This window comes from Ursus americanus, chromosome 24 (assembly GCF_024610735.1).
Source record: "Ursus americanus isolate L20-20 chromosome 24, mUrsAme1.1.p, whole genome shotgun sequence".
Taxonomy (NCBI): domain Eukaryota; kingdom Metazoa; phylum Chordata; class Mammalia; order Carnivora; family Ursidae; genus Ursus; species Ursus americanus.
In genome coordinates this window covers 37,125,991-37,228,993 of record NC_142150.1, presented here as the reverse complement: position 1 = coordinate 37,228,993, position 103,003 = coordinate 37,125,991, and the positions used below count along the sequence as shown (strand labels likewise).

General features: G+C 55.8%; 7 protein-coding genes and 1 long non-coding RNA gene across 11 annotated transcripts; 3 read left to right on the top strand and 5 right to left on the bottom strand.

Annotated features, from left to right (window-relative positions):
* Nucleotides 1-5,821: 5,821 nt before the first annotated feature.
* Nucleotides 5,822-18,284, top strand: SLC15A3 (solute carrier family 15 member 3). Its single transcript, XM_045786792.2, has 8 exons — nt 5,822-6,635; nt 9,385-9,674; nt 11,797-11,944; nt 13,581-13,691; nt 14,390-14,558; nt 16,001-16,159; nt 17,435-17,590; nt 17,993-18,284. Exons 1-8 carry the CDS (start codon nt 6,096-6,098, stop codon nt 18,145-18,147), a joined length of 1,728 nt encoding a protein of 575 aa, XP_045642748.1. The 5' UTR covers nt 5,822-6,095; the 3' UTR covers nt 18,148-18,284.
* Nucleotides 18,201-30,518, bottom strand: TMEM132A (transmembrane protein 132A). Of its 2 annotated transcripts, none has more exons than XM_045786790.2 (11): nt 30,275-30,518; nt 27,639-27,853; nt 27,179-27,397; nt 26,090-26,421; nt 24,609-24,758; nt 23,424-23,622; nt 23,188-23,331; nt 21,477-21,679; nt 20,466-20,748; nt 19,903-20,094; nt 18,201-19,488 (listed from the first exon to the last, which is right to left on the bottom strand). In XM_045786790.2, the coding sequence occupies exons 1-11, from the start codon at nt 30,372-30,374 to the stop codon at nt 18,445-18,447; spliced, it is 3,081 nt and encodes a 1,026-aa protein (XP_045642746.2). In that variant the 5' UTR covers nt 30,375-30,518; the 3' UTR covers nt 18,201-18,444. The 2 variants fall into 2 exon arrangements, with proteins under 2 accessions (XP_045642746.2, XP_045642747.2); XM_045786791.2 differs by having other exon boundaries at nt 23,424-23,619.
* Nucleotides 30,519-31,621: 1,103 nt separating this feature from the next.
* On the bottom strand, nt 31,622-39,617 carry TMEM109 (transmembrane protein 109). Of its 3 annotated transcripts, none has more exons than XM_045786787.2 (4): nt 39,470-39,617; nt 34,675-34,919; nt 33,693-33,795; nt 31,622-33,232 (listed from the first exon to the last, which is right to left on the bottom strand). In XM_045786787.2, exons 2-4 carry the CDS (start codon nt 34,909-34,911, stop codon nt 32,841-32,843), a joined length of 732 nt encoding a protein of 243 aa, XP_045642743.2. In that variant the 5' UTR covers nt 34,912-34,919; nt 39,470-39,617; the 3' UTR covers nt 31,622-32,840. The 3 variants fall into 3 exon arrangements, with proteins under 3 accessions (XP_045642743.2, XP_045642744.2, XP_087711056.1); XM_045786788.2 differs by having other exon boundaries at nt 39,404-39,597; XM_087854930.1 differs by lacking the exon at nt 39,470-39,617 and adding an exon at nt 36,318-36,606.
* A 4,151-nt stretch (nt 39,618-43,768) lies between these two features.
* Nucleotides 43,769-54,296, top strand: PRPF19 (pre-mRNA processing factor 19). Its single transcript, XM_045786786.2, has 16 exons — nt 43,769-44,008; nt 45,684-45,833; nt 46,018-46,094; nt 46,861-47,002; nt 47,086-47,159; nt 47,280-47,342; nt 48,232-48,273; nt 48,404-48,478; nt 48,822-48,897; nt 49,056-49,165; nt 50,604-50,759; nt 50,983-51,052; nt 51,280-51,365; nt 51,683-51,853; nt 51,992-52,097; nt 53,779-54,296. The coding sequence occupies exons 1-16, from the start codon at nt 43,990-43,992 to the stop codon at nt 53,874-53,876; spliced, it is 1,515 nt and encodes a 504-aa protein (XP_045642742.1). The 5' UTR covers nt 43,769-43,989; the 3' UTR covers nt 53,877-54,296.
* Nucleotides 54,297-64,294: 9,998 nt separating this feature from the next.
* ZP1 (zona pellucida glycoprotein 1) lies at nt 64,295-72,305 on the bottom strand. The gene is given in 13 exon segments (XM_087854929.1): nt 64,295-64,344; nt 64,347-64,451; nt 64,641-64,760; nt 64,883-64,964; nt 66,043-66,187; nt 66,281-66,470; nt 66,551-66,678; nt 68,141-68,238; nt 68,317-68,504; nt 69,244-69,387; nt 69,540-69,855; nt 70,109-70,230; nt 71,460-72,305. Coding segments are annotated over 13 exon segments (1,878 nt in total). The 5' UTR covers nt 71,665-72,305; the 3' UTR covers nt 64,295-64,309.
* A 6,967-nt stretch (nt 72,306-79,272) lies between these two features.
* LOC148107879 (uncharacterized) lies at nt 79,273-81,690 on the bottom strand. The gene is made up of 3 exons (XR_015721439.1): nt 81,554-81,690; nt 80,331-80,413; nt 79,273-80,216 (listed from the first exon to the last, which is right to left on the bottom strand). It is a non-coding gene; the product is annotated as an uncharacterized LOC148107879 (long non-coding RNA).
* Nucleotides 79,303-83,042, top strand: PTGDR2 (prostaglandin D2 receptor 2). The gene is made up of 2 exons (XM_045786782.2): nt 79,303-79,433; nt 81,547-83,042. Exon 2 carries the CDS (start codon nt 81,555-81,557, stop codon nt 82,752-82,754), a length of 1,200 nt encoding a protein of 399 aa, XP_045642738.2. The 5' UTR covers nt 79,303-79,433; nt 81,547-81,554; the 3' UTR covers nt 82,755-83,042.
* A 1,072-nt stretch (nt 83,043-84,114) lies between these two features.
* CCDC86 (coiled-coil domain containing 86) lies at nt 84,115-90,306 on the bottom strand. Its single transcript, XM_045786783.2, has 4 exons — nt 89,468-90,306; nt 86,769-86,898; nt 85,079-85,153; nt 84,115-84,924 (listed from the first exon to the last, which is right to left on the bottom strand). The coding sequence occupies exons 1-4, from the start codon at nt 90,223-90,225 to the stop codon at nt 84,805-84,807; spliced, it is 1,083 nt and encodes a 360-aa protein (XP_045642739.2). The 5' UTR covers nt 90,226-90,306; the 3' UTR covers nt 84,115-84,804.
* Nucleotides 90,307-103,003: the final 12,697 nt, after the last annotated feature.

Sequence of the window (103,003 nt, the reverse complement as noted above, 5' to 3'; positions counted from 1 at the left end):
TAAGTATCTGCCTTCGGCTCAGATACGTATGAGGATCCCAGGAGCCTGGGATCGAGCCCTGAGTCAGGCTCCCTGCTCAGCCGGGAATCTGCTTCTCCTTCTCCCCATCCGCCCCACCGCCCCACCGCCCCGCCCGTGCTTTCTATCACTCTCTCACAAATAATCTCACAAATAAAAAATCTTTAAGAAATAAAAATAAAAATAGCAACAATGAACTCATCACATGTCAATGTAAATAACACTTTTAATGAAAAACTACTATATATTCCGAACCAAAAAATATTACTGGGAAGAGTAGCGTGGCTTTACAGGTTTTCAAATCTCCTTAATGTTTGGTTTTATAGAAGACGCTTGGATTCTCACATCAGCCTCTTCATTCAATCTGTCGAGATGTGTTGTTTTGGTCAAAGTATATGGAAAAAAATCTGGCCTCATAATATGAAGTTGGAAAAGGAGGAGTATTTTTTTAAAGATTTTATTTATTTATTAGAGAGACAGAGAGAGCATGAGCGGGGAGGGAGAGGAGCTGAGGGAGAAGCAGGCTCCCTGCTGAGCAAGGAGCCCAATGCGGGACTTGATCCCAGGACACTGAGACCATGACCTGAGCCAAAGACAGATGCCCAACTGACTAAGCAACCCAGGAGCCCAAGGAGGAGTATTTTTATACCCTTTTTAGATAATTTCAGATATTCTTCTTTGATACTGCAACAAAATTTGACAAGGGATGGTTTCTAAAGGTTAGCTGCCGTATGAGATCTGAAACTGTATCAATAAACTTTAATCCACCATTAAATTAAAATCCATTGGCCTTTCTTGCATTTTGAATGGATCTTTTACCCACGCATGGTTCTGTAATAACATGTGTCAGTCGTTCTGGAACATACTGGCTCACAAAAGTTATGCAGATCTTCCAAATGTTGACCTATTTCATTACATGATATAAAAAAAAATCATATTCATTAATATCATCTGTGAGCTCATCAGAAAACTTTAAGTCCTGGGAAGCTGTCAAGAGCATGGTGGCAGAGAAGAGTTTTTCTAAAATTCGAATTTTCACTTAAAAGCTCCAATTTCATCACTGGCAGCAAATACTGTCATGTGTTTCTTTTGAAATGACAGGTTTCCTTTGCTCGGTTTCAAAAAATTATCTGCCAAATTCTCCAGTCTGAATAACCATAGTTTTCAAGTAAAGATGGTGTTCCATGAAAAAAAAAGAAAAGAAAACCAATGGCCCAGCTAGCTCGCCGGCAAATCAGAGAGCAGCATAGGAATTCTGCCCGGTGGTGACGGCTGCACTTCGGAACTCAGCCGAAGATCTATGCGTATTCTCATCCTGTCACATCGGATACTAAAAAATTGTGCACGCAAAGGTTGCGACCATAATGTTAACGACTGGAACTGCTTCGTGGAGGACATCCTTAAGTAAAACTAGCCATTTCTTTCCTGCGTGTGCTCTGAGCAGAGGGTTGAAGAATTCAGTGGACAGTTTTATGCCACTGCAGTTTTACCCATCATGGCTTTTGTACCCGCACATATGTCAGTGAAAATGCAAACGATGTCTTCAGATTTGTACGAAAGCAGTTTTGACCTCCTAGATTCCAGAAATGGTCTCGGGGACCCATCGGGTGCCCATGGACCCGACTTTGAAAGGGCTGTGGGGCTCAGAGCTGAAACCTCGAGCACCCTGAAATCCTAGTTCTTCTCAGAAGCATTGCCTGAGACACAGAATCCCTCTTCAAGGGGCACCTGGATGGCACAGTCGGTCGAGCATCTGGCTCTTGGTGTCTGCTCAGGTCTAGATCTCAGGGTGGCAGGATCGAGCCCTGCGTCAGGCTCTGGCTCAGTGCAGAGTCTGCTGGAGATTCTCTCCCTCTCCCTCTGCCCCTCCCCCCTGCTCGCTCTCTCTCAAATAAATAAATCTTTAAAAAAAAAAAAACCCTCTTCGACCTTTGCGTAACAAAGCCTTAGAACTACATCAGAGCAACTCTGGAAATTTAGGAACAGAAACAAATCATTATAATCTCATCACGTTGACAACCACTGTTCTGTTGTGGCCTCAGGTGGCCCAAACAATGTTGAGTCATCCTGAATCTGTTGATGAAATCCCCAAGGTTTTTTTTTTTTTTTTTGTCTTGCTACCACTAAGCCACGTCATCCTGGCCCTTTCCGTGTGGGACTGAGTGTGCCATCAAGAGAGCCTGACGTTCGCTTCTGTCCACTGCCCTACGGACATCTTCTGGGGTCTGGAGTCCACTGGCCAAAGTTGTTCTTGTTTTGTTTTTTGCTAACTTTGCCAGCTTCGTGTGATCTGCAAATGAGATCACTGTCTTCCAACATCAGCGACCACTTCCATAAATTCTCCTACGGCAACGTGACCCTTGCGTTAGAACGCTGGATGTTGAAACCCACTCACTGATGACATGTGTCTTCCCGAGTAGTTTCCCGTGGCTGGGGTTAACAAGTGCCACAAATCTGGGGACGGACGGCAGAAATGGATCCTTTCACAGTTCAGGAGGCCAGAAGCCTGACGTTAAGATGTCAGTAGGGACACACTCCCTGCAGAAGCCCTCACAAAATCTGTCCCTTCCCCCCCCACCCCATGTGTCATGGCGACCTGAGTTCCTTGGCATTCCTGGAATTGTAGCTGCAACATCTGCTCTCAGCCTCTGTCCTCCCAGCGCCTTCTCTTCTGGGCTGCTCTGTCTCTTCTCCCTCTGCCTCGCTGGTATGAGATCGCTTGTTGATGGCATTTAGAGCCCACCGGAATAATCCAGAAAAAGCACCTCCTTTCAAGATCCTTAATTTAGGGGCGCCTGGGTGGCTCAGTTGGTTAAGCATCTGTCTTCAGCTCAGGTCACGATCCCAGGGTCCTAGGATCAGGTCCCACATCAGGGTCCCTGCTCAGTGGGGACCCTGCTCAGCTCCCTCTGCCTGCTGCTCTCCCTGCTTGTGTGCTTTCTCTCCCACTGTCAAATAAATAAATCAATCTATCTTTAAATAATAAAAAAATTAATTTAATGGCATCTTTCATCATATCAGATAATAGTCATAGGTTCCTGGGATTAGGATGTGGACGTATCTTTTTGGGGCCACCATTCAGCTCACTGCACCCTTCCCCAGCGGACATGTATGTATAAGCAGTTTTCTGCCCCCAGGAGACGTGTGGCCATGTCCGGACACATTTCGACTGTTACAACGGAGGGAGAGGAGTTCAGCTAGCGTCTTGTTCACAGAGGCCAGGGATGCCACTAGCTAGCTACCCTACGATGACAGGGCAGCCCCTGCACCAGAGAAGCATCTGGTCCAAAGTGTCCATAGCGCCAAGCTTGAGAATGTCTGATTTATAATAGATTATGATTACATGATACCCTATCTAAAAGGCCAGCAAGAATATGGAGCAACAGGAACTCTCATTCATTGCCAAGGAGAATGCAAATGCTACAGCCACTTTGGAAGACAGTTTGCTCGTTTCTCGCAAGACGAAACATACTCTTACCGTATGACCCAGCAATCATGCTCTTTGGTATTTACCCAAAGGAGTTGAAAGATTACACGCACGCAAAAACCTGCACAAGGAAGCTGATAGCAGCTTTATTTGTAATTGGCAAAACTTGAAACCGTCCAAGATGTGCTTCAATGGGTGAATGGATCCCTTGTGGTCCGTCCAGACAATTGTTCAAAAGAAAAGAGGTACAGAGCCGTGGAAAGACATGGAGCCGTGTATTACTAAATGAAAGAAGACAAGCTGTAAAGCCTACCCACTGCACGATTCCAGCTATATGACATTCTGGAAAACACAAAAATGGAGACAGTAAACTCAGTGGTAGCCTGCGGTTGGCAGTGGCGGGGGAGTGGGGAGCGGGCATGTAAGTAGGCAGTGAAAATACTCTATATGATATTATAATGCACGTGTCATACAGTTGTCCATAGCATGTACAAGAGTGAACCCTAAGGTAAACTAGAGACTTTGGGTGATTCTCCTGTGTCAGTGTCCGTTCATCCTTGGAAACAATGTATCATTCTGGCGAGGGATGGTAATAATGCGGAAGACTCCATGTGTGGGGCAGGGGCTGTATGACAATCTCTGTACCTCCCTCTCAATTTGGTTGTAAACCTAAAACTGCTCTAAAAAAGATTAATTCTTATTTTTTAAAGACTTTATTTCTTTATTTCAGGGAGAACAAGAGCAAGAGAGATCACAGAGGGAGAGGGAGAAGCAGACAGGCCACTGAGCAGAGAGCCTGATGTGGGGCTTGAGTCCAGGACCCCGGGATTATACCCTGAGCGAAAGGCAGACGCTTAACCCACTGGGCCAGCCAGGCGCCCCTAAAAAAGATTAATTCTTAAAAAAAAAAAAAAAAGTGGTGGGGCGCCTGGGTAGTGCAGTCGTTAAAGCGTCTGCCTTCGGCTCAGGGCGTGATCCCGGCGTTCCGGGATCGAGTCCCACATCGGGCTCCTCTGCTGGGACCCTGCTTCTTCCTCTCTCACTCCCCTGCTGTGTTCCCTCTCTCGCTGGCTGTCTCTCTGTCACATAAATAAATAAAATCTTAAAAAAAAAAAAAGTGGAACTTCTGTTCTGTTGGGGAAGACAATAAACCGGTAATCGGATGAGTATTATATGCTCTGAAGACATGAAGACAAGATCGAGTGGCAGAGGGAGGGTGCTGGAAACCAGCGCGCAACTACTTAGGACCACCGGGAAGGGCTCTATGAAGAGGAGATATTTTGGCTGAAATCTGAATAAAGAGAAGAGACCAGCCATGCAGAGCTCCGGAGGAACTGCGATTCTGGTAGAGGGCAGAGCTCACAGTCAGGGGAACAGAAAGAAGGTTCCCAGGGCTGGACTTGAGTAGCTATGGGGCTGTTGTGAGGTTGGAGAAGGGCAGGGGTCAGAGGCGCACTGCAGGGCTCTGAGGAGGGGCTGCTGACGCCCAGTTTGGATGAAGTCTGTGATCCGGGCGGCTCCCAATCTCGACTCACTTGTGGGCCCTCTATGGTGCCACATGCTTCCTGAAGGTGACCCTGCTTCCTTCCTCCCACAGCAGTTACACAATCTGAATTGCATTCGGAGAGCTTCCCCTGTCACCCAAGAGCCCCAGCGGTGCTGCACCCCCAGCTGAGTTATCATGAACAGTCATCCCCACTCTCCCTTTCTACAGGTCCTCTGGGCTTCAGTCCCTGCATCTGTAAAGCCGGCGGGACGGGGAGGGGGAAACAAAAGATGCAAATGGCATTTCCAGTTCTGTTGCTGTAGCTTTGGACTGTGATTGGAAGAGGATGCAGCCAAAATGGGATCCAGGGAAGAAATGAAAGTGAAAGATGGAAACTATTCTTCCAGGCTCGGGGGCGGGCGGGGGGGGGGTCGGAAGAGTGGGGCGGGGGGGGGGAGAAGGGAGGTTTTTAGGAAGCTGGGCGGGTAGAGACCCTGTGACCCACCAGGCTTTCATTTCTCCTAAGCACCCCACAGCACCATGTGACGCAGCCCCGCCAGAGAAAGGGGAAGCCAGGAGAGCCCAGACTTTCTCAAGAAGCAGAAAGCTGGACAGAGGCTGAACCCAACGGAGAGCCAGACGGGCCGGGGAGGAGGGGAGGCCGGAGAGGCAGAGGAGGCAGTGGGGGGGGGGGGGGGAGGCGGACAAGGAGGCAGTGGAGCAGACAGCCAGGCGGGTGGGGGCAGAGAGAACCCTGTGGGAGGGCCCCCTCCCCAGGGCGTATGCCAGGTGTCACAGGGGGAAGGGAAGACACTAGCTGGGGCGACCAACCGGGGAGAGCAACAGGAAAGGAGGGGGAGGGGCGGAGAAGCGGGACGGAGAAGGGTCGGCAGCGGGGGCGGTGGGGTTGAGAGGAGGAGGAGAAAGAGTGGGGGTCGACAGAGTCAGGGGTGGGTGGAGGAGACAGGGCAGAGTTGAAGGTTAGGGACAGGGAGGTAGAGACTGCGTAGCCACTGAGGCCAGAGGGGGGAGAGAAAGACAGGCAGAGGGGACGGGAAGGCAGAGGGGGAGAACGGGAGAGCCACCCGCGGTGAGAAAGGAGGGCGGCCCGTTTGGGGGCGCGGGGAGGGGCGCGGGGCCGCAGGGCAAGGCCGCAGGCGGAGGATGCCCGCGCCGGGCACCGGGGAGGAGCGCCGGCCGCTGCTGGCGCGCAGGCCGCGGGCGCCCCGACGGTGGCGGCGGACGGCGGCGGCCGCCGTGCTGCTGGTGGAGACGCTGGAGCGCGCCGCCTTCTTCGGCGTCTCGGCCAACCTGGTGCTCTACCTCAACAGCGCCAGCTTCCAGTGGGACGGCCAGCAGGCGTCCCGCGCCGCGCTCGTCTTCCTGGGCGCCTCCTACCTGCTGGCGCCCGTGGGCGGCTGGCTGGCCGACGCGTACCTGGGCCGCTACCGCGCCGTGGCCGTCAGCCTGCTGCTCTACCTGCTCGCCTCCAGCCTGCTGCCCGCCACCGCCTTCGCGGACGGCCGCCGCTCCTTCTGCGGCGAGGTGCCCACGTCGACGCTGGGGCCCGCCTGCCCGACGGCCGACTGCACGCGCCTCTCGCCCACCCCGTACTGCGCGCCCACCATCTACTGCGGGCTGCTGCTGCTCGCCCTGGCCGCCAGCTCCATCAGGAGCAACCTCACCTCCTTCGGGGCGGACCAGGTGAGTGGCCGGGGCCGCCCCCGCGCCCAGCGAGGCCCAGGGAGGGTGCGGGGCCCGCAAGCCTCGTGGGGCTGAGACGGAGGAGAGCCGGCAGCGACCTGAGACAAACCGCTTCCCCTCTCTGCTCCCGGTTTCCTTACTGGAAAGAAGAGGGGGCGCTAACTCTAGCAACAGTAGCGATGGCCACGATGGTAATAACCGCAGTGGGTTTTCTTGGACCATGTGCTGCTTGCAAAGTTTTAACTCCCTTAATCCTGGTAACCACCCAGGAGGTAGGTGGTATTATTATGTCCACGTCACAGACACTGAGGTTTCAGGCTATGAATCAACCTGTCCAAGGTCCCATAGAGAGCAGGTCAACAAGAGGGAAGGATAGCTGGACTTCAGGCCCCACCACGAGCCCCATCTTTATGTGTGGTAGGGATCTGGGGGCTAGGGAAGGAGTAAGCCCCTTCCTAACCAGGAGTGCCAGAGGTAGGGTCTCGCAGACTTTTTCGGATCCCAGCTCTGCCACTCACATGCTCTTGGGCAAATATCTCACCTTCGGAGCCTTTCTCTGTGTGCTTTTGGACAGCACGTGGCACACAGGAGAAATTCAATAAATATTTACCAAAGGAATGAGTGAATGCCTAAGGATATGGCTACATTTTGACGCTTTACTCAGTGGGATATTAGACAGTGATTTTAAGTGATATATAATATGATTTAAACAAGCACACGTGGTGTTAGCAAAAGCGAGGCGGAACTGAGTACAGAGTGTGATTACAGCCCCCTGAAGAGGCTAGGAGTCAGCTAAAAGGAGAAGCCGGAAAAGACTGTAGCAACAGTCACAGGACTGACTGTACTTCTCCCTTATTGCCTCTGTTTTTCAAATGTTCTTTAATTGTATGTATTCACCACCATGAAGCAGGCATTTTAAAAGAATCATTGCATCTGGGTGGCCCCCGCAGTTCAGCAGCCTACACAGTTTCCAGTGTCCTTGCCAAGGACTTACTCATCCAGCCTGTTTGGGTTCCTTTGATGATGGGGGACTTGGTGCCCCCAGGGTGGCCTGTCCATTCCTTGGCTACTGTTGACCTTCCTTCAGACTAGGAGACCCCTAACATCTGCCAACAAGAATCTTTCTTCTTCCCTTCATTCTACTCTTTCCTTGGCATCCACTACACCCCCAGGTGCCCTAGGCTGCCCGAGGGGGTCTGAACCTGACCCATGGAACAGGTTGGAAACACTGAAATGATTTCAGGCGGGGGTGGACATCCCTGGATTTGAGTTCTTTAAAAGTGTCTCTGGCTACAGTGGAGAGTGGGTGGGGGTAACGGGAGTGGGAACACCAAAGCAGTGAGGGGCCCCTGCAGAATTCAGGGGAGCAGTCAGATGGAGGGGTGTGTGGGTGGGAAGGGTTGGCACCAACTGGCAGACAGCCATACCCAGAAGCCATGTTTTTAACACACTTGCTCATTTCAGAAGGGGCCATCCATCATTCCTGACAAAGTGCTCATTTGGGGAGAGCTCACATGTAGCCTGAACGGGTTGCCTGGTCTTCCCCTTAGAGTTGCGATTGTCATACTCATTTACATCCAATTAATAAATGGAAGGACCTGCACATAATGGGACTTATTCAATTTTCTGCTTGAAAGTCTACAGCAAAAATTCTCATTGCGTGGATATGGTCCTCCCCCTCTAATGCCTAGAGGAACCCTCAGAATCTCTAAGGGCATGCGTTGGTATGGACTATAATTTTACTTTTTGAAAAGGAAAAAAAAAAAAAAAAAAAAAAACCTTTTCCCCCAATGCAATCACAGAAAGTGAAGCCTGACAAAAAGGAGAACAGTGGATTTTGAAATGCATTGGTTTGTTGAAAGGGTGATGGGTGTAACAGCATACAGAATCACCTTGAAAACTGACCTCTAGTCTTCACTGCTTTTTAGAAATGCAGATGCCTGGGCCCTGCCCCAGACCTGCTGGGTCAGAATCTGGGACCAGGGTCTGGGAGGTGGGATCAGCCAGGGCAACTGACCCGAGCCAGCAGACCGGAAGGGGGCCTGGGGCCTGACTGTTGCAGATTGATCCAAATCCTGGGTAAAGATTTTCAGTCTTTCTGCCCTTGCTGGGGGCCTGATTTTTTTTTTTTTTCATCAGGCCAAAACCCGCTCTTAGAGCTGTGTCCGAGACCACCTCTGTTTTCCCTGATATGCCAACCTTGTTTGACTGGGCATATATCAGAGGGAGCAAGTGGAGGGGAAGGGATGGGCCACAGTAGAAAACTCTGCATCTCCAAATTGCAGAGGAAATTCTCATTTAGGCTTTTAACTGTTCTCTCAGTAATACACATATATCATACTTAATAATGTGAAAAAGACTTGATCTTTATTGGCTTTCTTCTGATTAGAAAGGTGATGCATAGGTTTTCAGTCAATGACAAAGAAATAAATCAACGAGAAATGAACAAAATGGCATGAGAGACATCTGTTGTGTGCACTCCTTGGTGAAAATAAAAAAGCACTGTGTGCCATGGGCATGAGCCAACAGCTGTGCCCAACTGTCTTGATCGTTAACAAGTGATTCCCAGGGGAAAGGTTTATTCATTCAATCAACCGCTATTTATTGAGTGTCTATTTAGTGATCAGGGATCAGGAAAGTGCTGGAATGTCTGCCCGTTGACCCAGGAAGTGCCTCTGTGGGAAGGGGGTGCAGGTCCATCGTGGCAGGGTGCCCCTGGGCCTCCCTTACTGTCACCCTTCCCCCGCAGGTGATGGATCTTGGCCGCCATGCCAGCCGCCGCTTCTTCAACTGGCTTTACTGGAGTATCAACGTGGGTGCCGTGCTGTCGCTGCTGGTGGTGGCCTTTATCCAACAGAACATCAACTTCCTGCTGGGCTACAGCATCACCGTGGGCTGCGTGGGCCTGGCCTTCTTCATCTTCCTCTTTGCCACCCCCATCTTCGTCACCAAGCCCCCCACAGGCAGCCAGGTGTCCTCCATGCTTAAACTTGCTCTCCAAAACTGCTGTCCCCGGCTGTGGCACCGACACCCTGCCAGGTAAGAAAGGGGCTCTTGGTGAAGGGGGCCACGGAGCCTGGAAACGTGCCATCTCCTCCTGGGGAGGCATGGTCCAGTTGGAAGAACGTTCTGGGTCAGCTCCCGTGGAAGCCCTTTATGACAACCTGCTGTGCCAGGGCCAGCACTGCCCGCTGTGACTGAGGATGGTGATGGAGGTCCAGGTGGTGGTGCCAGTGTTGTTGCTGATGGACTAACTGTAGAAAGTGGGAGGCCACTCATGGGCTTGACAGTGACTATCGAGGTAGCGGTGGGGTGTTGGTTAGCAGCTGCAGTGAAGATAAGTTGGTGGTGACTGGTTGATGGTGGAGATGATGGTACCAGCAAAGGCTGTTGGGATAGAATATAAATAATCCAACGCCACGTTGGTATGAAGTATAAGAAAGTCTAAGAGGGCGCCTGAGTGGCTCAGTCAGTTAAGCGTCTGCCTTCGTGCGGCTCAGGTCATGATCTCAGGATCCTGGGATCAAGCCCTGCATCGGGTTCCCTGCTCAGCGGGGAGTCTGCTTTTCCCTCTCCCTTTGCTTCTCCCCCCACAGCCCCGTGCTCTGTCTTGTTCACTCTCTCTCTCAAATAAATAAATAAAATCTTAAAAAAAAAAAAAAGAAAAAGAAAAGAAAGAAAGTCTAAGAAACCAGTCAAACTTGCCCCCCCTCCATCAGACGGCATCCCAGGGCAGAAGGTTCTGAACAGCCTTGCTCACGCACACCGGCTTCCTTTGGCCTCTGTCCTTCCTAAAGTTAGTTGACTACTTATGCTAAGCAAACCTGTGTCTGGACTTGGAGCCGGTTACAGATCTTGTCAGTAGGATGTAGATGGAAAAGGGGCAGGACATGTTTGTCCAAGCTGGTGCATTGCTGTGGGGTTTGGTTTTAATGATCCAGCACAGCCCAATAAACTGTCCTGGAACTCTGTGGCTTAAGCAACCACGTTTTCTTACCTGTCACGATTCTGTGGGTGACTGGGCTCAGCCGGACAGTTCTTCTCCTTCTTGCGATGTCACTTGGGGTGGGGGGAGCTGCAGTCATCTGGAGACCCGAAGGGGTTAGAACGTCCAAGATGGCTCACTTACGTGGCTGGCAGTCCACATCAGGTCCCCCATCATGTGGCCTCACGCCTGTGGGTGGAACTCCTCACGGCAAGGTGTGTGGGTTGCAAGAGGAGGGAGCTCTCCCAGAGTGAACGTTCTGAAGGGAAGGAGGCAGAAGCCGTGGGGCCTTTACGGGGCTTGAAGTCCCAGAGCCACCACTTCTGCTCACTCCATGGTTCAGCCACAAGGCCGGCCCACATTCCAGGGCAGGGGAGCGAATCGCCCATGGGCGGAGCAGTGACATCACTGCTGGAGAAGCTGGTAGCGGCCATCTTTGGAAATGACCATGCTGGTGTTATCCGTTTCAGCATCTCAAAGGATGAAGCAAGGCTCTAGAGCAAGAAGGGATTAGAAACCTGTCAGGACAAAGGGCAAAGGGGGAAGGTCACAGCAGTGGTTGATCTATCCTGTTTCCTGATCATTTCCCTGGCACCCTTATCTCTCCGCTGCCTCCTTCCTCTTCAGGTAGGGAGAGGGCTGTACTGTTGTCTGTGGAGGAAGATGGACTTGGAGACAGCAAGTGGGGGTGCTGTGGGGTACATCAGACCCGGGCCGACCCCTGTCTCTGAGTCAGGCCTGGACTGGGACTTCCCTGCTTCCCACGGCACGTTGATGCTGTGAGGCCAAAAATCCCCCAACACTCCGCTCGCCACAGTCCCTGGTCTACTTCCCCCAGGACCGCTGGGCCTCAGCTCCGGGGTGGGAGGGGTCTTGATCAGCCACCTGTGTGAGAAAAGAGGGGACAGTGAGGACAGTGACAAGGAGTGTAATGAACAGTCGGTGGGAGGCTGGCTTTGGGGAGTGATCGCCTCACTAACAATGATGACGGTGAGGATGGTGATGATGGTGATGATGGAGAAGGTGATGCCCATGGTGGAGGGAGGAGATGGGTGATTTCGGAGGTGACGGTTGTGGTCATTGGCGATAGGGGAGCAAGATTAAATTAGGGGATAATGGTGGCCGTGGGGGTGGCGATGGCTGCTATTTTATCTGCTGCCCCCCATGGCCCCACAGAGACCCTCCAGGCACCCAAACTCTGCCCGACCAGAGGTCTCCCCAGCCTGGCCCTTCCCCGCAAGAGGACATTGCCAACTTCCGGGTGCTGGTGAAGATCTTGCCCGTCATGGTGACCCTGGTGCCCTACTGGGTGGTGTATTTCCAGGTGAGCACACAGCCCTTTCGCTCTGGGGACACGGGCTCCCCGGTCCCCTGCTGGGCCTCAGCTCTCACCGTAGAAGCCCAGAGCACGTGGAAAGGGAGGCAGGGGTTCACAGCGTGACCTGGAGCTATGTGGGGCCTGGCACAAAGCCATCCCGATAATGAATAGCATGAGGAACTCTGGAGATGCGTATGAGGCCCAGTGCCTCGAATGTCACCCCGTCTGTCTGGACCTCATGTGTAAAACGGGTGGCTTGGAGGCTCTCACGACTCTAGAGCATTCAGATTCTCTGACGCGGCAACTGAGGCCCAGAGTCGCCCAGTGCCCCACGGCCAGTTAGGGGCCAGCTCAGCACGTTGAATACTTCGCAGCAGTGATTCCCCACCTGGGCTGTGTCTCAGAACCACCTGGGTGGTGGGGGGAAGTCTCTAGAGTGATAAACTTCTCAGGTGATGGGGCGCCTGGGTGGCACAGCGGTTAAGCGTCTGCCTTCGGCTCAGGGCGTGATCCCGGCGTTGTGGGATCGAGCCCCACGTCAGGCTCCTCTGCTATGAGCCTGCTTCTTCCTCTCCCACTCCCCCTGCTTGTGTTCCCTCTCTCGCTGGCTGTCTCTATCTCTGTCTAATAAATAAATAAATAAAATCTTTAAAAAAAAACACAAAACTTCTCAGGTGAGACTGGTACTCAGCCAGGTCTGAGAGCTGCTGCTTCCCACCATTTCCTGAAGGGAAGGTTAGTCGGGTGTGTGTGTGTGTGTGTAGGGTGGGCAGTCGCCTAACCCCAACTTCTAACCCCCAGACGACAAGGTCTTTGCCTTCCACACCCCCTTCCCAGGAAACTTGTTTTGTGTTACAGAAGATGGGGGTCATTTGGGCCAGCCTGCCACTTACGGTGCACAGAGGCGAGGGGACAGGGACACAGGGGGGGTGTGTGTGTGTCCGTGGCTGATTCTCAGTCACACTGACTGTCAGAATACTGACATCCTCACACACCAGGTGGTCAGTAGCTGCTGTCCTGAGCAACCTGAGTGCCCTCCCCTGCCCCGGATCCCCCTGCATTGTAGGGCAGCGAAAGGGGTGACACCTGGTGTGGCAGTGGGCCCCCTGGACCTTGCCCCTGCAGCTCTGCCCAGAGACATTCTGGTGGGCTGGAGTCTATGCAGGGCCTCTGCTGTGTCAGCCCGTGGGGCGCAGCTTGGCCTCGGTGTCAAATGAGAGCTCCCTGTGGGGACGGCCATGTCATTATCGTCCTCATGTCAACAAACGTTTATCCACGCCTCCTCTGTGCCAGGCCCTGGAGACACCAAATCTGAGTCAGACCAGCCGTGCCCAGGCTCCGGGCTAAGGCTGCACACACAGCTCACGGGCCTAGGAGCCGAGCGAAGGAAGCTTCCTGACCCAGCCTGGCTCCTGAGGAGGGAGCACAGTAGGGAGGTCACATCCCCTGAGGCTGGGCGAGGGGACAGCTGCCCAGTGGCCCCGTGCTCCTTCTGAAGAATGCTCATCTAGGAGCTGGCGGTCTCCTGGGCTGGAGGTGCGGCGGCCAGCTCTGTTCCAGCCCATCTGGGAGCTGGCGGTCTCCTGGGCTGGAGGCGCGGCCGCCAGCTCTGTTCCAGCCACGGCTCCGTCTCTCTTGGCAGATGCAGTCCACGTATGTCCTGCAGGGTCTTCACCTCCGCATCCCGAACATTTTCCCAGACTACCCTGCCAACAGCTCCGTGGCTCTGAGAGCCCAGCCGAGGGGCTACAAGGTAAGAGGCCAGGTGGGCGTTCAGCCCCCACTGCAGGCGATGCTGGGTGCCTCCTCTGCAAACAGGAGGAAGTGAAGCTGTTTCCTCACCCAGGCGCAGGGGGTCCTCAGGGAGCAGGAGGATGGGTAAACTTGTGCCCCAACCCAGGCATCCTGCTAAGACACTCAACCACCCCGAAGGATTCAGGCCAGCTTTGCTCACACCCACTGTTGCTCTGAGGCCTAACCGCCTGCTAGGTGCACCTGGGTCCCTCAATTCTACCTTGACTTCCCTCATTCTCTGGGAGCCCTGAATGCCCAGATGTCTGTCTTTCCCCAGAACTTTCCAAATCAGGTCCTTGGCATTTCAAAGTCTTAAAACATCAAAGACCCTCAGAGCTGGCAGAGAAATGACATTTGCCACTACACCTTCATTCCTTGCCCAGGGCAGACCTCACTGATCCATCTTGACGTGTTTTCATGCTGAGCCCGAGAATGTTCCAGGCAGCCACTATCAACTGATAGAGGCCAGAGGAACCGATCTGCCATCTCTGATTTATTCCCATCCCTGACTTACCCCGCTGAGGAAGGTGCATTCCAGAGAGGGGAAAGGGCTGACCCTGGGTCACCCAGGGACAGTCTGGAGGCCAGTGCTCCCAACTCCTGCCCAGAGCTCCTTCCGCTCTCCCAGCCTGCCTTGCTTGGCCCCCTCTTGCCCAGATCCCAGAAGCCTGGCTCCTCCTGGCCAACGTCGTGGTGGTACTGATCCTGGTGCCTGTGAAGGACCACCTGCTCGACCCTTTACTGCTGCGCTGCAGGCTGCTCCCCTCGGCCCTGCAGAAGATGGCCCTGGGGATGTTCTTCGGCTTTGCCTCCGTCCTTGTGGCAGGTGTGTGGGCCCGAGTGGAGGGACCAGGGGGCGGAGGCTGGGTCCACTTCCGGCTGATGCCGGAACCTTGTGCCTGGACCACGTACACCCTCCTGCCCTGGGCGTCAGCCTTGGCTTCCCAGAGGGTGTGAGCTGAAGGGGACCCTCCTCCTCTAGTCCGGCCTCCCCTCGTCTTGACTGATGGGGCAACTCAGGCCAAGAGAAGGAAAAAGATTTTCCCCAGTGGGTTGTAAGCTCCCTGAAGACAGGATTTTTTTTTCTTTTTCATTCACTGCTATGAATAATGCATGTGGGCAGTCAGTGTGTTGAAGAATTTTTCAGACACTCGGCCACTTAAAAAAAAAAAGAATTTATCATTTATTCTCTTCCTTCTAGTTCAAAAGGATTTGAAGCCATTTGTTACAAAGGGGCTCGGGTAAAGAAGCCTTTCATGCTACTGCACAAACCTCCATCCCTTTCACTTGGTAACTTAATGATTTTGAAGTTACTTAGCGTTTTTGAGCCCTGTCTTTGCCATGGGGATAGTAATTCATTCAGCCCCGGTGCAGGACCCGGGTTCTGCCCTCATGGAATGTAGCCTAGCAGGAGCGTTGTAAGGATTAAAAAAGGCGAAGTCTGCAAGACACTCAGCTCCGTGCCTGGATCACGATGAGCCAGCGGAATGAAAGCCCAGAAACCAGCATTGTGCTGCAAGGACAAAAACCAAACTAGGTCCTTTTTCAGCTCTGCGTTAATGCACTTTGTCCTAGTTCATCCTCACAACAATCCTGGGATCTTTATTCCTCCTTCTTGCGTAAGAGCACTGGGTCTCAGAGAGGTTAAGTGATTTGCCCAAGGTCACACAGCGAACCAGTGGCAGGGCTCAGGGTTGGAACCTACGTCACCTCCCACCACATCCAGTGTTCGGGCAACAACAGCACAGCCGTCTCCAAAGCAACGAAGGGCAAGGAGATAAAAGTAAGCTTGAAAGCCAGGTTAGAAACCCTTCTGGATGCTGCAGTAGAGAAATCACATGATATCTCTGTCTCTATCCCTGGAAATGGGGCCAGCTGTGAAATCAGACACATGGGGGCTCTAACCCAGCCCCAACTACTCATCAGCTTGGGTGACCCTGGGCTGGTTGCTTAACCTCAATTTGTCTTTCTCCATTTGCAAGAAGGCATATTAAATGCCCGGGTCATAACAGGCTCTCAACGAATGCAAACTGTTCCTATTCATGAGTGCAAAACCTCATTCTGAGCTTCCTAGCAGCCAAGGCAAAAATCAAAGAGTTGAAACTCACATCTTGGGCCTCCACCCGGCCCCGGGCCCATGTTCATCTCCTTTCCCGCTGCTTGGTCACTGGCAACCTAGTGAATACCCACCACGTGCCAAGCTCTGCCCTGGGCTAAGCTGCGGATGGTGGGCCTGGCCATTTATCGTCCCCCTCTCCCCCCCACCAGGAGGCCTGGAGATGGAGCGCTTGCAGTACATCCACAGCAACCAGACGGTGTCCCAGCAGATCGGGAAGGACATGTACTACGCAGCCCCGCTGTCCATCTGGTGGCAGATCCCTCAGTACCTGCTCATCGGGATCAGTGAGATTTTCGCCAGTATCCCAGGTAGCCTGGACCCCGCCTCTGCTCTCGCACCAGAGATGGGCTCTGCCTCGTGCTACCTCGAAGTCAGAGCTCCACGGCACAGCTTCTGGAGTCTGTGGGTGTGGAGGAAGGCCAGGTTGTCTGAGCGGGGCCGCGTTTCCCCGGTGGAGACTTACTGGCACCTGCTTCGTGCCAGGCACCGGGATAGGCACTGGCAATGTGCGGGTGGTTAAGACACTCCCTACGGACTTCCCCCATCATCCCTGGTGTCATGTTCGTCATTCCCCGGGTCTCAGATTCAAAGTGAACTCCTCTTTCCCCTTCACTGCCGAGCCTAATGCCAACGCCTCCGTAAAGCCCTGTCCGAGGCCCCTGGGCAGAGGGAGTCCTTCTATCCTCCTCTTGTTCATCTCGGAATGATGCAGTATGACTCTCTCCCCCGCCGCAGGGCTGTGAGCCAGAGCTGTGGGGTGGAGGTGGGCTCCTCATGCAGCTGAGGCTAGGCTCTGGTGGGACTCACTCAGCACTGGGGGACCGTCATGCAGTCACGCAGACAGTAAACCCAGGGGAGGGCTGCAGTGGTGACTCTAGGGTGTAGGGAAAGCCCCTGGGAAGAGGCGGGGAGGAGGCGGGTGGGCAGGGAAGGCTGAACTCAGCGGGCAGCAGGCAGGGGGAGCTGCAGATGCACAGAGCTAAGCCTTGTGGTGAGTGTGCAGAAGGCTGGGGAGGTTCGGGCCACACCTGGATGGATGTTGAAGTCTCTCCTGAGGGCAGTAGCGCCCCCCACCCACCCCCACCATGGGGATTCTGGCAGGGAAAGGATCCCATTAGAGATTTTTTTAGACAGACCCATCTGGCTGTGTGAGGAGGAAGACAGGAAGCAGGGGGATGGTCTAAGACGCGTTTGCAGGCGCTGGGCAGTAAATGACCAGGGCCGTGCTTTGGGCCAGGGCAGAGAGAACAGAGAGGAGGGCACATGAGAGTTCTGAGGTTAAATCAAAAAGATTTGGGGATGATGTTGAAGGCAGGCAGAGAGGGTAGGGGAGAGAGAGGTGCAGTCCCTGAAACGGGAGACCCAGGAGGACGAGGAGGAGGAGGGGAGACAGAGCAATGTGGGGGCATCCAGGTGGAGGTGTTCAGCCAGGGGAACAGAGGAGCAGGGCAGAGGCAAGGGGTCACAGCGGTGTCGTCCTAGCCACAGGGTGGGTAGTCATGCAGGGGAGGCCAGGATGGAGGCTGGGTGGGCCTCATTCCTGCTCCTCCACCGGCCGCTTGGGTCTCCCCCTCCCCCTGCAGGCCTGGAGTTTGCGTACTCCGAGGCTCCGCGCTCCATGCAGGGTGCCATCATGGGCATCTTCTTCTGCCTGTCGGGAGTGGGCTCGCTGTTGGGCTCCAGCCTCGTGGCCCTACTGTCCCTGCCCGGGGGCTGGCTGTACTGCCCCAAGGACTTTGGTGAGTGTGGGGCCCTCCGTGGGAGTGGGACATGGGTGGTGGGAGGCTTGGCAAGGAGGTGGCAGCTCCTGAGTGCTGTGACCCCAGGCAGAGTGAAACAGCAGGCTGGACTCAGGAGACCCGGGTTCCAGCCCGAACCTGGCCAGTCGCCCACAACGTGGCCTCCCTGCCTGGGGCCTCAGTTTCCCTAACTGGCGAAAAGGAATCTGTGAACTTGGCAGATCTCCAAGCCAGTCTGTCATTCTGGCTGAAGGGCCACCTTTCTCTGGGGTCTTCTGGAGTAGCCAACAGGGACTTGCAGGCAGCACAGGAAACCCTGGGGACCGCCCGTGCCCACACTGCTGCAGCCGCCAGTCCCGGGGAGCCCTGCCCGACCCAAACGCCAAGCCCTTCTCTCCCCAGGGAACATCAACAATTGCCGGTTGGACCTCTACTTCTTCCTGCTGGCCAGCATTCAGGCCGCCACGGCCCTCCTGTTCATCTGGATCGCCGGCCGCTATGAGAGGGTAGCCCGGGGCCCAACCCCCCAGAGCTGTCCCAGCAGGGATAGGGGCTGAACACCCCCCACCCCGCGCTTCTCTCCCCAGGACACAGACAGCGGCAGCCCCGGTGGGGGTTCCTTGAGTTTATTCTGTACCCAACGTTAGGATGAAATGGTTCTCATAAATAAGGGGCATAAGCCCTTCCTCACGAGCATGGTCCATGATGGGGGAGGGGGCGAGGCAGAGGGGGGCCTGGGTGGGCGTCCGTTTGAGAGCCCAGGCAGGGGACTTGGATCGGCAAGCACCAGAGGGTGAGCAGGCGGCTGCCCGGGGTGGAGGCCGACAGCGCCGGGCCAGGCAGGCCGGGGAGGGTCAGGAGCTGCCCCGGATCCTCTCCATGTAGCTGCGCAGCTCCTCGGGGTCCTTCAGTCCCATGTCCTCACACACCCAGCGGATGTCCTCCTCGCCCGCCACCAGGATGGACTGCACGGCAGGGGCCCCTACAGGTTCCTCAGACAGCTGGGCCGGGGGGGCTGGCGCAAACGTCACGAACTCCACACGCTTTCGCCGCCCCCCGGCCTCCTTCCGGGCCAGGGTGCTCGAGGAGCTGGTGGTGCCCCCCGCGGGTGCCTGGGCCACGGTCAAGGCCTCCCCTCTGCCCCCAGTCTCGCAGGGGCAGCCCCCCTCCCCCTTGGGCAGGCCAGGGGACTGCCGGTCCAGCTGGCGGCTCAGTTCCTCCTGGTCAGTGCCCAGCCAGACCCAGTTGTGCGGCTGGGGGGAGGCGGGGTCGGTGGCACTGTCGGGGGGCTCCTTGCGCTGGTAGCGCAGCACGAAGACCACACCATTGACCAGGAAGATGAGGATGGCCAGACAGAAGATGCCCAGCAGAGCATACATGCCCAGCTCTAGGTCGGTGACCCGCTGAGGGGCGGGGACCATCTCCTCCTCTTCCTCCTCCTCCTCCTCCTCTCCAGCCTCTGCCTCCTTCCCAGCCTCCTCCTCTGCCCGCTCAAACTTGCCCCTCACACCCCCACTCCCCCCAACACCACCTGCCTCCCATCGTTTACCACCCATGCTGGCCTCCGTGGCCGGTGAGCTCCGGGCAGGGGTGGATGGGAGGGCAGGGGCCAGGGTGGGGGCAGGGGGCAGCCCTAGCCAGGCAGTGCCAGAGGCCAGGGGCACACGGTGGCGGCCCCGGCGGCAGGGCTCAGGCGGGTGCAGAGCCACGTGCAGGGGCAGCCCCTCGGCACCCGCCCCACTCACCACCACCCCGAGCTGGGCACCCCGCTCCTCGGCTGGCAGGACGGCACCGGGCTCCTCAGCTGAGACAGACAGTCCCAGGTCATGGTGGTCGTAGAGCTCAGCAGGGGCCAGGGTGTGGTCAGAGAAGGACAGCCAAAGGGAGAGGGCCACCTCCTGTGGGGTACACGGACACAGGCAGAGACATGCGAGGGCACGCACGCATGCACACAGAGACCACTCCCACAGAGACAGGCCACACGGAGGAGGAGAGATCAGAGAGAAAACAGACACGGGCAGATGGACAAAACACAGGGAGAGAGGGGACGTGCGTCAATCACCTGTCTGCCACTCAGCCCTGGGGTCTGAATCATCGGGAGGGTCCTCAGAGCCATCTAACCAACCTCCCACTGCCACACTCCAGCCAGCCAGTGCTTGATCACCTCCAGCCGCAGAGAGCTCACTACCTCACAGGGCAGTCAGTCCTCATTCTGAAAACCCTACGGTGAGGGGTCCAGGTGCTTCCCATCCCCCTGTCATTAGCCCCCACCTGGAGATGTTGACCTCATCCCCCTGACTCCCGGCTGTCACCTGCTTTGGGGCGGGAAAGGCTGACTGTGCCCAGCATGTGGCTGTGACCTCCCCGGGGTGGGCAGTGCCCCGGCTCAGGGCCAGTGAGATGCCCATCACCGGCTGCACCCGCAGCTCCAGCACCGAGACCTTGTCATCCGTCACGGCCAATGCCTGCTCCCCCAGAATGGAGTCAGACAGTGGGGAATGCACCTGAGGGTGAGAGGGAGCTGCAAGTTATGGGGGGGCAGGTACACAGACAGCCTCTCCCCTCTGAGCCCCATCATCGCACGTGCCGCTTTTCCCCACCCTTTGCACTCCATACGACCTATACACACAAGGACCCCAATCCCATGCCTAGGGAACAGTTCCCCTTCTCTCTCAAGACCTGGGTCCCACATACCCAACCCCAGCCCTTCATGCTTTGAGGGTGTCCCCATTACACGGGCCATCCTAGTCTCACCCAATCTCCAATTCCACTGGGCTCGTACCTGCCCTGGTACACCCTGGGCCCGTTCTGACACTCTTCACACTTGCCCATGAACATTCTGAGGGCCACCTACGCCCTTAGGAGGTCTACCCACCTCGATAGAGGTGACGCCAGGCTCCCGGCCCACCAGGACGCGGCCGCCCTCCAGCGAGGCGACGCGTGGGTCCTGCACGCGTGCGTGCGGCGCCACGAGGTGGGACACGTCCAGCAGCCAGTCGGGGCCGAGCAGGTGGGTGAGGCGGCGGCCGCCGTCCAGCGGGTGGGCCGCGAAGGGGACAAGGAAGCGCACGCCGGCTCGCTGGTACTGCAGGCGGCAGCCTCGGGCTCGCCGCTCCGCTGCCTCCTCCGCCAGCGCCGCAGCCTCGGGTTCTGGCACCCTGGGGGGGGCCGAGACGGACAGGCCAGGGGGCGGGGCGTCAGCTCGGGCTCCGCCCCCAGTCGCTGAAGGCCCCGCCCCCTGGAGACTCCGCTTCCCGAGGGGCACGCATTCTTCAAACTTCTGCCCCTCTGCGTGTTGGCATGGCACCACTGCTCCGTTCCTAATTCGTGCCTATGCCAGTCTATCCAGCTGCTCTGGCCCTCCTCTATCGCTTCACCTGAATTCTTGGCTCTTGGGGAAGCAGGGAGACCCTCTCCAACAGGGAGACCTTGGCGAGCTCACTGTCTAGAGGGCCTCGCTCAGATTCCTGAGGCCACCTCACCCTTGGGCTCTGGTGGGACTTTCTCGATATTTACTGAGCTAGGTGCCACCTTAGGCTTTGAGGACGCAGCAGTGAACAGAACAGACAAAACCCCTCGCCTTCAAGGTCTTACTTTCTCAGGGAGGAGAGTGAAGGCGGTGGGCAGAAACAAGCAAGAAGAATCAGGCTATCCAGGAATTAGGAAGTGATCTGCACTTGGGAGAAGCGCGGCATGCAAGGGGGAGAGGGAGTGTGCAGGTCAGCGTTTACAAATAAAGTGGCCAGAGGCTGGGTGGTGACAAGCAGGTGGGTAGGAGGAACCGGAAGCAATGGGGCAGTTTTTTAGACCCCAGCCTGAGCCCACGGCCGTGTTCCCCGCACCACCTCTTGGGTCCCAGAGCGACTTTGCTAAGGCCTCCACTCACCCTTCAGCTGGGCCAGGGACCCTCCAGCCTCGGACCTGCTCCAGGGTGGCGTCGGTCAGCTCGATGCGCAGGGGCAGCAGTGGGGCCCACACCGTCAGCCGCAGCGCGGCCCTCAGCCGGCGCCACCAGAAGTCCACCCGCACCCCGCGGGCCCCCCGGCTCTCCTTGCCAGACACAAACACAGCATCACAGGTCTCGGACACCTGTGGGAGGGCAGGAGCTGGGCTAAGCCTTGGAAGACAGGTATGGAACACAGGGGGCTGCCCTGAGCCCTCACCATTAGGGGCAGGGCTGAAATTCGTTCTGCATTTTACTGGCAGGTCTTAAGAGTAAGAAGATTTCACCAAGGGGCACCTGGGTGGCTCAGTCTGCCTTTGGCTCAGGTCATGGTCTCAGGTCCTGAGATCGAGCACGGCATGGCTCCCTTCTCCCTCTCCCTTTGCCCGTCTATCCCGCTCGTGCTCCCTCTCTCTCAAATAAATAAAATCTTTAAAAAAAAAGTTTCACCATGCATCCAAGATCCATTCTGGAGGAACCAGCCATTCCAAGTTCACCTGGGGCTCAGGTGGGGAAACTGGCTATTTACGTCCAACAACATCGCTCTCCTGGTAGTGGAGAGTTCGAACCCACACATTTGGCTCCTCGTTATCTGACTTTTGTGCTGGACACCTCGCAACCGACTACAGGGAGGTGGGCAGAGGCCAGACAGATCTACCCACTCGAGAGCCCTCAGGAGGGAACCACTCACACAGGGACAGAGCGCCATCATAAGTGGCAAGACACCTTTTCCAGTCAGGCAGCCAGGATTTAGGAAATGCAGGCTCTGGGCTTCCCCTCTTAGAACTTCAAATGGAGAAAGTTGACCTGCTCCCCCCCTTTTAATCTCATGGATCATGACAATGCTCTAATAATTATCATTTCAGCACCCCATAAGTATTACATTGTATTAAAAGCTGCTGTTGCTTCAGCTCCTGCTCTCTGCTGGTCGAATGTCTTACGATGCTTTTAATTCACTTTTTTTCTTTTAAGAGAGGAAGGGAGTAGGGGAGGGAGAGAAGGAAAGGGAGAATCTTAAGCAGGCTCCATGCCCAGCATGGAGCCAGACGTGGGGCTCAATCTCCTAACCCTGAGATCATGACATGAGCCAAAATCAAGAGGTGGATGCTTCGCCGACTAAACCACGCAGGCACCCCTGGGTGCTTTTAAATCTTACAACAGTCTATGATATTCCCATATTAAAGCTTAGAAAACCAAGGCTCAGAGAGGTGAAGAGACTCGTCCATGATCACACAGCTAAATAAAGTTGGGTTTCAAACTAAAATTTGTGGGTCCCAACATACATGCTTTTTTTTTTTTTAGTAGGCTCTAGCTCTATGTCCAATGTGTGGCTTGAACTCGTGACCCTGAGAGCAAGAGTCACATGCCCTATTCACTGAGCCCGTCACGTGCCCCAGAGTATATGCTCTTGACTCTCCCACGTCAGTTCATTTGTCAACACAGTAAAGGACGGGGATGTGCCTAAGCTGGCACAGCTCCCACCCGACTGTGGAGAGAGGTGGTGGCGATAAGCGAAGTTGAACCTGTGGGTCCCCCCACGAGGTTTCTGGTGTCAAGAAGAAGCTGTTCTCTCGGGGACCTGAGCGGGGAAGGGGTCCGTGCATCCCTGTGCGCACGTGCACATACTCACGCGGGGCTGGCACGTGCCACTCACCTGCAGGACCTGTGTGTTGGCCGACTCACAGCCGATCTGCTCTGTCACCTCCACCAGAGCCCCCCCGCTGTCCACGGTGACCAGGCGCACGGGCACACGCCGCGGCTCTCCAGTCAATGGAGCCGTGTTCACCAGCTCCTCAGCCTGGGGGGTGGGGGGTGCAGGAGGAGCTCAGCCCCCAGCTCTTCGCCTCGCTCGGCCGCATGCCTGGCCAGGCGCAGGTGAAGACTCCTTACCTTGGCCAGTGGAACAAGGGCTCTTATGTCCCGCTCCGACACCAGGATCTCCCACACCATTTTGTCCTTCTCTGCCTCGGGGGCCTGGCCTGCGTACTCCAGCTGCCACGTGACAGGGCGAGTGACCGCCACGCCCCCACTCGTGCCATTCTCCACCAAAAAGTCCACCCATAGGAACTCAGATAGTTCGAGGGGGCTGCTGGTCAGAAGAGAGAGAGGGACTGAGTGCTTACTAGCGGCCAGGCGCTATTGTCAGCATTTCCTAGATTCGTGAGCTGGGTCTTATGATAACCCCCAATTTGCAGGGGAGAAAACGGAGGGACAGAAGTCACATAACCTGCCCAAAGTTACAGAGTGAAAGGTGGCAGGGCTGGGATTAAACTCGAGCGCCCCGGCTCCAGAGCCCCAGCCCTTACACACCCTTGGCCTCTAGAAGATCCATGTAGCCACTTCACCACCCCCCTGGAAAGCCTGCTTGCCCTTCTGCCTTCCTAGTCCCCCTCCACTCAGACTCCCACCCTCCACAGCCATGGGGGGCGGGCAAAAATACCTGGGGTCAATTTCTACCCAGGAGCAAGAGTCACTTCAAAGCCCCAGGACTGGCCCTCGACCCCCTGAATCATAACTCTCGCGGGTTCCTTTGATCAAGCCCTGGCTGGGTGCTTGCTATATAGTATTTTATTTTCACAAACCCTAGGGGGTGTATTATTATCCCCACTTTACGGGTGAGGAAACTGAGTCTCTGGTCGGGGGCGGGGGGGGATTGGGGGAAGTTAACCAGCTTGCCCATGGTTATTCATCCACAAGTGTCAGAACCAGAACTCCAACTGGAGCTGCGACACTCATGGCCTTGGCCCAGGCTCAGAGCATAAATAAGAGTTCATAAAGGTTAACTGCAGCTGAGCTGTTTCTGAAATATGAATGGCTCAGAAAAAGGGACCCATCTGGTGCCCGCGGGAGGCAGGGTGGTGGCTGTGAGGGCTGTCCCTGAGTAGCCAGGATAGGCTGGCCTCACCTGGAGCAAGACTCACAGACACTCGCTGTACCTGCCATGCACCTGGGGATGGATAAATGGTAACCGAATGAATCAATGTCTGCTTTGTGCTATTTCCTTGAAGGAGTTTTCTGTGCCTGCTCACGTCTGCTCACTCCTTTCTCTGCCCCCCGGGGAAAGGAGTTACCTACCTAGAGTCTGGCCCTGGGGGTCCCACGCGGTGGCACGTGATGACGGTTGTGTGGTGCTTGGAGCCCTTGAAGCGGTCCAGCTTGGCCGTCCAGAGGCTGGGCTGGGCTGGGCGGGCAGCCGTCACGTGCAGCCCCTTCTTCACCTTGATCCTGGGGAGAGGACATAGGCCCAGTGTGTCAAGGTGGGTGCTGAACTAGGGACTGAATGAGGAGGGACACAGGGGCGAAAGGCATCGGCCTGCTGTCTGGCCTCCCCACCTCCAGGCTGACTCTTCTGCTTCAGCACCCTCCGATCCAGAAGGACCCCATCTCAGTGCAGGTCAGGTCACACAGCCCTCCCCAACTCAAAGACCCACCGCCCACAGGGTCAGGTCTAATCCTGGCATCGAGGCCCTGCAGGATCTGGTCTAGTTCGTCTTTAGCTGAGACACCCCTCCATCACTCTGCTTCAGCTACAAAGAACATTCTTCCCGCACACACAGCTCATTGACGCCTCTGAGTCTTGGCTCGGGCTGTGCCTTCAGCCCGGCCTGCCCTTCCTTTTATCATCTGCTCATTCTTCAAGCCTCCAGCAACTCAAATACCGCTTCCTTTAGAAGGCTCTTCCTGTGCAGAATGAATTTCCCCTCTCCTCCAGCCCTCACCCAGGCCCCCACCACACCCCGTACCTCCCCGAGCATATAATCCAGTGCCTGCTGTACAGCTCCTTTCCCTAGCACTGGGGCCCCTTAGCACCAGATGGGGACCCGGCCTTGCTCCTCTCTGTAACCCTAGAGTGGAGACACAGGGCTGGGCATGCTTCAAGTGTCTGGGAAAGATCTAATGAGTGTGCGAGTAGGCATAGGGGGGTGTGAGAGACAGGGGGACAGGACAGGCGCCTGAGACACACAGGGACAGGACACACACACAAACCCAAAGGTGGGAGAGGCGAGTCATACTCTACAAATCCTTGTCAGTGGAATTGGGTTGGGGGGCTACTTTGGGAGAACTTCCTGAAGGGTGGGACACAAAAAGGAGGGCCTTCCTGTGGGGAGGAGCGGGCTCTGTCCAGAGGTGAGGGACCTGCAGCCAGGGACCAGGCAGGAGAACATGCAGATGAACTTGACTGGAGCAAACACCGGTCCTGGGGCATTAGAGCATTAAGCACCCCCAGGCACTGCACTTGGCAATTTCTAAGCCCTCTCCTGTTTTCCCTCCCTGGAGCCTCACAGCTGCCCTGTGCAGCAGGCAATGTTAGCCCCACTGGGCAGGGAGTCTCAGGGAGGTGCCAGGGGAAGGGGAGCTTCCCGCTTCTGATTCCAAGTTCAGGGCTATGCCCGTGGCCAGGACTTGCCTGACCTGGAGGGAGTGTGGTGGGCCCGTGTTTGCAGAGATCAAGGATTCCAGTAAGGACCCCAAAAGGAAAAGGCACCCGCCCAGTCTTCCCGCAGAGGTTCCTGCCTCCAACCCCATCCCCCCACCCCCAGGAGCCCAGGACTCACCGCAGGGTCAGGACACTGGCTGTGAAGTTGTGCCGAAGCAGAAGGGTGGCACTGAAGACCTGGCCGGGCCGCACGGGCACATCAGGCACCCGCAGAGTCACCGCCTCGTCCAGGGGCACCTCCTGGTACTGCGGGGGGTCTGCTGGGCGCAGCTCCACGCCACCCACCGGAAGGGCCTGTTCCTTGGGGTCCTCCTCTCCGCCGGGGCCGCAGCCCCCAGGGCCCTCGGCTGCGGGCTCCAGCGTGTAGGCCAGCTCGGCCCGCGTGGTGGAGCCCTGGGAGAACCAGTGGGAGGGAAACTCCAGCTCCACCACACAGGCGCCTAGGGAGGGCTGCAAACACACAACGGGCATCGTTGGTGCAGCAGGAGATGGGGTTCCAGCACCCACGGCAGGAAACGCAGAGCAGGAGGGGTCCATGAAAGGCAGGACCAGCACGGGCCAGAGACATGTCCCAGGTGACACAATGAGTGACATGACCGGGGCTGGGTCTCCGAACTTGTCCAAAAGCCACACTTCGACTTTGGGGAACAGTCTCATTCCAAAGCGAGCCAATCCCCATGCCTCCCCCTAACGATGCCCCAGGACCACCCTGACTACACCTCAGCCTTCAAAGAATCCCAAAGCCTGCAAAATACCGCTCGCTGGTGGATTCCTGTGCTCGATTTCAAAACAGTGCCACTTGAGATTATAAAAGTAATACTAACAATAACGCCAACACTTGCTGAGGGATTACTCCACGCCAGGCATTGGCATCATGCTAAAAGCTACTGCATTCATTTCATTTATTCCTTATTCCAGCTCCATATGCGGTAGGAATTATCATTACCCCATTTTATAGATGGGGAAGCTGAGTCCCACAAAAATTAAGCTACTTGCCCAAAGTCATATACAATGGACTGACTTCCTAAGGGGCCCTAAATAACCCTTTCAAAGGGTCCCCATGAAAGCTGGCAGAGCAGGAACGGAGTCAGCTTGTCTGGGACTCCCGAACCACCCAGAAGCGGTAAGCCCTTTCTTCCCTGCCCCGGGACTACCCTCGGGCTGGCACAGCAGGTAGGGCCGGCCTAGGTAGGGCCTGCCCACTCACCTGGAAGTGGCAGGCTCGGTGAGCAGTGCCTGCAGGGTGTGTGGCGTGGAGCCGGGCGCAGGGCAGGCTGCCAGGCCCTGGCGGCCAATCCTGCCCTTTGAGGTGGAAGAGGACTCGGGCATGGGGCTCCGCCGGGGTCACGGCCGCTTCCACCGACACAGCCCGCACATCCCACGGCACTGGCCGTTGGTGGGGCTCAGTGACTCGTGGCGGGACCACCTGGAGGGAGAATGGGGGTGCTCAACAAAGCAGGAGGTTGGGGGGAAGCAAGATCCGGAAAGATGGGACACCAGGCTTCCAGGCCCCGTGTGGCAGGAGAGAACATTTACAGGCCTCAGTTTCCCCTCTGGAAAACGTGGAGCACAGCTGGGGCTGGGGGAGACCTCTGAGCCAGGCACAAGCAGACCTCGGCTCTGAGTCCTGTTAGCCTGGGAGTCAGTCGCTGGTGCTCTCTCCTTACCTGCTGAGTGGCAAAGGGTGGGTAGGAGGCCCGGAGAAGTGGCTGGGCCCTGGGCCACGGCTGCAGGAGCAGAAAGGTCTCAGATCGGGAGCCCAGAGAGGAGTTGGTGGGTGGATAGCGGCCCACTTGCTGCACACGGAAGTATTCAGGGGCATCAAGGAGCTCCAGGGCTGCGGGCAGGTAGACGGGGTCCAGGGGGTCCTGGTCACAGCCCACTGAAGGAGAAGGGGTAGAGATGATGACAGCTCCAGAGCTGGCCAGGGCTGAACTGAGCTCCAGCCTGGGGCACAGTGGGGGTGGGCAGTGGAGGAAGAAAAGGTTAGAAATGTCCCATCCCCCCAGGACGGAGAGGAAGGCGTTCCATTTCACAGATGGGGAGGCAGGAGGTGGCACATGGCAGGACCAGGATTTGAATGTACACCCTGGGCTGGATGCCAGCTTCCAAACCTTTCCTTCTTCTACCTTCCATAGACTCGGGCCTTCCTCCCCTGAAGAGAACCTTCTCAACGTCTCTCCCCATTCCTGCCCTCTACCTACTCGCCTCTCGTATCGAGGCATCTGTGGGGCACAGTTTTCTCCAGACAGGGTCTGTGCAGATAGATGGTGATGAAGTGAGCTTTGTAGAAGCAGAGAACCTTTCTCTGTCACCGGGTCCTTGGCCAGACTTGCCGGGAGACCCACCCTTTCTCCCATTATTATCACCATGGCAAGCCCACATTGGTTTCCTAAACTTGCTCCCTTTTTCCCTGTCCCAACTGGGTACCAAAAGTGGGATTGGGGTTGGGGGGGGGGGACCATAAGCCTGGGGAGAGAGCCAAAATATTCAATGAGTAGAACAGCAAAGGACCTCTAAGACCATACTTGGTTTGCACCAACTATTAGCTAGCCCTAGTAATAATAAACACTTTCGAACACTAACTATATGCAGACTACTGTGTAAGACGTTTTACATGTATTAACTCTTTAACTTATGTAATAACTCTGAGAACTAGCTTCTCTTGCTATTAATTCCATCTTGGGGACGTAGAAGTTGAGGCTGAGGTTAAGGGACTTGCCTGGGGTCCCGCAGCAGGAGAGAGGTGAAGCTGGAGTCAGAGCTCAGGCATTATACCCAGAGGGATACCCTGCCTCACCTCCCGACGCTGTTGGCAAGGGTAAGCATGTCCAGCTTCACTCCCTGGACTCTGGGTCTCTCCCACAGCCCTTAAAGTCATGTTGCCTCCTTAAGGAAGCCCTTCTTGATTGCTGGCCTTCCCACCAGTCCCCTAGTTGCCTCATCTGAATTGATTGTCTTCCTGTCTATCGACAGGGGAGCTTGTTCTACTCATTCCTGAATTCCCCAAACGGGGCAGCTCTCCCTGGAGAGGATGTTCTGGGAGCCTGGAGGACTGCGTTTACGTCTTAATTCTCCCTCAACAAAGCTGGGGCCAGTCATTCAACATCTCGTGGAGCCTGAGTCCTCACCGGTAGAGTGAGCGTTTAGTGACAACTGTGAACAGGGGAGGGCTTTGGTCAAGTGTGGCGGGCAGTCTGGAGGAGGGGTTATTGCTACTGAATAATGGATGTGACAAGGCTTCCCTCATCTCTCTGTATAAGAGGTTATCAGGGCTCCTGCTGGGTCCCATGGGGAGGGGAGCAGGTGGCTGAAAGCAGCCCTAGAGCCAGCTCTCTCTCTGCCCCATCCTGGGCTGGGGGACATGAAGGTTTCAACCTCCTTCGAGGCCCTCCCCACCAATGAGCTTGTGTCTGAGAGGCTCCACACATCCTGCTCCCAAGTGTAACAGGTGAGTGACTATGGCTTCCTGGGGGCAGCCCCTGACCTCCCGTCCTCCTCCGGTTCTACTGCTTGGATAATTACCAGATGCCCTAAAGCCTGACTCCCACGGACTCCCAGCACCCAGAGCTCAGCTCTCGCCCTAAGGGTGAGGGGGCTAGAGAATGCCTCATTATCCCCCACCCTTCCCCAACACCCCCCTCCCCGTTCTGTGGTGTCATCCACCTAGCAGCCACAGCCCTGCCAAGGGCAGTCGGACCCCCACCCTGGGCACAGAGGAATCGCTGCCCCTTCCTCCAATGACGGGGATCCCCACAGAATTCAGGAAGGCACGGATGGGGCAATCCCCCGGAGACTCCAAGGTCAGATTTCTCCTTGGGGCAGAGGGAGGGCGACTGCGCACCTCTAAGGTTCCAGGCAAAAGGGCTGCCTCCCATGCCCGTGGGGCTGGGTCGATGGTGGGTGAGTGGGGGGGGCAGGCTAGGAGCCACTTGGGTGCTGCTCTGTGGATCGCAGATTAGGGAGCTGCTGCGCCTGGGCCAGGGCAGCCGGGTTAAATGCCCGGGCGGGAGGGGGAGCTCGCGGAAGGCGTGGGGGCTAGCGGTGAGAGCCCGGGACCCGGCTGGTCCTGGATCGGGAAGAGTTGCCGGGTTCTGGAAGTGAGGGAAGCAACAGAGGAGCGCGGCTGGAGGGAAGATCTGGGGGGTGAGACCTCCGGTCCTCAGGGCACGCTGCGGGGCGACCCGGCTCCGGGCTCAATCCGAGAACCCGCAGCTCCCGGCTCGCCGCATCCCTTCAGCCCGGCCCCCGCCGGGCCCCAGCCGCCCCTCGCCCCGCCCACCGCCCCCCCCCCCTCGCTGACCTCTCACGACGTCCAGGGCCAGGGCCACCAGGAGGCAGAGCCAGGGGCCGCAGGGCCCCCGGGGAACCGCTGCCGCGCGCCCCGCCATCCCGGCGCACATCCTTCCCGCGGAGGGCGGGGACTAGGCGGGCGGCTCAGGTGGCCCCCGCGCGCCCGGCATCTCCCGCGCCCGCTCCGCGCCGCCCCGACCCGGCCGGCTGGATCCCCGCCGCCGCCCGCCCGGCCGCCTGCCCGCGGCCGCAGCTCCCAGACAATGGAGCGGGAGCCGGAGCAGGAGGGTGGGAGGGAGCGAGCGCGGCACAGGGGCAGCCCCTCCGCCCCGCCGGGTCCTAGTGCCCTACGGATCGCAAGCCCCGAGCGCCCCCGTGCTTGAGGTCTGGAAGAAGGCCGCTTCCCCGGGGACTGACCCGCCTAAGAGAGCCTCCAGGCGTTCTGCTGGCTCCCTCTCGGAAGCTACTGCCCAGGGAGGACACAGCCACTTCCTCTGCCTCACGCCCGCCCCACAAGCAACTCACCTGTAAAGGCATCTGACGCCTGAATCGGAACTGGAATTCGGGGATATGGGGAAATGAACCGCAGGGGCGGAAAGGGGAAGAAAGGGCCCAGAAAGGGCCAGGTGACAATCACCTGGGCCTGCCCTGACAGAGCTCTGGGCCACTCCTGTGGAGGAAGGTCTCAGGTGCAGACAGCTCGAGTTTCATGCCCAGCCCCGTCCCTGGGAGAGACCCATGGGCCTAGGAAAGGTGACGGCCCCTCTGCTCCTGAGGGAAGTCCTGCCACCCAGGTCCTGGCCTCCTGGCCCAGCCTTGCCTACCACGCAGTTCCAGAGGTCAAAACTGGGGCACCTGGCTGCGAATTAGCATCTCGGTGGCAATTCAAAAAGAAAACAAAACCTACACCTGGGCCCCTCTACGAAACAACTGATATAACCTATTGGCCGGATTGAGAACCATAGTGCAGGAAACTCCCATCTGTTGAGGGAAGGAGGGAGGGCAGGCAAACCTCCTGGCTGACCACGGGCCAGCCTTTCATACTTTCGCACACAATGGGGGAAGGGGTACCTTCCTTGCTCCCCTCCACAGACACACTACTCCAACAGTGCGGGTCAGTTCTGGGAGTTTTGTAAAGGGGGCATGATTTCCTCATTCCTCACGCTCCAGGAGGGAAGGGTACCTGGTGCCAGCCTTCTGTTTTGCTTCCCCCTCCTCCCTCCCTTTCTACCAGCTTCACATTGCCCCTGCAGGGAGAAGTCAAGAAAACTGAGCCGCTCCGCAGAAATGGATTTAGCTGCGGGGAGAAATGAAAGCCATCCAGACTTTGAGTAAATACATTTTATATGGAACGAGATAATAAAATAGCGTGCATTTTATTTAAAACCAACCAAGCGCTGATAAAAATATATATCACTGCAGCTGTGATTCCACATCAAACCTTAACAGTAAGAACTGGGCATTAAATTCATTCTTCACATCGGGAGCTGGGCCTGGCAGAGGGCGCCCACCTGCACCAGAGCCTCAGAGGAAGAATGAGACCCCTGGTGGAGAGGGCTCAGGTGGCAGGCACCCCGCCCCGCCCCTCTCAGAGCTTGGGAGGGGCAGGGGCCCCAGTGCGCAGCTCCCGCTTGTCTGCACTCCCCCTGGGCCACTGGGGTGGACCCTGATCAGCAAGTCCTTAGTGGCGGTGAGTGGAGGGAGAGGGCTGGAGAACCGTCCGGAGCGCGGCGTCCTTTCTCCTTCAGTGTCCCTGAAATCCCCACAGGGGATCTCATGGCCACTGCAGGGTCCTACCTGCAGGCACAAGCCTATGAAGCAGGCACCTTTTGCTTTGGCTGAAGGGGAATCAAGATTCCGAGAGGGAAAACTCTCTTCTTGACACAAAGCAGCCACAGTGCACTTTCCTACATACAGTACAGCGGCGGGCAAGCAGAGGGCCCTGCTGGCTCGGATTAAGGCACTTGTAACAGACTCAATGTACATCCTCATTCCCAGCGCCCTGTGGGAACCCCTCCCCCGCAGCCCTGCCCCTCAGGTCCCATATGCCCTGCCTCTTCCCCACAGCTAGGCAATGAGGAGGACAGGAACATGCCTTGAGGGACTGCGGCTGGGGTGGAGTGCAGGGCTAGAAGGAGACAAACAGGAAGGAAGCTGGGGATCTGGCAGAGGAGGAACTCCAGGACAGGAGAGCAAGAGCATCAGGAGGAGGACAAGGCAGCAGCAGAGGGGAGCCGGCTGAGTCACGGGAGACCAAGGGCAGTGATGTCCACAGAGAGCAGATGCACAAGCCACAGGGGTGGCCCTTCCAGCCTGGCCTGACGGAGTCAGGCTGGGAGCAGAGAGAGGGTCAAGACGACCAATCCCAGACAGAGAACGTCCGAAGACAGGGCCCCTGGGGACCAGCATGGGGCATGGTCTTCCTCTTTCTCAGCTAGGGGGTCTGGTGCAGGGACACAGGCTGTGACAGTTCAGAGGCAGGGCAAGAAAGGGGCGGGGGCTGGAAGGAGGGCTGTGCCATCAGGAAGCAGTGCAGCTCTTTGGTATGACGAAGGTGGCCTTGTCCGGCGGTCTTCTCACTCCTCCTCCACGCTCCGGGGCCCCTTGGCCGCCCGCCTCTGCCGCCAGCGCAGCTCTTCCACCTGGCGCTCCAGCCCCCGAACCTTGGCCTCCAGTTGGGCCCCCGAGGCCCGGGTGCCAGTGAGCCGGCTCAGCAAGGCGTAGAGGGTCAGCAGGGCCAGAAGGAGCAAGGCTCGGGTGGAGGGGTCGGGCACGGACCTCACCAGGGCCACAAAGCCGGCCAGGAAGAGGACAAGCTTCAGGCCCCACAGGATCCGCCCCAGCAAGGCCAAGACCAAGCCAAGGAGCAGGGACAGAAGCCAATAGACGACAAGGGCCCCTGCTCCCCACAGCAGGAACGTCTGAACCTGGCTGGGGCTGAGCTTCAGGCCCTGGGTGAGGTGGTCTCCTGGAAGAGGGAGAGTCAGAATCAGCCAACCTGGAGTGGTCAGGGCACAGGGGGCAAGAACCAATGGGGAGGGTGGGGAGGGAGAGCTAAACCCCCTTGCAAAGGAAAAATCCTTTCCTACAGGGTCACAAAGATAGGAGCCTGAATCTGAGCTGCCGCTCTTGCTGGCCGGCGGAGAGATTACTTCCCTTGGTTGAACCGGTTCCTCTGCAAAACGGGAGAGATTCTCTGGGCTGTGGGTAACAGTTAAATGAGATACTATGGCTTCAATGCTCTGCCTGATGTGCAGCGAATGCCTGGTAGGCGGTGGCAGTCATTAGTCTGCTCTTAGGCCTGCCTCTGGGGAAACCTGGCAGGTGTCAAGCAGCTAGGGAAAAGTCTGGGCCCTGAAAAGATGAAGTCCCACCAACAGATAGTGACAGGCTAAGCTCCAGGAGACCCAACCAGTACTCGCGCTCACCATCTAGTCCCAAGGCATTCAGCAGCTGTGTGGCGATCCCAGACAGCGCGAAGAAGGCCACCGAGATGGCTGAAGAGATGGCCCACAGCACCTGAGACAAGGTCTGTGGAGAGAGCAGGCCAGCAGATGAGTCCACAATCAATCATGCTCTTTCTCCTTTAGGCCTCTAACCCCTTCCCTGGGCAAGGCCCAGAATGAACGTGTCCCACCTCCTTCTCAGCAGAGGTTTGCCCACCAAGCCTGGACAGCAGGCCATGTGTCCTTCCTGAACTGGAACTCGGGACATCTGAACCCTCATTCAACTGATTTGCTAGAATACTTTGGTGATGGTAGTAGGCGAATATGTGGGGAAATCATCAAATCTCTACAGTAGTCACCCTGTGAAACTGGGGTCCTCCCGGGGAATCATGAAGTTGTGTGAAGCAACATCTATGAAGGGCTAGAATGTTCCAATGAAAAAGGAGTCAATCAGCTCTACTAGATGATGGATTTTATAAAGGATCATCTCGACTATATAGAATGACCTATGGAAAGTATGGGATGCCATGGCTGGGATGCCCTTATGTGGAAGAGACAGCCGTGCCTTAAGCCCCCGAGTCGGACCTACATCTGCCTCTACCGGGGAAGGAATGGATTCGGGTCTTGATATTTTGCCAATTTAAGACTTTAGGTCAGATTTAGACCAAAGTCAGACTCTATCGTCATCCAGTGACATGGGTTTACAAAGACTGGCTCATTTCCCAGTCTTTCTGACAAGAAAGGGCAGGAGTAAGGGAAAGAGCTAAAGGCCCCAGGGCAGGAATCAAACAATGGGATTGCAAAAAGCAGGGACTGTCTGGCTTTATCTTGTGGAATGTGGGGCTCTCGGCACCAGAGATTATGACACACAGCATGTGGAGCCAAGATGGGGTGACCATGAACAACATCTCCTCCTTTATCTCTTTTCAGTGTGTGTGGTCACAGGAGGGACCAATGTCCTTACCTCGGAAACCAGGCGCATGGTCTCTGGCCCAAGCCAGGCATCCAGTGTTCCCCGTGCAGAGCGACCTATCTGGCTCAAGAGATCAACTGGGGCCTCCTTCTTCTGCTGGCCTGGTGGCACAAAGTCTGCGTGGGACTGGGATGATGCTGAGTGGAGGAGGACGAGGGCCACTAGGACCATCAGGATGACTTTGAACACATGCTTGCCCCATGGTGACCTGCTGCCTGGGCCTGCCATGGCTGGGTCTGCCAGGAGAGAAGCACAGGGTGAGCACGGAGCCAGAACTGGCATGGACACCCACTGTCCCAGCTATGACCTGCCCCCACACCCTCCTCCACCTCTACCCTGTTAGCTGAGAAAGGCAGAACTGGGCCTTCAACTGAAGCTGGGCATGACCGTCTGATTCAGGGGTTCATCCTTCACATTCTTTACCACTTATATATTAATTAACCAGCAAGTATTCTTCAGAGCCTCCGGGTGGATGAGAAGATCTAGGATTATTCCAGTTCTAAAAATCCAAAGGCCCATCTCTGGGTCTTAGTGGTGCTACGAGCATTAAAAAAGTGTAAGACTGTAAGGCTTTGTCCCCAGGGAGGTTATAATCTACTTAAGATAAAGCTGATATAAAAAAAAAAAAAACAACTTAAAAAATAGCACACAAATACGATTACTGCTGTGTAATGATGTAAAGGGAAGCCCTCAGGTACAAGCAAGAACGGCTCCGCAGGGCCAGCGTACGAGGTGGCTATTAGCCCCCTCGCCCTCCCGGTAACAAATGAGAAGAAACTGAGACTTAGGAGTTAGGCATTTGCCCAAGGTCACTGGGCTAAGTAGAAAGGTCAGGATTTGAACCTGAGCTTCTGCTTCCAAGCTGCACACTCACTGGGAGTGAAGGTAACACAGTGGATCTCACCTGCGGCTGCTCATTGGAATCACCCGGGAGCTTCCAAACTACTGATGCCTCTGTCCGGAGCCCAGAGGTCCTGGTGTCACTGGGGGTGACTTAGGCTTAGACCTGCAAACGCTCCCCGGGTGATTCCACTGCGCCAAGCTGAGATGCGCTGACAGGCAATGATCTCGACTCCCCAGCCTCCAAGGTAGGCAAAGGGTTAAAGCACAACCTTTAGGGAAAGATATTATTAATAAAAAGCGAACCATGAGCCACCTGTCTCGTACCATCGCCGCCATCAGGTAGGCCTTGTTACTTTCCTACATTTTTACTGATGAAGAAACTGAGCTGGGAGAAGCAGTAAGTGGGGAAACCAGGATTTGAACCCAGGTGCATGGGATACCAGACCCCTCACGCATGCTGCCCAGCCATGTCATCTCCAAAGTCAGTCTCAAAAGTGATTTAGAAAGTCACACGATAGATTATTCATGAGCTAAAATAAACTTGGCATCTACCAGGCATCTCCGAGAATTACGGATGACAACTCAGTTAACCACTTTGTGCTTTGCGCTCGGAGCTCGCCTAACGTGATGCTACAGGCAAGTTAAGACCCAGCGGGTACCGACTCACTGAAGCAGGTGTGGATCAGCCAAAAAAAATGTTGGCCAAGTCTACCTTCCATTTGCCACCATGCTTGAGAAACGTCAAACAGCACCAGCGAATCCCCTGTTCTCTTCCAGGCTCAGAAACGAACCTGTAGCTCCAGGGAGTTGCCATGCTTCAGACCCGACGATCCGAGGCTAAGCCATGCCCCTGACGCAGGAGCAGCCAGGTATCTGACGTGTTTGCAGTTACCAGATCACTCAGGGAGTTGGCCAGAAATGGGAGCCACCAGGATGAAGGAGAGGGAAGGTGTTCCCATTCTTACTTAGCGGAAAGGAGAAGAGTCCAAGAAAGAGTTATAAAAATATCATATCCAAGCACTTTCTGGCCCAGAAACAGCTGCTCTAAGTTCCTCTTGAGGTCTGTGGAATCAAGCAGGGCTGCAAAACACGCATGCATGGGGAGCGACTTCAGGCCGGGAAGCCTTTTATTCTACTCTCTTTGGCATAAATCAAGAACCAGATGGTTCCTGCCTGCCAGTGGTCAGACATGAGGGAAGCACAGGTCAGTTCCGGAGCTATCTGGGTCATAACCACCCTGTGAACTGAAAGAGCAGGGTTGCTATCTTGGGTTGGGTCCTATATCCAAGGACCTCCACCAGGAGGGATCAGATGTCGTCTCCTCTGTTCTAGAAGGTCAGGGTGACGTGAGCTGCTCCCCCCATGGCAGCCTCCTGCATTCTGTGCTAGCCTCAACTTTCAGGCAGCCATCTGCCTCAGTCAACAGGAGCTAGGGGACCTTGGAATAAACCCTCCCCCGTGAGGCCAACATTGCCATGCCAGCTGACCTTTTGGAAGTGCACCAGAAACCAAATCTAGCAGGATTCTAGTGTGTGCCCTTTGCAGATAAGGGTGCAGATCACTGGCCAGTCTGTTTCTTCCAATTGTGTTATTTAACAGGATTCCTTCTCGTTTCTTCTAGGTCATTTCTAGGCAGCAAGAATCGGACTCACTGTCATTACAGCTCCTCACTGCAGCCCAATCAAATACTTTTAATAAAGAGAAGCCGTGTCAGTCAAGAGTCAATGCAGTCTTGAGCTCTGAGAGGAACTTAGGTCTTAAACATCATCTCCTGTAACACCTGGCCCAAATGGTAGGCATTCAACAACAACAAGTTGTATGTGTGTGTATTTATATTTATATACACTAGCGGCCATCTGCCCCAGTTGAGTGTGTCTGTATATTGTTAAGTGTGTGTTTATGTGTGTGAGTGTGGTGCTTTATAATTTACAAAGTGCTGGTCTCTTCACCATTTAATTCTTGCACCAATCTGATAAGGTTCTGCAATTTTACATTTTATTCAGAAAACTATGGCTTAGGGAGGTCAAGTGACTTGTTCAAGCTCACACAAAAGAACGGGCCTTGCCTCTAGAACCCAGGATCTAAATCTTGCCTCTTTGCTTGTTCCACACCCCTACGCTGCCTCAGAAAGACACGGTTCCTGCCCTCAAGGCACTGAAAGTTCCACCAAATAGCAACAAGCTCAAAGTGAGAGGGCATCCAGATTCCCACTGGGAGATGACCCACCTGCTGGATTTATAGGTCATGGTTTTGTACCAAGAGGTATGAGGATGGCAAAAGATTGGGGTGAGACCTGCCACTTCTGTCCAGGTATCTGTAAGATGGCTCAGGCAGGGTAAGGAGAACCCGGCTCAGCTGGGAAACTGCTTCACTTAACTATGGTAGCGAGGAGGCACTATTATGTTTAGCTGTGGTTTGCCAAGAGGGCAGGGTGGGGCAGTCCACACACCCCCTGCCAAGGCTCCTTCCTCCGGTTAGCTTCCTTTCACACCATGAGTCACTACGTGGCAGGAGGGGCAGCTGATGTAGTGCCCTCTGCTGGCCCTGATTTTCCCCATCATTGCTCAGAGCAGCCCTGGTGGAGCAGTGGTTCTCAGCTCTGGTGGCCCATCAGACAGGTCTGTGGAGCCTGTTCAAGCAAGGACGTCTACCCCACGAGGCTCCACCTTAGACTCTCCCAAAGAAGGGCTCAGGATTTCGTTTTTAGAGCCCCTCGAGGATTTCTGACGCATAACCAGACAGCTGCCACAAGCGATCAGCAGCGCCGGAAGTCTATTCTAGGCAAAGCCTCCAAAGCGTGGCAGTAGACAAAGGAACCGAGACTTGCATCCCAGACTCAGTTCTGCCACAAACTAGAAGCCACTACCTTATGCCTAGTTCTTAATCTGAGTTTCAATCTCCTCAGTGCAAAATGGGGTTAAGCAGGGTTAAGAACTACTACATGTTTCTGCAAGAGCTTTGTAGACCTTAAGGGTCAACAGAAATGTTGCAGTACACAGACTGCCAATACACCACTCATTACATTGTAGCATAATTTAGCAGTTTATAGGCCAGCCTCCCCCATTAGACTTTGAGCGCCTCCAGTTAGATTTGACAACTTTTTTTTTTTTGGAATCCTCAGTGCCTAGCACAGAACAATGACTAATAGACACTTGTGAAATGAATATTAGAAGCCCGCCAAGAAGCTGTGAGAGTAGCAAGGGAGAGGTGGGGAGAGAAGGCTTATTTTAAGTTGATCCAAACAGGCAGCGGCCACCGGAGAAGCACAGCTGCGTTGAAAGGAAGCTCCTTGACGGGGTGGGGGGGGGGGGTGAAGCTGCCACTGAGGAAAGTGAAGTCAGCGTCCCGGCAGGTGGGGGCAGCCCCCGCTAAACCTCTGACAGCTGCTGCCCAGCAACTGTTTGGGGGCAGGGCCACGCGCAAAGGGGCAGCTTCCTCCCCAGGGCCCAGCCTCCCCCAGGCAGGGTGTCAGTGGCATGTGCTATTTCGAACAGCAAGTCCCCTGCCAAGCCGGTCTGGGTGGCGTCGCTGGCAAGGGACGCAGCGCGGCCCATGGGCTCGGGGTACCCCAAGGGGCTCGCGGTACCCCGAGGGGCTCAAAGAAAGGCCGCGGGAAGCTAGGCCTTGGGGCGGGGTCGAGGGGCTCAGCGCTAGCCTCCTACCCCAGCCTAGCAGCCGCCCCGCCTCAGCCGGACCTCTCAGCAGCGGTCCGAACCCTCTTCACCCCGGAAACGCGTGCCTCCCTGTTACCTAGTAACGACGCCCCCTGTTGCATAGCAACCAGGATCCGGGTCCCCAGTTTGTTTCCCCCGCCGGGCGCCGTCGGACCCCTCCCCACGCGTGTCCGCCAGGCCTCGAGGCCCCGCCTTGCTCCCACCTGCAGCGGCTGCCGCCTGCCCGACCCGCGTTCTGCCCCTGAGCCTCGGTCTCCGCTGGCACTCACCCGGCTCCGGCCACCACTGGCCTTCACGTGCGACTTCGCTAAAACGCGCCACCAAACCCGCGCCTCAACTCCGGGGCGTTGGTTTATCGTCTGCGCACGCGCAAGGCGGGATGAGCCCGAGGACCGACCGGTCCCCCTCCCAGCCCAAACCCTGTGCCGTGGGCGCATGCGCCCTACCCTCTTGATCATGTTTGCCGCACCGCCCCCCCCCCCCAAGCATTCCCACCGAAAAAGAGTAGGATCGGAAATTCGAGCTGGGAACGGAAGTTTCTGGCAGGAAAGGGGGAAGAAGTGACTATATCTGGGCTGTGGAGTAAATAAACTGGATCTTTGAAATTCGGAGTCGAAGCCTATCCGCCTCTTCAATACCTCAGCATTCCGGGCAATGTAGTTTCGGGCGAGGCAGTGCCTCCTGGGGCATTGTGGGAAATGTAGTTCTAGTCAAGAGGCACCTGGTCTTTTGAGGCAATTTCGCGCTAAAAAGGCACAAAGGGAAAAGGTGTTAGAGGAGCAGCAAGAGGCACTAGCGCTGGGAAGTTGCATCCGCCCCTCTGAGAGCAGTTACACACCCGAACCCTAGAGGTGGCTCCCAAATGTTCACTCAATTTTAGAGAAGGAAAAGGACCAACTCCCAGACCCCATTTCCACAAAAAAAGTCAAGATTGTGAGGGCAAACAACCGGGGGTTTGCGATGAGGTGACCCCTTGCCTGCTTTGTGATTCTAGGCACGTTGCTTCATCCCTCTTGACCTCAGCTTTTCAACTTTCCTATACAGTCCTAAAAATACCACTTCACTTCCCAGAAGGGTGTGGAGATTCAATCAAGTAAGGAGAGTGAATATTAAAAAAAAAACTCCAAGTTGCTGTCTGAATACCTCTCTCACATTGGCTGCCTTAGGAAAGCTCCCCTTAGATGTTAAAACAGTTCCTGAGCTCAACACTCTAAAACAGAACTCTTTTTTCCCAGCCTCCCTGGATCAGCCTTGTAATTGTGCCTTCTTCCCAGACTACACAATTCAGCAGCATCGAGCCCATCACCTCCTCCAGTTGTTTCTTTCCTTCAGATGTTTCTCAGCTGCATCCATCCTCCTGCCTAAGCTAAGGGTCTCCTTCTTCCAGAACAGGCTCTGGTAGCATCCTGGGCCTCACCTTCTAGTTTTTCTAAGAGTTGCAAATTTACATTTGTTTGTGAGATGTTTCTAATTTGTAGAACTACCAATCTCGGGTCACAGACTCCTGTTGAAGAAATGTAACTCTCCACCCCGCACCCCCCACTCCCCCCCCCCCATGACAAGTGACTTTCTTTTCAGCTCTTTTCCATGTGAGTAGTAGAAACAATCTCAGACAGTTTGGGGTTCTTTCCACCTTGGATTTCAGAGAGTACACAGTGATTAGAAAATTAACATGGGGCCAAAGTGTCACTAATCCTGTCAGTTGAGCTGCATTGTCTTGCCTACTCTGCTGTCACTTGTCCACACAGGTTGCCACTAAATCTACCTGGGAAATGGAGCTTCCTCTGGGTTACGGGCCAACATGTCCCATTAGTTCCCAAGTAGCAGCAGCCTTGGCTGGGGTGAGCAAGGCAGAGCTCCTTCCTCAGGGTGCTACCTACAACTATGCATAAATCCCTTTTTTATTATGTCTTCCTTCCCTGCCTCGGGGATCTTTAGCTCCTCTATGGGAGTTTGAGACGGGGGGGGGGGGGGGGTGAGTGGGGAGGACTCTGAGATCAAGTTCTTATCTGTAATATTTACTCCAAAATTGATTTCCCTATATCCTTTCTATCCCTGAGGGGCTGGCTTTTGAAATTCACAAGCCTTGAAAGGACTCCCTGTTTTCTCCATTCTTCAGTCATGACCCTAAGCTCCCCAATATAGGGACACCTCTGCTTTTGCTCACAGTATTATCCCTAATGCCCAGGACAGTACCTGACTGGCACACAGTGGGTACTCAATAAGAATTTGTCCAACAGATGAATTCCTGTCTCTCCTCCTCTAGTCTGTCCTCCTCCAAGCCATCCAGGAAGTGTCTTCCAGAGGAATCTTTTGGAAGTGTAGCTATCACTCCACAGCTCAGCTGCTGTTCTGCGGCCAGCCCCATCAAGTCTAATTAGCCTCTGGTTCCAGGCTCTGACTAAATGGATTCATTTTATTTCCTATCACATCCAAATATTCAAGATGCTTGGCCTGTTGGGCAGCCTCAACCAACAACCGCTATGAAGTTCCTGCTGTGGGTCAGGCGCTGTGTTAGGCTCTGAGGAGCAACAGTGACCAGAACGACGGTGGTTCCTGTTATCAGAGAGTTTACAGTCTAGTGGAGAACACAGGTATCAAACAGACGCTTGTAAGCAATTAAATAATTAAATGATTATAGCTACCAGAATGGCTTGAAGGAGAATTACGGGGTGTTGTGGGGTCTAGACTTCAGTCAGGGGTCAAGAAAAAGGCCCCAGAGGAAGTGCCATTTAAGATGAGATTGAAGTTTACTTTGGAGGGAATAAGAGGGGAGGACAGAGGAGGCTTGCCAGGCACAAGTAGTGGAACCAGCCAGAGGGGCTAAGTTTGAGAACTTGAAAGGCCAGTGTGGCCGGAGGGAAGATGAGATGTGGTGGTGGAGGTCAGTAAGGGCTAGATGGTGCAGGACTTGGGGGCAAGTTTTCTCTGCCAGAAACACTATCCCTCATTCAGGTCTCAGCAAAAATGTCACCTCCTCAGAGCTACCCTCCCTGAATACCCTGCTTCAAGCAGCCCATCTCTCCCATCCATACCACCTCCCATCCATCTTTCTCTGATTTGTTTTATTCTTAGCACTTACCACTCTCTGGAATTTTCTTCTGATGTGTTGATTGTCTCTGCCACCCCGCTGCCTCACCCGCCCCCCCAAAAAGAATGTAAGCTCCAAGAGAGCAGAACCCTTGTTCACCATTCATATCTCCAGTTATCAGAGCAGAGTCTGGCACTGAGGAGGAGCCCAATCAATTTGTTGGATGAATGGAAAGCCTAGAGAGTAGCAGGAATAGATTTTTCAGGGAAAGTGGATCACAGGCTGTTCTGTAAAAAGTGGATTAGAAGGCTAGGCTGGAAGCAAGACCAATTAGGATGCTATTTTACTGCTGCAGGGGAGACATAATAGTAGTTTGGACAATCTTGCTTGGATTCAAGGATAATGATAAACACAAATATGGATATCTTACTATTTGCCAGGCAACTTCCAAAGCACTTTTTATTTTATTTTATCTTATTTCATTTTATTTTATTTTATTTTATTTATTTTAACTAGGCTAGAAGCGGGGCTTGAACTCACAATCCTGAGATCAAGACCTCAGCTGAGATCAAGAGGATGCTTAACTGACTGAGCCACCCCAGCACCCCCCAAAGCACTTTTTAAGTATTAACTCCTCACAACAACCCTATGAGCTAGTTTAACCTTTGTTATCATTCCCCCTATTTTACAGATAAAGAAATTAAGGCAGAGAAGTTCACACAGTTTACTAGCTGGGTGGGCTGGGATTAGAGCACACACAATCTGACTTTAGACTGCTTTTGGCTACTATGCTATACTATCCTTCATACGTGCAACTTTTATTCTTCTCTCCAAGACTTTGCTCACACTCTTCCTCATCTTGGGATGCCTTCTGTTCTCCCCTTCTATCTGAATATTGCCTACCTGTAAAAATCCAGCTCACTCACCCCTCTTCAGCCAAGACTTTACTGATCACACCTGTCTGTCCTGCTTTGCCTACATCCTTTATAGCCCACACCACGAGTTCTGTACATGATTCCTTAGAGCCTCTTATAGATAGCCACTTAGAACCCGACAGATCTGAGCTGGAAGGGGCCTGGCAGTCATGTCGGAAGGGCAGAGAAGGCGATGACTTGCTCACGATCACAGCGCAAATTGGTAGTAGAGGCAGGTCTACCCATCTGCCTCTGCGCTTTCTTCACGGCTCACCTAGCAGTGTCTCTCAAAGGGTAGTCGGAGATACACCTGCCTCAGAATCACGTGGGGGCACACACTGAAAATGCAGACTTTCTAAGGCAGACCCCAGGAAGATGCATTTTAGAAAGTTGGTTAGGAAATTCTCATACGCTCCAAAGTTTTCAAGGCGACGGTCCCATGGACCAGCGCAGCACAGGTCTCAAGAAAGTGTTGCTCAATGCATTGGCTTTAAATTCCCACTGCATTGTGGGAAATGTAGTTTGGAACCTCCTCGGTCCCGGCCCCGGGAGCGCTTTACGGACGGCGCCGAGTCGGTCCGGAAATGGCCGAAGGTTCCCTGGCGGGCCCTTTCCTGCCCGGTTGCATTCTGGGAAAGGGCAGTTTCCGTTAGGTGCTGGAGGCTGAGGCGCGCGACCGGCCGCAGCCCCACGTGAAGCGCTACGCGAGCATCGCTCGGCGGGGTCGCTCCCCGCTGGCCGCGGAGCGTCCCGGAAGCAGCGGGGAACCGGAAGCGGCCCGCGGCGGCGCAGAAGCGAATCCCGGAGCCAGGTGTGAGGTGCTTCGGAGCGCAGCGACGGCGCCATGTCCCTGATCTGCTCGAGTGAGTGTCGGCTGCGGCCGATCGCGGGTCGCAGGGGGCCGGAGCGCGGAGCGGGAGGAGCTGCGGTCCGCTGCGGCGCCGGGGTCGGGGCGGAGGCGAAAACAGGGCTCCCTGGGGGCAGGGCGGCGGCCTGTCAGCGCGGCGGTCCTCCTCCTCCTCGGCGTGGGGTGCATTTGCGCAGCGCTTCACAGTTTACATAACGCCTCAAGTTTATTGTCGCAGACGTCACTGATGCCAAGCACCTCGTTTACGCAGTGAACTGAGGCCTGGATGGAGTGAGCTGGTGCAGGGAAACAACTGTGGTGTAGGAATCGGGCTTGTGCAGGATCTCCCCTCGGATTGGCTTTGTGATCTGGCGCAGGCTCTGGGCCTCAGTTTCCACATCTGCAAAAAGAGGGCATTGCACTGCATGACGTCTGAGGTCCCGCTCGGGTAGTCAGAGATTCTGCAGTTTGCGAAGGTCACACAGCGAGTTAGAGGCAGTGACAGGGCTGGAATCCAGGCCCCTGGCTCCCAGCCTCACCCTGTATGACTACCAGACACAGCGCACATTTATAAAGCCTTTGACGCGGCGCTTCCAAGTCCGTGATCTCATTTTATCCTCACAAGAATTCTCCAAAGCAGAAACGAAGATGGGGGTTTTACAGATGAGGATGTAAGGCTCCAGGAGACTGTGGCGGGGCTGGGTGGTGGAGGTAGTTTCTCCCACCCCAGATCCAGGCTTTTTCCCCCCTGCCTTGTACGGTCTTTCCTTTTGGTATTTTAATGCGGCACTCAGATGTTTTCCATTCTCACTGTGTCATCAGGTTACTAGAACATCCCTTTCTCGGTTTGCTTCCAGCTCGTAAGCCCTGTGCTCTTCTCAGAACCTCTCCATGCATCCAAAAGAAGGGAGGAAGGAAGGAAGGGAAATGAGGGCCAGAAAAAGGAATCTTTCATAGTGAAGAAATTACAGTTTGCAAAATATTTTCACATTCATTGTTTTCTTTCAGTCTTGAGGAAGATTTTTTTTCTATATTTCTAGCACATCCTTTCATTTGGTCGTGTTTAGGTGTTTTTGTTAGATGTTTACTGGATGCCTGCTGGGCATCTGCACTGTGCTTGGAAGTCAGACCAGCTATAATCCCTATCCTCAAGGGTGCGTGGTCTACTGAGGCAGGAGTGTCAATGTTACCTCTGTTGGGGGTTGTTGTGAGGATGAGTCATCTGTGGAAAATGTTTACAATCATGCTTGGCACCTGATGAACGCCATGTAAGTGTTTCTTCTTAATGTAACACTTGTCACGATGCTTTGTAATTTCTTTGTCTGATAATCCGTCTGGGCTGTAGACTGAGATTTGAGTGGCCGTGTGTATCTCCGTGTCCTAGAGTATAATGGGTGCCTGAGCATCTTTGTTCCCAAAGGAGGTGGGTGGGGATTATTGACTGCTCCGTAGGTATGGGGCATGTGGTAGTCATGCAGTGATTGTTGGTTGACTACCTGTCAGGAGAGTGATGGAGAAGCTAGTTACGTAGCTGAAAAGATGCTGGGGACATTACAAAACTAGTGTCATGTCCTGCTTTCTGTTGAATGTGGGGATGTGAGGCTTTGTTGGGGCCAGTTGCCTGTGAGGCATCCCGTTGTCCCAGGGTCCCTTTCAGCATCCCAAGCTCACTGCCTGCCTTTTCTCCACAGTCTCCAATGAAGTGCCCGAGCACCCGTGCGTGTCCCCTGTCTCTAATCATGTTTACGAGCGGCGGCTCATTGAGAAGTATATTGCAGAGAATGGCACAGACCCCATCAACAACCAGCCTCTGTCCGAGGAGCAGCTCATCGACATCAAAGGTGCCTGGAGGCTGGCCTCGGTCCAGGGCTGTTTTAGCTCAGAGCTTCAGAGGTTGGGAGGTGGTGCCAGCGCACTGGAGGAGGAGATGGTGTTCTGTTAATGCAGGCTAAAGGGGAAAGAGGTAGGGGGGAGGAAGAGTCCCCGGGTTATGGTTCTTCATACCCACTCTCCCTCTCTTGGCAGTTGCTCACCCAATCCGGCCCAAGCCCCCCTCCGCTACCAGCATCCCAGCCATTCTGAAAGCCTTGCAGGATGAGTGGGTGAGTCGCTGGAAGAGAACCAATGTCTCTCTACTTGAAGAGAGGGTGTCACTGCACTAGGACTTGGGGTGGGAAGGATGGAGCTTTTGTTTTTTTTTTAATGAGGGGCAGCATGATAGTGGAGGAAGAGCCTGGTTGTTGAGGTCATACAGATCTGGGTTCCACACTTAACTCGCTTGCTCACTTGCCATATGACCTTGGGCAAATTGCTCACATGTGAGTCCCGGTTTTCCTGACTCTAGGACAGGGATTTGTGCCGATCTGTCAGGGTTCGGGGGAGAATTAGAATAAGGTTAGAATATAAACCTCGTGACATCAGAGATTTGTTTTATTCGTCAGTATATCCCTAGCACCAAGAGCCGCACCGTATGTAGTAGGCTCTCTAAAAGATGAATGAGTGAATACATCTCGAGCGACTGTCTTGCACAGTACCTGACACGATGAGGGCAGTCGATAAATGGCAGCGGCAGCATTATTCTTCCTTTGTGGGGAGGTGACGGCATGACATCGAGATTTGCCAGTAAATTGGAGACGGGGGTGGGGAAGAGCGTGCTCCCACTCCTCGCTGTGCCCAGTGTCTGGTGTGGGGCAGCAGCTCCAGGGTGGCTGCCAGCGCATTCCTGGTCCCTTGTGTATCGCTTAGGTTACTGATACTGGTCCGGGCTGTGGGAATACGGGGCAGCGTCCTCTTGATCAAGGCCTGACCCTTCTATTGGGTGCTCCCTTCCCCCCTCCACCCCCTCACGGTGGCGTTTCCCTTCCCCAGGATGCAGTCATGCTGCACAGCTTCACTCTGCGCCAGCAGCTGCAGACAACCCGCCAAGAGCTGTCTCACGCTCTGTACCAGCACGATGCCGCCTGCCGTGTCATAGCCCGTCTGACCAAGGAAGTTACAGCTGCCCGAGAAGGTGCAGCCTCTGCCCCGCCATCCCCCACCCTGGGCTGGTCCTGCTTTGTAATACCCTATTGCTAATCTCTTCTTCTGTCTCAGCTCTGGCCACCCTGAAGCCACAGGCTGGTCTCATCGTGCCGCAGGCCGTGCCAAGCTCACAGCCGAGTGTTGCGGTGAGTGTGCCGCCCCCTCACCCCCCATCAGCAGCCCCTTTGTGCGGTGTCGCACATGACTGTCCTGCAAGTGTCTTTGGCTTTCTGTGCCTCCCTCACCTTTAACTTTCTTGTCTTCAGGGTGCAGGCGAGCCGATGGATTTGGGCGAACTGGTGGGAATGACCCCTGAGATTATCCAGAAGGTAAGTTGTGGGAAGTCACTGGGTGGGAATGCTGGTGGGCCCTCACTTCTCACCCTCTGCCTTGAGCCCAGTACTGACTAGAAATCCCATCCATGTGGGACTCAAGCAGAGAGGTGCAGAGCACAGACTGAGGCCCGTATTCATGCTTTGTTATCACCTCTTAGAAGCTTTATGACCTTGGGCTGACTTAACCAACTTTGTATCTCATTTTCCTTGTTTCTAAACTGTTCTAAACTTGTTTCTACCAGTGTCTACTTTGTAGACTTGTGAGAATTTAAAAGATTGTAATTACTGATAAGTGCAACTTGTAGCTTTTACTGTCATTGGGGGTTCTTTGCAGATTGTAAAGCACTTTGTTACACGTTCTTATATGTTTTCTCTGAGGGAGATAGAATGGGGATTACCATTTTTAGTTTACAGATAAAGAACCGGAGACTAAGATTCAAAGGCACAGCTCACAAGAGGCAGAGCGGGCCAGATTCCAGGGCCAGTGCCCTGTCGTATTCACAGAACTCGCCTGTAGGAGTTGATCGTTTGTGTCTTGTGTGTGCTCACCTTGCATCTTCACTCTCTTGGTGGTGTAGACTTGGTCTGGGAGCTCTGCAGAGCTGGTTCAGGTGCTCGCTCTGCCATTTGTCACCTCTGAGGCCTTGGGGACGTGACCTCACTCCTCTGAGGCTCAGTGTCCTCCTCTGTGAAGTAAGGTCAACAGCACCCCCTCATTAGGTTGGGGTGAGAGTAAGAAGAGGGAATGCACATAAGCCCTTAGCACAGAACCCGGCAGATCACGAGTGCAGGTGACACTTGGGGATGTGACCAGTGTCCAGCATGCCTCTGTCCTGGCAAGATAACTTGTCTCACGTTGCACCTGTTCCTCCCTCTCACCCAGCTTCAAGACAAGGCCACTGTGCTCACCACGGAGCGTAAGAAGGTGAGTCTTCCCGGAGCCGGGGAGCCAGGGGAGAGCTGGCCAGTGGAGGCGGCTGCCGCCCTCGGGGGAAGGGCGATCGCTGCATCCTCCACTCACTGATGCTCTTGTTGGGGGTTTTGCTTTTTCTCAGAGAGGGAAGACGGTGCCGGAGGAGCTGGTGAAGCCAGAGGAGCTGAGCAAATACCGGCAGGTGGCATCCCATGTGGTGAGTGGCCAGGTCCCTGCTACCTGGGAGGCGGGGTGTCCCCGTGGCATCTGGGCCGGGCATCCAGCGTAGGGAGCAGTGGCCTAGAGCTGTGCTCGGGCCTGGCTCCGGCTTTTCCCCCAGCTGTGGAGTTCTCAGGGCTTCTCTCCTTGCCTGGTGGTGGCTTTCCCAGTAATGCCGTGATGGCGGTGCTGTGTCCGGGCAGGAGGCCAAGCGCAGGGGATGAGGAGCAGAAGTCACTCTTGTTCCCCGGGGTTGGGGAATGGAATTGGGGGAGTTGTGTGGCTTTATGGCCGGCCTGGATTCGGCCATGACTGGGTTTGATGTCGTGCCCTCTGCTTAGGGCTTGCACAGTGCCAGCATTCCTGGGATCCTCGCACTGGACCTCTGCCCTGCCGACACCAACAAGATCCTTACTGGTGAGAGCCGGCCAGGCCCGGCAGGCCAAGGCAGGGAGGGTGGTGGAGAGGGTGCATGCTTCTGTCCTCTGCACGTTCCGGGCACAAAAGTACCTTCTTCAGCAGAGGGACCCTGGTGGGCGTGACTCATTTTTGGATCTTATCTGGGTCCTTTCTAGGTGGGGCGGATAAAAATGTTGTCGTCTTCGACAAGAGTTCTGAGCAAATCTTGGCCACCCTCAAAGGCCATACCAAGAAAGTCACCAGTGTGGTGTTTCATCCTTCCCAGGTAAAGGGTTCTGCCAGTCACCCTGGGTTCTTCATTCCTGAGCCCTGTGTGCAGTGGTTTCGGGTTGCGGCCCAGTTACCCAGTGCCCTGCTGTGTCCTTGTTGAAGTGAATCGGGCCTGAGGAAGAGCGCTGAGCCTTCCGAGTGGGCCCTAGGCCTTTGTTTGCAGTCACAGGGTTGCCCTGTACTCTGTAGGACTTAAAACAGTGGCCTTCAGACCAGGGGAAGAGAGGAAGTGGAGAGCTCGAATAAGCATATTCACAGACCTATGTTACTTTAGGAAAAGGAAAAACCCTACACCATCTATAATACAAACATGGAAAACAAAGCTCAGGAAAATCTTGATTCAGCATATCTGGGAAGGACAGGTTTGTCCACTTTCCCATGGTCCTTCAGGGTTTAGGGGGGACTTGTTGACTATTGAAAGTGACGTGGGCTGAAGTAGATGGAGAGGTGCTGGTGTAGAGGGCAGAGACAGCTCCTTAGACGAGATTACTTACCTACAGGATTTGAGTCTTGAGGTCGGGGACAGTTTGGGTCTGAGGCTAGGAGAGTGGCTAAGTCTGTGCTTCCCAGATGATCAATCTTTTCCCTGTCCCTTAATGAAATTAGAAATAGATGAATGATGTGAATTTTTCATGGAACTAAATGTATTTACCTATATTCATTTATTCATTTTAAGTTTTATTTATTTAAGTAATCTTTATGCCCAATGTGGGGCTTGAACTCCTGACCCCGAGATCAAGGGTCACATGTTCCCCAGACTGAGCTAGCCAGGCACCCCAAAACTAAATGTATTTCAGATGGAAAGCACTCCTTTCTTGTTGACTGGGTGTTAATATGTTATTTTTCTTATGAAATTGTGTTGACGAAATAGGGTAGTTGGTTCTACCTTACAATTTTTAATGTCCTAACCCAAATAATCGGTAGCTGACACTATGTAAGTTGTCTCTGCCCCAAATTTTTCTGAGAATGAACTTGCGCCTGCAGAGCTGAAGTGTGGGAGGCACCGGAACGCGGAACTCGCCCTTGCAGCCCCTCCCAGACCCAGTGCTGCTCGGACCCGCGCTATCCCTGCCAGTCGCCATTAGCTACATGTGTCTATTTAAACAAAGTAAAAAAAACTAAAACAAAAAAATTCACTTCTTCAATTGCACTAGCCACATTGCTCTTTCTGGTCCTAGAAAGAGGGCATGGGAAATTGCTCTCTGGTACAGCTGTCCTTCTTACTGCTGGATAGATAGGCTTCCTCACGTAGGCCATGCTGTTTGATTTGCCGTTTTAAATAGCATTTACCGTTGGCTCTCTTAGGCATCATTGCGTGGATGGATGTCTGTAGGCAGGACAGGGCTGAAAGAGTAGCAGTTGTTGGGGTTATGGCCGTCCCCAGCCCCCTTTTGTAAGATTGTTATGGTCCTTCTCTTCCGCTCTCCTTTCAGGAGCTGGTGTTTTCTGCCTCTCCAGATGCTACTATCAGGATTTGGTCGGTCCCGAATGCCTCTTGTGTGCAGGTTGTTCGGGCCCACGAGAGCGCCGTGACAGGCCTCAGCCTGCATGCCACTGGGGACTATCTCCTGAGCTCCTCTGATGACCAGGTGTGGGCCCAGCCTGGACGCTGCAGAGGCCTGTTGGTCTCTGAGCTTGAAAATCCTGGGAGGAGGGAACATCTTACCAACACCAGCTGCTTCCCCAGAACCCCAGAGGAGAATGTTCCTCTGCTCAGAGGGGCTAGCTTTGCCAGGGCTTGCTGAATGAGGGTCCCTGCCTTCCTGAAGGGCACCCACTTTCTTACTGGTTCCATTGTTTCTGTTTTTTCAGTACTGGGCCTTCTCTGACATCCAGACAGGGCGTGTGCTCACCAAGGTGACGGATGAGACCTCTGGCTGCTGTAAGTTGCTTCAGAGGCGCTGGGCTCTGTCTTTTGTTGCCTACCACTTATTTTTATGTTTTATTTAGTCACCTGCTCACTTGTTCTTAAAATACATTTGCTGCCAGCACCTGCCGGGTGCCAGGCATTGTCCTGGGCACAGTGAGCAGCTTGAAGAACGAGGAACCTTTCGCTGTGCTTGTCTCTCCCGTGGGCTCTGAGCACAGCTCTGTCTTCCTCTCTTGCAGCTCTTACCTGTGCACAGTTCCACCCTGATGGACTCATTTTTGGGACAGGCACCATGGACTCGCAGATCAAGATCTGGGACTTGAAGGTAGGACATAGCAGCCTCCATCCGAGGCCGAGGTTCTGAGCTCTTGACTATGCAGCGTTGATTAAATGCTTATGGCTCCTGGTCCTTGGGGTGTCCCTAGGATGGAGAGACTGTGGCCGCCCATGCGTGTGCGTGTGTGTGGTGTGGTAGGTGTGGTCCGGGGTTCCTGGACTGGGCCATCTGCTTCTGCCGTTCCTGCTAGTGGTCCTTCCCTGAAGGATAGAGGAGGACGGCTCAGAGGTCGGCATTTGGTGAACTCCATCTTCTCCCTCTTGTGACCAGTGGGTGATGTTGTGCTCCTCATCCCCAAACCATAGGAGCGCACCAACGTGGCCAACTTCCCCGGCCACTCGGGCCCCATCACCAGCATTGCCTTCTCGGAGAACGGTTACTACTTGGCTACAGCGGCTGACGACTCCTCTGTCAAGCTCTGGGATCTGCGCAAGCTTAAAAACTTCAAGACGCTGCAGCTGGATAACAACTTTGAGGTGTGCCCCCTCTCTCCCCTGCTCTGTCGGTTGCGGCTCCTCAGTTGTCAGTTATTCACTGAATTAATCTAACTTCTGTTTATCCCTCACTGCCCCATAGTTTCTGTTCTCCTGTGACCTCTCTCCTGATTCTGGCAGGTGAAGTCACTGATCTTTGACCAGAGCGGTACCTACCTGGCCCTCGGGGGCACGGATGTCCAGATCTACATCTGCAAGCAGTGGACAGAGATTCTTCACTTCACAGGTAGGGTCTGACTCTGGGACCCCAAGGGTGCCCTGGCCCAGAATGAAGAGGGCTGATACCACTGGCCTAGGAGTTTCTAGGGGCAGGCATGAGTTTGCCTAGGCAGCTTTTCATCACTACCTAAGACGAGTTGAGTGGCTAAGAAAATGAACTCGAGTCAGACTGCTGGGCTTTAAATGCCAGCTCTACCACTTCAAGTCCGCTTCAAGCTGTGTGACATTGGACAAGTCGCCTAGTGTCTCAGGGGAATGCTAACAGTGCATACTTCACGGGGTGGTGGTGAGGCTTAGATGAGTTTGTATCTGTATGAAGTTATTTGTTTCTGTGCGTACACAGACGTACAAACAGGAGAAGTAGCTGTGTACATGACGTGCATACGTGTGTCGCACACGTACATACATAGAACAGTGTCTGGCACGTGGTAGGATTTGCCGCTGTTCAGCATTGCGTCTTTGTCTGATGTGGGATGGAGCCGTAACTGAGATCCAGGCCTCGCACTGATGGAATTCCAGTCGGCTTAGGAAGGCACACGTGGAACGAGTTCACAAATAATCACTTGATTGCGGTCGTGAAAGGTGGAGAAGGAAAGTAGCAAGTGAGGGGACAGTGGCTAATGGGGCTGCAAGCCTCCTCTAGTAGTTGTGCGGGCCCTGGGTCCAGGACTTACCCTCTCAGAGCCGTAGCTTCTTAAAATGGTCATACTGGCCCTGCTTTGCATATTGTGCCAGCCGGGGATACAGAAGTGGCACGCACAGTGACAGAGTGCCTGCTGCACGCTGGGGTGCTAGCGAATGGCAGTTGTTTGCTGTCTTTGTCGATGAAATTCTCCTCCTTGTCAGCAGGGCGTGGGTGGGCCCCAGGGTGCTTCTCCTGCCCCGTCACGTTCCGCTGAGCCCTGCTCAGTGCGTGTGCTGCAGGGGTGTGCAGGCCTGACCGTGACCCTTCACTGGGCTCTGGGCTTTGGAGTTGAGTGGGGTAGAGTAGTGGGCTGGAAGCACAGCCTGGGCTCTGTGGTCATGGCTCCAGGTGTTACTCTAAACCTAGAAGGAATTTGCTTTGCTGCTCATGAACTGCCTGAATCCGGGGCAGTGTGTCACCCAGCCTCTTCTGCCCGTGGCCCAGCCCTGCTCTGGGTTGGGGCTCCGGGGTCCCTACGTCAGAACTCCCTGAGCTGGAACATGCTAACGGACTGTCCAGTGATAAGCAAGGAGTTAGAACTAACTACATACTATAAACGTATATCAGCCAACTGAGCAGTGAGGTTTTAAACCGAAGTGAAAACTCAGTAAATTTGTAAAACTAAGGTTGTGATAAGGGGAAGCATGTCTGCTTGGTCTGTCGCGCCCTCTTGCCAGTTCCCAGTCAATTCTAACAAACTTGGGACTGAGCAGAATTGCAGTTGCCCCAAAAGCTCAGGTAGGGGCGCTGATGTTCCTCTGTTCACTCAGCCCACAACAAGAACTCAGTGCCTGCTGTGTGCCAGGTGTCACGTAAGGCCCTGGGGACGGGTGGTGTGCAGGTCGGACTGGCACCCTGCCCTTGGGGGTGCAGAGGTAACTGGGGAAAGAGTACGTGAGCCCTGACCCGGGAAGCACTGGATGAATTGGGAGCGCATCCTCAGGGTCAGCGCTCAGCCCTGAGGGGGAGAAGCCTCACCACTGTCTCCTGTTTTTCTCCTCAGAGCATAGTGGCCTGACCACAGGGGTGGCCTTTGGGCACCACGCCAAGTTCATCGCTTCAACGGGCATGGACAGGAGCCTCAAATTCTACAGCCTGTAGGCCCTGGCCCTTCGGATCTGGGAGCTGGGCCTCATCTCAGTAGAGGGGTAGAATTAGGGTGGGGGGTGGGGGGAGGAAGGGGAGAGACTACTGGGGGGGCGGGGGGGTCTCTGGGGCGGGGCAGTCACATCATTTCACTCTGGTCCGGGTGGTGACCTGAGAGCCATGGCGGCGGGGACCACCCTCATCCATGCCACCTCCAGCCTGACAGGAAGGATCATGGGAGGTAGAACTGTCACCCTGTGAAGGCTCAGGTCGGAGCCCAGGGCCTCTCCCCTCATGGCGTTCACTGAGTTTCACTTCCTGGGAGATGGGGAGAGGCTGAGCCAAGGGAAGTGTGAAGGGGATGGGCGTGAGGGCTCTTGCAGGTTTTTGTAAGCAGTGATTTAGTTTCATTAAAAAAAGAAAACAATAAACATAGCACCTCCCTGTGTGTGTATGTAAAAGGAAGCCCAAGCTGGGAAGGTCGGGGAGGGAGCACATTTGCCAGAAAGACTCTTTCACGGCCCTTCACGGCCCCGCAGCCCCCGACCTTGTGTTTCAGAGGGTCTCGTGTCACTCTCGTGCCGCCACCTTGTGGGGTTACCTTCCACAGCAACCGAGAAAGGAGGGGGCGTGAGGGAAGAACAGCCTTTTCTTGCTGGTGAGGAGGTGTGAACGAATCAGGAAGGAGTCTTCTGCTGTGGGTGCTGCAAAACAGGTCCCGGCCGGCTTAAATCCAAAAGATTTTCTAGACTCTGGCTTTTGCACATTGAAAGTGGAGCAGGTTGCACGCCAGTAGAGTAAATAAGCATAGAAGATCAGATTGCAAGTGGAACGCCTCTTCTGGGAGTGAAAGTAGGGCTCCTTGGCTACTGAAGGTGGGGTGGCCTCTTTCCCGTGATAATGAAGCTGAAGTCTTGGTGCGTATTTGCTAAAAGGGAGGAGGGGTGTTGCTGGCAGGGGAAGTTTCTAAGGGGGAATGATCAAGGTGTGTGGAGGGGAAGGAAGGAGGCCAGAGTGTTTGTGCGTGTCCGGGGTGGCCCCGGGAGGTCTCAGGACCCTGGACAAGAGCAGTCTAGGTGCGAGTTGGGCTGGAAGCTTGATGGGAGCAGGTAAGGGGGTAAGAGAATGTGAGGTGAGACTGGAGGGGGGGGAGCCCTGACTGTTGGGGAGGTGGTGTGCTGGGGCTGGGGGCAGTGCGGCAAAGCACAGGAGTCCCCGTTGGTGCCACAGAAGAGCTCCACGTGTGTGCTGCTGGGTCAGCGTTCCACGGTCAAGAAAGCTCGGGCGCGCTGTTCTCTCGGTCGGAGGCTCACAACGCTCACTAGTTAGTAAGGCCTTTGAAAACTGCAAAAAAGAAACCTTTTCACTTTCTGACCCAGTTTTCACAGATGTTTGACTAGGACAGCCTTTGTGTGTGTCTGTGATCGTCCGTGGAACTCTCCTTTGCGACACACACTGGAGTTGTCGCTGCTGGCAGACAGCACTGCAGTGCGCGTCTCCGAGCTCCAGCCCCGTGTCAGTTCGGGTCAGTTCTCGCTGGAGACTCCCAGGACGGGAGTGACCGGGCGGCGTTTGAACACCTAGAGGTTTTCCAGCGTATGCCAATCAGAGGCCGGTTTTGGGTATTCTGGTTTGAAAAGTGTGGGGTTGTCCCCTTTTAAGAAAAGAGCCGTCATGCAGATCTTCTGATGCTGGACACATTTCAAAAGGGGGAAGGGATGGAGCCAAGGTTTGCAGGTGGTAGAGCCCCAGGTCAAGGTGGGTAAGGGCGGAGCTGGGCCTCCGCTAGCCCAGCACTAAGCCATTGGTCAGGTCCTGGCTAGGTGGGAGTAGGCTTTGTTAAGGTTAGCTTCGTTTCCAGGAAAGCCGTTTAAGAGAGAAAGGAAGGTTCTCGGGGGATTCTGGGGTCAGGAGGGGCGCTGTGGTGTGAAGCACGTGTTGTGTCCATGCTCATGTTCGTTTTTTGGTGGGGGAGGGGCTTCTGATACATCTCAGAGGATCTCAGAGGGACTGTAGCCCCACCCCCACCCTGCTCCAGACCGCTGCCCTAGAACTGGGGCCTGGCCCTGCTCTCCTGGCTTTGGGAGCTGCATGTTTGGATTAGAAGTCCCGAAATGCTTTCATCTCCATCCGCCGTCTGTCCCCTCCTATCAGCCGTGTGCTGGACACAATACATACGTTCTCTCATTTTATTCTTGAAACAACCTGGCTTTTAGCTGTCCAGCCGAGCAGCTTCCCTGCACCCCCATGGAGCCTCAGGCCTCCTTTGCAGTCCAGGGTACGAGGTTGCAGCTCAGAATCCCAGCTGTGGCACTTAGGAGGGTGGGACCCTTGGCCAGATGATTTGACTTCTCTCTGTTGCAGTTGCTCAGAAGTTGGGGATGTTGTATTTATTTAGGGACTTCGTAAAGCTTAAGTGAATTAGAATGTAGAGAAGTTTGTAGAATGGTGGGTGCATGGGACACATGCTGTGTATATTGTGCCTGCTGCTGTCACTCCAGTTGCTGCCTGCCCCTACTGCCGCCCCTCCCCCTACTGCTGCTCCCCCACTGCCGCCCCTCCCCCTGTTGCCACCCCACCTGCTACTGCTGCTCCTGCTGCTGCTCCTGCCATTGCTGTGCTAGTCCTAGCACTCCCGCTCTGACCACCTCCTACCCCCACTCCTGCTACTGCCATGGAGGCTGCCGCCACGTCTGCTGGCTCTCCTCCCACGGCTACTCGTCCCGCTGCTACCGCGACGACTTTCACTACCACTGCAGCTGACCCTTGAACAACTCAGGTTGGAACTGTGCGGGTCCGCTTACACACAGGTGTTTTTCAGTAAACACGGTACAGTACTGTGAGTGTATTTTCTGCTCTGATTTTCTGAATGACGCTTTCTTTTCCGGAGGTGGCTGGATTGTCGAAATATAATAGACAGGACATATCCACATACGTCTTGATCACCTGTTGATGTTATCGGTGAGGCTTCTGGTCAATGGGCTATTGGTAGTTAAATTTGGGGGAAGTCAGAAGTTGTACACAGATTTGCAACTGCTGGGGGTGGTACCCGTACCCTCTGCGTCATTCGAGGCCAGCGGTACCGTGCCCACCACTCCTGCCAGCACCGCCGTCAGCACCGTGACTGTTTCTGCCAGCACTTCTGCTGCTGCACTGCCGCCTTGCCTTTACCCTGACGGCTATTTCCGTCCTCCACCATCTGCTCTCCCCGGAGGCTCCCTCCGCACAGTCGGGCTCCCTCCAGGAAGCCTCTGCTGCCCAGCCCTGGCCCCGCAGGTGAGTGACCTCGCTTGGCCATGCTTCCCGGCTCTGGCACAGCTCTGTGATCGTGGAGGTGTTTATGCATTTGTCTCTCTCGGCTAGATTTTCATTTCGAGGGCGGGGCCCTGTACTCAGTGTTGTTGTTCCCCCTTTTACCTTATGTCAGGTGCTGCTAAGGGGCAGACTGAGAGGTTCAACCCTGGGGCTCAGTCCAGAGCCTGGTCTCTGATTGTCCTCGGAAGACAAAAGCAGGGGGATGACAGACTTGGTTATTTTGGACAAAATGGAATGGAGAGCTGCCACCCCTGCCGCATCTCTCAGACGGGGCTCAGCTGCCTTGTAGGCAAACCTTTTGGCAGTAGGTCTCAGCTGGGGGATTCTCGGAGGGCTCACCTTTTCTGGACCCGTATTGTCAGGCTCATGCGTTTTGTATTTAGGGTCCAGGAGCAGTTGGTTCTAGGTATGTGAAGGGAAATCGTTTGGTGGTGTCATCAGTGCCTCTTGCATCCTACATGAACTTGAGCCCTTTGACGGTCCACGCATGGGCTTGTGTCTGGGGTCAAGGGTCCAGACTCCTTGTCCCTTCTGCTGTTGAAGGTTGCTTGGCCTTAGAGCGCTGACCAGGGCAGCCGCCTGGGGGCACTGTGGCTACATTAGTCTCTCCAGGAACACTGGCGCCAGGACAGCTCGCCACCAGGGGACAGCAGGCAGGTTCTGTTATCCCCGTTCTAGTTCTGCAGACGGCAAGCAAGCTCAGAGTGCCTTGGCTTCAGGCCACCCAGTAAGTAATGGAGCTGGGACTTTAAGCCATCCAATTTCAGAGACCAAGCTGACAGCCCTGTCTTCTATGGAGACAACAGGCAGCTGACAACCTGCTCCACAGTTTTCTGGGAGTGTAGAGTTGTGACTAAGTGTGGGCTCTGGAGTCAGAAGCTGAGTTTGGATCCCAAGTCAACAGATCTCTTTGACCGTGTCAGTGTCTCGGTTTCCGAAACCCTGACCATCCGGTGCCTCTTCACAGGGTTGCTGGGGGTTAAGTGAGCGAACACAGGCAGAGAGCACACAGCGTTGGCTGCGGCTTCCCTGCTTCTGTCGGCACTGGCATCTAGTGACACTCTAGGGGTCACGGTGGCCCCTGATGCTCGACACCTACCTGTGTTATGAAGATGAAGGCTCTGGAACCTGGGTCAGTGAGGGGGGTGGCAGCGTATGGACGGCTAGGACCACAGGATGACTTCCGAGAGGTGCAGCTGGGCAGGAGGGGGCGTGCAGCTGTCCCGCACATCAGGGAGGTCTGGGGAGGGGTGACAATTCACTAGGTGGACCAAGAGCAGAGAGCAGAGTAGGGGTGGCTGGTGAAGGAGGGGACGTTGCAGCCCGCCTGCCCTGGCTGCAGGAGGAGGGCCGGGAAGGGAGAACGGACCATGGGGACGGTGGGGGGCAAGAAGGCTGGAGAACTGCCCAGCAGACTGTATGTAGGAGAGGAAGTTTACAGTCTCAACCAGCAGCGTGAAGTCAAAGATCTCACCCGAAGACTTTCAGCAGTGGGAACAGGTCTTTAACAAAATTTTTAAAATTTCTTATTGTGAAACATTGGTTCAAAAGTGTCTCAAACATACCTTTGCCATTTAAAGAATAATAAACACCCTATATCCAGCACCCAGCTTAAGAAGAACAGTATGGGGGCTCTCTGTGTTCTTCCATGAATGCAGAGGAAGCCACTACCCTGAGAGAGGGGTGGGTCATTCCTTTGCTTTTCTTTTGAATTTTACCGCTGTATTATGTGTGTGTGTGGGGGGTGGTTGCTTATTTTTGAACTTTATGTACATGAAATCATTCAGCTTGCTTTCTTTGATTTCATTTCCTCAGTATTGTTCTTGAGATGTACCTGTGTTGACACATGTGGTTATGGTTCATTCACTGTCGTGCAAAGGCAGCGGCCGCACGAAATTCCCACCAGGCTGCTGGAACAGTGCTCCTTGGAGATGGAAGCCGTCCCCTCCCATGCGGGTCCCGCGTGGCCCACTCCTTGCAGGGCAGGGGTGCCCGCCATGGCGCTGCGGTGCATCAAGCTGCAGAAGCATGAGGCACAGCTCCGCCATCGTCACCCGGGGAAGGGACACAGTAAATATGTGGCTGAACCTTGGTTCCAGCCCTAATCTGCCAGATCGTTCACTTGGGAATGCTGCCCCCCGATACAGTCCTGGGTCCATGGTCCAGACTGTGCTCTCATAGCTGTTGGACACAGCCAGCCAGTGGCAGGACTTACTGCATTGCGTCCTTGCTCGGAGAAGCAGCAGCCCCTTCTGACCTCATTAGGGGGCTGGGGTCCGAGCTTTGTAATTGATTGGTGCCTTAGGCACTTGGCAATGGCTGGACTCCATGGAGCCTTGGAAGAGGCCAGCTCCGTGTTCGGGGAGGCCAGCCTGCAAGTGACAAACTCAAACAGGTTACCCCTTCCCTGTGGTTCATTGTGGAATTCCATCATTGGAGTACAGCCCAATGCACGGGTAGGTCCTGCTGATAACAGACACACGGGGTGTTGCTAATTTTTCCATTATAAACAATGTTTCTGTGAATATTCCGGAGCAAGGGTTTTTCCTAGGATATTAACTGAGGAGGGGGTTTATTAGATAATACTATAGCTAATGACAAGCTCTTTATCAACATGGTTGTATCAGTTTGCGCTGTGATTTACCACGTGGATGAGCGTTCCTGGCCTCATACTCTTCACCAACCCTTAGTATTTGCTCAACTCTTAAATTTTTGCTAGTCTGGTGGGTGTATAATGCCGCCTTGAAGTTCAATTTTCACATCCATGATGACTAGTGAGGTTAAGCATCTCCACCCACATCCAGGCCATCTAGCTTTTACAAAGTGCCTGTTCTGCGATTTAGCTTGTCATCGTCTGATTTATAGCTTTATTCATACAGATATGTACACTTCTTTAATACTAACCCTTTGCCCAGGTGTTGCAGCCGTCTTCCCAGTGTGTGCCTTTGCCTTCTCACTCTATAACATCTTGTGATTTTGGTTTGCAAAATGCTCATTTTATTGTGACCATGAGAATTCCTTGAGACTGGCTGGAATCACATTTTTTTTCCAGACAGGATGTGCATTTGCTCCTGTCCGAAGCTCAGGGATCACTTTAAACGCAGCCCCACCCCTGCCCCAGTCTACGAATTTGGACCGCACACACTAGAGAAGAGGGAATCGTAATTCTCAGGGGAGTATTTTTTTTTTTTAAGATTTTATTTGACAGAGACAGAGACAGCCAGCGAGAGAGGGAACACAAGCAGGGGGAGTGGGAGAGGAAGAAGCAGGCTCACAGCGGAGGAGCCTGATGTGGGGCTCGATCTCATAACACTGGGATCACGCCCTGAGCTGAAGGCAGACGCCCAACCGCTGTGCCACCCAGGTGCCCCACTTTTTTTTTTCTCTCAATCTATCCAGCATGGAGATCATGATAGGCAAGACCCCCTGCTGCACTTCTCTGTGCAGTGGGCTTGTTTCTCCTTCGCTCCCGTCCTGAGGATGAAGCCCTGTGAAGCCCCAGTTTCTGTCGGAGGCCTGGAGAGGGACTCCCCATCTTTGGCAGGCTCTGAGCTTGACCTGTAGTCCCCAGTACTCATTCAAGCAGAACGTCGAGGTCACCAGGGTTCCACAGAAGCCCCAGAATAGAAGCTGGTTTTACTTCTCAGACTTTTTGCTTTTATTTTTGGCCCACGTGCATGTTTTTACCCCTCTCGTGTTGCTCAGCAATGATTTATTTATTTATTTATTTATTTTTTAAAATATTTTATTTATTTATTTGACAGAGATAGAGACAGCCAGCGAGAGAGGGAACACAAGCAGGGGGAGTGGGAGAGGAAGAAGCAGGCTCGTAGCAGAAGAGCCTGATGTGGGGCTCGATCCCAGATCGCCAGGATCACGCCCTGAGCCGAAGGCAGACGCTTAACCGCTATGCCACCCAGGCGCCCCTCAGCAATGATTTAAACATGTTTTTAAAGTGTGTATACAATCTGGCATTTTAGTTGTTTACTTCCAAAGGTTGATCCGGGCACGTAGTCTCCCTGCTGCTGGGACAGAAGTGGCACTTTTATAGAAAATGCCCTGACAGAGATGCCCGGGCCTGTGGCCACACTTTGTGACTTCAGCTCTAGTAAAATGTGACACCCCAGACTGTGGAGTATTCTCCCCACTCCTTGCAGGCAAAGCACGTGGACTTGATCCCGTCATAGTGGAAGTGTCGCAGAGCCCGGGGGAGGTGGAGAGGTGGAGAGATGGGCGAGTCCCCCGGGCCTTACCTCGCTGCAGCCACAGCCCTTACCCCCCTCCCCAGAAGGGCAGGAAGACAGCAAACCTGAGAGGCCCCCGAGCGGCTCTGCTTCCGGCTCCAGGTCAGCACAAGCGGTTTGTTATCAGCCCCATCGGGCCTGACCCAACTGCCCAGGTTCCTGCTCGCGCTAGAAGGCGGCTGAGGGGAGGGAAGAAGTTTTGCATTGGGCAAAGTTCGGACTAGATTTTGAGATCCAGGAAAGTCAAAGCTGAGATTGCCCCTCTCCAGGGAGAGCAAGGGAACCTGGTGCAGCAGTGACCCTCGCCGTTCATACATTTTGGCCGTTTGTTTCGGTCAACAGAACCCTGGGACATAGAAGTATTGACAAAATCTGTATGAGGACTGATGGCCAAAGTTATCAAAATTCTTGTACCTGTGTACCCTTGACAGGAAGGAAACACCTGAATTGCCTCGTCAGTTATCACAAAAAAGCCAACGGATACTTTTATGATTACGTAGGGTAAGGCAGTGTTTGCCCTAGTCACAGAGAAAGAGGGGAGGGGAAAATTGTAGTTACCCAATCCTCTGGAAGCACCAGCTGGAAGAGCTCCACCGAGGAAGAGGGCAGAGGCCGACTCGGTGGGGAAGCTGCCCCTGACTTGGGAGAGCTTTCCCCAGAGAAGCCGTTCAGGAGAGCGGATAAGAGACACAAAGAGGCAGTTTATAAGACACAAGTGGCTCTAAAGATGCTTGGCTGCTCATCAAAGAGATACGTCTAAAAAATTTTGAGAAAGATTATTTTAAGACTTTAAGTAGTGGGGCTCGAACGCCTACTCCTGCGATCGAGTCACACGCTCCAGAGACCGAGCCGGCCAGGCGCCCCCGAGAGGCCAGTTTACATCAGCAGGGCTGCTTGGCTGAGGGTGCTCGGGTGGCAAAGCTCCACCCCGATCCTGATCTGTGGTGGCAAGGTTGTGGGGGGACCGGCCCCCCGTGTTCCCACAGAGCCAGACAGAACTGCCCGAGCCAGAGCTGTGCCCTTCTGACTTCTGAGAAAATAATATACGAAGAATGACGTGCTTCAGGGAGGATAGCCAGCGTGCAGCACTGGTGATAGATCTGGTTTCCATCAAAAGGAGAAGAAACTGTGATGCATTTCACCACAACATGGAAGACAAGGCGCGTATTAAAAGTGATAGGAAGTAATAGAAGATGTCTACCTTTGTGGTAAAAAATACCCTGGAAAGATAAGTCAGTTACATAATGGGATTCCATTCGGTATCTAGAGAGTCAGGCTTCTTTAAACCCAGCATCGGTGCGATTCACAGCACCGCCCTTCCGTGTAGTTTGAAATGCTTCCTTGAGCTTCGATGCTGATGGCAGCGGTGAGGAGGAAGAGTTGGCGGCGGGTAGAGGAACCCGCTCCCCGACCCCTGAAGAGCCAGCCAGCCTGGCTCCTCCAACCAAAACCAAGCCAAGAATCCTCACACGTCCACACTGGCCCCGAGTACGTGCTGTAGCCCCTGGCCAGGCCAGGAAGGTGGGCAGGACCGGCCATCCCCAGTCAAGGATGGGAAGACGGGCCCAGAGAAGGGAAGCTACGCAGCTAACTTCCACAGTGAGTGTCTGGACCCTCTGGCCTGCGTGTTCTAGTCCTCCGCCTCCAGCTAGAGAAGCCTGAGGGGCAGCATTTCCCCATAGCCCCCCCTCATCTGGACTATAAACTCACCTTCATATAAAACAAAAACAAAACCATGAAGTTTGGGGCAGGGGAAAGAATTCTAGTAACAGCAACACTGACTGAACACTAGGTACCATTTTAAGGATTCTTATCTGTTAGGTTATTTAACACCCCTGTGGGGATGGGTATTCTCCCCATTTTACAGATGAGGAAACAGGCCTAGAAAAGTTCAGTAACTCAACAGCACACAGCTAGTAAGAGCCAGAACCAGGGTTGTAATGAAGCAGCCCGGCTTGGGAGTCTCTGTAGAGATGGAAAAGAGGGAGTAGGCCAGAACGGAGGGGCGCCCGCACAGTGTCAAGGCCGCTGGCCTGACTCGAGCACCCCAGCTTCCTCTCACAGCTCATGCCCACCGAAGCCCTTCAGAAAAAGTCAAAGGCCAGATTTTGACCCCCTACCAGATTATTCTCTTTTCACCAGAGGCTGAACCCTACTCCTACCCCTCACCCCTTCCCATTGCTACCCCTTCCCAGCCTAGATGTACAGTTTGGTCTGGAAAGGTCTTTGCACCAAGTCCGAGGTGAAGGCCCAGGTCCTACACGGGCAGACGAAGGGCGGCAGCACCGCCAGTGCCAGGACTGACCCTCTGGTGGCCGTGCCCACTGTGCCAGCCAGCCTGGGCGGGGCCTAGTCCCGGGGGACCAGGGGAGGGAGAGGCTGGCGCTGAGAGCAGCAGCCCCGCATCCTTTAGTGGGAAGCTGGGAGGCTCAGAGCAAGACTGAGGAGCTCTTTGAAGTTGGGCTCAGCTCTTTTGGCCCCAGGAAATCCGGGCTCCCCTGAGCCCCAAGGGCAGCTGAGCAGCGTGCCTGGAGGGCGCCCGGTCAGAAGCCCCGTGTCCGGGGCTGGGGCCCCACCCTCTCAGTTCCCCTTTCCTAACCCGTGCTGCTCGGACTAGGCCAGGGTTTTACCGTGCGCAACCTTCACTTGTCTGGTCTCTGTCTGGAACACCAGCTGGCCTCGCTGAGGGGCAAAGTCTCCCAAATTCAGTCTTGGGAGACACCGGACTCTACCCCGGGTGCAGCCCATGTTACCCGTAGAAGAGGCCACACTTCTGAAAGGACAGAAGGATGCTAAGGATCACCCTTCTAGGAAGAAATCATCCTAGTCGCCGCAAACAGCTTTCCACACGCGCTTGGTAGGCCTGAGACGGCGGTTTATTGAGCCCCTTCACCCTCTGTTGTCTTCCTGGAGCTTCTGCGCTTGGCTTGGGTAAGGCCCGCGAAAACACCGACCCCGAGGACCAGGGCCACAGCCACCAGCAGAAGGACCACCCAGAGCAGAGGCCTCTGGTCAGTGTTCCTGGGGGACCCTGCCGGAGAGAAGGGGTTTGAAGCCTTGCAGGGCTGAGCGAGGCCCCTCCAAGCGGTCTCCGCCCCCCGGACCTTTGTGATCACACCGGGCAGAGCTGAAGCTGCCCGTCTCCTGCCTGCACGGTGGCCGAGCGTCCCCTGGCAGCACAGGGGGCCAAGGCCTGAGGGTCAGTCCACAGCCCTGGTACCTGTGGTCCTCGGCAGAGGCTCCTGCCTGTAAAAGCCCTCGAAGCCCACGGGCCCTGGAGAGCTCACGAGGTTCTGGCGCTCGGCAGCTTTGCTGTGGGGGGTGTAGGCTCGTCGCTGTCCTGGGCAGGGGGGGAGGGGCGTACAGCCTGGTCTCCAGCCCCTGGTTGCCCAGGAGCCAGAACAGGCCTGCGGACGTGAGAATGAAGCCCCCAGCCCCCACGGTGTCCCAGCCCAGACTCACTCGCAGGCCCAGAGCTGCATGTCGTGGAGCACGTCTCCAACTCCGAAGGGGAGCAGGCGGAGGCGCTGCAGAAGAAGTAAACCTGGCGGGAAAAGAGAAGGTCAGGGCGCGGGGCCGGCTCAGACCCACAGTAGCAAGCACGAGGGCGGGGACGCAGGGACCCAGGGCCCAGGACCCAGGCCACATTTGCTGCCAGGCAGGCAGGCAGAGGGAGGTCTGGCCGGGTGGACCAGGACCAAGCCTGCAGCCTCTCCTGCTGAGGCTCAGAGCCATAGGTGTGGCTTCCCCATTCGAAGCTGTGCCTTCCTCCTTCACCATGGCCAAGCCCGCAGGGGAGTTCCTTGCAGGCCGGCAACACCGCACGTGACCGAGCCCCAGCCCTTGGCTGCTCACCAGTGCTCCCCTGACTACAGAGTCCCCACCCCCCGCCCCACCGGGACTGGATTCTGAGGAGGGGCCGCTTCACCAGACCGCAGGGCCCATGCCCCAGTGACTGGGGACCAAGTGGGGGACAGGTTACCCCTGCTTCCAGAAACAAGGCCAGGGGCAGCTCCCAGAGGGAGTAGAAACAAGAGGAGCGGGTGGAGCTGCACCAGCCCCTGGAGGCCCAACCAACGGATACGCCTTCGTCCCGCAGGTGAGGGTCACGGCCCCAGGAGAGGCTCACGGTAGAGACAGAATTAAGGCACCCTACACAGGGCTAACCAGTGGAGCCTGTCCACGCCTGGTGTAATAACTTGCAGCTACTTACAGAGAGGTAGGGATTGTTCAGAACAAGTCATAGGGTAGCTTGTGGCCTATGGGGGCCACTTGTGTGTTCTGTAGAAAACACAAGTATATACCCAAAGTTTATTCATTTACCCACCGGAGAAGCTGCTTGGTTATCAACTTTCAAAGCAGATTTACGTGGAACACACGGCTTCCAGAGTCAGAAGCAAAGGCACTCTAGAACATCGTGACCAGGTTCAGATCCAGGGTTGCTGCCATCCACTTTCCTTCCTCCCTCTTGAAGGCTTCGTGGGTCGCCTCTGACTGCCCCCCTCCACGCAGCCCCGAGCGGGACGTCTGCTATAGCTCGCAGGGTGCTGGAGGGCTCCGGGGACCGGCTTACATGGAACAGACAGGGAAGCAGGCAGGAAGAGGCGTGGGACGCTTCTTACCCATCCCCCGAGGGCCCTCCGGGAGCCAGGGTCCAGGAGGGCGAAGGTGGCAACGGTGAAACGCCGGTAGTGGGATGGGAAGGACAGCTCTGCCCCGTCCAAGGCTACCAATTGGGTCCTGTAGTTGTCTCCATCGAAAGGACACCTGGGAAGGAAAGAAGTCGAGGAGGCCACAGAGGGATGGGGTGTCAGGGGGAGGAGGAGCCCCGGGACCAGCGGAGCACCCTCTACCACTCACCCGTCGGACAGGATGGGCCACTGAGGCTGCTGGAAGGGGCTGGCACCGGGAGTGGCCCAGCACTGGTGCAGCAGCAGGACCAGACCGGGGTCTGCCCTCTGCAGGAGCCGGACCTCCACCGGGACAGGCTCGCGGAGCAGCCTCACGATGGGGTAGTCCCCGGCCTCATAGTAGGAGCGGAAAGTCTCATCTGCGGGGCGAGGGGCTCGTGAGCCTCAGTGGGCTATGGGGGGGGGGCGGGCAGGAAGAGGAGGCCCAGGGACCCCATACCCTGGGCAATCCGCAGCTGGAGCCGCAGGGGCCCGGACTGGGTCACGGGCGCTGGCGAGGGCCATGGGGAGATGGACGCGCGGAGTGGCAGGAAGTCACTGGCGTTGAAGACGCAGCGCACGTGAAGCCTGAGGCCGGGGGCAAGAGCATGCGGGGGAGGGGACACGGCGTCAGGGAGGCCAGCGCGCGTGGCAAGCCAGCCTCCAGCCACGTGGGTGCAACGAGCAGGGCGAGGTCCAGCAGGGCAGCTGGATGCCACCTAGCACGCGCCGGGGGACCGGAGCCCTGCCTGCCTCATCAGCCCCGCACAGCTCAAGCAGGTCCCAGACAGCCCCCAGCGTTGTCACGGGCCTCACAGCGTTAGGCATTGTGCCACTGGGACTGGGGTCTCTCACCAGCCTAAGCGACACCATACTCTTAGTGGGGGGCCCATGCCCGGCACCCCATGTTCTGCAAGGAAAGCTGACCCCATCCACCTTTACCTCCAGCTCCTAAGGGCTCTCCCTTTACCTCTGGGAGGGAGCTTTCCAGCCTGGGCCGGGTGCCCCAGGAAGACGTGCTGCAGCCGGAGACCGGGCCTGGCACAAGCCAGGTGCTAACAGGCATCAGGGATTCCCGCCTGAGCTCAAGGCCTTGTCTGAGGAGCCGCCCACTTGCTCCTAGGGGCTCCAGCTGGTTCCCCTCCCAGCTCCCTTCCTCTGGGAATCCCTGGAGCCCTGCTGAATTCTGGCTAGCTCCCCCAGCTCCTAAATTCCAGGGCCTAAAGCACAGCGGACCTAGCTTCCACCCCCTGGCCTGCAGGTACTTAGGATTTTAAAGCAAAAGATGTTTGGACCCCCACATGAGCAGCCGGCTCAGCCCTCTTGGCAGGTAAGGTGGGGGGGCGGGGGGGAGACGCCTGGGCATCCAGTCGGTGCCAAGCACAGGATCTTAAATACAAGCATGTCAGCTCTGACAGGGTGACCAGGCGGAGGCTGGTACGAGGGCCCCTGCCCTTCAAAGGCAGGTGAGACAAGCACAGGTGCCCTCGGGGGGGCCCCCCCACTGGCACCCTAGGCACCTAGGGCGGTTCAGCCACTGCAGCCCCCGGGCCCAGAGGCCCCTCTCCACCGGAGGTCCTCCCTCAGCTCCTGCCTCCAGCACACCCTCAGAGAGCTTCCGCCCCCAGGTATCTTCTGCCTTATCTGTGGCTTCGTGACCTCTGAAAGGAAGAGGCAGCAACAGCCACACTCACGGCCTCTGCTTTTTCCAGGGGCCTCGGCGGGGATGCTTGTGGCTTCGTTTCTGAGTTTAGTTCTTGGAGGGATAAGGGCCCGTGCTCCTGAGGACCCCGGCCTGCTCACGCACTGCCGTGGCCTCTACCTGTCAGGTTTGGGCAGACCCCACGTCATGCTCCCATCAGCACTGACTGAGGGCCATCCCCCCTGCCTGGCAGGGGGGGCCGGGAAGAGCCCAGAGGCTCTGCGATCACACAGCAGGTAACAGTCTGGACATGAGCCCTGATGGCTCCAAAGCCTGTCCTAAGCTCACCTGTGCTCCCTTCACACCCAAGCCCACAGCCCGGCCTGTTCCAGAAAGGCTCCCCCTCACCGGAAGGTGCCGTCCCGCGTGATGGAGCCCTGTGGCCCCGTTCGGGCCTCGATTTCAGACACCAGCTGATTCTCATAGATGAGCTGGTTGCCAGCCACCTGTGTGGGGGTGTGGACAGCTGGGTGAGGACCTCCCAGGGGGCGGTCCTGGGTGCCTGTCCGCGGCCCTGCGCTTACCTGAACTGTGGTCCCACAGTGGGAGAAAGGGAAGCGGAAGACCACGAAGGACCTGGTCTCCTGGGTCGGGGAGCAGCTGGTGGGGGCATAGGCCAAGTGGATGTTGGCCAGCGTGATCCCGTGCGCCAAGGCTGTTTCCCGGGACACCACCAGGACAAAGTGGCCATTTCTGAAGCACTGGACAGTTGCTGGGACAAAGGTGGATTAAAGAGGCCAGTCAGGCCCCTGAGGTTAGTGTCCATGCAGCATGGACATGGTGGGGGGGTGCTGGGTGACAGTATTTAAGTGTTGCCCTGGGACTCAGGAGACCTGGATTCTCTCTGTGTCAGTGTTAGCTCGAGTAACCCCTGGACAGACCCAGATTTTCTCCTGCATGGGAACTAGAGAATAGGAGCACCACTGAGTTTATCTCTAAGCTGGGCTGTTCCAGGGTGCTGGGCTGGCTCAGTCGGAAGAACATGGAACTCTTGATCTTGGGGTCGTGAGTTCAAGCCCCACATTGGGTGTAAAGATTACTAAGAAAAAATAAACTTAAACCGGGATGTTCTCGATCAAAAGGTAGGGGGACATGTAAAGATAGACCTATTAAGGGGCAGCTGGGTGGCTCAAGTCGGTTTAATGTCTGCCTTCGGCTCAGGTCATGATCTCAGGGTCCTGGGATGGAGCTCAGCAGGGAGTCTGCTTCTCCCTCTCGCCCCCTTCTTGTGCTCTCTCTCAAATAAATAAAATCTTGAGCACTATTACTAGTTCCCTGGGACGACGGTTATCAGCAAGCTGGGATGTACGGGCACCCCATCTAAAGGTCCCTTCAGCAGTCATTCTGGGGCTCAGGCTCTCCTAGGAACAGGGTGGGATGCAGCATGGGGGTGGGGGGGCAGGGGAAGAAGCCCTCCTAGCACTTCAGGGTTCAGGTGTGGACAGCTGTACCTGTGTTGCCATAGTAACAGGGGACCTCTCTGCTGTTGTCATAGCAGCAGCCAGCCCGCTGACAGGCCTCCTTCGAACCTCTTCTCACTCCACAGGGGATGGGCCCGGAGGGCACCTGGCACTGCTCCCGAGGCAGATGTGCACCTGGGGACAGACAGAGTGGGGAAGGCATGAGAAAGGGCCATGCCGGGCAGCAGACTTCCAGGGCAGTAGAGGGAGTTGGCTTCCTGAGCCTAGTCAAGGGCCATCAGGCCACTCGCTGCTCCAGAAGGCCCAGCCACAGAAGTCCTACATACCTGGGTAAGGTGGCTCAGAACCCCCCCAGTGTTCCAGGGTGCCCCACTGGGGTGGAGCCTGGGTGGGATGGGTGGTGGGTCCAGGTCTGAGGGACGGCAAGGTAGGGGTTGCGCGGACAAGGCCATGCTCTGGGGTGGGGTGGAGGGGCCGGGCCTGCGGGGTGGGAAGGGAGAAGCCCGTGTGTGGAGCCAGGTGGGCGTCCGGAGTCCAGGTGTGGCCAGGTTTAGGACAGATCAGAGTGACGTCTCGTGTTGCATCAACTCGACCGTCGGGCAGCACGGCTTCGATGAACACCCTCAGGTGGGAGCGCCCATCCTGCACGTGAGAGGGAGACAGGGGAGCAGGGAGGGGGGCGCCCAGCATCCCAGGCAGAGGAGGGGGGTCAGGCAGGGAGCTGGATTTGTGGGTTGGTCCCGGGACAGTCCCCTCACCTACCACCCGCCAGCACAAGGGCAGGTGTGACAAGCCCAGCGATGGATTGCGAGCTCCCCCTCCATCCTGAGGCTGTGCGAGGTCCAGCTGGCTCCCAGCTGTGGGGCTTGCCCCCCAGAGCATGAGCGGTCCCTACCTTCTCCAGCACGTGGCAGCCTTTGTAACCAGCAGAGAAGACAGCAGGTCCCAGGGGCTTGGTGGTGACCCAGTGGTAGCAAGCAGAGCAGTTGTTTACCTCAAATTGGTTCCCAAATTCATCTGGGGCAGGGGAGGGAAAGATGGAAGGGAAGCGTCAGAAAGATCTCAAGGTGAGGGGCACCTGGGTGGCTCATCGGTTAAGCGTCTGCCTTTGGCTCAGGTCATGATCCCAGGGTCCTGGGATCGAGTCCTCCACGGGCTCTCTACTCAGCTGGGAGTCTGCTTCTCCCTCTGCCTGCCTCCTCCCCCTGCTTGTGTTCTCTGTGTCAAATAAATAAAATCTTAAAAAAAAAAATATGTTCAGGGGTGAAGCCAGAAGCTGTTGGCATCTGCCGAGAAAACCGCACTCGGGAGCGGGAGGCCGCAGCTTCAGCCCTGGCTTTGCTACCAGCGTGCTGTGTGTTCTCGGACGAGCCCCTTCCTCTCTGGTCTCTTTCCATCTGTAAGGGGGTGGCTTTACTGGTCTGATCTTTCACAGCCACGGCTCCCGGTTAACAGCACACAACAGCAAGCAGGAATGAAGATATGGGGAGCAAAGGTCAGTACGGTCTCAGGCACGAGCTGGGTGTCATACGCCCGTTCTTGTAAGCTCGGCTCTCTGCGTTCCGCAGATGGGCTGCTGAGGCTCGGAGTGGGAGCTTTCCCAGGTGCACACAGTGAGCGGTGGAATGATGGGGAACTGGGATTTCACGGCCGGCCGGTCTGCCGGGTTAACTGGCTGCGGCAGTCATCGGGGGACACGGGCTAGGTGTGTGCCCGCCCTTGTCAGCCCCATGCACCAGGGCGTTCTCTGGGTGCAGGCATGCCCCCTGAACTCCTGCTCAGTGCACGTGGCAAGGTGGGGGTCAGCTTTCCCATCTTACAGATAAGGAAATGGGTTCAGAGAGGTCAGGTCAGTTGTTCAAGAACACAGAGCTTAGAAGCTGCGGATTCAAATACTCCTTTGAAACCCACCCCTCTTTCCTCTGCACCCGGCCAGGCCCAGCAAGGCCCTGCCAGTCAGAGCACTCTGGGGGCCAGTAGCCTGGGCGTCAGCTGAGAGCGGTCGCCGATGCAGAGCCCGGGCCCCCCTGACTCAAGACCCGCAGCTCAGCATGATGGCCCGTGCACACTTCCCTGGGCGACCGGGAAAACTGAGGCTGGCAACTCCCCTTCCTCCCTCCCCCTCCCCAGCGTGGGAGGGAGTGGGGGCCGAGAGACCTCTCCTCTTCTTGTTCCTGCTGCAGGAAAAGGGTCCCAGCCCCCCACTGCAGCCCAGGAAGTGGGGACCACGGTTCAGCCACACTCACCTACCACCTTGAAGCGGATCGTCTGGCCTGGCTGGGGGAACACCCGTAGCTGCATGCCCTTGACCCCACAGTCATAGTGGTGCCACAGGCCTGTGAGACCAGGCTCGGGGTGTGGCCGCTGCCCCAGCCCCAGAGCAGCCAGCAGCAGCAGCGCCATGCAGCGACCCCAGACCCCAGCTGAAGCTCCTGCCATCAGACACACCATGGCAACCACAGCAGTCCCCACGTGAGGCCCAGGACTTATATGGGGGAGGTGGCAAGTGGGAACTTCGAGGGCCAAAGGGCGCCCACCTGGAAGAGCCCTGCCTGGCCGCCGGGGGCTCTGGTGAAATTCCGGCCCTGAAGGCCAGGGAAGGCGTCCTCCAGTCAGGAGCCCTGACGGGCTGCCCCGAAAGCTGCCCCCCACCCTGACTTCCTGCCTTACAGCTGGGGCTTGAGGCTGTCTCAGGGCAGCTCAGCCAGGTGATCCTGGCTGGGAGGCGGGGAGGAGGGAAGCTTCTGGTACAAGGGAGGCTGCAGGTGGGTGGAAGGGCTGGTTCCAAGTCCCTCGTCATCTGCTCCCTGCGCAGGCGGCTCTCTAGGGCCTCCTGCAGGTATAGGGGCTTCTGGGCCACGAGAAGCTGCAGGGGCCGTGGGGGTGGGCAGCGGGCCCCTGGTTAGGTTACGAACAGGGCTTTTGGGGCAGCTGGGCAGGCCCCCTGAGAACGGGCAGACGGATGGGGGTGACAGGCCAGTAGACAGGCCGGTAGCCCCTCACTGGGCCCTCCTGACAATCAGGACGTTTAACGGGGCCATGGCTCTTACTAGTGAAAAATCACAAGAACGGACAAGAAATGTACCGTGGCCTCCCAGATGGAATCCTGGAGCAGAACAGGGACCATAGGTAAAAGCTAAGAATCGGACTTAGGTTTGTAACAGTGGATCAAGAGTGGTTCATTAACTGTAATCCACGTCCTGCCCGAATGTGAGCCGGTCCTCCTGCAGGACACTGGGTGCGGGACGCGTGGGACCTCTGTGCTAATGGACCGGTTCTGAGAAATAAAGTCTATTAACCACCACAAGAAGGCTGGCTCATAGGTGGCAGCGCTTCCCGTGGGCCAGGCAGCCCCAAGGCCTCACCCAAGGTCTCGTCACCGCCCTCCTCATTTGGGGGGGGCACCGCGCCCGGGGGCCCAGCAGAGTCCGGCTCCGCCAGTGACCACTGAGTGTGAGTAAGCAGCAGCAGCTGGGCGGCCTGTGGCTTGGTTGGCAAGGGTCTGGCTCCAACCCGGCCCCTCGCTGTGGCCGGGACACATCACTTTCTGGGATTCACTTTCCTGCTTGTGAACTGGGGAGGAGAAGGCTTACCTCGCAGCGTGGACAGAAAGAAGGACAGTGAAGAATGGGGGAGGGGGCAAGTTCTCGTGGTAATGCTTTAGCACTTGGGGCCGGGAGGGGTGGCAGAAGCGTGAGGGGCACAGGGAGTGGAGGTGGGGGTGTCGTGTTGAGGCAGACGGAATTTGGGGTGATAAGGGCCTAGGGCTGCAAACGGTGGATTTCAGGCTGACAGGGGTCCCTGGAGGGGGAAAGGCGTGTGAGGTGGGCTTTTCCTAAAAGAAAGGGAAGGCTTTAAACTTTTTCTTTTGAAATAATTTCAGACTTACTGAAAAGAATTTCCATATACCCTTCAGCCAGATCCCTCGAATATTAACTGTTGTGAAAAACAAGACAACAGGCCCCAAAATAGCATCACTTACACTAAGCCCCACGTCAGTAAGCCAAGACTTAATTACAGTTTTGGCTCTCCCAGGAACGGAATCTTAAACCAGCCAAAAAAAAAAAAAAAAAAAGGAACGGCCTTATTAGCCTTAGCTAGTAATCTGACCAACAGACCCCTGCCATCGTCTAAAGGAAAATGACCTTGCAATGAACCAACCTCCATTTTTGCTAGTATCAGTTCCTTGTTCCCCCTCTCTTCTGCCTATAAAAGTCTTTCTGGATCGCTCCTCCGAGCACCTTTCTATCCCCTAGACCTGATGCTGCTGATTCATGAATGGTTGTGTAAAGCCAGTAGGATGTTTAAAATGTACTCAATTGAATTTTGTTTTCTAAGTGTCTTTTTACATGTGTTTTCGCTCTTTCGCTCTCGTATGCACACAGACGCCCACAGCCACCCTTTCTCCCATAACGTTTGAGAGCTGTTCGCAGATGGCTCTCCTTTTCCCCCTGAATACTCCAGTGTGCACTTCCTAAAATACAAGTAAAAGGATCAAAACCAGGAAATCAGCGTTGGTATAACACAGATGCCCAATTTACAAACCTTATTCAATTTGCCAACGGTCCAAGGAGAAAAGTGTTTTTTTCCTAGACCAGAATCCGATGTGAGACCAAGATCAGGCTTCCGCAGCTCCTCCCGCCTGGGGCCGTCTCTCTCTCAGTCTTCGTTCCTCGTGCCCTTGACGTTTTGAGGAGTGGAGGCCTGTTGACAGAACGGCCCTCACTCGGGTTTACCTGGTGTTTCTTCCTGATTAGATCCAGGTCATGCCCTTTGGGCAGGTGCATTCATTCGCGAGGGCCGCCCAACCAAAATGGCGTAGCCCACAGGGGCTTCCACAACAGAAATTGATGTTCTCGCCGCTCTGGAGGCTGCAGTCCAAGGTCAAGGGGTCAGCAGGTTTGGTCTCTTCTGCGGCCGCTCTCCTTGGCTTGAGATGGCCACCTTCTCCCTGTGTCCCCACGTGGCCTGTACGCACGCCTCCCTCGTGGCTCTGTGGGTCCATATTTTCTCTTGTCAGGACATCGACCAGCTTGGATTAGAGCCCATCCTTGTAGGCTCGTTGAACCTGATCACCCCTTAAAGCCCCTGCCTCCAGATACAGCCACATTCTGGGGTGCTGGGGGTTCGGGCTTTCGGGTAGGAATGGGGGGCACAATTCAGCCCAGAAGTGACACTGCGTCCTTCTCAGGGTTTCTCTCAGGAGGTGGCTCCTCTTAGTTTGTCCTAGGACTGCAGATATGAATGTGAACACTTGGGTGAGACGGGCTCTGCTGGGTGCCTCCGATGCTAAGCTCCTGTTTCTCTTCGGGCACGGGAAGGACTTGACGGGGCGACTCTTGGAGACGCCTGTGTGCGACGGTCCTGCTCCTCGGCAAGCCTTCACCCAGGTGTGGTGGTTTCCCTCTCCATCATTCCCTCCGCGTGTGTTTGCTTCCTGCTGTAACAGAGCGCTCTCCCTGGGGGGAGGGGGGGACGGCTCAGGGGGCAGACAGAGCCCCAGCCAGAGGAGCTGAGAGCCTGGATTCTATCCTGCACCTGCTGCTCGGGAGTGAAGGGACCGCCCCCCTCTGTAAAGTAGGAATGGAAGGATGATGGTGGGGATGGAATTAGCTACACAGAAAGGTCCATAGGCATGAGGGCAGGGTGTCTCCCAAGGCCCTGGACAGGCAGGAAAAGAGTAAGGGAACTTCCTCATGGCTAAGGGCAGAAGGATGCCTTTGAGAAAAGTTGTGTTAAACTGTCCTGGGGATGGGGAGCTCCAGACCCTTGGCTATGATTCCAATTCTTGCAAAAGCCCATGGGCACCAGAGCTCACCAGCCTGGGCAGCCTGGGAAGGACACCAGCTCTTCTGTTCCACCACCAGAGACCTTAGAAAAATCACTTACTCACTCACTGACTCGATTTTCTCCTCTGTATAATGGGGCCAGTAACAGTGCCTCACCTGTAGGCTTGCTGGGAAGATGAAATAGGAGGACCCGCGGACCACACAGAGAGCACAGTCTGCATTGCTTAGACGCAAGAGCAATAATTAAAGCCACCATTGTTTTTACCGCTGAGGGAAGAAGGTCAGATCAGAGCGACCTGTTGGGGTCTTGGCTTCCCACGTGGCCTCTTTCTTTTTTTTTTTTTTTTTAAAGATTTTATTTATTTAACAGAGAGAGAGACAGCCAGCGAGAGAGGGAACACAAGCAGGGGGAGTGGGAGAGGAAGAAGCAGGCTCCCAGCAGAGGAGCCTGATGTGGGGCTCGATCCCATAATGCCGGGATCACGCCCTGAGCTGAAGGCAGACGCTTAACAACTGAGCCACCCAGGCGCCCCAACGTGGCCTCTTTCTAAACCTGTTCGTTCATCTCTTACCTTTTGAGTTTCATTTTTATCTTTTTAAAATGGGGCTTCAATTTCTTAATCTATAGAATGGAATTAAGAACAAGACCAGCCTAGCTGGGGTGCCGTGAGCCTGAAGGCCTGGGGTACCGTGAGTTCTCCGCCCTGCCTCGCCTGCTCATGAGAGCCAAACAGCAGAAGGAGGGTGCCACGGCGGGACAGGGCCTCTCCCGGCTGGAAAGACAAGGGCGTCACATTGCTTCTCTGATGCTTGTGGGCATCGTCGGGGCTTCCTGAGGGCTGGCGGATTCTAGGGCACGTCCTACCTGCTTCCTGCTGTGCGTCTCGCTTCCTCTTTGATTAACTTCTGCAAAAAGGTCAGAAAGGAAAATGGAAACCTACTTCCTAAGGCAGGAGCAGAGGGAGAAAGCTGGGGAGAAACTGGAGAAAAGCTGGGGGATACATTCCCTTGGGGCCCAGTGCTTGGACCGCTGTTTAAACACACGTGACGTCCTAAGCATCCTCTTAGGAGCCCATGACACTCAGGGCCTGCAGGATGGGCAGGTGAGGGGGAAAGGGCATTCCAGGCAGCGGCCATGCAAAGGCACTGGGGTAGGTGGAGAGGATGGGGAAGCTGGGGACCAGGGGGAAGGTGCAGGCACTCATGGGCGGTGTGCTGGATCCGAGTGTGGGTCTGCACGGCTTCCACAGGCCTCAGAGACCTAGCGGTGGTCGGCTAGGCTGAGATTTGTCTCCCTGCCTGTGGTAGCTGAGGTTGACACGGAGAGGGACCTGACTTCTGCTCTTGCTGGCGGGGACAGCGAGTTCCTGCTCACAGAGAAGCTTGGGCTTCAGGGACCGGCCCGAGCCAGGTGTGGGGGGCGGGGCACCAGCCATTTACCCCAGTGCTCAGAGCAGCCCGGCTGGTGTCCCTGTGGGCCACTCTTCAGGTGGGGACACGAGCCTCTCTGGGCCTGAGGCTCCTTAATGTCTAAACCCCGCAGGTGGGCCCCCGAGGCGCCGCCCTATGACGAAGCCTCTCCCCTCCCTGGGCTCCCGCACCTCCAGTCCAGCAAGGCGCAGCCCCACTAAGGTCTGCATCAGCATCATGGTGGACCGCGACGAGTCATAAACCCACTTGAACCCTGCAGAGCAGGGGGCTCGACATTTCTTTCACAGGCGATCTGTGCTTCACCTCTTACGGGAGGCCTTCGTGGGCTTCCAAAATAAGGGTTCTGGCAAATATGCGAGTGGAAAAGGCAAATGTAACATCTGGAGTCAGGAAAAGGTTGACATGGAAACACAGGGCACTAAAAATAGCTAAATAAGAGGCAGCTGGCTTTTGCGTCATCCCTCAGTGGCCGGCTCTGAGCGGAGCGCTGGGCTCACCATCGCCTCGGACCCCCACGGCGGGGATGGGGACAGGAGGCATTCGGGGAAGCCCCTCGGCTAAGCGCTCCCTCCCAGGTAGAGCTGCTCTTCCCTGCTCCCAGCACCCCAGGCCCAAGGACCCCGACTCTCCTTTCCAGGGGGTCAGCGTTCTCTGGTGCCCCCAGAACCGGCAGCCCCGGGATCTGCCGGGGAAACTGACGGAAATGCAAACGCCCAGGCTGTACCCCAGACCCACTGGGGGAGAGACCCAGCCCCTTGGGAGGTCCCGCTGTGCACTCGGCTGAGAATCGCTGCTCTGTATGGTTGTAAGCCCTTCCCAAAGGCCCCCGGTCACCCTCCCCCCGACTCTCCCCTCCGTGAAGGCCCATCGGCAGTCGTGGCATCCTCCTGGCGACACCGGCCTGACACTGTGGAGGGCTCCACAAGGGTTCTCTGATTGGGTTCTCTCCTTTCTAAACTCGGCCTGAGCTCCTGACGCCTGATCACTGGAGGCACCTGTCCTCTGCTTCCGGCCATCGAGCCCCACCTCAGGCTCCTTCTGCTCCTGTCTACCCCCAAGGCTCTCTCTGAGGGGCAGATGCTGGCTCCTGGTTCCTGACACTCTTGCCTCCCGCCCCATCGTCCTACGCTGCGGGGCCTAGGGACGGTGGCACTGGGGAATACGTGCGGAGAGGTCCGTCTCCACCGTGGGAGTGCAGTCGAGCCCCCCCCGCCCCGCAAGAACAAACGTCACTGCCTTCTTCTTTAGAAAATGTCTTAGGGCCCTGCCCATCTGGACTACTTTTTTGTTTGTTTTAGCAACTTTTCATAAATTGTCCTCAGGGAGGGCTGGGTGGAGCCACCACAGTGACTACAGGACTGGAAACAGGGGTTGGAGGAAAGGTCTGAGGAGTGAGGGTTTCAGGTAAGAAGCCCCTTAGCAGGGCTGCCATGAGAGGTTGTGCAGGATGTTCACTGCACAAGCGTACCTGCTACAGAAGGCACAGGAGGGCTGAGGTCCCGAGGGAGGGGCTCAAGCCCGATGCTCCCCTGCCAACATATGTCTACAGGAAGGAAGTGGGGGGGATTCTTTCTTAGCCCCAGGAGCAGTCTGTGTACCAATCCTTGCACTTTGAGGCAGGGGCTGTGCAGGAGTCCCTGTTAAAAATCCTGTTTCCTGCTGTGAAGTTACTTGCCCAAGGTCACGGAGCTAGGGAGTGGCAGTGCCGGGTCAAAATGCAGGCAGCCTGGCTGCAGAGTCCCTGAGCTCACCCACCATACTACCCTGCCCGCATGCCCTCGGAGGATGGCCATGGGCCAGCAAGTTGGGGTTGGGGGGCGGGTGGGGATGGGGGACTTTCCCCAAAGCAGACGGAAACATCTGTCTGTTTTCTAGGGAGGGCTGCAGACACTAGTCTTTGGAAGACCAGGCCCTCCATGACCTACAGGGACGGTGACTACCCCGCGCTAATATTTTGGATAATCGAGTCACTTGCTGATCTCTCGTCTTGGTCTGCAGTGAAAAATATCCCATCACAAGGTCACTTAGACATTCTTCACTCGGGATCGCAGGCCCCACAAGTTTCTGAAGCGCCTGTGTCTGAATGGAAGATTCCTGTAGAGTCAATCCTGTGGGAGGGCGTGCCCCTGCCTCGATATGGGAGTTTTTACACATGTTCCACTGGGCACTTCCTAGGTGCTGGGACACTGAGTTTGCAGGAATGGTACCCGGCCTTGGGAGGCTCGGTCAGCAAAGACTTGGGGAACCATTAAATAAAAACTCATATAGTTCGTTGGCTCATCTTAGGACTCTGTGTCCATTTTAAATAAAAGCTGTATTGCCCTTGCCCTACAGTCTCTACCCATGTCCCCCCGGAAGAGAAAAGGACTGATTTCTACAAGCGCCTACTGTGTGCCTGGCACTCTGTGAAGGAAGGCACGGTGCTGCCAAGCCTCTGGGGCTCCATTCGCAGATGGCAAAACCAGGGGGCGTGGCTTACCTCCCTGCTAGGGCTGCAGGGCTGGTGGGGGGGGGGGGGGGGCTCTGCTCTTCCCACTGCTGGCGCCCTGCCTTCCTGGGGATTATGGGGTCAGGAGAGGGCAGCCCAGGACAGTGGAACCATGCACGAGATGTCCTCTCCCTCAGGGACTTCTCCACAGTCCCGGAGGCATGCTCCCATTCCCTCACCTGCCATTGCAGGGCCCCGGGGCTCCTGCAAAATCTCTGGGAGAAGGAGAGGGGGGCAGGCAGGGGCTGCCAGCAGTTTTGTCCCTTTCTCATTGATGGAGACGAATGTTACTGGAATACTCACCCTCCAGCTGCCCCGCCTCCCCGAACCCCACCCCTAAACACACACACACACACACACACTCTGGGGTGGATAGCCATTTCCTCCCTCAGCCTCACTCCCCTGCCTCCGCCTGCCGGGTGCTGTGCCGTGCCGCAGTGCCTCCTCGGCGGGCTGCCCCCCGGGAGCTGACTGTCTCCAGGCCAGGAAACCTGTGCTCCTTCTGTGCCCAGGTAAGGAGCAATAGCCCAGGGGCTGGGCAGCCTCAGTGCCCTCTCCGGACCCACAAAGGAAGGCGCACTTTTACCAGGGGAGAGGCTCCAAACAACTAGGCAGAGGGGTGGGTTTACCAAGACTGGAGGGGACGAGCTGCTCGCAGAAGGGAAGGCACTAGAAGCCAGGCACAGAGGTAAACCACAGAAGCCTCTCTCCATACGCATAAGCAGTCTGGGGGGGAGGGAGGATTGCAGGAGCAGTTTTAGGGTAACTGACCCTAAAAGCTTGCGCCCTCTACCCCTAACCCCCACCAGAGTGGGACCTAGCTGCTGGGCTCCCTGGGAATCCTGGGAGGCTGGGCGCCGGCTCCATGCAGCCAGGAAGACCAAACCGGACGGGCTCCCAGGGTGCAGCAGGATCGCGCTCTCTGAGCATCCCCACGGGACCTGGCCAAGGGGCTGCCGGACTGATGGCAACATCTCAGGGCAGAGCGGGGATGGCACTCATCTACCTGCTGGGTGGAGTCCCAGCGGCAGCACTGCAGCTGAGCGACGCTGGGCACGTAGTTATGCTTCTCTGAGCCTCAGTTTCCTCTTCTGAAAAATGGGGTCTCATGGGGTCACAGTGAGTGCAATTACTCTGCAAACTCTAAAGTTTAGGAAGCATGAGCATTCTCGGGGAGCACAGGCCCCACTGCTCCCCACCCACCTACCTGCGATCCCCAGCTCTAGGGGATCGTGTGCCTGGAAAAGTCTAGTCTTTGATGTCCTGGGGCTTCACCTCACAAAGGACTGGGGTACCTGGAGGAGAGTGTGGATTTTCTCAGCCTGGCCAACAGTGTTTCCCCTGGAAATCTGAGTGCTGAAGACCACCCCCCACTTCCCGGGCTTCGTCATCCATCAACCCTTGCTTACAGCAGAGAATGGGCCGAGCGCTAAACTCCTGGCAGCTCCGCTTGTCGGTGTTACGTGGGTGGCTTGGGCCTCAGTTTCCTCCCCTGTAAAAAGGGATGGAGTGAAGTTCTAGTGCCTTTCTTCTTGAGTCCTGAGCAAGAGAGCACCTATGTAAAGGGCTATCGGGGTCTCGGGCACATAGTGGGGCCCCAGGACAATCTGAGTACCCCAGCCTTGCTCCCCATCCCCTACCCCCTGCCGCAGTCTCCCACCCCTCCCCCGCAGCGCTCGGATCTCAACCAGCTTCACATCAGGTGGTCTCGGGTTTTCGATAAAGCTGTGGGTGTGCACATCTGGGGCGACTGCACATCTGCCCCAGGCTGGCTTCTCACCGGAGAAGTTGCTCAGTAACTACCTGCCGAATGAGTGTGTCACTGAGCAAATAAGTGAGCAGGCTGGGTGTCCCCGGGTGGGCAGGTGGGCTTGGCTGCCCCCCGGGCAGGGGAACAGTCCTCCAACCCCCTTGGGCCTCCAGGGCCCCAGCCGGGTAGTTCCTCATGCCCAGCTCTCTCCTTGCTCTTATCATATTTCCTCTCCAACTACCAGAGGAGGGGCCGGCTCCACAGTTCAAGGTCAACACACCCAACCTGTCACTGCTGTGGGAGCAAAGGGCCACCTAAAGAGATGCAGAGGCAGGATCTGAAGGAGCTGTGGGTGCGGAGGGCACATCCCTTAAAGGCAAACTTCTCCCACTCCCCAGGCCAGCCGACCCCTCCTTCCCTTTAGGGGGGAACCTCGTTCCTGCCCCAGGGCTCCGGGCATGGGGAAAAGGAGTCCTGCGTGGCCTCGCCTTGTTTCTGTTTCTCCACGTGACCTCTGGGGACCTGCAGGATGATAATCACACCACCGCGTGGTCTTCCTGCACAGCCCGGGCTCTGCTCTAAATGTTTCTATCTGTAAACTCACTGAACACTCCCAGCAGCCCCAGGAGCCAGTCCTGTGACGACTGACATCCATGTCACAGGGGAGGAAACGGGTTCAGGAAGGCTAAATGGCTCGCCGAAGGCGGCAGCGAGCAGGGGTGCAGCCGGGATGTGAATCCCCCCACCTCACTGTCTCTGCTCAGCTCATGCCCCGGGGCCTCATCCCTACACTGGTGATTCAGATTCCGATGTCCTGGGGAGGCTCCCCTGCTGCCCCTGCCCGGGCCCACCTCAGCGCCCCCCCTTCCCCGCAGAGCTCACCATGTCGGCCAACGTCAGCCTGAAGCCGCTCTGCCCGGTCCTGGAGCAGATGAGCCGCATCCAAAGCCACAGCAACTCCAGCATCCGCTACATGGACCACGCATCCGTGCTGCTGCACGGGCTGGCCTCCCTGCTGGGCCTGCTGGAGAACGGACTCATCCTCTTCGTGGTGGGCTGCCGCATGCGCCAGACCGTGGTCACCACCTGGGTGCTGCACCTGGCGCTGTCAGACCTGCTGGCCGCCGCCACCCTGCCCTTCTTCACTTACTTCCTGGCCGTGGGCCACTCGTGGGAGCTGGGCACGGCCTTCTGCAAGCTGCACTCCTCCATCTTCTTCCTCAACATGTTCGCCAGCGGCTTCCTGCTCAGCGCCATCAGCCTGGACCGCTGCCTGCAGGTGGCGCGGCCCGTGTGGGCGCAGAACCACCGCACAGTGGCCGCAGCGCACAGGGTCTGCCTGGCGCTCTGGGCCCTGGCTGTGCTCAACACCGTGCCCTACTTCGTGTTCCGGGACACCATCCCGCGGCGGGACGGCCGCATCATGTGCTACTACAACGTGCTGCTCCTGAACCCCGGGCCTGACCGCGACGCCACGTGCAACTCGCGCCAGGCGGCCCTGGCCGTCAGCAAGTTCCTGCTGGCTTTCGTCGTGCCGCTGGCCGTCATCGCCTCGAGCCACGCGGTCGTGAGCGTGCAGCTGCGCCACCGCGGCCGCCGGCGGCCCAGCCGCTTTGTGCGCCTGGTGGCGGCCGTGGTGGCGGCCTTCGCGCTCTGCTGGGGGCCCTACCACGTGTTCAGTCTGCTGGAGGCGCGCGCGCACGCCGACCCCGCGCTGCGGCCGCTCGTGTGGCGCGGCCTGCCCTTCGTCACCAGCCTGGCCTTCATCAACAGCGTGGTCAACCCGCTGCTCTACGTGTTCACCTGCCCAGACGTGCTGCACAAGCTGCGGCGCTCGCTGCGCAGTGTGCTGGAGAGCGTGCTGCTGGACGACAGCGAGCTGGGCGGCCTGAGCAGCGGCCGCCGCCGGCGCGCCTCCGGCCCCCGCCCAGTGCCCGCCGCCCGCCAGCCGCCCGCGTCCGGGCCCGCACGCCTGCTCGCCTGGCTGCGGGGCGTCCGCCCGGCGTCCGCGCAGAGGGCCAGCGCCCGGTCCCAGGACGAGAGGGGCCCCCTGAACCGGGCGCTGAGCTCCACGTCAGGCTAGAGGGCGTCCCGGGCCTTCTCCCCCGGGGGGGTCAGGGCAGGTGGCGATCAGGCGCGAGAGCGTCCCGGGGCGGAGTCAGGCTGGGACCCAGGGATCTGCATTTTAAAGCGTCTCCCGTGGCTCAGTTCCCTTCAGAACTGTCAGCAGGCAGGGCGGGCGCCCAGAAGCTGCATTTCCATCAAACTTCCAGGAGGCGAAGTCAGGACTGCTGGTCAGCGGACCCCGTGTGGACCAAGGCGGGGTTAAAACCACAAGATTTCTCAAACTAGGGTACAGGGGATGCACCTTCCTGGAGCTCAGCTTTACCAGATGGTAGGACGGGGAAGGGAGGGAAGTATTTTTACATGAAACCAGTGGTGTGGTCTGGAGTAGGAAACAGAGAGAGGTAAGGTTTGGGAAGCATTGGTCTGGTCTAACTCTTCATGTAGTCACCTAGCCAACGTTTATTGAGCTAGATGCTTGATCCCGCAATCTTGAGGGACAGGTCCTATGAGCCCCAACTTCCACCCATGATCCAACCGAGGTACATGGAGATGAATCCACCCGCCCCAAGTATAGCGTCTGCACACTCACCGTTAAGCACCATGCGGTTCCATGACCACTTAGTAAGTGAAAGGACACCCCCTCCCCAGCCCCAACATACCCGACGCTGAAGGTCTTGGCTGCAAGAGGCCCCATCTCTACCCTACTGACCCAGCACCAACCAAGGGGTTTATAAGGTGGAAAGAGCAAGGGGCTCCATGGCCAGTCTGGACTAATCCAAGTGCAGTGGGGATCTCTGCTGAAGGTCGTCTTAGTGCTTCAATGTGCACAGCAGCCTCTGAGACCATAGCACGTGACATTTCCTCACAAATCTGACATCTATGCAGGACTGGTATTTCATGGGGCACCCCGTGGGCCATGCTGGTAATCCCCAGATCTTTCCAACGCCCATCTCCCAACCACATGGCGGCGGCGGCTGTCCCACTTTGCAGCAGTGAGGGCTAACTCGGACCTCCTTAGAGCACATCCATACCCACCACGTGCTAGAGGACAAAGACCACTGCACTTGGGTCTGTCCCAGGGCCAGGCGCACAGCGGTGGCCAGTAACTGTTTGGTGGGTGAAACATGAGTGGAAGGGTGGAGAGAGAAACTCTCTTGGGATCTTGGTCCACTGCTGCGGGTGCCGCTCCTGGCTGGGGTCCCGAAGGCTGGGCTGGCCGGCTCACTGCTTACCACTGTGCTGGGCCTTGCCCACAGCAGAGGCTCAGTAGACGGACGGACCATAGATGGGCAGCTGACCGAACCGACGTCCACCTTCACACCTCCCCATGTTCCCTGCTACCCTCCCCTGCTTCATTCGTAGCACCTCCCACTGTCTAACACAATACTGTTTCCCTGTTTATTACGTTTTTTTCCATCAGAACAAAAGCTCCTTGTGGGCAGGCCTCTGTCTGTATTCTGATACCTAGAATTATGCCTGTACACAACGGGTGTTCAATAAATATCTGTTACAGACTGGATAGTGTGAGTGAATCAGATCTGTGGGGCTTCTGCAGAGCCAGGCGAGAGGGAGTTGGGGGGTGGGGGGTACTCACTCCCTGCCACCTCCTTAATCTTTCAGTGTTGAAAAGTTGGGGAAGCCGGGTTCTGTTGGCCCGGCGACAGGGCCAGCGGGCTGCAGAGACACCCCAAGCAGCCTTTCGGATGGTGAGGGGAGCTGGTTCCTGACTGCAGCGGCCTGGCCTGGGTCGGACCCACGACCTTGAGACAGAGATTCACCCTCCAGTTGTCAGCTCCCAAGGAACCAGAGAATTTACCCTTCTTGGTTGCAAGGCACTTGATGGAGGAGGAGAGATGAAGAAGGAGGCGGGGGTGGGGCTGAACCTCTTCCCTCCTCCAGGATCCCTCTGGGCCTGCGAGCCCTCGAAGGCTCGAGCCCCTCTGGGGTGGGCTGGGGTGGCGCGAGCGCTGAAGTGCCGCGTCCCGCAGAGGCATGTGACCAGCGGCCCGACAAGTGCGAGTGTGACACAGCGGCTGGCCGCAGAAGGCCTCTGGGCTGTCCTGAGCTCAGATCTTGGCTGCTGGCCACTGGGGCGGCTGCTTCTGCAGCAACGCCAGCGTGTCTCGCTTCTCAATGGAGCGAAGCTGCTTCTTCTTTGCCCGCTTGAGCTTGGCGGGGTTTCGGATCTGGGGGTGGTGTGAGGAGAGGGCATTAGCGTGGCTGTCGTCTCTGCCCTGTGCCCCGGGGAAAGGGAGGCTACCCCGCAGAGGGGCCGAGGCACTTCGAGCACAGCGCCCAGCCCGGCCGTGGTTCAGATCCCCTGAGCGAGACAACACTCACCACTTGGACAACCTCTGCCCTCCGCTCATTCTCTAGGCGACGTTTCAGGTTCTCAGCCCGGCGCTGTTTCTTCTCCTAGAACACAGAGGGGATGGGGATTTGACGCTGGGAGCTGGGGTAGCCCTGGTCTCTTAGGCCTCAGAGGAGCGAGAGCTGGCTGAGTTCCCAAAGAGAGGAAAGACCCTCTCACCCCGGCTCGATTGTTGCTGGTGGTGTGTGTGGGGGGCGGGCCAGCAAGGAGCTATGCCCGTGCCCGTGGGACCAGAGGCCCACCGTGGTGGGAAGCTCCTGACTGCAGCTGAGAAGGTGGGCACCTGGCTGTGCAGCTCAGATAGGGGGAGAGGTAAGACACAGGTGGCTCCCCACATGCACAATGGCCCCTACACCATCCCCCCCATCAACTACCAGGGGGGAGGGGATGGGCTGGCCCTTTCACTCATTCCCACTCTCTCAGGGTCTCCTAAGGTTCATCCAGGCGTGGGGCTGGGAAGGGTGGAGGCCAAGGGGAAGAGGCTCCCAAGCTATCTGGCCCCGGTTCAAATCCTGACTCTGCTGCTTCCAAATGGGTGACCTCGGTCAAGTGGCTTGACCTCTCTGTGCCTCCAGGCCCCACCTTGACAGTGAAGAGGATTACACAGGATTGTCCCGAGGAATAAATGAATGTGTGCATGCATGCACCGGCTTCAGAGGGGTACCCCGCCCGGTGGGAACACTTCAAAGGTGGATCTAGTTGGAGTCTGTCTCAGGGATGGGGAGTCTAGTGCCTTCTGGCTATGCTGACTGCTGTCCCAGGTGGGGACCGAGGGCATGTCAGCTCTGAGGCCACTGCATGGTCAGGGGCCTCTCCTGGCTTTGATGACTCAGGGGAGCAGGCGTGGCCTGGGCCCCCAGGGAGGAGAAAGGAGAAGTGAGATTTGGGCTCCTGTCAGGGGAAGGGCTGGGCTGGGGGCACTCCCGGGGGGGGGGGCGGTGACCAGAAGTCTGTCTTGCCCAAGAAGTAGTCAGGGCCACACAGGAAGTAAGATAAGGACTCAGCACATAGCAGCAGAAACGCAGTCTGCAGGGCCTCGGCCACAGCTGCACTGCGGTGACTCAAAGCAGGGGCGAGATGACTGAGGTGACTGGCCCAGCCTTGGGGGGAGGTGTTTGACTCCTCCTGTGCCCCTGGGATCACGAGGCAAGTGACAGCCTTCTGATAATCCCAGTCCTGGAGCGGTGGTTGCAGACCTCATAGTCTCTGTGTGCTGCCTGCTGGTGCTTCCTGGAGCCCGAGGGGGGCCTCTAAGGGGGCATTTCCGGCCTGGGGATGAGCGGCAAGGAGAGAGCCGGAGGAGAGTGTGGGATAGCCACTTTACTGATGCGTGGTAGCTGTCTCTTGGAGAATGACGGCAACAGTCCCAGGGATAAGGCTCCTACCTGAGCGAGGACCCTGAAGCCCATCTCACCAAATGCTTCTATCAGCAGTGAGAGCCACTGCGGGGAGGTTCGTCCCGGGCTCCTCCCCATCCTTGAGTCTCTTGCAGAGTCCTGGGCTAACCTGGGCGCTGCCCTGGGCTTCCCCACCCTGTGGTCCCAGACCACACTTCTGCTCCTGGCCAGGCTCCCCCTGCCCTGCCCCCCAGGGCTATTCCAGCAGTCACCGGCTCAGCCCCCAGAGCTCCAGCCTCCGCCTGGCTGGCCAGCCCCTCACCTGCCGGCGTTTCTCCTTCTCCTCCTCTAGATGCCGGGCGAAGTCCTTGGCCAGCTTCCTCTCCTGCCGTTCCTTCATCTTCCGCTGCCACGATGTGCGCAGGGGCTTGTCCTGCACCATTTGGGAGAACCTGGATGGGAGACAATGGGCGCTCGTGTCGTCTGTGGGGGGCGCCCAGGCCCACACTCCCCTCAGCTCCCAGCTCCGGGCCATCCTCCCCAGAGCCCAGGCAGAATTACATCCCCCCCCCACCTGTTTGCCAGGCAGTCACCCCTCCGGGTCTGCAGAAACGGGCCCCCCATCGTGCCAGCTGCCATTTCTTAAGCCCTAGTTACGCGTCCCTGAGATGGGTACTCTTGTTCTTCCCATTTTAAAGACGAGGAAACCAAGGCTCAAAGAGGTTAAATAACTGCCCCAGATCACCTTGTACCCAAACGGCTGTCAAGACTGAAACCTGTCTGTGACCAGAGTCCAGACCGCAGAGCCTTTCCATAAGGTTCTGCTGCTCCCACGAAGCAAACTCAGCTTGGTGCTCAAGCTTCTGGAGGGAGGGCTCGTTCCAACAGTGCGGGTGTGTGTGTGTGTGTGTGTGTGTGTGTGTGTGTGTGTGTGTGTGAAAATGTAGTGGGCATGAGAGGATATCGGGGACGTCCTGATTTTCCTGTGTGATAGTGGCATTACGGTCCCAAGAGAAATGGGACTATCTCGGGAAGAAAGCACACTGCAAGCACATATGGGTGGAATGATCTATCTACGACGTGCTGGAAAATATTCCAGGAAAAAAAAGGAAAGAAAGGGATGTCAAGGGGCAAGATGAAGCTGGACCAGTAAGACTGTGAGTGCTGCTGAGCACACGAGGAGAACGGGGGTCACAAACCACGCTCTCCCCTTTTCTGTAGGTCTTTCTCCTTGAGCCATCTGAAGCCTCTCTGGCTGTCCCGTGGGCCTTTTCCCCTTAGCAGATCTTCTCATAGTGGCCTTTTTGCCTCCTCCACCGATTTCTTGACTTCTGAAAGAGCTCTTCATCCACTTCCATTATACGGTGCCCCAAATGGTCACAGCAGGTCAGCGGGCTTGCCCCAGTTCCTGAAGCCTGTGGGGCACACAGGGCAGAGCCCACTCCCCTCCACGGGAAAGGGTCAATACTGCTCTTCCGGGTCTTCCTCTCCCCTTCCTGTTCCACAGGAGTCTGGTACACACAGCCTGGACCTTGACCCCAGGCCTGTCCATCTTCAGCCTGGTTCTGATCCCAGAACAGCCCTCGACGGCTCCCTCCCTCTGCCCAAGGACTTCCTGCTGAAGACCGGGCATCCTAAGCCCAGAAGGATGGGGCTGCAGCACAGACTTCCTCCCACCCCAGTGACGAGAAACCCAAAGGGACAAGGCCGTGGGGACCTGGACACACACAGAGCCACAGGACACAATGCTGGATCCTTCTAGAGCAGCACTGCCAAGCACAACTTCCTGTAATGGTGGAAAGGCTCGATATTTCCGTTGTCTGGTAAGGCAGCCACTGGTCACACTGGCAGCCGAGCACTGGAGATGTGGTTGGTGTGATGGAGGAATTGAATTTTTAAGTTTTTAAATTTTCATCAGCCTAAACTGAAATTGCCACATGTGCCCGCGGCTACGCTTCTGGGACAACGCAGTTCTGGGGCACCGGTTTTACCTGGAGGTTGAAGACAGACAGGCCTGGGTCTCAAGGCCAGGATCTGCCTGCTACTACTTGGACGACCTTGGGCAAGGTAGCCAGAGTCCCAGCGACTTCCCACGTTAGAGACCAGAATGGTTTCTGTTTCAAAGGATGGTGGGAGGATTGAGACAAGGCTGGAGAAGCCCTTAGCACAATGCCCTGCACACGGCAGGTGCTCAGTAAACACTGTCCTTCAGAGAAGGGAGACTGGCACACCCAAGGAGCGCTGTGCACGTGGCATCTGGCCTGAGCACGGAAGGGGGGCTGCAGCCGGGCCTTCCCAGCCCACCGCCGCCCTCCACATCCCTCGTTTTGCTGGGACGCCTCCTGCTGCAGGCGCTGCGTCCACTGTCTCCGGGCTCTGCTCACATCAATTCACTGGCCCTTCGGCCCTTACCCACAAGACCACCTACAGCTTCCGAACGTGTTTTAGTTCTACGACAACCGCGTCCTCACTGGTCTCCCTGCTTTCACCCTGACGTCCTGTGGTCTGATAACCCTCCGATGTCTCCGCACAGCCTCGAGTTCCCCATATGTAAAATGAGAATCATAACACCAGCGGCTTCATAGTGCTGCGTGCAGATTAAAGACCGTGAGGCATGCTGGTCCCTCTGCTTAGCAGTGTTCTACAGGCTCACGGCTCCATAATACTTTTTAACACAAGGGCAAATAACTGTAACAGATACTAGCTGGTGAAGACCTCACAGCTTTTTATCAACTAACGGCTGGCTTACTTGCTTCTGCTTCCCTCACTGGAAAACGGGCAGACAGAGGTAATGCTTGTTGAATGAATACACAAATGAGGTGTTCTCCGAGAGGTACACAGGTACTCTGAGGAGGAAAGCATCACAGAAATAACCTTTGAGGGTATGGTCTCACCCTCCCTGGGATCCCAGAGCATTTTACCACATTCTGATTATAATTATCTGTTTGTGAGACCCCCAAAATGTGAGCTCTCTCCATCCCTGGGCCTGTCTCCAGGCTTGCACGGGTCCCCCAACTTCACCTTTTCTTGGAGCGGTCCTTCCACACCCGCCCCGATTTGGGCTTTCCTTTAGGGATTACAGGAACTTCCTCCCCCTCCTTCAACTTCTTGGACGCTGGGGCGTGGGCTGAAGAACTTTTCCGCTTCTTCGCCCCGGGGCAGCTTCTCACCGTCTCCACGGCCGGAGGAGGCTTGCTCGGCTCGTGCTGACCCCGGGTGGAGCCGGGTGACTGGGCTGTCGGCTCCTGCAGTGGCCGCGAGGGCTCCGGACCCGGCGCCTGCTGACCCGGGTAAGGCTCAGGGGATCCTGGGCCCAGCGGCACTTGATGTCTGGGAGATCCTGGGGCCAGCTCCTTCTTACTTAGAGCCAACTCCGAGTCCGGTTCTTCTTGGGCCTGGGAGAACTTTGCTGATTCCCCACTTGGCTTTGGCTGAAATCCGGGGGATTCTGGACCCGACTCCGGAAGTGTCTGGGGCGACTCCAGACCTGGATCCTGCTGGCGCTCGAGGGACCCTAGGTCCGGCTCCAGCTCCCTTCCGGGGGACCCCAAACCTGCACCCTGCCGTAGAATAGGTGATCCCGGGCTTGGCTCCGGCTGATGTCGGGGGGACTCCAGGCCGGGCTGCCGCGCACTTGGCGACCCGGGCTCCCTCGTTTCTTCTGGGTCCGACTTGACCTCCACAAGGGCCCGTCTCGCCCGCAAAACTGAGCTGGGGGTCTCGGGGGATTCAGGGTTTAGGCCTTCCAGCCGCCGGCTGCGCCTCAGCGGCGTATCCATGGTTGGGCCTGAAAGTTTCAAATTTCAGCCCACGTGCAGCCTCCACTGTGTCTGGGACCAACGGCGCGGTCCTATGACGTCAGCAGCCGCCATATCTGCGCCAGGCAGGAGGGGCTGTTGCCGGGGAGACCATGCTGGTGACGGGTGGAGAGGCGGGGCCCATGGCCCGGGCGGCTGGGCTTATAAGGCGCGTGCGCAAAGCGCTTTGGCTCTTTTACTCCCTAGGGAGATCTAGCTTTAGGTCTGTGTTTGGCTTTGGGCAAACTTTCTCCCTGGTGAAAAGAGTGTGCAGGAGGAGAAGGGAAGGGACTGGGGGACCCATTTCCGGAGAGAAGAAGATTGGCACAAGGTCCAGGGTGCCCGTAGGCAAGCCTTGATGGAAACTTTGCCGCTAACTCCCTCCTGTGGAACAGGGGTCCCACTCTCTTCCGGCCATGTGGGTGATTTTGCCCGAGCTTAGTGTATCGAAAATGATCCTGTGGGAGTACTCAGAACTGGAATCCTGGAAGCGGGAAATCTCTTGAGTTACATGTTAAATATAACCCTTTCCTGCCTTTCTCCCATTCTGTGGTTAAGTATAAAAACTATAGCTCTTCCTTTTCAACATTTTCACATTCATGCGTGAAGTTGAGGTGCTTGCCCCTTGGTTAGATGCACTACCTGTGTGTCCTGGACCTTCAGCCCCAGTTCTGGAAACAGCGATCAGATCATCACTGACCTTTTCAGCCAAGACAGAGTTCCTTGCCCCAGCGTGTGAGCCTGTCTTCTCTACTTCTCTGCATGAGACTCAAGAGGAAGTTTTGATTTACTCACAGCGTGTATCTGATGATAGAATGTCTTGGAAGCTGCCCAACTGTATCCCCCCTCTTTTCAGTGTTTCCTTAGAACTGCCTGGGGATGGCCCTCAGGGATCCCAGGACCCCTGTCCAGCTCTCCCAGTGGCTTCTTTTACAAAGCAGTTTCTCCAGCTGAGGGGTTATGAGAGGGCCTGGGAAGCTTTCCAAGGGTGTTCAGGGGACAGAAAGAAGGCGGGGCAGACATCAGGGCCCTCAGCTTGGAGCACTGCCCCCACCTGCTGAGTCATTCTACGGACACTGGAGCAGGAGTGAGCATCAGATTGGGCCCAGGGTGTCTTGAGTGCTGATCGAGGAGGAGGTGAGGAGAAGGAAAACCCAGGCAAAGCTTCCAGGAGGATGGAAAAGGGAACTGAGAACCCTTAATACCTCCCGCCCCTTGGCTGGTGCCACAGCATCCAAAATGCCTCCTGATGAGTTCAGCCTGTTGAAATCACCTGCCTGAGGGTAAGGCGATGGCACGGCTTCCCCTCTGTCCCTTCATGTGGTCAGAAAGAGTTGCACCCTTGTGTAGTAATCACGTGTCAGCCTCTAACATCCTGGCTCTTCTCCGAGGCTCCGTCTTTAGGCTCAGTGCCCTCCTGTTCCTTAGCGGTGGAAGACCCGGCAGTGCCCCTGTCCAGCAGCTGAGCTCCCCACTGCAGAAGCAGCTAGATCCCTCCTCCCTCAGCCCCCAACTCTGGGTTCCTTAAATTCTCTGCTCCAGCCTGGAGGCCTGAATGGCTTGCCACTCAGAGCCAAGCCCCGTGTGCATTACCGGGGTGTCTGGAGGAGACTATGCACCCCGCACTGTGGCTGCGCTGCTCCAGGCTAGTGTCCACTCCCTGCTTCCTGACCTCCCGTCCTCAGCGGGAGGGGTTGCTCACAAAGGCCAGTTGGATTGCATCCCAGCTTAAAATACTTAAGAGGGTGGTCTCAGATCCCTGCCGGGGTGGTGTGAGGAAGGGAGGTGTTTTATAGGCATTTTAAAAAAAGATTTTATTTATTCATCTGAAAGGGAGAGAGACAGAGCACAAGCAGGGGCAGAGGCAGAGGGAGAAGCAGACTCCATGCTGAGCTGGGAGCCCGGCGTGGGGCTCGAGATCCAGGACCCGGAGATCATAACCTGAGCCGAAGGCAGATCCTTAACCATCTGAGCCACCCAGGAGCCCCTATAGACATTTTTTGAATCTGTGTGGAGACATCAAGTGAATTCTGGCCTCGAACCCTCTACTCCCTCCTGAGCTCCGTTTGTCAGTATCATTATCAGGGGTGTTTAAGGGCCCAGGGGAGATGCCTGAATTTTTCAGAAAAGCCCAATGTGACAGTCACTGCTGGGACTCCTTTGCTTTCTACTGCAACCGTCCCTGCCTCCTTGCCCTTGGGGGTGGGGAAAGGTTGCTGAAGGGTTCTCTACCCTCCGAAGAGGCTCCCAGTAGGACCAAGCCCCAGTTGTCTGCGAAGGCAACCTGGTCATTCATGCACCCTTTTTTGGCTTCTTCCCCGTCCCTGCCTCACTTTCCCGCTCTTGCTGGTGCTTGCTGGAGTCATTTTCTGAACAGACTATGTGCATGTAAGCCCTTTCTTGCAGTCGGCTGTGGAGGAACCTCGCCTAAAACACTGGGATGAGCAATTTTAGGCCAAGCATTCTTTCAAGGGCTCTCTCTCTCTCCAAACCCATTCAATCCTCATCACAACCCTGTGAGGCAGATGCTGTTGATATTACTCCCATTTCACAGATAAAGATACTGAGGAATAGAGAGGCTGGGACGCTTGCAAAGGTCACACAGCAAATAAGTGGGGGAGGGGCGATCCACACCAGCTGTCTGACCGCAGAGCCACAACTCTTAAGAGTAAGTCTCCCTATTATCTGGCTGAGGAAATCGAGGCACAGAAAGGCTAAGGTGCTTGCCTAAAGTCACATAGCTGCACGTTGAGGTGCTAGGATTACAGTAACAGAGCTGGGACCCTTAGCTGCCTTGCCCGCCTGTTCCTCACGCTGATCCTGGTCTGGGCCCTCACTGGGAGGTGCTGGGTGCCGCGTTGCCCCGTGGGCCGCCTGTTTACCACACACAGCGGTTCTGTGTAGCAAGCACAGCGGGCAGAGCCTGCCAAATCAGTGCTACCCAGCTCACTTATGTAACGTGAGATCTGCTGACTGGAGAAAACCACGCACCCACGAAGATATGCCTCAGGTGTTCTTCTCTGAGCCATTGGTCCTCCATCCTGCCAGCGGTTCTGCAGCTGGAGGGGGTGGCCGTCTCTGGATGTTGGGGGCCTGTATCTGTATGGTCCTCCGCTCAGCGTGGAGATCGGAGACGGCCAGGGAACGGGTCCTTGGGTGGCCAGGGGCACTAACCGGCAGTCACTAAGTGCCAGGCCCTCTCCTGGGGTTTTGGGGGCAGGGGATATCACTGGCTGCTGCTCTTGGCTTGTCACCACTTGCTGAACGAGGGAGCGAGGGAAGGGATGCCTCCTTGCAGGGTGTGGGCTGGAGAATGAACACCTGTGCCAGGTGAGAGGCAAACATCCCCGTTTTCCTAACAGGGAAATCGGAGGCTGGGAGAGGTTGTGATCTGGCGCAGGGTGACACAAGGGGAGAGTGACACGGGTGCAAGGACAGGACTGGGATTTGGGGCTTCCTGACGCCACACCCACACTCTTGCTCTCCCATCACTAAGCCAGTATTGGAAGCAGGGGGAGCTGAGGGGTGTGGAAGGACGGGGGGGTGGGTAGCTGGCAACGGGATGTCGCTGGGTGTGGCTAAGTGAGGACAGGGCCCCCATGAGACGGAGGTGTTGCCCGGCTGGGCTGCCCTCCGCTGGGCCCCACAAGTCCAGGCTGCCCTCTCTTCCACTCGGAGGTCTCTTACGTATTTGAAGACAGATTTCCTGTAGCTTCCCCAGAACTGTCTTGTATCCAGGCTGAACATCTCCCTCCTCCCGCTGTCCCTCTCACGACAACACAGCAAACCTTGAAAGACAGCAGTAGTTCTCTACAACCCTTCCAGAATGTGCTGTCCAGAGCTCCTCAGGCACCCAGGGCTGACTGCCCCACAGAGAGCTGAGGGCATTTGTCACCTGCCTACTCCATGATTCCTATCAGTGTGGCCAGGTCCCCGTCCTCTTCCCAAGGGCCAGCCATCAGTCGAAGTCCTCAGTCTGCTTCCCCCTGCCATCCCCTGGATCCTGGACACGGGCTCTTGGTTTTCCTGGACAGGTGCAGGCTTTGTCACTTGGCCTGGTTGCATTTGGCTTTGACCTCCTGGAGATCCAGCTCTCCTCCTTCAATACCTGCTCCCCTCCCCCTTTGCGTGTGTGAACTGCTGCTTCTAAGAACCTCGGACCAGACCCTACTGAGAATGTGCAACAGGACAAGGGTTATCGCGTCAGTTCTTATCATGAGCACTTATCTCAGAGGTTCATCTCTTCTCTGTGTTCCCAACAGCTCGCACAACTTGCAGGTCCTCAGGAGGAGGGGGGGCAGAAGGGGGCAGAGGGGTGTGGGGGGAGGGGGGAGGTGGCACTTGGGACCCTTGGTGTGAGCCCTCCCAGCTGTCCCATGGGGCATTGCCAGGGGGCAGAGAAGCTGGCTGGATTGGGAAGGGGCCTCTTAGCAGAGTTCTCACGAACCTGCAAAGCTTATCTCCTGATCCCTCACGGCATCTGCAGGTTTTGATAAAACAGGAAGGGGCAGACCAGCTCCCCACTAAAAAAACAAGCCCTCCTCCCTCAGCCAGCCTCCGCAGCATGTTCTCCTGGCCCAGGCAGGTCAAGGAAGGGGTGGGGGGTGGGTTGGGGGGATGAACATCTGTGCCAGGTGGGAGGGAGAGGCCCGGGGGAGGGGGCCATGGCAGCTCATACCCCATCTCTCACTCTCCCCCCTGGGTGAACTTTGGGGAGCATCGGAATCATACGGAGAGCGTGTTGAAACACGGTCTGGGCCCTGACCCCAGAAATTACAACTTGGTAGCCTGGGGTAGGCCTGCATTTCTGTAAGCTCCCAGGGGCTGCTGCCGCTGGTCCTTGGGCCGAGGTTTGAGGAGCACGGTCCTGCAGGGGGGAATCAGTGTTGCAGGAAGAGCTTTCCTGCTTCACTTTCCCAGAAAGGGCAGGGCCAAGGTCACCATCACCCTGTCATTTATTTACCCACCAAATATTTATTGAACGTTTACTCTGTGGCTGGAGCTCGGAGTAGTATCGCAGGGAACCGGGCCATTGTGGTCCCTGCCCGAGGGCGCATGCGCTGTCCTGGGGCACAGATAGTAAACGCTTGAATCTCAAAACTTCCCTTCGAGGAAGGCTGAGCAGAAGTCATTTTCCCTATTTTTCGGGTGAGGAAATAGTATTGCGGAGAGGTCACATGACTTGCAGAACGGATGTGGCAGACCGGGGGCTTCATCCTCATGTGTGGAAGGAGAGCTTGACAGATAGACAGACACTCCCATGCCCACACCCACGACTCTCAGTTCCCAAGACCTGCATAACTGCAGAGTTTCACAGTGAGTCACTTCCCCTCCCTTCCTCTCTGTTCACGAATTCCTCTCCTCCCATTTCCCCTGAAGTGTGTTCTTTCTAGGCTCTGGCCCTTCCTTAGTGTGGAAGGGATCTGCTCCAGTGAGGGATGGTTCCCCCAACCAAGATGGCAGCCTCATCTCCATGGCAACCCCGGAGACTCTGCCTTGGAGACCAAGCTGCAAATTATGAGGCCCCTTTCCTGAAGCATGGGCCAGCAAGGTCCCTGCTTGAGGGTGGGATCTGTGGGCCCCACGGCCGGGAAATCTCGGCTGGCTCCACGGCTGCACACTGTAGCCGGGCACCACAGCCGTCCCCGATCCGAGTGAGCTGGCTCGCCGAATGCCAGCTTGGTGACAGGGGGTTTCCCCTGAGTCAACAGTCTTGCGTCCCTGTTCTTCTCATGCACCTTCCAGAAGAACCTCAAGCTCTCTAGGGGCAAGACGGAGCAGCTGGCCCTGACCCCCACGGGATCAGCCAGGCTCCTTTCCTTGGATCTCACGTCCCAGGCTTGCTCTACCCAAGGACCGTTGTAGAAACAAACAGATCTGCTCCCCCTAAAAGACCCTTTATATGTTTACAGGTTTAAACGCATATCATTTATGGTAAATTTTAAGGACACAAAAATTCTGGCGATGTTGGGGCAACTGGGTGGCACAGTCGTTAAACGTCTGCCTTCGGCTCAGGGTGTGATCCCAGCGTTCAGGGATCGAGCCCCACATCAGGCTTCTCCGCTGGGAGCCTGCTTCTTCCTCTTCCACTCCCCCTGCTTGTGTTCCCTCTCTCGCTGGCTGTCTCTATGTCAAATAAATAAATAAAAATCTTAAAAAAAAAAAAAAAGAGAGAGAAGACCAGGGGGTGCCTGGGTGGCTCAGTTGGCTAAGCATCTATCTTTGGCTTAGGTCATGATCCCAGGTACCTGGGATTGAGCCCCATGTCTGCTCAGCAGGGAGTCTGCTTCTCCTTCTCCCTCTGCCTCCCACTACCCCTGCTTGTGCTCTCTCTCTGTGTCATATAAATAAATAAATAAAATCTTTTAAAAAAAATTCTGGCGATGTTGATGGCAAGTTACTTTATTGCAGTGGATGGTAAATACACAAAACCATAGCAATTTCCTGGGAAGTTCGGATGGTAGACACTCTGTCCAAAGTGGTGACCAAGCACGAGGGTGTGGCTGGGATTATCTCGTGGAATTCTCACAGCTGCTCCCTGGGGACGTTGCTCCTGCCGCCCTGGTTTTCAGAGAAGGAAACTGTCCAGGAACAGGCAGCTGGCAACAAAAGGCAGAGACAGGATTTGAACGCAGGACTCTGCCCCCGAAGTGTGTGTGCCTTCACCCACACCTCCCTGCCTCTGTTCTCGCCATTTGACCTACATCAAGAATAAGCCCCGAAGCAGAAATTTCAGGTCATTAATAAAGTGTGTGCCTTCCATACAGTGCAGGAGCCGATCCATCAGAGTTACTCCCCTGCTCTTTTACTTTCTGCTCAAAATAAAATGCTACACAGCACTCAGATATTATCACTCTTTGCCCGAGTGGTTTTTGCCTTCTACCTGCAAGGTGGCTCTGGGCAGACCTAGGTATCCTGCCTTTTTTTTTTTTTTTTTTCTGAGATGAGACACAGAAAGAGGTAGAAGATTGCATTTTCTAAAGTTGCCTGCAACAGTCTCTACCATCCACATCGTCTTCTTCCAATGTGACCTTGACACCCCTTCCCTTGAGGAGTGGGGTCTATGTCTCTCCCACGTCCAAACCTGGAAAGGCCTTTGTGATTGCCTTGGCCAAAAGAGAATGGCGGAACTGTCGCTCTAGGACTTCTGAGGCCCGATGACAAGACTGTCACGCGCTCCCTCCAGGCTCTCATGGCACGCTCACTCTTGGAACTCGGCTGCCGTCCCGTGAGGAAGCCTACATCGCCGTGTGCGGAAACCGCAGGGAGAGGCCAGCGAAGGTGTTCCAGCTGACCACTGCACCATCTGCCAAGCACGAGCCAGGATGCCTCCGATGCTTCTCGCCCCCACCTGTCAGGTCACTCTCAACTGTGCAGCTTCCCAGCAGAGGTCCCCGAGATCATGGAGCAGAGACAACGTTCCCTGCTTTGCCCTGTTCAGGTTCTGCACGGCAGGACCTGTGAGCATCATAAAGTGGGTGTTTTATGTCCCTGGGCTTTGGGGTTCTTTGTTATGCAGCAGTGGTAACTGGAACAGAAGGTATTGGCTTGCACTCAGAGGCTTATCTCAAGGAGGAAAGTCTTATGGCCTTTACTGTGCCCTCTCTTGGAGCAGGTGTGATTGGCAGGGATGGCGCCCGGTCAGCCCCATTCATTGGAGGCAGGTTGGGGGGACAAGCCCTTCCTTGTCCTTTAGTTACAATAAATTAACATATTTTACTTGCTTACTTGTTTATTATTTCCCATTGGTTAGAATGTTGGTGTCCTGTGGATGGGACTTTTTCCCTGTTGTGTTAGTTTCTGCATTCCCAGAGTCCAGACCAAAACTTGGTACTTCGTAGTTGCCCAATAAATAATTATCGAATGAATGGGTTAATGAAGATGAAGCAACAAGTGGGCACAATTTTTGATCATGATTCCTCAGGAGGGTTTTTTCACTTTCCACAGGCTAGTTGTTATGATAATGTGACATTATTTTTCTGGGCACTATCTAGCTTACGCTGTGGCGGGAATTTCTTGAGAATCGTAGTAGAGAATAGACTAGAGATGAGAACAGAGAATAGTTAACAGAATTCAGGGTTAATAGTGAAGAATAGGTAAGAGTCCCAACATTTTCTCAAAGTTAAAAAAAAATCGTTAAACGTCTATGAGTGGTAGGGGGGCTATAGGTGTAGACTAAGGAGTTTGTTGAAGATGTTTCAGGACATTCTCTAAAGGGTTGTAGATTCAGTCAATGAGTAAGAATTGATTCAAGCAAACTTTGTTGCCTGGCATGTTCTGGGTGTCAGGGGTCCACAAGCAAGTGTAAGGTGGGGACACTGTCCTCGAGACAGCATCGAGTGCTGTGTTGAGTCCTGCTGAAGCCTGTGAGGCAGCCAACCCAGGTAGGCAAGTGAGGTCCAGGGGTAAAACCGATCGGGTTTCAGGAGCTGAGTTTCCTGAGGATGAGAGAAATATCAAGGAGGACTTCTTGGAGGAGGCAGGTCCAGGCAGGGAGCTCCCCCAGGCACTGACTCTGAAGAACACTGAAACCCCATAGGGATTTATCAGAAATCTGCCTCTTAATTCGAGTTTCCACCTGTAGATTCTCACAGAGCTGGTGGAAAGGAAATCAGTGTCCCTTTTGTCAAAATACTCGTAAACAGATAATTAAGTACTTAGGTAATACCCTTAAATAGAAAGCCTTCTCCTCCCTAGCATCGGCACATGTCCTGGGGTGGGGGGCGGTGAGCGATGGGGAGTAATTTTGGGATGTGCATTGCAAGTTGCTGTGTCCACTGGCCCGTCTGGCCGTGCGACCAGCTGACTGGCAGTGCCTGGACTGGGCGTTGCCGGTCATTCCAGATTCTATAACCAACTAATGCACAGCGAAGGGCTGTTCACCAAGATTGGAGCTGCAAGCCTTTAAATGTCTCCTAAAAAGTCGTTTGGTTGCAAAAGAACCTACAGAGAGAACAACAATACAGAGTAAAGCATGACCACCTGAACACAAGGGGTAACTCTATTTCGAGAGAGACTTGTTTGCTCCCCCAGCAAGGCACTCCGCCGTTGGCGACTGAGTGATGCTCGCTGGTTCTGTATTACATGCCCTAGAGAAGAACCAGGAGAGGAAAGACCATTCCAAAGAAACTAGAGTTCTGTTTGCTGCATGAAATACGACTCCATTTTTATTTATGGGAAAAGGATTTCTTCCCATCCTAAGTTAACATTAAACAAATACTGGAAGATAATCAGTTTGAAGCATGCCAAGAGCTTCTCGTCCGCACTCCGGGCAGGACGATCTCTGCCAGGTTGTTGTCCTGTTGGTAAGCCTAATAAAACATGGGGGATAACTTTAGAACCTCCCAGAGGCAGTGATTAGTGCTGTGGTCAGGGGGAAGAGTGGGTGTCAGTGTGTGTCCTGGAAGAGCCCAGGAAGTCACCAGCCTGGTGTCTCTGTCCTGTGGTTTTCCTGGCTGTTCCTTCTTTGACTAATCCTGTTCCATTGTGCACATAAGTATCTTTGTGAGTGCAGCCTGGAGCAGAGCTGATCCACTGGGACCAGCCACCTCAGGGGCTGCCCAAGCTCCGTGCTTGGTGCCACACCACCTCCTGGTGGCCGATCGTCGTATGTCTCTGGGGCTTTCCATATGTCGAGCGCAACTTTCCCAGGGGCTACTGTGAACTGATAATTTATCATCCAAATGGGAGCCTTTGTCCAGGTGGGACACCAGGAAGACAGGTGCAAGCTACACCTGTCCCAAGGACACGTGGTCCCTCTACCTTGGCACCTTCCAGGTACGGGGCTGTGCGTTGTGTAACCTGCTGTCACATGACAGAGGTAGGAGCCCAGAAGCGATACTCTTCTGAATGTCAACAGTACCTTCTCCGCCAGGGTGAAGCATCTGGTTCATGCCAGTTCGCCACCAGTCTTAGATCCTTTGGCATCAGAGATACACTGAGTGTTCGTGTTGCCAGCTGTGGAGTCTGGAGGTCTCAGCTCTCTGCTCCCAGGCTGTGTGGTTGGGGGGCAGTTACTTCACCTCCCCAAGCCTTAGTTTCCTCTAGTGTGAAATGGGGTGCAGATTGACACCTCTGTCACAAGTGTGTTGGGAGGAGGGACTGAGATTTGCTGGTAGAGACTTGGGACGGAGCCTGGCGCCCCGTCATTGCTGGGGCAGGATGCTGCTAATCTTATGGATGACGTCACTGGGTCCATCAGAAGCCCTGACATCAGACACACCCCCTTTACTCACACTGTTTTCAGAGGCAAACCAGGGAGAGGAACAAACTTGGGCTCTGTTTTTTGGAAGGATTTGGGGAGTGAATATTTAGGGCAAGAGCTAGCCTCCACCTCTCTCACTTATCCTCTGATTTGACTACGTGATCTCCCACGAGCCCTCAGCACAGGTTTCTCTCCCTCTGAAGGACCCCCGTTTCCCTTTGCCTGGGGGGCTTCTAGTCCTTCCCCAGACGCCAGCTTCAGGGTCACTTCCTCTGTGCTTCTGTTCCATTCTGGAATCCCCCGAGTGCTGGGAGTGGCTAAGTTCCTGGTGGTCTCAGCTAGATGCCGAGCTCTGTTGGGGGAGACCACCCTGCCTGGCCCTCCCCTGTCTCCCCACCACCTGCATGGGGCTCTGGCACAGAGTGGGTGTGCCTACATTTTGTCCATGAGAATTTGCTCCACAAGGATTCTTCTTGAGCAAATCTGTCAGAGAACGTGGATTTTACCTCCCGAGACTTCTCCTGGCTTCTTCTGTGGAGAGTGGGATATAGGATCACAGGAAGCAGGATGCCTTGGCCGGGGGTCAGTGGGTATTGTGATGATTAATGTTATGTGTCAACTTGGCCCAGATATTTGGTCAAATGTTTTTCTGGATATTTCTTCAGAGGTGTTTTTGGGGAAGTGATTAACATTTAATCAATAGATTGCCCTCCATAATGTGGGTGGGCCTCATCCAATCAGGCGAAGGCCTGAACAGAACAAAGACTGACTTTCCTCCAGCGAGTGGGCAATCTGCTGGCAGATTGGACCGGAACGGCAACTCCTCCTGAGTCTCCAGCCTGCTGGCCCTATCCTCTCAGATTTTAGACTCACCAAGCTTCCATAATCACATGAAATCAGTAAAGATGTTGAAGAAGAAATCTCAAGAGGGACTACCTTTCTCCTTCTCCACCCACCATCCATCTGAAACTCTTTCCTTCCTTGGGAAGTATAATGAAACAATTATACTTTTTTAAATATTTATATTCAGGGCTTGCTATCTATACGCTTGTCTTCACTGGGCGTTTTTTTGAGAGTTGCCTAGTGTCCTCGGCAGCAGATGGGTGGAATGTATCGTACATTTCCCACTCATGTTCGTGAAAATATTTTACTTAATGGCTCTTCATGTAGCAGCAGGGGCTTAAGAAACAAATTGGTCACCAAGTGAGGAATGGGCAGATAATCGCACCCGCGTGTCTGTCTGTGCATGTGGACGCGCTATGCCCAGGGTCCCCAGACACACACACACGGACAAGAGACGCAACTTTAGTCACTACAGCCACACAGATGTGACCCCAGCTGAATGTCAACCTTTTATTGGTAACAAAGCAGCGATGCTGGGGGATGTTTCCAAGACACTGAGGGTGGGCCTGTCTCCATGCCAGTGTGTGTGCACGTCTGTGTATAGCTGGCGGAGTGATCTGTGGAGCTGGGAGGTCCGATCCCACAGAGACAGGAATGGAGAGACAGCAGAGCCTCGGAGAGCCTGGGCTCTGGAGGAGTCCTCTCGGGCCACGTGGAGCTCAGCTCCCAGGAAGAGCAGGTGCTTTGGGCTCAGGGAGCGGCTGGGGGTGCTGCACCTGCTGTGCTGGGCTTTCGGGAAGGGCTGCTGTAGCCACAGGCACGTCCTCAGCTGGGTCCACGTACTGAAGTTGGGAGAGGAAGGGAGAGCCAGGCTACTCGTCTTCAGTTTGCCCTGAAGCCCCTGCGATCCCATATTCCTTTCAGATCCTTCCAAGCCTGCTGCCCTTTGACCCAGGCTTCCCCCTTGGCAGGCCAGGCAGCGGTTGCCTGATCCCCAGACCATGGGCTTTGGGCTGAGTTCTGCTTATAGCCATGGCATCCCCTGGAAAGAAGGCTGCCCAGCAGTCCCATCTGGATTCTGGAGCTGGCTGTGACCTCAGACTCTCTGAGCCTCACTCTCATCTGTCACATGGGCATCACAATCCCTTTCCTGCCCCTGGAGGCCTGTCGGGGGGCCAGAGGAGTGGGCTGTTGTAGCCATCCTCCACAGCACGGACGGCTTCCCAGAAGCATCACCCTGGCAGAGCAGCACCCCCAGCAGAGATCCAGAGGGACTCTCCCTGGCCACTGAGCAGAGCCCCCCAGTGTAGACCAGTGGGGCCCAATCTGGCCTTGCACAAAGCCCCCCAGTATAGATCCAGAGGGGCTCACCCTGGCCCCTGTACACTGGGTACAGGGGAGAAGCTTCTGTACCCTCCTCCCACCCCAATGTTCTTGTTGTCCCTCCTCCCTTTGCTCACCCCATCCAGGCTCTGGGGACAGGGTGAAGGTGCTCCTGTCCTGTCCCGCGGGGATCTCACTGACCATAGGTAGCAGAGGGTGGCTCGGAAGCCCAGGAAGGTGGTCAAGGAAGTGATGCCCAGCCCCAGGACAGAGGAGAGCAGCAGCAGCACCAGGAGACTCTTCTGGGGCGCCTGGGAAACCAGCAGCAGGAAGTCTGTACCCCTGGGAGTTAGTCAGCAGATCTGACCACAAAAACACGTACTAGGTACT

Coding starts and splice junctions, on each gene's coding strand:
- TMEM132A (XM_045786790.2), bottom strand. CDS start 30,374: ATGTGCGCCGGGATGGCGGGGCGCGCGGCAGCGGTTCCCCGGGGGCCC. Junction 23,332..23,423: donor CCCTTGTTCCACTGGCCAAG/GTAAGGAGTCTT, acceptor CCCACCCCCCAG/GCTGAGGAGCTGGTGAACAC. Junction 20,749..21,476: donor GTCCCTGGCCCAGCTGAAGG/GTGAGTGGAGGC, acceptor GGCCCCCCCCAG/GGTGCCAGAACCCGAGGCTG.
- PTGDR2 (XM_045786782.2), top strand. CDS start 81,555: ATGTCGGCCAACGTCAGCCTGAAGCCGCTCTGCCCGGTCCTGGAGCAG.
- SLC15A3 (XM_045786792.2), top strand. CDS start 6,096: ATGCCCGCGCCGGGCACCGGGGAGGAGCGCCGGCCGCTGCTGGCGCGC. Junction 13,692..14,389: donor CCCAGCCGAGGGGCTACAAG/GTAAGAGGCCAG, acceptor CCTCTTGCCCAG/ATCCCAGAAGCCTGGCTCCT. Junction 17,591..17,992: donor GTACTGCCCCAAGGACTTTG/GTGAGTGTGGGG, acceptor TTCTCTCCCCAG/GGAACATCAACAATTGCCGG.
- TMEM109 (XM_045786787.2), bottom strand. CDS start 34,911: ATGGCAGGCCCAGGCAGCAGGTCACCATGGGGCAAGCATGTGTTCAAA. Junction 33,796..34,674: donor CCATGCGCCTGGTTTCCGAG/GTAAGGACATTG, acceptor CTCTCTCCACAG/ACCTTGTCTCAGGTGCTGTG. Junction 33,233..33,692: donor GAATGCCTTGGGACTAGATG/GTGAGCGCGAGT, acceptor TCCCTCTTCCAG/GAGACCACCTCACCCAGGGC.
- CCDC86 (XM_045786783.2), bottom strand. CDS start 90,225: ATGGATACGCCGCTGAGGCGCAGCCGGCGGCTGGAAGGCCTAAACCCT. Junction 86,899..89,467: donor AAGGACCGCTCCAAGAAAAG/GTGAAGTTGGGG, acceptor TCTCCCATCCAG/GTTCTCCCAAATGGTGCAGG. Junction 84,925..85,078: donor GGGCAGAGGTTGTCCAAGTG/GTGAGTGTTGTC, acceptor CACCACCCCCAG/ATCCGAAACCCCGCCAAGCT.
- PRPF19 (XM_045786786.2), top strand. Junction 46,095..46,860: donor AAGCCTTGCAGGATGAGTGG/GTGAGTCGCTGG, acceptor TCCCTTCCCCAG/GATGCAGTCATGCTGCACAG. Junction 48,274..48,403: donor TCACCACGGAGCGTAAGAAG/GTGAGTCTTCCC, acceptor GCTTTTTCTCAG/AGAGGGAAGACGGTGCCGGA.